Source organism: Rattus norvegicus, chromosome 5 (assembly GCF_036323735.1).
Source record: "Rattus norvegicus strain BN/NHsdMcwi chromosome 5, GRCr8, whole genome shotgun sequence".
Classification (NCBI taxonomy): Eukaryota; Metazoa; Chordata; class Mammalia; order Rodentia; family Muridae; genus Rattus; species Rattus norvegicus.
The window spans coordinates 80,744,796-80,860,829 of NC_086023.1; the positions used below are offsets into that span (position 1 = coordinate 80,744,796).

The 116,034-nt window shown below is 43.7% G+C and overlaps 3 protein-coding genes across 10 annotated transcripts; 2 read left to right on the forward strand and 1 right to left on the reverse strand.

The window, feature by feature from the left end:
- Positions 1–8,793: 8,793 nt before the first annotated feature.
- Slc31a2 (solute carrier family 31 member 2) lies at positions 8,794–19,331 on the forward strand. Of its 2 annotated transcripts, NM_001033693.2 has the most exons (4): positions 8,823–8,938; positions 15,014–15,080; positions 16,861–17,050; positions 17,939–19,328. In NM_001033693.2, exons 1-4 carry the CDS (start codon positions 8,933–8,935, stop codon positions 18,105–18,107), a joined length of 432 nt encoding a protein of 143 aa, NP_001028865.2. In that variant the 5' UTR covers positions 8,823–8,932; the 3' UTR covers positions 18,108–19,328. The 2 variants fall into 2 exon arrangements, with proteins under 2 accessions (XP_038965393.1, NP_001028865.2); XM_039109465.2 differs by lacking the exon at positions 15,014–15,080 and having other exon boundaries at positions 8,794–8,938; positions 17,939–19,331.
- Positions 19,332–21,560: 2,229 nt separating this feature from the next.
- Positions 21,561–85,827, reverse strand: Fkbp15 (FKBP prolyl isomerase family member 15). Of its 5 annotated transcripts, none has more exons than NM_001427372.1 (28): positions 85,692–85,770; positions 71,782–71,897; positions 66,137–66,221; positions 65,641–65,710; positions 60,508–60,582; positions 60,091–60,189; positions 58,249–58,398; positions 56,974–57,042; positions 55,664–55,810; positions 53,811–53,953; positions 53,119–53,176; positions 51,617–51,724; positions 48,946–49,048; positions 47,252–47,358; positions 45,514–45,628; positions 43,522–43,631; positions 42,413–42,520; positions 41,416–41,510; positions 40,212–40,314; positions 34,049–34,220; positions 32,080–32,216; positions 28,834–28,989; positions 27,769–27,921; positions 26,783–26,902; positions 26,024–26,131; positions 25,064–25,776; positions 23,985–24,081; positions 21,561–22,181 (listed from the first exon to the last, which is right to left on the reverse strand). In NM_001427372.1, exons 1-28 carry the CDS (start codon positions 85,742–85,744, stop codon positions 22,104–22,106), a joined length of 3,648 nt encoding a protein of 1,215 aa, NP_001414301.1. In that variant the 5' UTR covers positions 85,745–85,770; the 3' UTR covers positions 21,561–22,103. The 5 variants fall into 5 exon arrangements, with proteins under 5 accessions (NP_001414301.1, XP_038966990.1, XP_038966989.1 ...); XM_039111062.2 differs by having other exon boundaries at positions 21,575–22,181; positions 40,242–40,314; positions 53,128–53,176; positions 85,692–85,827; XM_039111061.2 differs by having other exon boundaries at positions 21,575–22,181; positions 53,128–53,176; positions 85,692–85,827.
- On the forward strand, positions 85,779–115,015 carry Slc31a1 (solute carrier family 31 member 1). 3 transcript variants are annotated; one of them, XM_039109222.2, is made up of 5 exons: positions 85,779–85,920; positions 108,943–109,114; positions 109,512–109,584; positions 111,082–111,250; positions 111,940–115,015. In XM_039109222.2, exons 2-5 carry the CDS (start codon positions 108,995–108,997, stop codon positions 112,139–112,141), a joined length of 564 nt encoding a protein of 187 aa, XP_038965150.1. In that variant the 5' UTR covers positions 85,779–85,920; positions 108,943–108,994; the 3' UTR covers positions 112,142–115,015.
- Positions 115,016–116,034: the final 1,019 nt, after the last annotated feature.

Consider the following 116,034-nt stretch of genomic DNA (forward strand, 5'->3'; position numbering starts at 1 on the left):
GAGAGAGAGAGAGAGAGAGAGAGCTTTCAGAAACAGAGCACTTGGGGCATGCTCTCTTATCAGCTTGTGTGCTACACAATAAACCACTAAGAAAACTTGCTTAGCAATCCCGAAGACTAGAATCCAGATAAGAAGCTGGTCTTCCTGCACAGACACCTAAACCCAAGTTCAGGAGTGAATGGAGAGAAGAGAACTCTGGAACTTGTTGGCTTCCTGCCTACCTAAGATAGCAGGAACCCTATGTTCAGAGAGAGACCCTGCCTCACAGGTATAGGCAAACTGATAGATGAAGACACCTGGCTTCTGAATACACACACACACATATACAAACACACATACACACACTCACACACATATACACACATACACACACACTCACATACACATATACAAACATATACACAAACACACATATACACACACACAAACACACACACATACACACACTCACATACACACACCTTAAAGGGGGTCTGGAGAGATGACCCAGTCAACCAGACTAGATTCATTGTCATCAATACTGCCTCTGACTAGAAGCCATGCCAGGCCTGAGACCTGCCAAGTAGGGATTGGGGGTGTGGGTTACCCATTAACCTGGAAGCATTCATGCTGTAGATTCCATGGCCAGCAGACAGTGTCCACATTTCTCTTTTCCCCCTTCCTTTGAAGTGATGCATTCCAGGCCCAAGTGTTTACCTATACCCAGATCTGACTCCAGAATTCACCTACATTCTATGCTCACATGCCAGTGCCCACAAATGCCAGTGAACCACCTACTCTGATTCACAAACACGAGCTCATAAATTTACCAAACACACACACACTCTCACACTCACTCTCTCTCTCTCTCTCTCTCTCTCTCTCTCTCTCTCTCTCTCTCTCTCTCACGCACACACACATGCACTCGGGCACACATATTTGTTCATGCCTGTTCTCACATATGCACTCTCACATCCAAGAGGTTCACAGACACACATGTAGGTAAAACACCCATATGTGCAAAATTAAATTACATTTTAATTTTTAGAAGTCTTACCTGGGGGAAGTGGGAGGAAGGGAAAGACAAAGGAGGGAAGTTAAAGGAAAAGAAACAAACAAACAAAGAGAAAGAAATGCACATATGGTCCTCTCTGTCTACCTCACACCCTAGGTTGTGTGTGGTTTCTGCAAAGTTGGTGAGCACACTCATTTAGGATAGAAGTTGCTCAAAGACAGTCATCATATAAGAATTCCCATTGGGCCATCATTGAGCAGCCACAGTCCTGCCTTCTCTACCCAGCAAGAGCACTGTGGGCCGTGACTACAAGGTAGGTTCCTGGCTACCAGTGCAGCCTCAGGCTGTTGGCTCACTCAAGTGCTGACTTGACATCCTAGAGTTGAGGCTCAGTGAGGGGCCCACCCTGAGTCCTTCTGGAGAACAACTCTCAGAGTCAGAACTGGACCAGTACCACACACACACACACACACACACACACACACACACACACACACACCACTCCTGCCTCAACCAGATGATGGCATCCAAGCCTGAGCTTGGTTTCCCATTCCCTTCCTTCTTCTCAGTCTGGAGAAAGAGGGTCTACTTCCAATGCAGGGGATGTCTCCCTACAAGCACATCAACTACTGGCTGAACTACATGAAGCTGCCATCTTTGAAGGTTAAAGGAATGGCCCCGCTGTCAGCCATTTCATCTGGTTCAAAGAGATACTCCTTACAACACCAGAGATCAGGTTTTCCCAGTCGGCATCTTCCTCCAGTGTCAACTCATCACTGGGTCCAGGATACACTAGGAGCCAAACGTTCACGGCAGATCAACCAAGCGCTGCTGGCAAAACATCCTGGATGCTTAGGGTTCCAAGGGCACGGACATTAGTTGTTCTTACCAAGCAGAGAAAAGCCTGCTACAGAGCACAATTTCCATTCTCCAGCTGAAACCTGCCTTGACCCATCATTCCCTGGGATTGAGAAACAAGATCCAGTCAGGACCAGGCGGAGATGCCGAGAACTCATTCTGGAGCCTTTGTTCCCAGGGACTGACTCTGCGGAAGGCCAGAGAAGGATGGGACAATTGAAAAAAAAACCCAGAGGGTCTCAGCCCCTAAAACAGAAATGCAAAAGAAAAAAGAATAATCTTTTTTCATAAGAACCGGCAGTGCAGAGTAGATAATCGATAAAGACTTGCCCTTAGGAAACTTTAGTTTAATGCACATACATGCATGGCAACATCGTCCACGTTAGCCAAAAGGTGGGAACACCCCAAGTGTGAACTGACCTGGTAAATGGGCAAAGCAGTGCTCTGAACATACAATATAACAGAATCCAGCCTTAAATGGTAAGGAAACTCAGACACCAGCTCCAAGGTGGAAAAAGCCCCAAAGATACTACACTAACAGATCAGTCAGGAAAAGCAGACACTGTGCTTCCCTTTATCTGAGTTATCAGAGTTGTGAAATCACAAAGATGGAGCAAAATGTACAGGGACGGGGGCAGGAGGGAATCGTGAGCTTAGAATTCCACTTTCACAAGATGGAGAGTTCTGCGGATTGGTCACACAGCACTAAAATTGTGCTAGATGCTGCTGAATTCTGTACTCTGAAATGGTAAGATGATCAGTTTTCATGATATACATTGTGTGTGTGTCTCTCTGTGTGTGTGTGTCTGTGTGTGTGATGTATGTGTGTGTGGTGTATGTGTTTGTGTGTATGGTGTCTGTGTGTGTGTGATTTATGTGTTTTGATGTGTGTGTGTCTATGGGTCTGTGTCCATGTGGTGTGTGTGTGTCTGTCTGAGTGTGTGTAGTGTGTATGTATAGTATGTGGTGTATGTATATCTGTGTGTGTGGTGTATATTTGTGTGTGTGTGGTGTATCTTTGTGTGTGTGGTGTGTCTCTGTGTATAGTGCGTATATATAATGTATGTGTGTGTGGTATGTGTGTGTTTGTGTGTGTGATGTGTATCCATGTGATGTATGTATGTGTGATATGTGTGTGTGTATCTATAGAGTATGTGATATATGTATAGTGCGTGTGATGTATGTGCATGTGGTGTGTTTGTGTGTATATAGCATGTGTGTGAGTGTGTGAGATTTATATGTGTAGGGTGTGTGTGTGTGTGGTATGTGTGTGTTTGTGTGTGTGTTTGTGTGGTGTGTGTGTGTGTGTGTGTGTGTGTGTGTGTGTGTGTGTGTGTGTGTGTGTGTTCAGGTATGTGTACCTGTGCATGCATTCAGAGGCCACAGTAAGACATCTATGCCCTGCTCTATCATTCACCATCTTATTCCCTAGAGACAGGGTGTCTCACTGAGCCTGCCACTCACCTGATGGCCAGGGAGCCTAGTGATCCTCCTCTTTCTGCTGTTTATCACCCAGTTACTACTGAGCCGCCCCCAGCCCCTGTGGTGTGTATGTTGCTATAATTTAATATTCGCTTTATTTTTAAAGACTGTTTTCTTTTTAATTACGAGCATATGCAGTGGTATGGGTGGGAGTGCGGGTGTCTTTGGAAGCTGTGAGGGGTGTTGGTTCTTCTGGAGTTAGAGTTACAGGCAGTTGTCAGCTGCCTGGCATGGGTCTTGGGAACTAAACCTGAGTCCTCTGAAAGACCAACATGCAGTCTTAACCATGGAGCCATCTCTCCAGCCCCATTATATTTTATATTTTTTCTTAACTTTTTTCTCTGAGACTGAGTCTTGTGTCAATAAGGATGACCTTAAACTTCTAACCTTCCTGCCTCTACCTCTCATGTGCTGAGATTAGAGGTATATCCCCATATCCGGTTTATGAGTACCTTGTGCATGCCAACCGAGCTCTCAAACAACTGAGCTATGTCCCTTGCCTTTCAGTGATTTTTCAAAGCGTGATTGTGACCTGTTGCTATTCACTGAGCAGGACACTGTTCTTCAGACCAGTTTATCCTACAGATATGGGACAGTTTGAGCCTCTGGCTTCACAGCGTGGTACAGCTTTGATAAGAACACACAGAATCTCCTCCCGCAGGTCACAGGCATGCGAGTCCCTGGTCCCTGCACTGGGTAACCTTAGATCAGTGGGAAATAAAACTCAGGCATGGAAGGGTGCCCATGAGTCTTTGGGGGTATCCTTCTTAACCCTGACCACATCAGTGAATGGACCCACACAGCACTTACTCTTTCCAGCCAGACAAGAGCATGGCATTCTGTCTCTCCTGGCTGTCTGTCTGTCGGCCTGATGTTTGCTCCAGCTGAGCAGAAGGATTGCCCAGGCAGGTAATAAGTTACAGACTCTAATGTCCTCTACAATGGGCTGGACAATGGCCCTACAAAAGCACCCGGGTCCTAGTTACTGGAAGCAGTGAGTATTAGCGTTCAAGTCAAAAGAGAATTTGCACGTGCGCTCCAGTGGAGGATCCTGGGATGGGGAGATGATCTTAGGCTGGCTGGCTGGATCTAGAAACATCCACAGGGTTAAAAGGGGGCAGAGAGGCTAAAGAGGGGTGTTAGGGATTGCTACCCTCCAATTATAACAACTGTCCATCAACACAGAAAGGCTGAGACCACTTTCAACCACTGAATGTTGATGTTCACTCGAAAAACAAAACAAACAAAAAACCAGAGGGGGTAGAGAGGGTCACAGGGTCACTGGACATTTGTCTACAATTCTGGCCACACTTCCTCCTATTCCTACCTTTCAGTGGACTGTATATAAATTTGCCCTAACTGCACAGGACTTAATGACCCTGAGGCTAACCGAACAGCAACTTGCTGCAGCCAAGCTGGAATGAGACTTTGTAGCTGCTTTGGGGTCAACTACATATCTGTCAGTAACTTCTCCCCGACACACTGAAGGAAAGCCCACCAAGCTTGCTGGCTCCCAAGTTGGACTTTTGTAGACTGTTACTGTTGTCCTGAAACAAGGAGGCGGATGCTTGTTTCTAGCTCCCTGGGGAAGGAGTTCCTGTTGTGGATCCCCAAGCCGACAAGTGTATGCAACTATAGAAGCTGAGAAGGGTAGGGAGGAGGAGCCAGACTCTCTCCCTGGAGCCTTTGGGGGTAGTGCAGTCCTACTGATGGATTGATTTCACCTTCAATAAAGCTATCCTCAGTCTTCCCCAGCAGAACCCCAAGCAGAGGAAGTGCATGTTGCTTTAAGTCATTAGGAAATGTGTTATAGCAATCAGAGGAAACTAAGACATCCAGAGAGAAGCTGGTTGGCCCTTGACTTCCCTCATCCCCAGCAGGTTTCAGAAACAGTCTAGGCTCCCAGAAACAGAGGCACTTTGGTGCATCCCAAATTCTTTGGTACCCTCTGCTGGCAACCAGTGCTGGAGGGGTCCTAGAACAGATGGACAGATGTGTGGTGTCAGTGAAAGTGTAGGCAGTGACATTCAAACAAGTGACCCCAAAAAAGCTCAAGTCATCTTTAATTTTACAACCAGAGTCCTGCTCGCCTGAGTAGGGACATCATTGGTTGTTTTATTTCAAGAAGTCATAACATCAGAATTACTGTAAAAGTCCCCAATAGTTTCCCTTCCTCCTTCTCTCTCCCACTGAGCTAATCACTCCCAACCCTATTTTGTACTACAAAGCATAATTTCAACAAGCCAAAAATAATTGTCCACCCAGGCATGTCCTGTGAACATGAGCACATGCTAGGCTGGCAGCAAAGGCAGTTGTGCAAGGTGCAAGACAGATGAGTCATCTGTGGGTGTAAGTCCACTCATCACTCATCGAATAGAAACCCTCTGTCATAATGCTCTTTAAATTCACACAGAGACATGTTCTTTATACCAAGCAACTTCCCTGATATGACCCCGTCAGTTTCTGATACCATCCTTCCAAGAACCATCGGTCTAAGTCTCTATCAACAGACACAGCTTCCCCATTTAAGTCTCTGTTGATCAGACATAGCTTCCTCAGAAGCGTTATGCAAGCAGGACCCAGTGCTCTCCACAACTACCACAGGCTTGCTCGGTGTGACTGTAGCTGTTTCTCTAGGGACATAATTATGTGTCCCCCAAATACCCAGGATTAATAGTCACATCTGGAGGATCGATTGAGGTAGAGAGAGGAGAGGAGGGTTTTAGCCTCCAAAGAGTTTTGAGAAAAGCATAGAATCATTCCCAGGGCTTCCAGCCTGCATGATACGGCCCTTGCCCATGACTGACAAAGTGAAACTAACTATTCCTTTGAGTATAGAGAGCACAGATAAAGCAAGGAGATCCTGTAGCACATGTGCTCTAGTAATATGCATAGAGGCCACCGAGCTTACCACAGATCCCTGTCAAGTGGGAAGGGGTCTCCATGGGCCTTGCCACAGTAGGGTCCCATCTGTGAATCCATTTCCCTGCAGATACTGCACTGCCAACTCTCTCAAAGCTAGGAGTGCAGAGGCCTGGAAGAGGAAACATGGGACATTCTATGGCAGGGAAAAGGAACATTATTGAGTCTCTGGCTCCTGGAGAATTGAAACACTTGAAATAGGATTCCTGAGGAGCTGCCCTCAGGGTGCAGCCACCCAAGTGAGCAGAGTCATGTTCAGAAGCAAGAAAAACCACCAGGGTCCCGATGGTGGCAAAGCCCGCACAGAGAGAGGAACAGAATCAATGCTCCAAGCCTGTAGAAAAGGCAAAGTCTCTGGTTGGAAAGTGCACGGAGTTGATCAACCTCAGATGACTCTCCATGTACTCCCTGCTGTTGCTGAGAGCCCCCTCTGTGATAGTCCTCCACCCTAGCCCAGTGCTCACACCATTCTAGCTCTGTACCACCCTAGCGCCATCACATCTGCCGATTCCTGAGCACCGCCATGTACACGGTGTCCCGTGGTGCTTCTGAGTAACTCCGTTGCTTCTCTTCTTTGACCTTTGAGACTCTTCGCCTCACCGATTTCATCCTTTTTTCCTTCGGGGACTATCTCTAGGCTGCCTGAAAGGCTTTGTATGGAGCAGGATAGATTGATACATAATGGCTAGTCCATTTCCCCACTACTAACTGACGGGGTAAGTTCTGTGCTGGGTTAAAAGGGCCCTATGCTTCTCTCTGGCATGCTGCCATCTTTCCCGCCAAGATGTTGACTCAGGACCAAGGTCTGTGCTGTGGAGATAGGGGAAAGAAGTGAGTCCAAAAAGAATCCAGAAAGAATACTGACATAGACCCCAGTGTGGATTGCTCTGGTGTAATCTTAAGGTCAAGAATTGTGTATCTGAGTCCAGTTCCTTTCCTGGAAGCCAGAGGAAGGGCGGTCTTCGGTGGCTCAAGAGAAACCAGCTGCTCTAGAACTACAGGAGTAAAAGCTGTAACCAAAACATCCACAAGGAAGCTAGAACTAAGCGTGAAGGTCATCAGACTGGGACAAAGCCAACGAAAACCTTCAGATGAATGAGGCTATGTTGCTAATCTTTCATGAAGGATAAGGGGGAAGGGGTCTGCTCTGGCTGCTTCTGTGGTGAGGCAGAGAGCAGTAAAAACGGGACCCCAAATTTCTAACTCCCTCCACTGCTTTTGGGTTCCAGAGGCTTCAAGTGGCCTAGTCCATTAGCCATTGAGGTTAGATCTCCCTCATGGGCCCTGCAGATATGTTTTCTCTGAGGCTGCACAACCCTCTGTAACTTTGGCCAAACGCTGTGTGACCCTGAGCAATGGCTTAACCTTTTGCAGACCGCTCTCTCACAAGGTAGAAATATTTGCTGTTAATAATGACAATGGCTTCCATTTAGCAAACAAGGTTCCACTGCCAGGTTTGATGCTGAGAATTCAACCCGTGTTTTCACTTAAGTCTTTCGACACCTCTGTGACATAGATTCTATTATATTTTTTTAAATCTTATCAGGAAGCTGAGCCTCAAATGTATAAAGCTGTTTGTCTGAGGTCTCATGGCTAATACTCCAGAACTCAGGATTTGAGCCAGAGGTTCAACTCCAGCCTCAATGTCTCAGTTAACCCTTGGTCAGAGTTCTTTGAGGGGAACATATGGGCAGATTGGTTGGTAAAGAATTACCAAGTGTATTTAAAAATGTATTTAAAGACTGTTGATGTTGGGAAAAGAAAGTGTTGATGTTAAAAGTTTGATATATATTCCTGATAAAATTAAATCAGTGAGATGAAAAGGCAGTACACAAAAATGGAAATATTAATGCAAAAAAGTTTATCAACCTAGTAAGAAAACAAATACAAACTAGTGTATATGAGGGAGAATGAGAGAAGAGCAGTTTGTAAGCCAAAAGCAACCCTGGGATGTCATGAAGTCCTTACCCCGATCTTGGACTTGGGGACTGTGAGAAACAAATTTCAATGGTTTATAAGCCCTCAATCTATTATAGGTTGTTAATGTAGCCCAAATAAACTAAGATTTTTTTTATTATCTACAAGGAAGACGAAAAACTCATGCAATATGGAAACAGAATCATAGTGTGCATGTACACAGAAAGAAAATTACAACTGTACACTACTGTTTGCTTTATCAGATTGGAGAAGATAAAGTGGCGTCAGGGAATGTCTGGGGTGTAGTTGATTTAACACAATCCTAATTTGTTGTTCTTGTGTTCCTGGGATGAACCTTTTAATTTTGCACTCAATGTCTGTTAAGCTTCGCTAGGCGTCGGATCAAAAAGAAAAAGTAATAAACACTTTCATGCTAATTGCTAAGGCGAGGTCAATTGCAGGTTGCGGGACCCGCTGGGGATTTCGGAGAGATCACGGGTCAGAGCAGTCTGCACCCCGGGGCTGTGCGCGTGGGTGCCCCCCGCGGTGGGCGTGGCCTGGGCCCGGGGTAGAGTGGTGCTCGAGGAAGGACCACAACTCCCAGGCGCCCTCGCGCCATCTCACCGGGGCCACGTGACCCGCGTGGCCAGGGCGCGGTAGCAGCTGCAATCCGAGTCGAGTCCGGAGTTGAATCTCGAGCTGAGTCCCGAGCGGGCGAGCGGACTGACGCGACCCGGGCGGCCGTCTAGTGGGCTCACCATGCCGGTGAGTCTGCGCTGCGCGGCGGAGGGGACGAAGGTGGATGGACTGGGCGGTACACCGGAGATCTTCGCAGCCCCCGACCCCGGGGTAGAGAGGGGGATGTGTCAGCGACGCTGTCACAGCAGGAGTAGGGCTGGGGAGCGCGGCAGGGAGAGCTAGCTGTGGCTCTGGAAGTTTGTCCCTCTCCCTGCTAGGTAGGAGTCAGTCACTACTCCCAGGCCGGCGCCAGCTGGGACGCTGCAGGTGGGTGCGTAGAGTGAAGATAGCTGTCCCTGTCCCTTCCCGGGCTCTAGCCAGATTCGGGGGCATTCCGGAAAGGTTTCCTCTAAGAGGGCCTGGCGGAGTTCAGCCCCTGAGTACACACCCCTGACGCTGCCTGTCCTGGGCAGGTTCCTGGGACTGTTTCTTTAACATGGACCCAGTTACTCCCTCACCTCCCAATCCTTCCTACTCTCGGAATCTGAAAGTGGGGTTTTCAACAGTTGTCTTTTCCTGGTGAGGTTCCTCTTGGACGGAGAATGGCAGCTTGCAATACTCTGCTCTCTGAGGAAATGCTCTCAGTTTCTTCATCTCATAAAGGGTGTCTGAATGGACAGGAAGCCTACCCAGGCTGTTTGGTGGAGAGACCTCCCATCTCCTGCAGTTCCACTAGTACAGGAAAAGGATGGGAAGCCCTTAACAAAGGTCCCCAGGCAGTCAACCACCACACAAACCTTCATCCTTTTCTGGTGTCGGATTAAAAACGAAGGCACTTTTAAAAAATTAACCACAAATAAAGAAAAGAAACCAAGTCCTGTGAATGGTTCTCTCCTTGGCCACCGTCCCTCCTCTGTGAGGTGCCGCCCTGCATAACAGCACCGATAAATTACCAGAGAAGCAGATTTGTCCCCAGTGGGAACTCAATAGGGTTCTGCCCTTGCATATCTCACCACAGGACCTGCCAGCTAAAAGCTGCTGGCCTTCCCCTAAGTCTGGGTGTGCTGATTTTGAATCCTTCTCTTTAGCCAAAATACAGAAGTGAGGAAGGGCAGGGGGCAGGGAGTAGGAGCTTTGAACTAGGTAGGAAGTGGAATCATTCCTTATGGGCCCTCCTAATTGAGGACACCCTGCTGCCTGTCCTGCCAACTGCTTCCCAACTGTTCCAGCCAGTTGCCTCTCCTCCCACAGGTGGCTTTGTCCCCAGGTCATCATTGGGCGTCTTTGCTCCTCCCTGCTCCTGTCTGCTCCTGTCTGCTCCTGTCCCCTTTTGTCCCCTCCGGTCTCCTGCTCCCTTGCTAAGCAGTTCAGCCCTCTCTCATTAGTCTCAGTCTGCACATTTCTAACATAAGAAAAAGAGTGACTGGTTGAGAGAAGTGTGTCTTCTGTGGATGCAAAGGGTGTCGGCTCTTTTGTTGTTGTTTGTTTTGTTTTGTTTTTCTCCTGAGGTGGTTGGCCTGGACCCAAGGATGATAGAATAAAATGAGTTGTGGAAACTCCCAGTGACCAATGAGCTGCCGAAGACATTCCTTTCATGCCAACTGCTTTACCAGCCGGACTGGGTGAAGGAGTGCTGGGCACAACCTCTGCCTGGCAGAGAAGGTGCCAGAGGCCTCCCCAGCAGGCTGACGAAAGCACCTGCAGTAGATATAAGCGGGGGTTATGCCTGATCGTTTGCTTCACTATGTTATTATTTTGTGAGCATTTCCCCAAGAATTCTAACGAGATGCCTCAGGATGGTAGAGCTCAAAATTATTTTCCCATTTGGGCTATTTATATTTGCCAAGTGCCGCTTTCATATTAGGAAGATAAAGTACTCATGACCCAACATGATTCTGAAGTGAGTGACTTAAATCTCCCTGTCCAGGCTCTTATGTAATTTACGGGCCAGCACCTGCTAGCAGACAGGGGACATGGTGACTCAGACCATCTCCAGGCATACCCCTGAGACACTCGCCCCAGAAATACCCAGAGTGCTGATGGAACATGTTACAATCTGAAGCCAGAATGCTAGCTAGAAAGCTCTGTGACTCCGACTACATGAGCTTGTAAACAGGCTCTGTTAAGTATCTGGCAGTAGCAGACATGTCGGGTTGAGAGATATCAGATGGGAGCTAAACATGGCGCAAGCCTATGCAGGGTCCCAGAAGACAGGGCTACGTGGCGGGGCTGTTCAATCAGATCTCTGGAGATCATGGGTCCTCGGGGGGTTGGGGGGGTAGCTTTAATGTAGGCACAGCTGTGTGGCTGGCACAAGGCAGACCCCTTTCAGAACTGAAAGGGCATGTGTGTCGAGTAGGACAGTCATCCCTGTTTCCAGGTCTGGTCTACAGGCGACAGGTCTGAACATGGGGAATGGAACACGCATGGGTGACACATTCCTCTCTACTCACAAATAGAGACATAGTCATTTTCTTCTTCTCTTGTCTGTTAGTGTGCTTCAGTGTAGGAGAGACGTTCACAATGGGAGCCTCTCTGCATCAAGTTCACGGGGACCTGAGAAAGTAAAGCTAGACCAAAAGAACGTCTTTCTGGGGTTCTGCCCCCCATTTTACAGATGGGGAGACTGAGCTCCAGTAGGAGCTTGCTGTGTGGCTCTTCCTATCAGGAGAGGAAGGCAGATACAGGATGTAGAGTTTCAGAATCTGTCTGTGTTCTGTCCACTTGGCTTTGCTCCTCTGTTCAAACTGCTGAACCCTTTCCTCAGATGGTTCGTGTTAAGATCATTTGGCCCTTCTCCGGGGTTCTGATTGACAGGCCTAAGTAGGCACAAATATTTTTAGTAAAGCCCTGGGGTCTTAAGGGAACATGATGTCCTTCACTAAGCTACTTTTGGTAGTGTGGGGCTTGTTGGCTCTGCACTCAGTGGGTCACCTGTAATTCCCTCTGTGTGTGGAACCAGGCCTACGCACACCTGTGTTCCACTCCAGCATCTTTCTTCCTAACCTCTTTCCACTCGCTTTGCATCCTGTTTTTCAGCTGTAGTCTTGACCACTGGCTTTTCTTCCCTGTCCTCAGATACCATGGTTCTGTTTGCTTTATTTCTTTATCCTTTGAAAGCCCCAAGCATCACCATGGCACCCACATGGGGATCTTTCCTCCTATGGTTTTCTCTTTTCACAGCTTCTCCCCTTCTCTTCTCCCAACATGGCCTTGTCTCTCCTATTTTCACATCTTTAGGGAATATTGAAACTAACAATCAAGGGCTCAGTTGGCTGAGTACTTCTCTAGCACACGCAAAGCCATAGATCTGATCTCCAGTGCCACAGAAACTAAGTGTGCTATGTTCTACTGACCCAAGCACTCAGAGGGTGGAATCAGGGGGTCAGAAGTTAGAATGTCCTCAAATCAAGGCCATCCTGGGCTACACAAGACCGTGACTAAAACACAACAAATGGACTGGATAAATGGTTCGGAAGTTAAGACTATGCACTGCTCTTACAGAGGCCTGTTCCCAGAACCTATGTCATCCTTGGGTAGCTCACAACTGGCTGCAACTCGAGCTCCAGGAGGACATGGCATCCCCTTCTGGCCTCAGTGGGCACTGCACTCACAAACAAAACACACAGAGAGACACACACTTATACACATAATTAAAATAAAAATAATATTTTTCCAGTTATGGTGGAACATGCCTTTAATTACAGTACTTGGGAGGCAGAAGCAAATGGATCTGGTCTACATAGCAAGTTCCAATACATAGTAAAGTGCTCTCTCTCTCTCTCTCTCTCTCTCTCTCTCTCTCTCTCTCTGTCTTTGTCTCTCTCAATGAATAGGTAGGTAGATAGATTGATAAATAATAGATGATAGATAGACAGACAGATATAGATTTAGATATCTTTAAAAACAAATAATCATGCCCATGGGTTTCCTCTACAAATTAGTGTCTATTTACTTCTTATGGTAAATGAAGGTCAGGGGTGAAGACCTGGTTCCATTCCTGATGCTGCCACCACCTCAGTGTAGCCTTGGGATTCCTTAGAGGTTGTGTTGAGAGCACAGACTCTGAAGCTAGTCTGCTTGGACAAAACACCCACTGGACAACATGCCCACAGATAAAAGATAAACACTCTCCCAAGTTAGATTCTGTCTGACAAGAAAATGGAGTGGACATCCGGTGGGGACAAGGTTCTAGGGTCTGCCCTCTAGCAGGAAAGAGAGCCGGTAAGCTTTATTTAGTCCAGTTGCAGTTGCTCCCAGATTTATTTGATTGCAGATGCTCTCAGAGAGTGTCTTAGAAGCCTGTGGTTCTTATGGATTTTGAGAAATATTCTTTGAAGGTGTGGGAAAGAGAGCCCACTGATGTCAGTCACCTCATGTGAATGGCTGTACTCTGTCATCTCTCGGCTTCCCTGGGATGGCACTCAGTCTCCAGAAAGCCCTTGACTGACAGATATGGTTTGTGTTTCTGAGATGATAATTCACCTTACTCCAGGTTGGCCTGTGTCTCAGTCACTGATATATTGCTGTGGAGAGACACCAATGACCAAGGCAAATCTTATAGAAGAAAGCACTTAATTCAGAACCTGGGGCTTCAGATTAGTCCATCATCATCATAGCAGGGATCTCGGCACCAGAGCAGTAGCTGAGAGCTACATCCTGATCCATTGGCATGGAGACACATGCGTGCACAAACATATATATATATGATATATATATATATATATCATATATATATATCATATATCACATATATCACACAGACATATACACACATATATATAAAACACAGACACATATATAAAACACAGATACACACACATATATCACACACATATCTATCACACACACACACACACACACACACACACACACACAACCAGGCCTGGTGTGGACTTTTGAAATGTCAAAGCCAATTGACACTCTTCCTCCAATAAGGCCACACCTCCTAATCCTTCTCAAGTTGTGCCACTCCCTGATGGCTAAACATTCAAAGATATGATCCTATAAGGGCCATTCTTACTTAAATCTCCACATTCTGGAACTCATGGAACCAAGTGGCCTTGAGTTCACAACAGTGCAGCTGCCTCAGCCTTCCCAGTGCTGGGACTGGAGTTGTGAACTCCCATGCCCACTTTCACCCTACTGTTTTTTATTATCTCCTTTGATCCTAAATCCTGAGAAGGGGAGAGAAGAAAAAGGTAGATGTGTATGATCTGGGGCCTATGGCTGTCACCTACAAACAAGTTTGTGTCTCTCACTCCCAGGTGGCCAGGATGCTCAATGGCACTTCTCAGACAAAGCTGCAGCTAACCTAATTTGTTTGTCCATCTGCTTGCCCACGGAAACATGCCTCAGCCTTTCTGAGAACCCACTCTCTCTCTTCAGGTCCTTTCCCCTGGAACACACATTGAGAGCTACAGGCTCTTTCATGAAGACCACCCAGGGCAAATTCCTTTCCCTCTTGGGGCTCCCTTTTCCCTTCCAAAGATGAGACAGGGTTGAGGGAGTGGGAGTTGGAGTTGGACTGAATCAGTATGTTTCATCATCATCATCATCATTTTATTATCATTATCATTATTATTATTTTAATGGTACTAGGGGTTGAAGCTAGGGCCTCACATATTTGAGGCAGTGCTTCACCCTCTTCCCCACCCTCTCAATGCCGGCTACACACTGGGGTCAGCAAAAGTCTAGCGAATGAGTAGAGTTGTGGTGTACAGATGGGAGGGGCATCTGCCCTTAGCCCTGCATGACAAACTCTAACTCATCTTTCCAGGTTCACAAGGACAAAGAGGACTCCCTGCTCACTTCCAGAGTGTGTTCCAGAACTGAGCAAAAGGGCTGAGCCAGTGTTTAAGGCTTGGCCTAGGGCTTCCTACTGAGTTTGGAGACCTGAGGGGATATCTCCTTGTGACCCAAGGATACTATGTCATCTGGAGTCTGGCTGGCATTTTGAGAGTAGGCACTACCCATCTTCAGGGCTCAGTCACAGATGTTATTGACACACTTGGGCAAGCCCCTCCTCCTCCATATGGCCTCTAATGGAAGGCTGTGGGCCCTGCAGCCCCAGGAGGTCTCTGAAGGCAGCTGCTAGAAAACATTGCAAAGTAGGACCTTTGTATCCAAGCATCCGGTGATGGAGATCCTTGTCTCTTTCAGATGCACTTCATCTTCTCAGATGAGGCTGTGCTTCTCTTTGATTTCTGGAGAGTCCACAGCCCTACAGGTAAGAATTGGGAAGGTCAGACTTATAGTTTGCAAGCCTACCGTGCCAGGAGGCAGAGAACCTGGGTTCTCTTTGTTTTCTGTGGACAAACAAGGCTTGCATTTATCATTCTAAAACCAACTAGAATTCAGTCAGATGCCTGTCATGGCAGACAGACCCTTCCCTTCAATGGATGGCTATTGTTCAGCTTCCCTGCAGATTAAGCAGTAGGTAGAACACTTTTGCAGGTTGACTATGCTTACTAAATGGTCTGCACTCAGGGCCTCATGCAGTGGAGCCAGACGTGTGGCTGGATACAGTCTTGTCAACTACAGCCTCAGCTGGGACTCTTGTCAGCCTCACGGTGGTGCCCTCTGCAGCATAGGCTTCCTCATAGCAGAATGACTAGCTTCTAAGAGCAGGTATCCTAAGAGAACGTGGGTGAAATGCATGAGATTTTAAAAATCTACCCTAGGGGCTGGGGAGATGGCTCCGTTGGTAAAGAGCTTGCTGAGAAAGCACAAATACCTAAATTGGATTCCCAGCATCCATATAAAAGGTGGGTATGGCAGCATGCACCCATGCATCCATAATCCTAGCACTGAAGACCTAGAGGCAGGAGGCCCAGGCATCTTATTTTAACTTCTACCAGAAACCCAGTATCAAAAACAAGGCAGAGAGCAATAGAAGAGGACACCTAGTGTTGACTCCAGCCTCTACACACGTTTTTAACAAAATCTCAATAATTCAGTTTGCCAGTGAAGACTTGGGAGCCAGATGCTGGGATGCCAGGTGTCTGCTAGCTCAGAGAGGCAGTAAAAGTACCCAGCTAACCGTCCTCCATAGCTGTCATCCCAAAAGGAAACTCTCCTCCAAGCCCTCTCAAAACCCCCTCAAACTGATGTCCTTCCCTTAAGCTTCCCTTCTCTCCATCCTCCTGACTTCCTCTTACTCTATGTTTTTTTCCTGTGTTCATTCCCTGTTCAATCCACTCTGTAGTCCAGGGCAGCCCTGAGCCTGCAGTTCATCTGCATCAGTTATCAGAGTACCTGGAATTACATAATGCTGTGTCTGACATCCAGCTGGCTTCTTTACTTAGATTTACATGTGTATGTGTACTTATGTGTGGAAGTGGATTTGCTTATGTGTACACATGCATGTCATAGGACAACCTTGGCTATCATTTACCACATGATATCTTTGTTGTTTTTGAGACATGGTTTCTAACTGGCTTGCCTCTATAAGCTAGGTTGGACTAGCCAGCAAGCCCATGAATCTGGTTGCGTTTGCTTCCCCAGTGCTGAGAATACAAGCTTGTGCCCGTGCTTGGCAGTGGCAGTGGCTGCTGCTGCTGCTCCTCCTCCTCTTCCTTGTTCCTTTCTTCCTCTTCCTTCCTTCTCCTTCTCTTCCTTCTTCCCTCTTTTTCTTCTTCCTCCTCTTCTTCCTCTTCCTCTTCTTCCTCCTCCTTCTCTTCCTCCTCAGAAATCTATCTACCTCTGCCTCTCAAGTGCTGGTATTAAATGCATATGCCACCACACCTGACTATCTAATTTATTTTGAATTAGCAAAAATCATCCATCCTAAATGGTGCTTTGTGATGTTTCAGTACATGTACAGGTTGTGTGCATTCAAGTCAGGGCTAGCCCATCTATCTCTTCAAACTTTAATCATTTGTTCATGATAAGAACATGTAAAACCCTTTCCTAGCTTTTTTGAAATGTGGCACATTGTCATTGTCACCTATAGTCACCATACAGGATGTGCATACCAAAACAGACTTTTCAACTTGGCCTCTTCACAGGCATGGCTCTCTCAGTGCTGGTAGTCTTGCTCCTGGCTGTATTGTATGAGGGCATCAAGGTTGGCAAAGCCAAGTTGCTCCACAAGACTCTGGAGAGCCTGCCTACTACCACCAGCCAGCAGCTCATCTTGGAACCAGACCAGGATTCTACAGGCTCCAGATCAACTTCAGACAATAGGACCCGCCTCAGGTACAAACCCTAGGTGGAAAGATGGCCAGAGCATTCACCCTCACCATGAGAGGTGGTTGAGTTCATCTGGAGAACGTTAGCCCTATGCACAGAAAGATAATTTGGACTAAATAAGGAAGTATTTAGTAAGAGGAACTAGATTCTGGATCTATGGTGTCTGGGCCAAGGCTGTCTATCAAAGCCTCCTGGGAGGACCCTAAGGATCTCTGCAGGGAACCTCAGACCTGTACTGCAGGCCTCTGTCAAACAGCAGGCATGGGCACCCAGCCTTCCCATGGGTCTTGCCAGGTTCCCAAACCTAGATCTGTAGATGTACCTAAAGCCAGAGCTGCCATCAGCCTGGTGACCCAGTTGGTAGGAGAGGGAAGCATCCTTCTTGGGCTCTGCTCCCACTCTGATTAGGCAACCATTTACAGGCCCCCGTCTGCCCTCTCTGCAGCCTCACGGATGCTTAACAAGCCTGCCTGCTACATGGCCAGCAACCTTACCTGGATGCCTCATGCCCTCATAACCACCCTGTGAGGGACTTCCTTCAGTGTTTTACTTAAGAAAACCAGCACTCAAAAAGGTCCAGAGACTTGTGGTAGGCCAGACTTAACAGGCACCAAAGTCCCTGTTCTTTTCATTGCTATCCCACTTCCTACATTCAATTCAGGGGAGAGACACTGCCTTCTGGGTAAGTTCCTCCCTCATCAGACAAAGCTGACTGCATAAACCACAGTGGTTTCCCCATTTGCCTAGGATAGCAGCAAGCTCAGAGCTAAACGTGGAGATATCTCTTTGGAGAGAAGTCTCTGCCAATGGTATGCTGTGACTTGGGCCTTCTCTCCCTAGTAAAGCACATCTGCTCCTTCCTATTTGTCTAATTTGTTTCTCTTTCTTGTCTAGGTGGTTTTTGTGTTACTTTGGCCAGTCGCTAGTCCATGTCATTCAGGTGGTAATTGGCTACTTTGTGATGCTGGCTGTCATGTCCTACAACACCTGGATTTTCCTTGGTGTGGTCCTGGGCTCGGCTGTGGGCTACTACCTAGCCTACCCACTTCTCCACATGACTTAGTGGGCCAGACATGTGCAGTGCTGAGGGCTGGAGAGCTGGGGCCTCTGTTCCAGGCGTTGTACTTCAGCCGCCTTTCCTTAGGATGGCACTGCTCACCTCTTCCCCAGTTCCTGGTGACTGAGATGAAGCCAGCAAAGCCCTGGAGCTTAGAAGCCATGGAAGCTACTTCCCTCCCCAGCCTATATAGGGCCCAGGCCTCCTGTGGTTCCTTACACAAGTCGCTGTGACCAAAGGGAACATGGAGCGACCAGAAGCTGGAGGTAGGGTGGCCAGCCTGTGACACAGATCTCTGACTACAAATTAAAGTTTTCCAAAGAGCTTCAGTGATAAAGGCCATGGAACCTGGACCTCTCTTCTGCTTTGTGCCTTAATGTCAGGGCCCGTCTCCAGTCTTTGGGGGATGGACCATGCCAGCTCCTTGTTCTCACCTCTTTGCCTTGGAACACATGAGGATTGTCATTGACAGACTTTACATTTTCAACTCCTGGTTGGCAGTTTTGCACATTCATACAAGACAAAATCTCTAATGAATTTGCATTCAAGATGGATGCAGGGTCTGTTGAGACTTGTCTTCCCTTCTCCAGGGAGGACGGACGCTGATTAAAGGCAGAGAGCCAGGACTGTCACAGAGGCTGTAGACTCGTCTTCTGTGCAGATGAGCTCTTCCTGTCTGACAGCACTGCCTGTGGCAGGTTAGTGGTCAGGGCCCAGCCTGAGCCTCTTGTATGCACCACAGAGAACAGCATTTGGTAACAGAGATGACCACCCTGTATTTTTACTTCCTGCTAACTCCTAATGATCTGGTAGGAAATGTGGGTCAGTTACTTAGTACTGACTCAACAGGGGTGTGCTGGGGGCTGGGTACTGACTGGGGGTGCAATAATAGTCAAACCAAAGCTAGGTCGTGTCAGGGGTTAAGTGGACTTCAGATATTTGAGCCTTTTCACTTTACAGAGAAAAGAGACAGGAATGGGGCATAGACCTGTAATCTCCAGTATCTGGGAGGTGGAGGCAGGCGATTGTAACTTTGAGGCCAGAGAGAGTTCCAGGTCAGCCTGAGATACACAGTGAAACATACACACACACATACACACGACAATCACTGCTACATACTGTATAATGTCTACGTTCAAGTACCTCATGGGCTCAATGAAAAGACGGTTTTAAGAAGCTTTGGGAATTAAAAACAAACACACCTTAATAAATTTCTATTTTTGAACAGTCTGTGTTTGCTGGCCTATTTCTCCTCTTTCCAACAGTACACATTGCCAGTCCAGGAGCTGCAGGACACTCTGTGAGCACAGACTAAGACAGCACGTGATAAAGACATCTCTGTGTGCAGAGAAACTAAGGCTGGAAACGTGCCTGTGGGTTAACACCGCAGAGCAGCAACTTGGCTGTGTTAGGTCATATACCAAGTCACTGACTGGAACAGATGCCTGCTGCGAAAGATTAACTCATGCAGACCATAAACACTGTTAGCATGACAGTTAGCACCCTCCCTTCCGGGGGCAGAAGCAAAACCCTGGCCATCTTTTCATTTGCAGTAAGAGGCCAGGGTCACAGGACTGTGGAAGAGGGCACGTGTGGGCTTGCTTGTTGCATTCCGTCCATCCACACAGAGGCCAGAGGCCATCCACAGAGCTGCCCACTCCAGTGGAGTTGTGACAGCCTGGGCTGACCAGCATTGGCTCCCAGGGCACTGCTGGGATGGACATTTTCATGAATGACTGGCAGGTTTCTCAACTTAATACTGTTTTCTTACAGTCACTATATTTGAGACTTTCGTGGGGTAGGGATCTTTTTGCCTATGGTCTATAGAATGAATATATGATTACACTTAGTAAAATATGCCCTCATTTTAATATTCTTCAGAGCCAAGTCACAAAAGGTGCTTTTCCTGTTTAATTTTCTTTTTAAAATGAATACCTGTATGGGTAGTAATTGGACAGTTGTAGCACTTTATGCAATTACTAACTCATCCCATTCTCACTACCTCACAGGACCTCTCTGCTTTCATCCCAGAGATGAGGAAGCTGAGGCATGAGACAGTCACGTAAGGATGAGCAGAAGAGTAGCACTCAGTGTTTCCTCATTAACTCTGGCAAGGTGCAGAGGTCATACAGTGCCTGTGGTATACAGACGTGGGATCAGAATGCAGATGAGGCTTGTTCTGTGTTTCCACGATGGCTGGGAAATCTCTTGGATTGGGAGACAGGGGCCAGGAGCCTGAATTTTTCTTTTCTTTAGTGCTAGAGTCAAATGTAGGGCTTGTGCATGCTAGTCAAGTGCTTGACTACTGAGAGACACAATCCCAGGACCAGTATTCCCAGCCAGCAAGATTGGCTCCTTCCCTCTTCCAAGGATGAACAGCCAAGGATGGTGGACAAGAACTCAGCTCTTGGTCAGCTGGGCAGGGTCAGAATTCTTGTCCTGCTTACTGGCTATGTAACTGTGGGCAGGTTACTTTGCTCCTCTAAGCCCATTTTCCCCTCTGTAAAATTGGGGAGCAGGGGAGGACCAATGGCTCAGTGGTTAACAGCGTTTGATGCCTTTTTGGAAGACGTGGGTTTGGTTCTCAGCACTCATAGTAGCTGATAACTATAGCCCAGTTCCAGGGACGCTGTTGCCTTCTTCTGGCCTCTGCATACACACAGACATACATGCAGGCCAAACACGAATACATATCAAATAAAAAGTAATCTTTTAAAAAATGGGGATAACAGTGTCTTCTGTAGTGACTGGTACTGTATACAGACTTTTTCACTGCCATCAGCCACTGCAGAAGACACTTATCCACATTTTATAGAGGAGAAAACTTAGGCTTAGTGGTCAAAGTAACTTGTTTAAATACCCATTTAATATAGTCTTTCTCAATGCTTCCTAGGCCCTAATGTAGGAGACAGGCACAAAGCCTGCAAGGGTGATGGCCAGGTGTGAGAGTGGGGTGTAGGGAGGGCGTTGGGGGGAGATGGGGATGACGATTCAAGATACAGCCTTACGAACATTTAAAATCATGGAACATTTTTGTTTAAATTATTTGTTTTAAGACGGGCTGCAGGTCTTTGGAAGATCCTAGAGTAAGTGAAAGGCCACGAGTGTTTTCTCCCTGTTCTTTTCTGCAATAGTGTAGACTTTGGGGGCTCACAGGGACTAGAAGAACCCCTCAGGTAACAAACAGTAAATATGAGGAATCCCCTCCCTGTCCTGCATGGCTCCTTAGCCTGTAGTGTAGCCCGTAGAAATGAGTGCGGGATTAGACTGGTCCTCAGATAACTACAATCCCCCAAGCTTAGGAAGTTCTGGTGAGCTAGAACTACAGCCATGTGATTCTTTGAAAACCTTCAAATTCAAGGACAGGTGCCAACAGAAATATATCACAGTGCATTCGTGCACATTAACTGACCCAGTTACAATTCCCACCCTTAGGATCCCAAGGAGGAACACAACAGCCCTGGAAACCAAACTCAGTTTCTCCTCAAGGGCCCAAGTCAAGTTTTATTACAGATTTTTAGTCTTGTTAGTTCCAAATACCCATTGACCTCTTTTGTAAGATTTAAGGCAGAGATAGAAGATACATGTCCCAGAGCCACAGGTTAGGCCAACACGATGGATCTCGTAGTTCTCTGAGGAGGACCCTCGTGTCGCAGCAACTCTGATGAGCCCTGGGAGAGCAGGAGGGCTTCCAGTCTCCTTGAGAATGAGTAAGAAAAAGCTTGGGAGAAATGGCAGCTTGCTTGTGACTGGCTGCAGGCAACCCTCCCAGCCCTTCCTCCATGGTAGGGCCACTCACTGAGGCTGTTACAACACCTGTTCTGCAGACAGCCTCATGGTCCTCTTCACCAGGTCAGGCGGGGGCTCAGACACCTGAACCACTGTCCTCAGAATGTTCACCAGGACCTCACCCTGAGGCTCACCTAGACCTGAGGCCGGCTGTGCAAAACCATGCTTAGGGAAGGGCTGGGAGAGAAGCCTGCATGCCTGCTTCCTAGGTCTTCACCCCAGCCAGCCAATGTCATCGTCATCATCATCATCTCCAAAAAGGGGGGTTGGGGGCGGACGTCCCTTCATGCTCTGACAAAACAGGAAAGAGAGGTCAGTCCTCACTCATCCCTGCCCAGGTGGCTTCCTGCCTAGGAGGGGAAGTGGTCCAGTGTCTGCTCTGCCTCGGGCTGGAAAGGAGATGAACTGGAAGGACAGGTTTTGTGGCCAGAGAACTGAAGCACTCAGATAAAGGTGGAACAGGCAGGAACAGAGACAAAAGACCAACTTTACTTGGCTGATTTTGTAGTTTATTTGTGAAACAAGTGTACTGATTGGTCAGATATGCCAACTTACACATTTCATGTGAAAAAGGAAGGGTCACTGAGGAGAGATGGGATAAGAGAAAGAAGCAGAAGCAAAGCAGCCTGGGATCAGAGACTAAGTGAAGGTGACAGTCATATCTAAAGCCAGCTGTTGCCTGAGGTGGCCAGTCAAACTCATAAAGATGTGCATACAGAGGCAAATGCAAGTGGAGTATCCCAAGAGATCTTTTAGCAGTCTGCAAAGGCAGGGCTCCTGCTCTCTTTAATGTGGGAGTGGAATGCAGAGGCTGAAGTGTGCTAGGACCCCTGAGTCCTAGCCAAAGGCTACTGTGTTAAAGGTTCAAGTCCTCAGCTTGGCAGCGTTGGGAGGTGGTGGGAACTTTGCTTTGGTGGGGCCCAGTAAGGTCTGAGATGATTAGAGGTTGCTCTCAGAGGAGAGGGGAGCTCTGGCCCTCCTCCCTTGGTCTTTCACTTCCTTTTCTCCTGCATTTTCTCTATACATGCCTTTCCACAGGCTTAACAGCAATGGAGTGAGCCCATATTGGATTAAAACCCGTGAAACTGTGAGCCAAAATGCACATCCTGTCTTTATACTCATCGTAGAACTGAATTACCTCATTTAATCCCTCTGAGCCTCAGCCCTCTGTTTTAGGACATCAGTAGAAGGTTAAATGAAGATGTATTTTTCTGAGTACCCAAGAAACAGATTATTACCTGTAGGAAATGACAGTATTTCCTTTGGTTTCTATGCAGAATTTGTAGCTAGCATTCTCAAATGCAAACTTAATTCTTAGGAAGGCAGGCTAATAGGAGTAGCTACACCTCTGAAGGCAGGCAAGAGGAAAGGGTCTGATCCACCTGAGCTGGGTTCCAGGCATCACTGCCTTCTGGGAAAAGCGGGACACACTCTAGGTGGATGGTATAGATGGACAATAGGCTTTGCCCGTATTTAGTCTCATAGTTCTGTCCTGGGGATGGATGGAGTCTAATGCTCTTGTCTCCTCTACACACATTTCCTGACAGTGAAATTCCCATTACAGAGCCAAAATGGTCAAGTGTCAGATGCAAGCCTGGGCTCCAATCCCAGCTCTGTCAGCAACTTCCTTTGTTGTCCCTAGCTCTCCTGCTCCCTAAGCTGAAGCTACACTGTCAACACTGAAGCCAACGGCTGCCCAGCGTGTTGAGATGACAAACAAACAGCAGATTGGCCAGGTAAGCAAACGTTTAGAAAAGAGTAGCCACAAGAGCAGCGTCCTGAACAACCCTTCTGACCCATCTCTTTGTCTGGGGATGAGGACACCCAAGCAGCTGATCCTCAGAATCCTTCCCACCTTCCCTCAGTCCAAGTGGGAATGATTCCCCAGGGCCCTTAAGAGAACAGTGGCAGCTGGCCATGCCCACCATGTTTACAGAGCTGTCCACTCTGAGCTCCAAGCTTACTCCCACAGGGTCCTGTACATAGAGTCCAGGAAATAAGCCACCAACAGACTCCTTTCCTTGTCTCTGAGCCTGCAGGGAAGAGCCCCCGGGTGGTGGTGTGAGGACTCAGCAGACCCTGACATTTCCTTACCACCTCATCTTCATCCTCCTCCTCAGGCTGGGCTGTGGGCCTCGGAACCTTCAGAGTTGCCCCTTTAAACAGCTCGTCCTCTTCATCCCCAGAGACACTGAAGGAGAATCAAGCCACAGACAGGTTGCTGTTTCTGCCCCGGTCACAGTGCCCACCAACTTCAGGGGTCATGGGCCTTGAAGTGAGACTCACTCACTCAATTAAAACCTCTCTTCCTGCACTGCACTGCATCTGTTCCTCCAGAGGCAACTTCCTGTGCAGTGGCCTCCACTGTCCTAGCCCCTCTGCAATCTACACGAATTTAGCCCTCCATAGATACACCCTGCCTCATTCCCCTCCGTTTACACTGTATGGCATTTCCTCCAGTCTCTACACTGTCAGTCCTTACAGACTGCAGCCTGGGTCAATCTCCTCCTGACTACATCCAGCATCAGCCCCTCCACAGTCTACAGTCAGCACAATTCCTAGAGCTAATGAATCAGACTCCAGTACTCGTCTGCCTAAATCCTTTTACTCATAGCTTTTCATTGTACTTGCACAAAATTCAAGCTTACTAGTGACATGAAATACCACACATCTTGGCCCTTTCTTTATTTTCCAACCTCAGTTTGACTGCACTTGTCCCTCCTGGCTCCATTGAGTTCCTTACAGTGTGCCCATCCCACCAGAGCACCGTGTGTGCTCCTCTCTCTGCCTCTCTTCCTGTTGTCAGTCTGGACAACTCTTAGTCCTCCTTGAATCACAGTTAAATGCTACCTTCTTAGCTGCACTCCCTACGCACCTATTTTAACAGAATTCCCCCTCCTTATTCTCAATACTAGCGGTTTCTTTTTGTTATCACTCACCTCACTGTTTAATATAAGTACGAATTTGCCACACACACACACACACACACACACATACACACAGACTGCAAGCTCCTCAGACTCATAAACCACGCCTGCCTTGCCTACCACACTACCATGGTGCCTGCCACAGAGCTGCTGATGAGAAAATGAAAGAGTACAGCACTCATGTCAACCCTATGAAAGAGAAACCGCTTTCACAGATAGCCATCTTTTGCCTGCTCAGATGCACACCTGCAGTGCTGCGAGTCCTGGCTGTGTCTGGGGGATGCTCCTGTGTCCGCTGCAGCACGCTCTGTGTCCATTACCTCACAGGGACCAGAGCTACTAATGTCCTTGGCCTGTTTGAGCACAGGAGGCTGAGGTTCTTCTTGGCTTTCAGGGTCTAAGGCTGGTGGCTCTTTCTTCTCAGGGTCTGGAGTCAGTGACAGTCTCCTGGGGTTTCCTTGCAGTAGGCCATCTGTGGCTACTTCCCTGACATGTTCTTCTTCCAATAGGCTGTTGGGCTGCAGTGTTCTCTGGCCAGCAGCAACTGTCTCCTCAGACTCGGAGTCTATAGTTACAGGGCCTGGAGGTTTAGGTGGGATTGAAGTCGGGGGCCCCAGTACTCTGTGGGCTGGGAAGCCAGCTGGCTCAGGCGGGAGAGAACTGTCTTTGATTTCTGAGGATACCTCTGGTTCTGAGGGCTCCCCTTTCCTGGTCTGTGCACCATTCTCTGGCATGGGGAGAGCCTGTAGAGGCAGTGGGGTGGTCTCCCCTTCTACCTGTTCTGACAGCACCTTGGGAGCCTCCTGTGGCTCCTCACTTGGGAGTGCTAGAGGCGTCCTAGGAGTGGCAGGGCCTGGCTGCTCCAGGGAAGGTCTCAGAGGCTTCTCCTCCTTTTCCTCCTCACTGCTGCACTCTCCCTGCTCTTCCTCCTGATGGTTCAACAGCTGCAGAGTCACCATCTGTTCAAAAGCCAAGTGGGAGATGACACTCACAGGAAGACAGTATACAGGACAGGTCCTTGTCCTCAGAAGCACAGCTGCCACCTAACTCATGTGACTGTCTCTCCTGTGGGAAGAGGCTGGCCACACCCATCTGGACATATGTCATGTCAGGGGTTCCCATCACTTAGCATGAGTACTTAGAAGGTACTCATAATTAAACAAAATGCCCATTCCAGTGAACCAGCTGACAGCTTTCGGGGTGTACCTTGATTGTGTGCATGATGGTCCTCAGAATGGTCCTGCCATCATAAGATTCCTCCAGCTCAAACTCTCCCCTCAGTGACTGGAACACCTGGTTCATGATCTTCTTGACCTGTGCCAAGATCAAACATGCATGCTACTAAACTCAAGGCATTAAGTGACACATCGAATCCTGAGTTAGAACTCTATGGAAAGACATAGATGCTCATGAATGGTTGGTAACATTGAGATCTGTCTGCCACCATGGAGAAAACAACTTTAAGTAATAAACACTTTTTTTAAAATTTTAATTTCTCTTTATTCAATTTACATCCTGATCACAGTCCCACCTCCCTCCCCTCTTCCCAGGGGGCCACCAACCAGGGAGACAAACATCTTTTAACAGAAAGACTAGATAAAAGAATTCCCAATCAAGTGATGGTTGCGCATACAAGACTGCCCATTTACTGTTACGATGTCACTTCAACTATGAGTACCACCGAAAGCTGTGTGGCCTTGACTACGAGGATTAGTGGGTGCTGGGTTCTGGGTGCAGCACTACCCTCCAACCCCTGTCTATGACTTAAGGGCACTTTCCATGTCTGTCAAAGCTTGGAGGAATAGTCTCTTGATTTTAAAGAGTTTTTATCCCAGGCAAGTGATGTATCAGTAAAGCTGGAGAAATGCTGTCAGCATCACAATGCATCACATGGTTTCTGAATACTTGGAAAGCAGTCTCTGCCTCGCTGTCATAGGTCTGCTGCTGCTTCGAATGCCAGCTCACCTTCTCTGAGGGGTCAGCAGCAGCTCTGCCTGCAGGTGCCTGGGACTTACTCTTCTCCAGTCGCTGCATGTGTTCATTCTGTTGAGTGAAGGCTGCTATCTGGGCCTGGAGAGCTAAGCACTGCAAAATGAACAGACTGGGGCTGTGGCCTTGGGAATCTGGATGACTGATGGCAGGAAACACACAAGAACCATTCTGCGCACAAGTCCTGACCTCACCTAGGTTTGCTAGGCCCAGCCTTGGTCCTCACTCTAGACCAGCTGATGCAGGTCACCCTACTTCCTCCACAATCAACTTGCAGCTTCATCCTAACCTTCCATCTAGGATACTTGACTTGTTCACAGCGAGGTCAAGAATATAAAGGAAATGGGGGGGTGTGGATAATGGTGATCACACACACATATTCAGCAACCTATTTACCTCTAAGACTGCATCCAAGACCTCCACATCAAAAGGTTTTAACTGGATAATGCAAGGAACTGCCCTTCAGACAAGGGACTTCCATAGCACATCCCCCAATCCCCTCCCAGATTTCTTTCTCACATATAAGTATTCCACTAAGGTCCACACTTACCCCATCTACCTTACCACAGCTACCTGTTCTTGACTCTCCTCAAAAGTCACCTCCTTTGGGACTCCTTCCCAGCTCTGTTAGGCACTTCCTCTCAGTGCACCTAATCACTTATCTGTCTCTTTTTTGTGATTATGTGATTCTTGAGGGCAGAGTCCTTTGCATGCCCTTTCAATAACACAGTGGCTAGAACCAAACTGATGTTCAGTAAATATTTGCTTAATATATGCAGAGTCGAGTAACTGGAAGCAAGACCTGGAATACTGGCTTTTTCATCTCTGACCTACCACCCTATGTAAACATGTAAAAGATAACTGTCTGCAAGTCAGACTACCCTGGTTGTGTTTTCTAGCTGGACAAGCCCCCCATAGCCTGGAGGTCTTGTGTTATTAAGCTGACTTAGGGAAAGACGTACCTCATCTTGAACGTGAGACAGCTTCTGCTGGTAGGCATCCCTCTGCGCACACACTTCTTGGTACTGCTGCAGGTGTTCATCCTTTGCAGTGGCCAAAAGATGCTCACACTTTGCTTCCCACTGGCTCTTCAGCTCAGCCTGTGCAAGAGATAGCTGCCAAGAGAAAGAACAACCATGGGTAGAGGGGTGGAAGTTGGTTCCCATTACAACAAAGGAAGCCCATTCTTCTCTGTAGAATTTAAAGACCCTCGACCCGTGCATGGCCCGTTTAAGTAAAAAACAACTGTTGAAATGGTCTTAATTACTTTGAAAGTACTCTTTTATCCTTCTTGGTCTCTCTGTTGTGATATCAGGGTCTCTCACTGAGCCTAGAGCTTAGCTGGCAGGCAGAGAGCTTTCCAGTGACCCTCCTGTCTCTGTTACACACATGTAGCCATTTTACTTGGATGCTAGAGATTCAAACTCAAGTCCTCATGTTTGCACAGTATCAGGTCCAAAGTGGTCACCCAAAATGGCAGAGCTGGTGACAAAGTCCTAAATAGGACTCTGGCTGGTAAACCTTTCTTTAGACTTTCTTTTGGGGGGTTCTGTTTATCTGAAACCTTCCTTAATCTACCACCAAAGGCCAATTACCTCAAAGGCCACCTTCTCCCCCCATCAATCCAAACAGCCTATATTAGCTCAAAGATCACCCTGCTGACTATCATGTAAAATTTTCTTGCTTCCCCACCATTTTGTTTTCCCTCTCTCCAGTACCACCCTCAACACCCACCTGAGGAGACAGACCTGGCAGTCTGAGGCCTAGTAAACCTTACTGCCTACCCATGGAGTGGTCCAGCTTGGTGGTTTCACCATACCTCACTTACACACAGCAAGCACTCTTACCTACTCGGTCATATCCCCAGTCCCAAGGTAAGCAGGACTTAAACATTAAGAGGTGACGCACCAGTTGTCAGGATTTGCATTATAATCCCAGGTGCGTATAAGCCATAAGAAACATCTTCCTAAGGTAAGCGGAAGCCATGAGTCCTTCCCAGCTTCCTTGTGTTGCCAAGAGCCTATTACCTGCTCTGCAGCTGCTTGGTCTGTGGACACCCGAGCCTTTTTCAAGAGCTGCCGAAGTCTGTCCAGTTCCTCCTGGTGAGACTTGCGAATCTCGTCCATCTCCTCCTCTGCCTGGCAGCGCTCCTGGGCTGATTTCTTCTTCCTCTCTGAGAGGTTCTTAGGGACAAGAGAATCATCCTCATCACTACTGAACAGTGTGAAGGGGTAGTGATCGATGACCTCAGGGTCATCTCTAGGGACTGTTCCTTTTTAAGCCTCACACACCTTTGTAGTTTTCATCACATTGAGCGCCACATGTTGTAGTAGAATTAAATTTAAAAAATTCGGTCTTTTACCCTGCACTAGGTCCGGCACAACAGTGCCCCAAGATATCTGGTAGATACCTTTATCTCAGTCAGCAAAGTGTCTCACCTGCTCTACCCCATCCCATATCACACTGCCGATGGCTTCTCTCTGAGCCTGGTGACAATCTCTCTACCCATCTAGTTCCCAAGGCAGGCTTCACCATGGCAGACACACACACACGTCTCCAGCTACCACACACTTCTTGAACTTAAATCTCCACATGAAAGAACACACAACACAATAACCTCTGATCCAATTGATAAGATATAATTGCCCACCTAGACATACAAGACCCTGTACATATCCATCCCTTAAGAATACTCCTAACAACCTGTAAATGTGCAAAGAGGAATCTTAACATCCACCTCCATGTTCTCTCCACTGCTTCTCTTCTCTCCTCCAGTCTCCTCCTCTCTCTAAAACTTTTCTCCCACCCATTCTTCCTTCTCGTCCAATGACAGGCCTCGTTCTATCCTGTACCTGCCTTCACCTGTATAATGACATCATCCTACAGAGATGAACTGTGACAGGGAAAAAACAGACAATAAATTTACTGCCATTCTCTTAAAAGCTGGGGCAGCACAACTTTAGTGTAGGTACAAGAAGGCAGACACGTCTGGCTGGCTGGTGAGAAAATGGACGCAGTTTTCATAAAAAGCCATCAGTCATAGTCAAAGACTATAAGGATAACCCCTGTTATAGTGTCTGCAATGAGAAAAAACTGAAAACAGCCCAAATCAGGAGCTGCTTTAAAGAGCACAGCAACATCAAAAAGGAACTGGGAAGATGGCTCACTGGGTAAATCACTTGCCACACAAGTGTGAGGACCTGAGTTCAGAGCTTCAAATCCCATAGAGAAGCAGACTTGGTCTCAGCACTCCTATGGCCAGAGAGGAATTGGAGACAAGAGCATCCTCGGAAGCTCATAGGCCAGCTCAGGACATCTCAAACAAGATGGAAGACGGGCCACACCTAAGGTTCTCCTCTGTGTGCATGCTGTTGCTTTCATGATCTCTCTCTTCACACACACACACACACACACACACACACACACACACACACACACACACACACCATTCATCAAGGACTTTGGTGCACAGACACACACATACACACACACACACACACACACACACACATACACACCATTCATCAAGGACTTTGCTGCGCGCACACACACACACACACACACACACACATATACACACCATTCATCTAGGACTTTGGTGCACACACACACACACACAAATCTGCATCAAGGACTTTGCTGCACACACACACATACACACACACACACACACACCATTCATCAAAGACTTTGCTGCACACACACACACACACACACCATTCATCAAGGACTCTGATACACACACACATCATTCATCAAGGACTCTGGTACACACACACACACACACACACACTTCAAAGTAATAAAAATCCTGGATAAGATTCCTAAACAGGTATCAGGCAAGAATAGTTCTCTTCATATGAAACTGTTGTAGAACAAAGAAAAAGATACAATGCACCCTGATATTAAACTTTAATCATTGAAATTTTAAATATATGAGTGAAAAATAGGCTAGGGAAGTGAGCTGAAGAGACAGCTTGGCAGTTAAGAGAGCTTGCTGTTAACACTTCCAGAGGATCTGAGTTCAGGCCCCAGCACCCATGTTGAGGGGTTACAACCACTGAGCTCCAAGGTCTCTGACACTCTTTTGGTTCCCTGAGGTACCCATCTATATACACATGCCCACACACAAAATAATAATAGGAATGAGGGATTTTGTCTTTGTTTTTTGTTTTTCTTTTTCTTTTTAGAGATAAGGTTTTACTATGTATTGTTGGCTGACCTGGAGCTCATTTTGTAGAGAAGACTGGCCTTTAATTTGGACAGATTCACTAGTTTCTGCCTCCTGAGTACTGGGACTAAAGGCATGTACTATTAAACACAGATCGTTGTTTGTTGAGAAAAGGTCTCATTATGTAACCCTGGCTGGCCTAAAGCTCATTATATAAATAAGACCAAGTTGGCCTCAAACTCACGGAGATTCACCTGCCTCCAGAGTCCTGGGATTAAAGGCATGTGTCATTATGCACAGTAAGTCTTAAAAAAAATAAGAATAAAATTTAAAAAGTATCAAGATGGAAATATATTAGCAATGTTTATGGCTAACAACAGATTAATACTTTTAATAGTTCTATAGGAAAGATGATAAAGAACGCCAAAAGAGAACTCACAGGAGAGATAATAGGAATGAAATATATGAAGGCTTTACTACTAATAAGAGTGCATAGCTACTGGGCATAGTGGTGCACACCTTTAATCCCAGCACTCAGGAGGCAGAAGCAGCAGCTGGAGGCTAACCTGATCTACATAACTCCAGGACAACCAGAACTACATAAGAAGACCCTGTCTAAAAAACCGAATACTCACAAACAAACGAACCAATCAACCAACAAACAGCTATTCAGTCTGAGGAGGTCCTCAGCAGTTTAAAATGAAGAACTAGAAACGTAACTATCCATTGACCAGGAGAGGTCAGCTGCACACCAGGCTAACAGTGGGCTACTGCGTAGCAGTGGTGAGTATAGTGTCCTCGACACTTTTAAGGCATTTACTATGGGCTCAGTATTGTTTACAGATGCTATCAGCACATTTGTATATGGCGATATGTAATGACCTACTGCCCTGAGGGTTAATATGTGTGTGTAGTTGTTATTTATAACCTATACAATTAGAGGAGGAATTAAAAACAACTTTTTAATGTTATACTTCTCTGTATTGTTTGCACTTTCCCTAATACATTCATATTATAACAATTTTAAAAGAAAAACAGAAGTGTTTACTAATCAGCTATACCTGGCACTTGAGTCCAAGAAAAACTTGGCTTTGGAATTTACCTTTTCAAGGGACTCCTTCTCAGCTCGGAGGTCAGTCAGCTCTTCCTCCAGGGATGTTACCTTGAGCTCCAGCTGCCTCCGGCTCTGCTTTTCACTTTTGAATTTGGTCTGTGTTTGCTCAGAGGCTTCTCGAAGCTCTAGGAGAGAGAAAGGAGTCATGACTAGAACCAGAGATGCAGTGGGCGATGTGGCATCTCAGACGCGCTTTCAGAGCTGCATGCTTTAGTTGCCCAGTCCTACCGCATGAACAAGCCTCCCTGACCTGCAATAAGGTCAGCACGCCCTGCACTGACTCTGCTGCCCACCCATGCTAAACCTGAAAGGGCAGCTTCTATATGCATATACCTCCCTCTGTACATTCAAGGTGAGAGAATATTCTGATAGTCAGACACCACCCTTAACATCATCACTCATAGACGTCTATACCCATCGCCACAGCGGTCGTGTCCTTCTCACTGCCTGGCTAAGACTCTCAACCTTCTTGGTAGCTAGGACATTTGACTAAGAATTTGCTTTCAAAATATTCCTTCTCAAATAAGGTTGGGAGTGGGGTTACCTTTAATTTAAAATACTAAAACTTGTTTGGAAACTGACTCTTGAAGTAACTGTCACAAGGAACTGTCAGGAGAAACCATGAAAGCAGAAGTGAAATAGCTACATGTGTTGTAGAATATCTGATCATATTCCAAACCCTGAGATTGTGTTACTTACTGGAAAAACCTGTTTGTAGTTGTGATGTGGCTTAGCCCTAGTGCACACCTACAGTCCAAGAGCTTTGGATATTGTAAACAGGATTAAATAAAGTCAACCAAGGTCAAGAGGTGGAATAAACAACGAGTTAACGGGAAGTGAACATAGGATTAAGAGAAAAGAGCAAGCAACCAATTGACAGGAAGTGAACATAGGATTATTAAGAAAAGACATAGAGTAAGAAGTCAGGAGGAGGACAGAGATGCACAGGAAGGAGAAGGGAGGGACATTCAGTTTGAAGGAGGTTTTTTGAGACAGCATGAGAGGGGCATTCATTTTGGGACTTGAACTGAGGAGGAAGGTCAGCTGGGTGCTTTCTCTGCCTCTCTGATCGAGCAGGCCTTTGCCCCAGCTCTTGAGTTTTCATTGGTAAAACTGAATGACTGAGATTTTGTTAAAAACAACATCCATTCACTCTGCTGCAGCAGCCTCTTCCCCTGCCCACCGGTCCCAGGTGCCTTCCACACAGGTTCCTCTACACAGAGACATAAAGGAATATGCTGGCATTCACAAACATCTAGCTATCAGCATGTCTTCTTTACTGCCCTTGTGCCAGCACTGAAGTGGCCTTGATGTGGAGGGGTAAGTCACTGTCCTGGCCCTTCAGGAGCTTGCTGTAGTCTGGTGGGAAGAAGAGACTTATAAAAGATGCTTAGCAAAGGCTATCTTAATGATCAGAGTAATGCACTAAGAGATAAAGGATTTAGAGAAAGATCAGATGGTCTAGAACAAGCTGGGGAAACTTGTGAGGGGCAGATTTCTAGAGGATTGGAGACACTATGATGGGGAGCATGCTGTGTGAGCACACCCCTCTAAACCCAGCTATTCCAATAAAACATGATGAAAGGCAAAACTGAATGGGCGGAAGAGTGGTCAGCAGGACTGTGGTTATGGCAGCACTCTCAAGTCCAAGCGGGAGCACTGCAATCTACTCTCCAGGAAGGAAGAAACCTCAGCAGGAAGTGCTTCTTTCTTCAAAACCCACCAAGTCACAAGTCAGTATTTTCTCAAACAGAAACAGTGAGACTCATCAAGAACAGCTGAATTGAGGGAGGGCTGCCTTCCTGTTTATGTAAAACAATCCAGCAGTCTTTCTACCAGTCCCCCTTGATGCTCAGTTCTTCATGCGTGCCATGAACATTATGTCAAAGGGACTGGCAGGAAAGATGCCACTTAAGTTTAAATAGCACCATGCTGGCATTCTCCCCTGAGAGCTTACCCAAGAGGTCAGCCTGGAGTCTGGTGACTTGGCCCCTGAGAAGATCTGTCTCCTTCAAGTTTTCTGTCAGTTGCAACTGCAGCTCTGTCTCCTTCTTCTGGTGAGCAGTCATTTTCAGCTGCAGGTGAGAGACCTGTGCCGTGGCTGCTGCCAACTCTTCTGTCACCTTGGCCTGACAAAAGGCAACATCCTTTTAGACATAAACATTCCAAGTGCTGGTTGAACCTCCTGTGACTCTAAGCTGACAGGACTGGTGGACAGGAAGGGTGGACAGGACACCTTTCATCTGCGTGGGGCTAACATCGAGCCTGGAAAGTGCACAAGGGCTCAGTCAGAACTCTGCTGCACAAGTGTGTTCTTAGTAAATACTCAAGTCAGCGTGATGGCACACAGCTGAAATCCAGCACTAGGGAGGCTGAGGCAGGAGGATAGGGAGTTCCAGACAAGTCTGTGTTATGTAACCAAACTGTTTCAAAGCAGATATACAAAGAAGCAAGTGCTATAGGAGATGACAAAAGTGTGTTTCAAGGCTGTTGAATGCAGCATTAAGTTGTAATGGAATGCACAACTAACACCAAACACTGAAAAGACTAACGAAATGTAGGGAACACTCATCCTGTGTGCTATCACAGTTTGTTTGATCACTAGTAGGACACTCAGTGGCATGGAATACAGCTGAAACCTACTGCTAAATGAAGATATAAACAGATTATCAAATAGTATGTTAAATATTATTCTGTTTTTGTAACATGGTCTGTATTTGTAACATGGTCTTTAAGGAAAGAGCTTGCAGGTATTTTGCACCAATAGCCAATCTAGAGAGAACATGAATGCTTTTCACTTTCTTCTTGCTGATTGGATTACATTTTACATGAATCTTTCAAAATGATTTGTCACCAATTATTCTTTAAAAAGATAATGTTCTACTGCTCAATTTTAAAAGAGACTTTAAAAAGTAAACAGTGGCAGTCTCCCACTTTACCAGTTCTGTCTTGTCTCATATTGATAACCACAGATAAATATTTTTTTTCAGGAGCTGGCAAGACAGCTCAATGGGTAAAGATGCCTGTTGCCAAGATAGACAACCTGAGTTTGATTTCTAGCATTTAGATGGTGGGAAGAGAAAATTAATACTGGAAAGTTGACCTCCACATGTGCACTGTAGTAAATGCATGCATATATATACATATACATGTGTGTGTGTGTGTACACACATATATATGTACATTTATGAACACAAAACTAATAAATAAAAACAGCAAAAGACATAGGTATTCAACTTCCCATTTGTATAAAGTGACTTTTTATATACATACTGAGTCTTCACTCATTCCAGATAAAACAGCAGATAAGTTATACACTCTTCAGTAGTACATATGCGTCTTCTCCCCTCTCATTTTTAAAAATATGAATCACATTCTAGTGTGTGTGTGTGAGGTAGCTTATCTGTCTTGTGGCACACATGGAGTGTTTCTGACCATCACCTGTGAGCATCTTAGATCCATTGTATGCAAGAGTCTTTTAGAGCATTTCTAGATGCAGAACTGCTTGATCAGAGTGAATCCACATGCAACTTTGTGTATTGTCGCCTTTCCTCCATCAGCTATTCTATGTTCCATCGCCCATTGCCAAACTTTCAATCAAGCTGATAGGAAATGGCATTTGTGCCACATTCTAACATGTCTATGCTAGACAAGGACCAGCTTAAAGAGCCTAAGGCACATATGATGAAAGCGAGATGACTGCAAACCTTCACACGGTATTCTGAGCACTAGAGATGATGATGACAAGGCAGTGTGGGGATCCTGTGGGGCTTAGGCTCTGGCACTGGGCTGACTCCCCTGTGCTATGATATAGATACCATGATTCCCTCTACATCCTTACACATTTTACAGCTGTCTACTTTCTTCTATTGTAGCTTCTAATGGTGTTCACTGTGCACAGCTGTTTTTACAGTATTTATTGCCGGGACTGAGGATATATCTCAGTAGTAGGACACTTGCCTAGCATGTACTAGGCCCTAAATTCAAGCCCTAGAATCACATATACAAAAAAATTATTTATTCCTTGCCTTATCCCCAAGTATTTTTTTATCAACTTTAAAGTCTAGTATTTTGACTCCCCTAAAGGTAAAGGAAATGAAACAAAATAAATAGGCCATCTGTGTGAGAGTATAAGTGACCTTTACAGTAAGTGTTGTGGCTGGAGTACAAATGAAGGGTGTGGCCTTACTGAAGTAGGTGTGGCCTTGCTGGAGGAAATGTGTCACTGTGGGGGCAGGTTTTGAAGTCCCAGTCAGTTGTCTCCTGCTGCTTTTGGATCAAGATGTAGAACTCTTAGCAACTCCAGCACCATGGCTGTCTGCACACTGCCATGCTTCCCACCATGGTGATAATGGACTGGGCCTCTAAAACTGTGAGCCAGCCCCAATTAAATGTTGTCCTTTGTAAGAGTTGCCATGGTCATAGTGCCTCTTCACAACAATAGAAATCCTAACGAAGACAGTAAGCGTTCAGATAATTATTTTTATTTAGAATCTCCAGAGTGGGCTTCATCTTTCTAACAAGAATAAAGAATAAAATTTACTTGCCCTTCTATTTCACACAGCCCATGAAAACTGAGCTAACATAGAACTCAGACAGCTCTGAACCTCTACGTAGCTTAGAGAGTTTACTAATTATAGCAGAACCCCTATCGAGACCTTAAAGACACCTCTTGTCCAAAAGGACAGAGTAGGAGACTTTCTAAAGTGCTTCCCCACAGTTCCTTTCATCTCATTGGCATCTCATTATTTACCCCAGACTGGCCTCAAGTTAATGATCCTCTTACCCCAGCCCAAGTGCTAGGATTGAGGCATGCACTATTATGGTCAGCTTCAAAAATTTTTATCTCCGAGTTTTAACCTAGAAAGGCCTATTACATAAGTACAGAAATACTCCCCCACAAACACATGTACACACCCAAAGACAACAACAAAAATATATTACCCATGGTTATCTTTGAGTGGAAGGACTACAGGTGATTTATATGTCATGGTTTTTTTTTTTTTTTTGTTTTGTTTTTTTGTTTTTTTTTGGTTCTTTTTTTTTCGGAGCTGGGGACAGAACCCAGGGCCTTGCGCTTCCTAGGCAAGCGCTCTACCACTGAGCTAAATCCCCAACCCCGATGGTTTTTTATTAGAATGAACAGATCCAACTTTTATAAGTTAGACAAGAGTACATGTCGCTATGTGTGTGTATGTAGCTATTAATAGACATAATCACAATATTTTAAAAATTGTCAGGGACGGCAATGTCCAGGAGAAAAGGAAGTCAGCAGAAATCTTCGTGGTAATGGGAGGACTCTCTGCTTCCTACTTTGGAACAGTGTCCACTGTTGAGGTAGAGAGCTGGGAAACCAAGCAAGGATTCAGAGACAAGGAAGCACTGACTAGAAGCAGGAACACAGCCTCAGTAGGCAGCGCTCTGGCACGAGAGGACGGTGCTGGAAATGAGCCCCTGAGCAGGTTATCTTTACCTTCTGAGCCTCCTCGCTTTGTTTCTCCTAAAATAAAGCTCATTAAAGTCAGTTCCTCCAACAGGTCTGCCCTCCCTCCGAATCATGGCTTCATAAGAAAACTGATTCTCACATAGTTTCACTTGCCAAATTCTCCTTGAACACTTAACCATGTTTTTCTGAGCAATGCCTGCCTCAGAAATCTGCCTCCTGAAGGGAACGCTCATCTCCCTTTAAGAGAGATCTCGGGAGAGTGCTGAAGTAGATTAAAGCTGTGCGCCCTTCAATCTCAGCACTCTAAGAGGCAGAGGCAGGCACATCTCTTAAGTTCAAGGCCAGCATGGTCTACATAGCCAGTTTCAGACCAGCCAGTACTGCATACATAGTGTCAAACAACAAATTTTTTAAAAAAGTAAATCATCCAGGGATAGTGGCATACATCTGTAATTCCAACACCTGGAAAAGTGAGAAGGAGGCTGGAGAGTCTGAGGCTAGCCTGGGCTACATACCAAAACCTAGTCTGAACAAATCTGGGCTATACAGTGAGAACCTATACAAATAAACAAGAAAAAACAACTACCAGGGCACAGCTAAGGTATAAAAAGTCTCACTGAAATAATGGTGATCAGGGGAATACACGGTACCCTAGTCATCAGCTGGGAGGTTCCCTGGAGCAAATGTAGACTCATAAGCTACTCGGCTGTTTACCTATTGCACACAGGACACCTGCTCGGCTCGGTGCCAGATGCCTGTGGAGTTTGAAGATGCAAAACCACAGGTGGATGAGCAAGCTAAGTATGAGCTTGATAAACTCTGACGCAAGGGCCAAACTGGACCACTACTTGTTTTGGGGAATAAAGTTCTATTGGAACATACTTGTGAATACATGTACATACAATAGCAGCGATATTGAACATGGATGTCACATGTTGAACTTTAGTAAAAACAAAAGTATCCACATGCCATATCCAGAGACTATGACAACAGAGGTGACTCATATACCTGGGCAGGGATTTTTGGAAAAGTTTTATCTTGGCTTTATATAGTAAGTTAGATCCCAGAAGATGAGGCTTCTGATCAAGTTTCCCAAGGGATTCTGAGGCAGCTAAGCCGCTGTTGGGACATCTCTAGTCTATAGAATATACTGTAATCATCATTTTATCCCTGAATAGTAACAATGGGGATAAACAGTATATCTGGGTTATCCCAGTAGGCCTGCAGTGGGGGAGATAAAGGAAAAGGAGAGGAAAAACAAAAATAAAACTAGAGAGAGGAGACACACTCATAAGGCACATTTTGTGAAGAACAATGAAGGTCTAGGCTGTTGATCGTGACCAGGTCATTAGTAGATAGCCACAACAAATAATGAATGTAGCAATGGGAAATAAACAGTAACAGAACAGGAGGACCCTGTGCAGGGCAAGACACAGCTCACCTGACTCTACATGGCTGTCTTAATTACTGTTCTATTGCTGTTAAGACACCATGACCATGGCAACTTGGGGGAGGGGAGCATTTCACTGAGGGCTTCCTTACAGTTTCAGAGTATTAATCCCTCATCATCATGGTTAGGAGCATGGTAGCAGGCAGGCAGGCAGACATGGTACTGGAGCAGTGGCTGAGAGCTCACATCTGATCCACAAGCTATAGGCAGAGAGAGCAAGACCCAGCCTGCTGTGGGCTTTTGAAACCTCTAAGCCCATTCCTCCAATTATACAACTCCTCTAACAAAGCCACACCCCCTAATCCTTCCTATATAGTCCATCAACTGGGAACCGAACATTTAAATATATTATTGGGACCTATGGAAGCCATTTTCATTCAAACCACCTTACAGGTCAAACATATTGCTAACTGCATATTATTTCCCAGCTGAAGAGTGATGACCCAAATAAGAAAGAATCTGTTCTGGATAGTGTCCAGTAGACAAGAAAGTTGGGCTTCAGAATTAGTTGACCTCAATCCAAGACTCACTAGCACATCTCTTGGTGCTTTTCAAATGCACGAATTTTAACCTGTTTTGAAAAGCAACGCCTCACTATGTAGCCCAGCCTAGCCTGGCCTTGCTGGGATTGCATGTATGCACCACCTACCTGTTTGGCTCCAAATAGCACTTTAAAATGCTTCTGTCAGACCAAAATGAATAACATACTAAAACACACACAAAGGAGCAAATTAAACCATCTTAAACTCCACTAAGAACATACACATTCGTTACATGGCATAACAGAAATTTTCTTTTTATTCTATCAAAAGAATACATTTAGCTTCTTTTGAGCTATAAGAATCTCACCATTATCATTATTAAGATAGATAATTGGTATTTTTTTCTTTTTGTTTTCTTTTTTCTTAAAGAGAAGATCTTACTATGAGCTCAGGCTGCCCTTGAACTACAGATTCTCCTGCCTCTGCCTGGCAGAAGCTGGGGTTACAGGCATGAAACAGCACCCCAAATTCAATCATTGTTTTTGAATCAACTTATTGCAAAACATTTAGTAAAACAGATCTAGGGGTGATGAATACATGAAACTCTGTTGGAGGATTTCCAGGTCTCTTCCCAAAGAGACAAATATCTGCTGCACAGACACTGTGAAGTGGGATCCTATGTAAGACTACTCCACTCCTCAACGTGCCCTGACCTGGGCCTGCCTCAGCCCAGTGACTTTACCTTCTCTTGTTCAGCATGCAATATTCTTGCCTGTGTGTTTTCTGTGGCTGTTTGAAGCGAGTTGTTCCTCTTCTCCATCATTAGGTTACTCTGCTCAACATACCTGAGACAGAAATAAGGCAAAGAAGACATTCATGAAGCACTGAATGCTTCGCGGGACAAGGCCCTCAGTTCTCACAACACTGCTCTCACGTCTTCATCAGGAACAGTTAAGGGAGCTGGAAAGAGGCTCCTAGGTTAAGGGCCTTTGACGTTTCTGCAGAGGACCTGGTTTTAGTTTCTAGCATCTGCATGGTGCTCACAAACATCTGTAACTCCAGTTCCAGGGGATCCAGCTCCTTCTCCAAGGGCACTATACAGATATCAAGACAAATATCCATTTTTTTTAAATTTTTAAAGGCCAAACAACAATGTAAAATCACATTGCTTTCCTGAGATCTGCAGAAATTAACCAAGCTATCTGCAGTGACCAAGGAAGGAGGTAGCAACCTAGGCCACAAATGACTCTCTCTGCCTAAGGAAGGGAGACATTCACAGGGTGCACGCTAATGGGAGATGGGGAAAGAAGAAAAGAAGTTACTCGTCCAGTCCATCCATGAGAGAGACAAAAACACTGGACAAGAGAAACAGGAAAAAGTAACTTTTCCAAGTGAAACAATGAATTGAGCCTAGTTCTGTTTACCTTTCTGCCTTTCCCAAACCCCAGAAGGATCCACTAAGAGCTATAAAATGTGCTTTATCAAATCGATGAGTCCCTGTTTGAGTTAAGGTTGATAACATAGCCCACACAGAAAAGAGAAGAGAGGACACAATTTTCTACCTAATACCATTTTCAGAGAAAGCTAGGCCTGCAGACGTAAAGAAAATATCCGAGGCATATAATAAAGGAAGTGCAGGGCTGAAAGTCAATCACAAGTGAGTCTCATACCAACCCCAGCCACCTGAGCCTTTTCCACTGAGGGTAAAAGTAATTCACACAATGGGCAGAAACAGAAATGGTTGAAATACATGGGCTGGGGAACGGGTTGTAGCTCAGTATTCCATACTCAGTATGTGCAAGGTGCTCAGGTTCAAAAAACAAAACAAAGTGTAGAGAGGAGAATCGTAATTAATATACTGCTCTCAACAACATGTATTATAGTGGGCAAACGGACATTAAACCCTTGGTCCACCCTCCCCAGGCCTTTCCTGGTCGCTCCATTACCTCTGGTTTCGTTCAATGAGGTCACTGATCTTGTCATTCTGCTCTTCTATCCGACTGCTTTTCTCAAGGAGCTCCTGTTTCAGTCTCTCATTTTCCTAAATCCAAATATACAACATACAAACTAAGTGTCTTAAAAGTGCCCAGTGAGTCGGTAAGCATCTAGAAAGTTCCATTTCCTTTCCACTCTCTGCTTCAGCTATAGCTGGAGGTGACCAGCCACCTGTTCTGCTGTGGCGTCTTCCCTGCCATGACAACTGGGTCCCCAAACTGTACAGCAAGACAGTTTGAACCTACAGATGGCCTTATGAACAAACATAAAACTTATGTTCCCAGAGATGCACCTGTTAAGGTAACAAACCAATTATACCTGCCAGGTTATAATCACTGGGCTGGACAGGCTGAGGATCAAGATGCTCATAAAACGAAAGGAGAGCTTAAACTAGGCCTCAAAAGCAATGCTTCTTTTTTGACTACATGGAGTATAAGTCATACTGCTATGTAGCACATAGAATATAGTATAATATAGCAAACAGAGTAGTTAGTATACATAGTATATAGTATAATACAGATGCTTGTGGCTCCAATGTGAAATGTCGCCCACAGGCTCATGTGTTTGAATACTTGATCCCCAGCTTGGGGTGGACTGGAGGAAGGGTCCAATTAGGAGAAGTGGGCCACTGAGGGTATCCCTAGCCGGGTCCCACTCCCTGTTGGCTCTCTGCTCAATGAGACCAGTTGCATGCTCTCAAACCAGGAAGCAAAAGAAACCTTGCCTCCGTAAGTTGTTTCTTGTCAGGTATTTGGTCACAGCGACAAGGAAAATAACTAAAATGAAAGTATAAGCCACAGAACCAAATTAAGCCATAATGGTTTTTCCAACTCTAGGAGTGAACACATGCTATTTCTGGGGGTGAGGACAGATGTTGGAGGGTAGCACATCTGAGGAGGGTGCATGAACAAGCCCTCCAGGCTGGGTCGCCTTCTGCCTCATCCTCACCTGGATGATTCGCTGGATGTTGTTCATAATCATGCTTGTTTCCATTGTGACCGACATGCTAGGGAGAAGCATGGAATTGCCAGTGCTATGCTTCTGTAACTCTTCGACCTGCAGAAGGGAAGTTCCCCTGTGAACATGTGTAAGTGGAGAATACAATTCACCCACAACCAATCCCGTTTTTGAGAGAGCCAATACATTTCTGAAACAATATCTAAATGTAAACTTACTTTCTCTGCTAAATTAATCCCTAAGTAAGGATGATAACTCTTCTAGGGGATGGCCAAGGACTGTGAATATGGGAAGCCAAGGAAGAGTGTTCTTATAGCTTTGGCTGTTCCCATTACATCCCACTTATTGCCCACGTCCTATACCCCCTTTAACATTTTAATTTATTACATCTTTAAAATTAAAAAACGTGTTTCTAGACTTATTTATTATATTTTTTGTGTCTTGAGTGTTTAACCTACATGAGCCATGTGCATCAGAGATGAGAAGATATCGGGACCCCAAAACTGAGTTAGGAATGACTGTGAGCCACCATGTGAGTGTTGGGAACTGAACCTGGTCCTCTGCAAGAGCAGTCAGTGCCCTTAACCACTGAACTGTTACTCTAGCCTGTTATTAGTTCTGTATTAAAATTTCATACATCTTCTTTTCTTTCTTTCTTTTATTTATTTTATGTGTGAGTACACTGTAGCTGTCTTCAGACACACCAGAAGAGGGCATCAGATCCCATTACAGATGGTTGCAAGCCGCCATGTGGTTGCTGGGAATTGAACGCAGAATCTTTGGAAGAGCAGTCAGTGCTCTTAACTGCTGAGCCATCTCTCCAGCCCAATTTCATACATCTAAACAATGTGTCTCTACTGTGTCTATCTATTATCATGTGCACATATGTATGTGTGAGTATGGACATGTATGTATACCTGTGCATGGCACATGAACGGGAGTCAGAGTATAATGAGCAGGAACTTGTTCTCTCTTTTCTTGATAAATTTTAGGAATCAAACTCAGACCACTGGGCATGTCCAGTAAGTGCTTTTACCTACTGAGCCATCCCTGGCCCATCAGGCCCATTTTCAACAGAGCCTCAGCTCTGACTCAGTCACCTTAGTCATGAGATGATCCATTTTATCAGCCACTTTGTTGACTGCCATTCGAATTTCAGTGTTGTGTTGCCGGGCTTCGGTCATCAGAAAGGACATCATATCACCTGATCCTAAACAGACATGAAAAGGAACTTAGAAGCCTGGAAAGAGAAAACTACGTATGGAAAAGTCAAGGGCAGTTTTAGCAGAGGAAAGACGGGGCCACGTATGAGCAAACACCATAGGTGATTTCACACTGTGAGGAGAAGGCATAGAACAAGCAATAGAGAGAAAAGAGCTCCCAAACTAATAATAACTAAGTTATATTTCTGCAAAATGCTTCAAGAGCTAGAATCTGGCTCAAAAGCACACTGGCTCAAGTGTATCCACTTTGGACGACTATAATCCTGCATTTACATTGTTTCCCATTCATCCAACCGCATGCCAGACATTGCACAGGCACCGAGAGTACAGTGATGAATAAAATACGGTTCTGGATCTTAGTGGGCTATAGTTGGGAAACTGACACAAGCAAATCATTACAACACAGTGTGTTAAATGCAGGATGGGCATAGTGGCACGTGATTATAACTCACAAGACAAGAAGATTCAGAGTTCAAGATCAGCCTGGGCTACATGACATGCTGTCTTAAAAACAATTTTTTGAAGGAAGTCATTTCAAGTGTAGAAAAAAGACCATGTACAAGGTACAAAAGTAGCACCTTAAAAATGATGTTGACCTTTGGCGATGAATACATGCAGTGTGTCTATGGGAGCAGTGGATGGAGAGGCGGTGAGCCAAAGAAAATATCTAGTTGGAGTGATGTCAGAATGTTTCAAAGATGGAAAAGGGACAGGGCCCCAGACAAAGGCGGCATTCAGGAAGCCCTTCCCACTGCAGAAATGCAGCTTAGGCTGTTGGGTGTACTTGTTCCTCTTCTCTATCCTGATGCCAAAGCGATTACCAAGCAAAAGACAGGCTGCACACCACAGCAGGAAACCAACACATCCATCAACATTGCTCTTGCCTTGTTTACAAAAGACACCTACACTTGCCCAAGTGCACAAGATACACACAAAGTTACCCACGCACTGTGAGAGACGCTGTCCTACTGGCAGAAGTTTCATGACAGAGAGGACATTTTATCCTACTTTGTCATGCTTGACATTTTTACTACAGTGAATTACTTTCATAATTTACAATTTTTTAATAAAACGGTTTTTATCAGAGTCACTCACCACCCACAGCAGTGCCTGCTTCCCCCAATGCCCTCCAGTGTTTGCTCTTTCACTGTCTGCTATGAGCTCTTGTTACTCTGACAGCAGAATCTAAAGGGATGGCTGGAGAGCATGGAAGGAAAAACACCCAGAACAAAGGCACAAAGGGCCTTTGGGAGAGATATAAATGTTCTAAAAATGGGTTGTTGTGACAAATGCATAATTCTGAACATTTCCTTAAAAAAAAATCCTGGGGTCTGGGAAGATGTTCTGCTGGTAAAACTAGTTGTTCCATAAGCTCGAGGACCCAAATGTGAATCCTTAGCACCCATATAAAAACAATAACTTAAAAGTTGAGCATGGTTTTTACATAAGCCCAGCACTGGGGGTGGACAAAGGTGAATCTGGAAAGCTCCTGCCTAGCTGGTCTATCCCAAATGGCAGATTTCGGGTTTACTGAGAGACCTAGTCTCAAAACAATATGCTGCAGAACAATAGAGGGAGACATCCAATGTACGTGTGCACAGGTATGCATAACTGCACATTTATATGTATGCACACATACACACATATACAACATGTAATATATATATATTATATATATGCTTTCTTTGTATTACATATTTGAATAAATCATATGGTATATAAATTACATCTCAATCAAACTGTTGAAACAAACAAACAATGAAAAGAAAGGGTGGAGAGCTGCTAGAGAAAAATTAAAACAGAATGGGAGGAAGAAGAGAGCCCGCAAGCGCAGAAGATGAAAAACTGGAGGAGGAAGTTATTCTCTACCTTGAAAGTGGGGAGCCTGGGACAATGGCGCTGGGTACAAGGGCCGAGCAGGCTGCAGCTGGGAAGAAACTGAGGATGTCTGGGGGTATGTGTAGGCTTGCACTCCTGCATAGGGCTGAGAAAGTGACAGGTTACTTACTTGGTTTCCTGTGATAGAACAAAGCACATGAACCAGGGAGGGAGTTACTAAAGCTGGAGATGACAAGATCACAGTCAGGCAACTGTCTATGGGATGTGACAGTACCTGGTCACCCCAGTCCTACCCAAAACCTGAGGAACAGGATCTTGAATTGCTACCCAGTCCTCTGGCAATATGATTTAATGACATGGGAATTGATTTCCTACTATCAGGCCTATTTTTAAGGAAAACTTAAAACTAAGCACATCCTGTTTAGTTTCCTTTTAAAGGAAAGAAAAAACTATTTTTTCAAAATTCCAAACTAAGCCAGCCACTTTCTGAGATTCTTCATAATGCTTCTCCCATAGGTTCTTTTTAATTTAATTGTTTTTTCCCAATCTGTGTGTACGTGTGTATGTATCTATGTAAGGACAAGTATGGGGGTTTCTAATCCACCCACTATGCTGGGTTCTTAACAGCTGAGCCATCTACTGCTCAACCTCCAGATTCTGTTTTGTGTATGGTTTCAAACACGGTTTCATGTAGCTCAGGCTGGCTTTAAAATCACCACATAGCTGAGGATACCCTTGCATTCCTGATCCTCCTGCTTCCAGCTCCTTTATGCTGGGATAACAGACATACGCCATCACTCACTAGATCCTGATACTATCTGGGTGACCAGAAGCTCTCATTTTTCTGAACTGTGTTTCGCAACTGTGAAAGGAAGATGAAAGATTTGGGAATTTGCTAAATGAGCTAAAGGTGGTCCAGGCAAAGTCTCTAACAACTGCCAAAGTAAGTGCCCAGCGCAAGGCAAATGCACAGTAAACATCAGCTATCATTTTAAGAAGTCACTCGTTCCCCATAGGAAGACTATGGGGACAACATAACAACCCAAACATTAATTATTTAAAAAAATTCTTTGTCTGTGGCAGAAGGATATTCCATCCCTCTGTGGGAGAAACTTTTTACAGGTTTGATTCTCCTTATCCCAGTAGAGCAAAGCTTGCCCACCATGGCTCCCACATCTCCATTCGGAATCACTTCCAGGGTGGGTAGGGCAGGAGAGGCAGCTCTCGCTATCTTATGTGCACCAATGGGAACTTTCCCATGTGCCAGGCCCAGGCCTTTAATAAGAAATTTGCTTATTCTTGCACTTAATCTTCACAAAAACTTGTACACATAAAACTTTGTGTGGTTTTAGGGAGAAGAAAGCAGTAATTTAGGAGAGGGGAAATGACGAGCATTGATTTGGGGAACTGCTGCTGTGTAAAAAGGAGAGGGATCTTCTATGTTCATACAAGAAGAACATAAATCTTATCTCATGGTTGAAAGAGTTTTAAAATAATATTTTTACCTGAGGACTAGATGTGGTGGTGCACATCTTTAATCCCAGTTCTCAGGAGGCAAGAGGCAAGCAGATCTCTGAGAGTTTGAGGCCAGCCTGATTTTGTGTGTGTGTGTGTGTGTGTGTGTGTGTGTGTGTGTGTGTGTGTGTGTGTGTATAGAGAGAGAGGGGAAAGAGGGGGTGTGTATATCAGATCAGCCAAGATGACATAGTGAGACCGTCTCTCAAAATAACAAATTAATTACTTAATTAATTAATTAAAACATAGTTACCTGGAAGTTCTGAGCATTTCCAGATACAGCTGAGTGAGAATCAAGGGATACAGCTGGCATCAAGGCAGCAGAGGCCGTCTGGAGCCCAGAAACAGCTGGCTGAGGTGCTAAGACAAATCAAGATATTTTTACTATTACCCACCCTTGCTTGCTTTCTCATGCAAAAACACAACTCTTACCTCAAAGGAGATAGATTATTTATTTTGGAGCCAAATATATGTGAGCATGTCCTGGGAACACAGATTCAGGTGACTCCCAATCCCATGTTCCTACATAGTTAACAGTCTCATTAAGTTCTTACAAGCCTAGACACTTTCTTTTCTCTTTTTTTTTTATTGGATATTTTTTTATTTACATTTCAAATGTTATCCCCTTTCCCAGTTTCCTATCCATAAACCCCCTATTCCATTCCCCCTCCCCCTTCTTCTATGAGGGTGTTGTCTCACCCATCCACCCACCCAGCCTAGACACTTTAAATAGAGTGGTTTAAAAACATCAGGGAGGCATGTTCCAGAAAGTGAGATCTGGTTAAGGCCTCAGATACTGTCTGATCACATTCTTAGCTTTTGGTTGGTAGAGGCTAGTACTCTGTACATTCCAAAGGATTTACCTAATAAATCTGACAGAGATGTTAGGTCACATACAGAGAAGGGCAGTAAATGGCTACTAAGTGCTGCAGGATGTTTGATCACACTATGAACCCTAAGATTGTGTCATTTACTAGAGAAATCTGTTTTTAGTTGTGGTATGGCCCAGTCTTAGCATACACCTTTAATCTTTCTGCTTGAATACTGTAAACAGGGTTAAATAAAGACAACTATGGTTAAGAACAGGTCAAGAGGCAGAGCAAGCAACCAGTTGGCAGGAAGTGAACAAAGGACTAGAAAAAAACTGAGAGAGTAAGAGGGAGTCAGGAGGACGGATAGAGAGATACATAGAAAGTAGATGGGAGGGATATTCAGTTTAAAGGAGATCTTTTGAGATGGGGAGAGGGGGCATTACTTCTGAGGCTAGCCTGAGTAGGAAGGTCAGCTGGGTGCTCTCTCTGCCTCTGAGTGAGCAGGCTTTCACCCAAGCATCTGGCTGCCAAGTCTTCATTGGTGAAATCAAACAATTAAAACTTTGTTAAACAAACAACTAAGGATGCTAAAGATAGCCCAAGATAAATGACCACTGGTCTGAACCTGCTGGATCCTTGCCTCTGCACAATCTTTGGCTTTCTCATTAGCTAGCCACCCTTGCACAAGGTTCAGTGTCAGGTGGGGCTCTTTCCAGGAACTTTCCTTCACACTCGTAAGACTGGACTAGCACCCAACATTCCCATGCTTTAAACCAGACCACTTTCCTCACTTAATCTCCCAAAGCAGCCCATGGGCATCCCAGCAAAGGTGGGAACAGTGTTCTCTTATTCATCTGACTCAGATCCCATCAGCTGACACGAATGCAAAATAATACATAGGAGATGACTCAACAGCTGAGCGCAGACTTCCAAAAGGGGCAAAGCAACACAGCAGACATTGCAACACACAGGCTGAATATATCTGAGTCTCAAAGTGTTCTACTCGGAGACAAACTGACAAGTCTTAGTGCCAAACCCAGGCCCCAGCACTAACAATGCTAGTTAATAATCTAAGGAACACAGATGAAAACTGACTCAACTCAAGGGCCAAGCTTTAGTGAAGTTCCTTTCTTACCCTGTGAGGCCATCTGTGGTAATACCGGATGAGATGGCTGAAGAGAGGGTTGGACAGATGGTGTCACAAGGGACGGCCCAGCTCCTCGAAGAAGAGTTGCATCCTGAAAGAAGTACAAGGGTTGATCATTATGTGTAGGCCTTTAGCTGAAGACGGAGGCTGCCTGTCTCTAACTCGGCTCACAACACAGGATTTCTAATCAAGAAAGAGGAAGGAAAGGCGGGCAGAAAGACAGTAGTTAGGGATATGAGTTGTATAAAGGACTCGATTATGCAAGAGTAAGAGCTCTTCTTCCTATAAATCATATCAAATAATTAGTTATTTTCTACAGTGTTCTGTCAGTGTCTTATTACTTCAGGCAGCTAAACTGACAGTTCTACAGACTGCACCATCAGCTACCCCACTGATCAGCAACAACCCAGCCTCCCTCCCTCTTCTGCCAAGCAGTTTCAAACCTCAGAACACCCACAGAAAACTGGACAGAGCAGGAGTCACCGCCCCTCACTAGCACGCTGCCTTTGGTGATGTCTGACTAGGATGCGTGTCCTAATCCTTTTGTTGGTGGTGGTGGTTGAGACAGGTTTCTCTATGCAGCATGACTGTCCTGAAACTTGCTATGTGGACTAGTTGGCCTCAAACTCCGAGATGCTCCTGTCTCTGCCTTAATTGAAAGTCATGAGATAAAAGGTGTGTCACCACACCTGGCTGTTTGATCTCATTCTTAAAATATTTTTAAAAATTCATAAAACCAAAGCTGCCTGTCTTCCTGCTTCATGCAAGGCCAAAATGTCTTGAAGCAGGAGTCATGTGACTGTAATTCACTGTGCTGTGGCTCACGGGCTGTCATCTCTTGATTATTCCTGTACTTTAGAGCTTTCCCCAGCCCCATTGTTCTCCTCTGGGAAATCAGCCCACTTTTAGATTATCACTGAATCCAAATCACCTTAAACATCTATCAGGAGAATAAAGGGAATTGTGGTAAACAGAAGACCACTGACTTGTATTTAAAGCAATACACTTTACTTTAAAGCAATACACTTTGTATATATTACTGATATTCACATAGGTATTTATGATATAACATTAAGTTTAAAAGTCAGTTTATAAAGCAATATATAAAGAAAATACCCTTTTTCCTAAATATATTCTTTATAAGTTTTAATTATTATACAATAAAGTAACTTTTAATTTTTAATTAATTATATTTAAATTTTAATTATATAAAAAGCAATTTTTTAAAAAGATTTATTTCATGTATGTGGGTACACTGTTGCTGTCTTCAGACACACCAGAAGAGGGCATCGGATGCCCATTACAGACAGTAGTGAGGCACCATGTGGTTGCTGGGAATTGAACTCAGGACCTCTGGAAGAGCAGACATTGCTCTTAACTGCTGAACCATCTCTCCAGCCCTTAAAAGCAATTTTTAATGAATTTTATTATTCAACTTTCATTTGTAGAAACCGGGAAGACAGTAACAAAACAATAAGCTTCCATTTTAAATGATACATTTTAGATCTTTCTGGGGGAGGGGTGTGGAATAAAACAATTCTCTAAAAAATATTTCAGAGTATATTTTATATCTTTTTTCATTTTCTATCAAATGAAAAAATTCTCAAAAGTCAATCAATCATATATTTCAGTTCACTTGAGAAAGAATTGTCAGTAACAAGTTAATCATTGAAAAAGGCTTAAGTTACTTTATATTCTTGTGGATTACAAATTTAGATCTAAATAAATATAAAATAATCCTATTTCTGAGGATTTAAAGTATGCATATGAAAATGCTTTCTATTGTATGTGTATGTCTATATGTGTTCATGTATAACATACAGGAGGGTGTGTGCAACTTGCCCTCTTTTGTGCATGGTGAGGTCAGAGGTCAACAATGTTGACTGTGTTTTACACAATCACTTTCCACCTTAACTTTGAGTCAGAGTTTCCCACCAAACTTAGAGCTCACTGATTGCCAGCCTGGCTGACTTGCAGGACCCAGGGATCCCTCTGTCAGGGCTCCTTACAGCTGGGATTACAGGCACAAGCTATAGCATCTGGCTTTTATGTGGGTGCTGGGAAACTACTTAGGTTTGCATAGCACTTTACCTGCTGAACTATCTCCCCAGTCCCGGGAATGCTTTCTAAGCACAACATCAAAAGCCTGGTAGACTTGATTTCAATGAAACCTTGAACTGCTAAATAACAGTTTTAAAACATGAAAAAAAGCCCTATATATAGTCATAAAATTTAACAGTTTGATATTTAGACAACAGATATCATCAGTGAGAAGATCAGTGCTTCCTAAGTTGATCCAAATACTCAACCAACAAACACAGAAACCTAAAAAAACAGAGGGCCTGTATGGTCTGCATATCTTATTGTCTAAGATTGATCCTTTTCTCTCAACATGAAGCAGATTTATTACTTTCAGACAGGCAGCTAAAGATTATGAGCAATGCAGATTCCGGATCCCGACTCATGAACACTAAGCCACCTCTTGGTTAGATGTGCAGAGCTTAACCTCCATTTGAGGATGTGCGAGTCACAGTTAAAAGGCATACACCCACCCTGGTCTCAGTGACTCTGGATTAGAAGCAGGAAAGGCACTTATTTGAACCAAAGAAACAGAAGATGGCAGCACCTGTAGCATTTTAACACAGTCGAGGGAACTTACTTCGGTTTCTGAGTCATTGGAATCCAGCTGTGGAGGAAGGATGGGCAGCATGGGCTGGCCCATTTTAGCCATCCGAGAGATCAGCTTGGCCTTGGCTGTATCAGGACTCTAAAAAGAAGGCACAGACACCACTGTGACTGAGGTTTACTGCTTTCAAATAGGTCTACTTCATTGCCTTGTGCCAAAACCTTTAATCCTTCTATTACTTAATGGAAGCCATTTCTTCTAGAAAGCAAGAATTATTTATGATACCAAAGACAATGCAAATAATGAGATTCCTAATATCAACATTAAATTAAGTCCCTATAGCTTGGGAATGGACTGCTTTCATATGCAAGAGCTCTTTTAACCAATGTCCCCATTGTAAAACGAGAGTGCTTAGGCAGACTTGGTTTATCTTCCTCGGTTTACAACAGTTTTTACTGTATCAGACCAATGGCTTGTAAACTGCTCCCTGCTGTGGCTGAATGTGCACAGGGCGAGAGGGAGGACCTGGCTCTACCCTTCACCTCCTGTCCTCAGTGCTAGGGAAGGCCTGGCTTGAGCTTGAAGTTCTTTGTCTGCCATCTGGTCCACTTGCAGCACATCCAGAGCCTGCATGGACCATGCAGGACAGCAGCAAACCACCTTTTACATCTTTCCTAGAGGCATTCAAATCCAAACTTTACCGAAATAACGTTGGTCCTCTCCTCTCACCATTGGGGAAACAAAACCAGTGACCTGCTTAAAGTCAATCAGTGGATGAAGAAGCTTGAATTCCTCTGAGAGAATGGAAGTAAGGATGTCTACTGGCTCAGGTAAATGAGTGCTCTTCAAAGCCCCTCCCACACACACCGTCTTTGGTCTGGGTAGCAGTGATAGTATTTTGTTCTTTTTGAGATAAAATACATATAATATAAAATTATTTTAGCATCAATTATAATGTGAACAATGCTTTTTAAGCACTTACAATATGCCAGATATAATACTGAAAACTTAGTAAGTGTTCATTTCCTTATGTCAATTTACAGATGAAGAAATAAACCTATGTTTACAGAGTAAATTCTTCATGGTTACACAGAATAAGCAACAGAGAAAGATTAACCTCTAATGCATTCCTCTTGGAATAAATGGCAGCTTGAGGATGAACTGAGCTTTACCTGAGGGCTCAGCCCAGCTTCATACCACTCTCATAGCAATACCACAGCTATTGCTCATTAAAAACAGCTTTTCACAGTCTCTGCACTCAGGGCTTTGCGAACTGACTGGAGGCTGTGAAAATTATTTCCACTGTACCAATGAGAAACTGAGGATTTGAAAAGTTAGATCATTTTCTCATGGCCATATGCCTTTAACTCAGATCTACGGATGTAAAAGTCCAGGCTAACTTCTACTGACTGATGTCTAAGTAGGACAAAATAAATAAAGTAATGGTTAGTGTCTACTCTAACTCAGCGGCTCTCAACTACATGCCAGGCACATGAAACAGGCACTGCAGGGCTGGGGGACAGAATCACACTTACTGTACTTACAGTAAGCGGTTCACTGACAGAGCTGGATTTGGAACGAAGAGCCGGCTCCCTGAAATCAAATAAAACATCCTGAGATAATACAAAACCTATAATGGCAAACCCAAATTAAACTGGCTTTGAAACACTGTTGGTGAAATAGTCAACAGAGTAGCTAAAACAGAATTTTAGCTCCTTTTTATTTGTATAGTCCTTGAAAGCCACCAAGGCTGAACCGAACAAACTTTCTCATTCAAATTCACTCCACTTTCCCATGGGCCTGCATTCTGTGTTCATGCCCTTTGCCCTTTGCCCTTTGCTCAGAATTTTGTAGGTATTCTTTTTTTTTTTTTTAGGAATTAATGAAAACATAGGATGAATGGAAGGAAGAAAGAAAAGAAGGAAAAATGAAGAAAGAAAGAAAGAAAGAAAGAAAGAAAGAAAGAAAGAAAAAAAGAAAGAAAGAAGAGGGAAAGGAGGGATGGAAGAAGGGAGGGAGGGAGGGAAGGAAGGATGGAAGAAAGGATTGTAGGTATTCTTATCACCACTTCGACAGCCATTAATCCATTGTCAAATGAATTATTGTCAAAATACATCATTTTCCTGATCCTGCTTTTTGTTCTTTTCAATTACTTAAAATTGACTGCAGTTTTAAACTACATCTCAGGAACCACGTTGAAGAATCCCAGAACTTGCCACAGCCTTACCCGGGCTTGAGAGGCAGTGGTAGGGGTGGTGTCACAACAGGATCAGCTGAGAGGCTGTCAGCAGCAGGGATGGGGGAGGGGGCTGCAGAATCCCGGGAGCTCACACTGTGGCCATCAGAGCCAGAATCTCTGGCAAACTTGACCTACAGTAGAACAGAGTGTACACACTCACCCTTCCATACTCTCTTTTATTTATTCTTTAGCATAAAAGCTATTGCCTATTCAGTATAGGCAAAATGAAAACATGCTACAGAAAAGACAAAGGAAGCAGTTAGCTGTGACTCAGCTACCATTACATCATCCGTGTGTATGAATGAGAGCATGTGTGCTTTTACAAATGGGGCCAGAGCTTTGTAGCTGCTTACTTGCTTATACATTAATGTATTTCCACGTCACTAAATATTCATTGTTTTCAGCTACCGAAGAGCATGTCTAACCTCAAGGTCATGCTCATTCCTGCTATGGTCTACAAGGTAAAGACTCCAAAGGATTCTTGAACAGAAATCATAAGCATGTATGTTCTTATAAAAACCTATTTCTCACAGCTAGATGGCGTACTGCTATCACAAAGAATGCCTTAATTCAGTGACTAGCTCTACGTCTAGATTTTTGCACAAAGTATATTTTAGTACTCTCTTCCTCATCTCTCACACATACTCCATCCTCCTTCATTGCTTCCCTATCAGTCTTTTTCTCTCATGTATGCTTTCTCTAATTTCTTCCTTCCTTCCATCCCTCCTCTCTCTCTCTCTCTCTCTCTCTCTCTCTCTCTCTCTCTCTCTCTCTCTCTCTTTGAGACAGGGTCTCGCTATGTAACTTTGGCTGTCCTGGAACTCATTATGTATACCAGGTTGGCCTCAAACTAATAGAGATCTGCCTGCCTCTACCTTTCAAATGCCGGAATTAGAGGCATGCACTATTATGCCTGGCTCTACTTTCTTGATTACTGGTAAAGTAGAAGACTTTACTTATGTTTACAATATTAAACAATATTAAAATGTCTCAGTATTAATAGTTTCAACATTGCTTGCTGTCTACCATTACCCATGGTTTCCTCAACCTCAAAGAAAACGTAAGAGAATCTATATGTCTTTAAAAGAAAGCATCTGGGGACATGTCACTGTAAGATTAGATGACCCAACAGAGAAAAGGGTCTCCTGTTAGGAGGGCGATCTCTCTGCTGTGGCAAGCATAACTACTACACAGAGATAGCCATAACATTCATTATTTGTACGGCATTTTGTAGTTTAGAGTCACCAGCACCTAATTTCAACCCAATAATATCAGGGTCATTTGGGAGGAATATTATAAACTAACCAAAAGCTGTTGCTATTTAGTATAGAAATTACACATATCCAAAGACAGGCTCTCTCCATGTGACCCTGGCTGACCTGAAGCTCGTCAGTAAACCAAGTTGGCCATAAACTCATTAAGAGTTGATTGCTTCTGTCTCCCAACTGCTGGGATTAAACATGCCCCACCACACCTTACTGACGAGATTTTTATACATTAAAAAAAAGACAAGATGCTAAACTCTAATGCCATTCTCAAAGCACTCATAGTTTCTTCTAAAGCTTTCAGAAATTCCTATGAATGCATGAGAGAGAGATATTGTGTGTGTGTGTGTGTGTGTGTGTGTGTGTGTGTGTGAGACTATGTATACAAACATATGTGGTCATTATAAACACGCATCACCATGCAGCATGTTTATGTATGTTCTGGGGACTGGACTCTGACCTCATGCCTGAAGGCAAGAACTTTCCCAACCTTTGTCCTACCCTACCATTTCTATTTTAAAAGCTATCTATAGCTTCAGACTCTAATTTATAAGAACACAGGCTGGTTTCACTTACCCGCCTAACTTCTACTTCAAACACCAGGATGGAGTCTGTTGGCTGAGTCCAGCCTATCACTCCTTCAGAGGCAGCAGCACAGGCTGAAGGAGTGATAATCAATCGCTTTCCTCCTTTCTTCATGCCCAAAAGCCCATCCTCTAAACCCTACAGATATTAGAAGTGGGAAAAAGCTCATCAGACAAAAGCACATGAACATGCACACAAACACATTAACTCACATACAACACACACGCACTCTAGAAAACAAAACTAGATGAAAACTGTCCTATTGAGCCAGTGAGATGGCTCACAGGGTTAGGGCCACCTTACTTGCCACCAAACCTGATGACTTAAGTTTGATTCCCAGAACCTACATGTGGGAGGAGAAAACTCACTCTTAAAAGTTGTCCTCTAACTGCTACATATACACTGTGATACACATACACACATGCATGAGCGCATGGGCACACGTGCACACGTGCACACGTGCACGCGCACGGGCACGCACGCACATACACAACACACACACACACCCCAAATGAAAAAGAAAGGATAAAAGCTGGCATATCTGGAGTTGGGTAAGACACTTAAATGATGAGAGAGAACAGCTGTATAGTACTGAGAGAGAATGGACTCTATCACATATTAATGACAATTTCTCAGGCCCTGTGGGTAGGTATTCTGCCTGCTTGTTTAATCTCATGATTGTTAGCATTACCCTCACTTAAGTGAGAAAGCAAGCTCCTGGTCCTGAGAGCGTACAGTCAGTAGGTATTAAGTTAAGGCTGACCATGAGACCTGCCTAACTGCAAGGGGCGTGCCTTAATTATTTAACAGAAAAGTCTCCAGAAAATTTGGGTGAAACTGCCATAGGCAATAAGTGGGAAAAAAATTTGCACATGGATGAATGGACACAGTGAAAAGCCCTAACATGCCCAACACATGACACTGCATATATATAAAGTGCTCTTGATCAAGCAAAATTCACAGCTTGAATCCCAGAATAGTGCCCCTCGTGCTACATCAGTCAAATAGTTGAAGACCAAGCATATGGTGGCTGCTAAAGAAACAGTGCCCCTCCCCATGAGGCTCTGGGAACAATGGGATAATGTCTCCAGAGCCACAGAATGAAAAAGAAAGGATGGAGCTGAAGAAAACAAATACATTCCTCTTCAGTCTAGCTTCTCATAGGTAAACTCTCCCAAATGCCAACTGTGTAAAACACCGTTTTCCTTCCTACTGTTCAACCAAGCATTTCCAGACTTTAGATAAGAACAGACTAGAGATGTCTCAACATTTAAACTACATTCCAAAACAGGCCTTTTTACCTTGACAACTTTTCCTGATCCTAATTTCAGGCGAAGCGGCTTATCTTTGTTAGCAGTAGAATCAAAAACCTGCCATTTGATAAAGTAAAAAAAGAAAAAAATTCAGCCAGTTTCACAAACAATAATCACCACGATGATAATCAACAAAGGGTCAGTGCTTCCCACACAGGAAACAACAGGTGTCAGGGCACATAGCTGCTGAAGAAGCTGAGGAGATAGGACTATAACATACGTGAAGCTTAGCACAAAGAACGAATACCCTGGGAACAATAATTTGCCAAACTGGGGGCAAACCCACTTCTGGCATCATTAATTGAAGCACTTTTCCATCTATAAAATATTTTCAGTAAATGTACTCATTTGGTGCTAAAACAGTCCTTCCAAGAAAGCAGGTCAAGGCCGACTAACTTCCATGCATGAATGGGAAAAATAAGAGCTTGGAGAGTTGATCAAGGTCAAACCGGGACTTAATCCCTGACTCCCTGTTTTTTGATACAGGATTTCACTATGTAGCCCTGACTGGCCCAAAACTTAGAGACCTGCCTGCACCTGCCTCCCATGTGCTGGGATTAAAGAGTTGTGACACCAAGCCCCACACACTCACACTTTTTAAGTTATTCCGTTCTTTCTATCTATCATACTGCTCTCAAGAACTTAACAGTATTTATTAAAAACATAACAATTGGGGCCGGGGATTTAGCTCAGTGGTAGAGCGCTTACCTAGGAAGCGCAAGGCCCTGGGTTCGGTCCCCAGCTCCGAAAAAAAGAACCAAAAAAAAAAAAAAAAAAACATAACAATTGCAATATATTTATAGTGCCTGTTAAAAAGAAAATGATAACTAGACATCATTCAATCCCAGCACTCTGGTCTACATAGCAAGTTCCAGACCATCCAAGGCTATATATTGAGCTCCTATCTCAAAAAAAAAAAAAAAAAAAAAAAAAAAAAAAAAAAAAAAGAACAAAAAAAGAGAAGGTTTAAAATAAGACCTCCTTCTTAAAGATATACTCACATTTAAAACTGGCAGTGAGGACAAGACATACACATGAATTATCTTGGGAGACTGTTTCTCCCTAAATAGGAGACAGGGTGTGGAGGCACTGAGCACATTTGCACAGCAGCATTTCACGAGCGTGCCCCAAAAGCAGTTGTGGAGACTAATTCAGTCTCCCTAAACGTTTCTACTGGCCAGCAGCCACAGTTCACTTCCCATGTGTACACGGACAGCTGCATGTCACATACATAGAAAGAACTTGCAGAGCATGCTCTTTTACCTGGCCCAGCACATGGTTCTGAAGGAGCCAGCCCGTATAGGCTACTTCTAAAGAATCTCCAGTTTCCACAGCAGGACCCTCTGCTGCAACCAGGTCCTGACACAGCACTGCATCCAAGGAAGAAATGCTATTGCACTTGGCCACACATACCTGCGAGATCAAGGTCAGAGCACCATGAGCTTGGTTTAAGCTTCACAGCCATCCCACCACTGCTAATATTCTTTCTCAAACAGCTGCACCCACTAACAAAGATTACAAGGTTAGAAATAAGCCATTCCCACGTCAGTAATCTGGCCAGGCATCAGGGTGCCCAGCAAGTCAGCACTGGAGTCAGAATGTCTGGGTACAGATCCAGGTATTGCCACTTCTTAAGTCTGACCTTTAGCTAATAACTTAATCTCCATATACCTACCCGTTCCCACTTGCAAAAATGAAGAAAAGAGCTTTGCAAATCTTACAAGGTGGCTATGAAAATTAAACGGGCCAATACAGAGTGCTTGGCAATACGGCTAGGAAATAACTTAAGTATTAACAGTAAGTATCTGACCTCAGGATCGCCTCCCAAAGACCTTAGTGGTCAGTTTCAGTAATGTGACCTCTAGAGGGAAAGGCACATTCAAGCCATAGCAGACAACATCCACGTTACAAGCTTCTACATAATTTTCATGAGGTGGAAGGATAAAAAACATAGTACATAGAACTCTTGAAGGAATACGCATACTTACTCCTGATAACACAGTTTTTAAAAAGCAATTTAATGTACTAATATGTGTTACTCTGGGTAGTAAAGTTATGATTGTGTGGGTATGTATGTGGGTTATGTCTGTGAGGCGCGCATGTGTGCTCAGGTCCATTTACCTGTGTGCATATGTGTGTGAAGGCTAAAGGACAGACTCCAGTGTTGGTCCTCAGGCGTGTTGGTCCTCAGGCACTGTCTTTGAATGTTGAGAAAGTGTCTCTCACTTGCCAAATAAGCTCTGCTGGCTGCCTGCTGGACCTAGGGCTTCCATGTTTGCCTCCCCAGGCTGGGGTTGCACCACCACTCTTGGCTCCCTGTTCCACACGGTTGCAGGGATCAAACTGGAGCCCTCATGTTTACATGGCAAGTGCTTTACCAGCTGGCCCTTACATGAGTTTTTAATGTTGTCTCTACATTTTCTATAACGAGTTCATAAAATTACAGTCTTTTGAAATGCAACTTTTACAAGTTTCATGTGTCTTTATGAAAAGTGTGTAGCAAAAAAACAGTGGGGATTTTAGTATGGGTATGTACATATGTGGTGTGTTCACATGTGTGGGCACATGGGTACGTGGCTACATGTGTCTGGAGGTCAGAGGTTAAAGTCAGGTGACTTCCTGGATTGCTGTTTTTTCTGAAGTGGATCTCTGGCTAAACCCACCACTCCCTGATTCTGTTAGTCTTTTTTTTTTTTTTTTTTTTTTTGAGACAGGGTTTCTCTGTGTAACAGCCCTAGCTGTCCTAGAACTCTATTTGTAGACCAGGCTGGCCTCAAACTCACAGAAATCTAACTGCCTCTGCCTCCCGAGTGCTGAAATTAAAGGCATGCGCCACCATGCCCAGCTGCAACAAGTATTTTAACCATTGGGCCCCAGCATAAAAGGTGTTCAACTGAATAAGCTTATGCTTCCCTATTTTTCCCTTTAGACATTCCTCAGGCAATCTCAGTAAGATCTATTCTTTTCCTGAAACACAGCAAGCTTAGTGGGTTCTTTACCTTGCCATTAGTAACACAGAGCAGTTGTGCTTTTGCCATAACTAAAATAAGGAAGAGTCCAAACAAGTGCTCTGGCTTTGCACAGGAAAGAGTAAGAAGACGTCACCTGTTTATTGAATGCCACAGCGGCCTTCTCTGACTCAAACATGATAGACCAGTTTTGTCTCTGGTCATCATAAAAGGTGCTGTAGTTATTGGGCCGAACCTGGGAAAAGAAAAAGGGAAGTTTGGATCATTCGGGTAGAGCAGCCTGTAAGTACATCTGACTGCCTCAGCTCACAGAGGAGAACTGATCCAGTGGACTCACAGAGGTAGCTAGCAGGAGCCCTTCTCCTCTGCCTTAGCCCACCCCATCCCTACCTCTACCCTACACGTTCCCAGAAGGAGCCAGGAGACCTTTCTGGAAGGCTGCTTACTGATGTTCAGGCCTGAGCAGAGGATCTTTTTCTATCATCAATGTTCAGGCCCATGTCTCCCACAACCCTGAAGGGGCTAGTGATTCCAGGTTGAAGAGAACTCTTACCATTAGCTCAAAGTTCAGATGAATTGTAGCAACAGTCACTGGCTGCTGCTGACTGATGTAGAGAAGAATCCTATACTGTACTCACAACAGGTAGAAAGAGAAAACAGATGTTAAAAGGTAACACAGACTCAGCAGTAAGACATGAGGTCATGCTTCCTACAGCTGTAAATCCAAACCTACTCAGACCCAACTGGAATTTCTACTGCCCCTTTCACCTCTTTGCATTCTGGCCTCGCTCTTTAACCACGATCAGCAATAGCTTTATTTTGTTGGCATTTCCATTCATATGCAGGGCAACTAAGAGATGGTAACAGGTGCTTTACAGAATACGCAGGTCAGATCTGGTGGTGGAAGTCTGTAACCCTAGCACTTGGGAGGCTGAGGCAGGAGAACTGCCATGAGTTTGAGTTCTGCACTCGCTATAGAATGAAACACCATCTCAAAAACAAACACCAACCAATCAACAACAACAAACATCTTTTAAATTTGAGGGGGAAATCATACAAGTCATATGTGTACAGCTCAGAGACTTGTCACATGTATATGTGCTCATGTGGTTACCAGGCAGACTGAGAAAAAGCCAGTGTTTCCTACATCCCACATAGCTCCCTTTGCCCCCGATTATCTACATCCCTACCACAGAGAACTATTACTCTGACTCAGTCACAGATCAATTTTTCTATTGTTAAATTAGTGCAAACAGCCTACAGATCTTGATTTTTGTCCTGCTTCTTTCACTTACTTGTTACTTGTTACTTGTTTTTTGGTACTTGATTCGATATTGTCAGTTACTACTACTCTATGTGAACATGCCACAGCCTATTTACCCACTCTCCTAGTTATAGCTATTCAAGTTGTGTACAGTGTGAAACCACATGTGTTATGGATAACATATCTGAGAACTTTCTCCAGGCCTTGAGGAGGACATGGACATATATACCTCCTTCTACCTAACAAGCTTCCTCCAGAGTATCCCATAGTAACAATCTACTGGCAGTGGATTATTTCTTACAGATATTTTTCTTGTAGAGCACAGGGCTGGAGCATGTACTTAGTAAGGTCTTGAGTAAGAAAAAACATAAATGAACTTCAAGGATACTGAGCAAGTCAATCATGAAAAGATAAAGACCACTCGATTCCACTTACATGAGGTATCTAAGACAGTTAAATTCACAGCAGTAGCGCATTAGAGGATGCAAAGGAGTAGCAGAGGGGAGATAAGGTTTACCACTTAACAGTTTGTTTGAGATTATGAAGAATTAGAGCAGCGGTGATGAGGACTTAGTACTGGATGCCATTGCAGCCACTGGACTGGGGCTGTGGAGACAGCTTAGCAGTGGAGAACACGGTTGTTGTTCCAGAGGTCCTGAGTCCAATTCATAGCACACACATGGTGGCTCATAACTACCAGTAACTCCAGTCCCAAGGAATCCAACACCCTCTTCTGGCCTCTTTTGGCACCAGGCACACAAGTAGTACACAGACATACATGTAAGCAAACCACCCATATACATAAAATAAATACAAAGTAAATTAATTAAGAAATAAAATACCAGGCTGGAGAGATGGCTCAGCGGTTAAGAGCACCTGACTACTCTTCCAAAGGTCCTGAGTTCAATTCCCAGCATCCACATGGTGGCTCACAACCATCTGTAAAGAGATCCGATGCCCTCTTCTGGTGTGTCTGAAGACAGCTACAGTGTACTTATATATAATAAATGAATAAATCTTTAAAAAAACATTTAAAAAAAAGAAATAAAATACCACTAAACTGTGTACTTAAAATGTTAAACTGCAAAATTTTATATATAAAAATATGTTACAATTATCCTTCATAGATTCTAGTTCTATAAATTTAAACATTTTTTCTTATAGTCCTTAAATAAAACAGCAACTGTTTATGTAGCATCTACACTCTATTAGACGGCACAATAACCTAGAGATGATTTAAAGTATATGGAAGGATGTACAAGTACAGCCCTCTCCACTTTACATAAGGAATATTATTTATATCACATATATCATTAGTATATATCACAGATTTTCTTATCTATACGTAGGAAAGGACCCTGGAACCAATCTCCCAGAGACTTAGGGATAACCGTGTGTACTATATATGGATTAAACAAACACAGACATCCAAATAATTAAAATTTACCCTCTAGGCTGGAGACATGCTGGTTCAACAGTTAAGAGCACTAGCTGCTCTTCCAGAGGACCTGAGTTCAATTCTCCATATCCATGAGAGGAGACGCAAAGCCATGTGTAAGCTTAACCCAAGGGAGCAGATACCTCTGGCCTCCTCAGGAACCTGCATTCATAGCACATTCCCACATGCAAACATAAATACATAAAAGTAAAAATAAATACTCTTAAAAGATGAAATTTGTCCTTGAAACACAGGGATATAAGGGCTGCTGTGTGATTTTATGTGAGATATTTATTTTATTTTTCAAAATGAAGGATTGATCACCCTAGTTCTACTGTAGACGGAACTAGTTGTAAGAGGATTAGACTTTATTAAGAATCAGTTTACCAGGGCTAGAGAGCTGGCTCAGCGGCTAAGCACTCTTGTTGCTCTTACAAAGGACCCAGGCTTGATTCCTAGTACCCACATGAGGCTCACCACAACTCTAACTCCAGCTCCAGAGAGATCCAATGCCCCTTCTCACATGGGCACTGTACACTCAGTGCATAGAAAAACAATGCAGGCAAAATATTCATACACTTAAACAAAATAAACAAATTTTAAATTTTTAAAGAATCAGTCTACCTCTGAGTTGTTCTAATTCTTACTCATGCAGAACCTTTCCAAGCTTTTGGCTGGAAGCCTAGAAAGTCTCTAACTCCTTGGTTCTTAAAGTTTTACTCAACGGGTATTTTTAGCTGAATTCTTTACATACTTTCCCATGACATTCGAAATCTACTAAATATAAGAAAAGGAAGGGAGTTGCTACCCGTTGCAGGTAGTCTTGCTGTAGAAGTGTCTCTCCTATGCACCACAAAGCTGCAGAAATTGTTCTGACTCTGGCATAGTGCCTGGACTGCTATACCCCCTCCTGAATTCAACAAATGTCACAAGGGATACCAGTGTTGAGCTGCAAGACTCTCCACATTGTCAGTCTCTCTTCTCACTCGGTCTCTGTTTGTGTCATACCTGTTGCCTAGACTACACCTAAAGTCAGCAATATGCTCAAGACACAAAGACATCTCATCGTTAGTATTTTTCTCTAAGATTTTAATTTATTTTCCCTTCATCATTTCTGCAACTCTCCAGTGAGATTTTTTGTTTTGTTTTGTCCTGTTTTGCTTTTCCAAATAACTTTACAATATAATTGTTGCAATTTTTCTGTTTCTTTCTTTTTTAAGACAGGGTCTCACTACATAGTCCTGAATCCCCTATGTAAACCAGTCTGGTCCTAGAGACCACATAGGCCCTCCTGCCTCTGCCTCTCAAATCCCGGGATTAAATGTCACCGCCCAGCCATCAGCTTCTACTCTTTATTTAATGTGAATGAGTGTTCCGTCTGCATACCAAGTCTGTGCCCTGTGCCTGTTGAGGCTAGAAGAGAGCATTGGATCCCCTAAAACTAGAGTTAAAGATGGCTGGGAACAGTGATATGGGTGCTGGGAATTAAATCTGGGTCCTCTGAGAAGGCAGTCGGGCTCTTAACTATTGAGCCATCTATCTCTTCAGCCCCCCACAATTTATTTTTTGTGTACAGGTGTTTCACCTGCAGTTATGTCTGTGCATTACATGCATGTAGTACCTATACAAGCCAGAAGGGGGCGTCAGGTCCCCTGAGTTGGGATTACAGATAGTTATGAGCAAATATGTGGGTGCTGGGAACCAATCCCAGGTCCTCTGGAAGAGCAGCTGGTGCTCTTAACCACTATGCTATATCTCTAGCCTCTTATCGGCTTCCTTATAATTGCTCCTCCAACCTACCACCTCCTTCTGTCAGTCAAGCATAGTGGAGTCCCAAAACTAGAGTTCCAGATAACAGTCATCAGTACCTGCTACAAGAGACATCATTTGCTTCCTGATGGGAGGATGAAAGATTTAAGGGACACAGGAACCAACTGCAATGGATAACCTCACTAGATGCTGATTCAAATAGAAGGATAAGAAGAAAAACAATAAAGGGGAAAAAAGAAATCTGAACACGTCCTGGCAATGACTATGATGCTCTGTTTACTTTTGATAATGGCGAGATAATTTTCTTTTTAAGTATTTCATCTCTTGGAATTATATACTAAAGCATTTTCTGCTGAAACTGTATATTGGAGATCTGTTCAAAATACCCTGAGTGGACAAAGAGTGAGGCGAGGGTGGGAGGAGGGTGGAAGACTAATTGCTGCGAGGCCTTAGAACTGATATTCATGGGTAATACTGAAGTTCCACTGACTTGACTTAAGAGTATTGGCCATCGTATCAGTCACCATGGGCAACTAATCTTAGCTTTGTGCTGAGAATGGCAGAGCACAGGAAGCCTGTGTTCTCTGGGCCTCAAAATACTAGAATTCCTTCTGTCTAGTTCAATAATCTCTAACTCAAAATTCTGGAGTGGTTTTGAACTGGATGTACCAACTCAAGGAAGTCAGGCTTGGGGGCATTTAGTGACATCCACTATACTTCACCCTAATACAGTGACCAACTGCTCAGCCTTATTTTCAGACTGCAAAGGATAAATATTGGTCTTTAACATAGGCAAAAAGATGGAATGCACTCAGAGAATGGAATGATCATTAGCTACCCAACAGTTTAAAGCTTTCCAGCTCTTACACCAGAGCCATCACAAAAGGAGATGTCTAACACAAGCGTTCTGAACAGCAGCACTTGTTTGAGTGCATAACAGTAACAAACTAGGGCATTTACTCAATCCTAACAATCCACACTCAGTTATCATCAGCAGACACCCTCATCCTCTGACACATAAGTCTTTATCCAACAGATAAGAAACAGACCCCCGGGGGTTGGGGATTTAGCTCAGTGGTAAAGGACTTGCCTAGCAAGCGCAAGGCCCTGGGTTCGGTCCCCAGCTCCGGAAAAAAAAAGAAAAGAAAAGAAACAGACCCCCGGCATTAACGATACTTGGGATGTGGCATATAAACCAATGTGGGTCTTCTCACCTCTCTTGTTGTGTGGTTCCCCAGGACAGCTGCTCCAAATTTGCCCTGCTTTGCATATTGACCGTTTATGCTATTGAAGCAAGAATACGACAAGTATCAGGATCCCTCTAAGCCATGAAGGGCCAGTTATCTGTTCTTAAACATCTAGGTGTCTGGCCTGTAGAAAAGGTCAGAGGTGGACAGCTTATAGTCTAAAGCTCTTCTGCAACTTCTTTTCCTTGAGACAGGGTCTCATTGGTACAACTCTGGCAGATCTAGGACTCACAGAAACCTGCAGACTCTGCCTCTCAAGTGCTGGGATTAAAGGCGAGTGCCATCATACCTGGTCCCAACATTTTTACTCTTCAGTCATTTACTATCCAGAGTATCCCTAAAAACTCAGGAAGCTGCTGTGGAGGGCCCAGACAGACAGGATAATGCTTCTGAGAAGGACAGGACTGCAGCCTGCTCAGCATGCCCTCCCCAGCTCTGAGGGCCTTCTCTCCCAGCTACTTACCATCGGTACGCATGCACTGCAGTGGCAAACAGCACTGAGGATGTGCCTGTGGTAGCTGGTGCTGGTTTTGGTGCTGACTGATTTCCTGAAGATGAAGAAAACAAAGGTCACTCATTTTTTGATTTTTAACCTCAAAACTAGCCTCAAAAATCCCACTTCGTGCTTCACAGTTAGTGTACCAATGCTTTCATTACCACTAAGCTCACTGGATCCAGAGATAGCTCCATGGCCATGTCAGGTAGTGAGGAAACAGACTCTAAATGACAGTAGATGAGGCTAGGCTCACACTAGCCCCAACACCATACACCACAGACAAATTTTCTAGCTAGACAGAAGTCTAGAAAACAGAGACATATTCTATTTTCTTTTCTCTTGTCAGTGCTCTGACAGCTAAGGTATGTAGAGTAAAGCTATTTCCCTCTCTGGTACGGGGAATGTAGGGTGATAGTGGAGACGAGAGTTCCTGGAAGGAGCGCTAGCTGATACTGAGCTTCCTACAAAGCTGATCAACTGATTAGAAGGCCAGTGACTAGGCCAAGGCAGGAGTGTTTTTGCAGAGTCAGAGCCCAGTTGCAACCTATCCCAGGCTGTCTTCAGCCCCTTAATAGCCCTCCCTTGCCCACTCCTATATCGAATCTAACATCTGGTGACTAATAGCTGGAGCCTTTCGGAATCTATTGACTTAAAAGACCACTAGCTTCCACCAACCAAAAGGCCAAGAATGTCATCAGATAGCATCTGAGGTCTACGGCAGAGATTTTTCTCAGTCTGTTTGAACCTCATGTCTCCACCACACTGTGTGAAAAGTGCCTTGATTTGTGACTCTCTTTGTTCTGTTCCCATAAAACTTTACCAAACTGTTAGCATATTGCAACATGAGATTTGGGGAGACCTCAATCTGTGTTCCCAGGGCCACAGTGGCTCATATTTGGCTTCAGAATACTCTTGTCCTCTTTGAGGTATATTTTTGTATTAACATTTAAATCATACTCGTCACCTAAATCTGTCAAAGGCTATATGGTAACAGTAGTTTTAAGATAGCATATTAAGGGTAAATTGCATTCTGATATTGTTTTGGCTTTTGTCTGTCTGTCTGTCTGTCTGTCTGTCTGTCTGTCTATTGGACATAGGGTCTCATTTACTAGTCCAACCTAGCCTGGAACTCATGGTCTGCCTCATCTCTGTGTCTGGGACCACAGGTGTTCACCACCATACCCTGTGCTAAGCTCCCTAGATGCATGTCTAGATAGAAATGTAATGAGAGTACATTAAGGAAAACTCAGTGAGCTTGCTTTCAAAACCTTCTTCTCTCTTTTCTATTTGAAGCCTCCCCTCAATTTCAGAGTACAAGTACATTGTAGAAAGTCAGATAGACACATGAAACCACAATGAAAATAGAAACCACCTATAACCTCATCAACCAAAATTAAACATCAGTAAACTGTTGAGTGTGAAGTGCTTGTTCTGAGTCCTTTTTCTGTACACATAAGCTCTACAGTAGCTTTTTCAGTATTTTAAAACAAAATAAAGATTCCACTTGGCCTCTTCCACTTCTCCCTGACCTCTTTGTAAGTCTTCCCTATATTCCCCCAAACGAACCTAGGTGGGCGGCTCATGGCTACTGCCTGAAATGCTGCCTCATGACAGCTACACAAAGCACTACGATTGAGTCTAAGAACGCTCCTCATTTTTTACTGTTATGCATAACACTATAGACAACATCTTTAAAACACGTGTGTGTGTGTGTGTGTGTGTGTGTGAGAGAGAGAGAGAGAGAGAGAGAGAGAGAGAGAGAGAGAGAGACTCTTTTTCTTAGACAAAATTCCTGAAAACAGAACTCTAAGGCGAAGAAGCATAACTAGCAAATTGTCTTGGCTCTCCCCTGCCCCAGAGAGCATACTTTGGGAATACCTCAGCAATTTACACCCTCCCATCAGGAGGGACTGCTCCACATCAATGCCAAGGGGAAACTGTCTTTCTAAATCTTCGCCGAGTAAGAGGACAACAGGAAAGGCAGAATACCATCTCATTGCTGTTTATGTAACTTTACTGATTACAGGGAAGTGGAAACTGAACATTTCCCAGCATCCAGATGCAGGCTGCTAGCTTAGAAATAACAGGAATGAGCTATAAAAATGAAGTGACCACTGTGTTATTTACTTATTTTCTAGGTGGTAAGGTCTATGTTTTCCTTACTGTGTTTAGTAAGCTAGATGCAGTTTAGTTTAATCTGTACTTTTGGTTGTAGGCAGTACTATGATAAATCTTTACTCCTGATGAAGCAGGAGTGGGAAGGCTAGCATTAAACAATCCAGACAAGTGTGAAACCCAGAAAAGAAAGTCACTATCTGGGAAATCCAGTCCTCCTCCCTGAGCATCCTCCTCAGAGCCAGGGCAGCATCCTGCAGTCCTCCCAGGCTGTTATTGCCATTGCCAAGGGCACGAGCAGAGCATGGTCATCATCCTGTGATCCTCCCACAGGGTTGATTCAGGATTCCCCCTTCTCTAGAGTCAACATTATTCTCATTCTTGGACTTAGCATTCAAGAGGAAATCTTTTAATGTGTAGTCTTGAAAAAAAAATTTTGAGCAAAGTTTTCTTAACTTAGTCTCCTTGTTCAGGGGCTGATTAGATATTTTTCTTATCTTCATTATTCATTAGTGAATTTATCTTGAGTCCTTTTTAATCTCTTCATTAAAAAAAGGCTTTCTTCAACCTACTATATCTTTAAAGGTAAAAATCTGTTTATTTATTCCTGTGTACCTTCTAGTTTCTCCTTCACTTGAAAAATAATTTTTCACAGGAAAAAATAAACTTACCTACCTTTATGAAGAAAAAGAAAACAACCACAATGACAACAACAAAACTGGGCCCATATGGTTGAAGAAGACAACTGACTTCTACAAGTCACCCTCTGACCTGTACACCTAAGTCACGGCATGCGTCCGCCTGTATACATATCACAACCAATCAGTGCATGTGGGGCGGGGGCATCAGACAGGGTTTCTCTGCATAGCTCTGGTTTTCCAGGTACACCAGGTTGGCCTCGAACTCACAAAGATCTGCCTGCCTATGCCTCCCCAGTGCTAGGATCATAGGTGTTGTGCCACCACACCCCGAACAATCAGTTCATTTTTGTTAAATGAGAAAAAAGTCAATCTACTTCAGCAGATAAGCCTGAGGTGGTTCGTGTTCCTCTACACCTATACGGTCAAACACTTTAATCAGAGTCAGAAGCACACAGCTAAGGAAGAAAAGAGGAAAATACACAAGGAACACATAGCTCGATGGCTGTGGCAGGGTACAATTGGATCTTGTTCCCACTTCCTAAATCCTTGTCGTTTCCTGAGTAGTAAGAGTGAGTGTCCTTTGAGAAATCTATTTGGCTCTTGCATGCTGCTCCTCAGAACTTTCTGGAGTCTTTCGTGTTTAGTCCCTTTAGTCATAACTGAGTTTATGCACTGTCAGGCATGGAGACATATGCCTGTAATCCCAGCCTGTGTGAGGCAGAGACAGGAGGACCTCAAGCTAGAGACCAGCCTGGTCTACATCCCAACATTTTTAAGCTGAAATTTTAAATCAAGAGAGATAAATAATACCTAAATCCCCAAATTTCATGTGGCTGTGTCTAGTGTCATGTGAGATACCTCCCACAGAACAGTTTTTATGGCCTATTTTCCTATTTTACCAGGTAAGGAACTTCAAAATGGCTAATCTACTTTTCTTTATTATGCTCTCTTCAGCTCTTTTCTGCCCATATAAAGCCAAAGTTCTATTCTCAACTCATCAGGACACCTCATTTTATAGAACAGTATTTATCGATTCTAGGACTGCAAATAAAAGCCAGTTAAGAAAGGTCTTAAAACTTAGTTGAAATTTTGTCTTTTGACATTGTTGCTGAGGTAACTCAAGGGTGGGGCTCCTGAGGACAGAGCCAGCCACCAGAAAGACAAAGTAATTACAGGATTAGGGACTATAACTTTCAGCTACACTCACCAATTTCAGGAAAGATGGGCTAGAACAAGCTGGATAAAACTTTTAAAGCACAAAGTTTGAAGAGCTTCCAGGTTATAAAGCAAAGTGCTAGGAGGATGGTCTGCCCAGAAAGAAGGTGATGATATAGCCAGAGAAGGCGGTGGTCCACTCAGAGATGGAGTGGTGGTACAACCAGAGAGGTCCAGAAACTGCATCCTCTCAACTTCCTCAGCCATCCTCTCTTCATCTCCTCACCTGGCTGGAATTGTATCCTTATCTTTTCTAATACATACACAAATGTTAAAAAAAAAAAAATACCCTCCTGAGCTGTATGAGCAACTCCTATGAGTTACCTGAACCTAGGAGAGGCCATGGGACCCTTGGTCAGAAGTATATCTGGACAGATAACTTCATAATTGAACGGAATCACAGGATACTCACATACTGTCAGCTGCAGAATGGCTTAGTACATAAGGAAAATCCTACATACCTCTCGCACCACAGAAGCATGCAGAGTCCAAAGGAATGGACAGGAGTGTTTGCATCTTCTCCTTGCATGGCCATCCATGAGGGATCTGCTTCAACTACTCCTCAACATCTTGCCAAGTATCCTCAGACTAGTCAGCATCGTGCCCGGCAGGTAAAAGGCCCTCCACACCTTGATCTTAAAGTATTTAACATATGTCCCTCACTACCTACTCTCTCTCCTCAGGGCTCTTCTATGACCAATCCCTTATCCTCTTTGGCTTCTTACCTCAAAACAGCAAAGTGTAATGGAAAGAATAGTTGTAGAGTCAGTCAATTCAGAGTCCAAATTTCAATTCTGCCATTACGGTTGACTAACCAAATTCCTAAACTGCTCAAAGCCTCCAAAATCTGGTCATGTTATCCACTTTATAAGAATGAAGTGACAGTCCACGGGGAGCACCAAAGACAGAGCAGATGCCTGAGACGTTATCAGTCTCTCATTCTCCCCTTTCAGCAGATGCTGCGTAACTAAGACTCCTGTGTCCTCCACGATAAATGAACCAGTACGCAACAGGGAGTGCTTCTGGCAGTTTTAGAGACAAGGTGCAGGGGATTCTGCCTGCTATTGTGCTCTCAGCTCCCAACTAAGGAAGGGCACCATCTAGCTGTCAGAAACCAGAACTGAGAGCTTCAACAGGCATTCACTACTGGGGTAAGCTTAAACTGACGAGTGGACAGCAGAGGACTTGGTGTACGCACTGTTAACTGAATGTGTTGTTGTAATCAAATAACTGACAGAAGCAACTTAAGGGGGGAGGGAGGAAGGGAGGGAGGGAAGGGTTTACTCAGGTCCAGTTTAAGGACAGAGTCCCTCATGGCAGGGAAGGCACTGCAGCAGGAACCTGAGGTAGCTGCTTATCTGCACCACAGTCAGGAAGCAGAGAGAATCAGAGAATCCTCCTCTTCATTCAGTGTGGATCCCTGCCCATGCATGGTGCCACCCACACTCGGAGTGGGTTTTCTCATCCAGTTAATCCAGTATAAAAACTCCTCACACATATACCCAGAGTTGGTCTCTTAGGCGATTCTAAATCTTATCAAATCGACAACTAATATTAACCATCATAGCATGTCACTTTCCAAAGACACTTAGCCATTCCAACCAACCTATTAAGACATAACCCTAAAGCCTCTTAACTTACCTGTTGCTGCTATTCCCTGGCCTTTCTTAGGTTGCTTTGGGGCTGTATACTGGAAGAATTCATTTCCATGGCCCACAGATGCTTGGTCCAGTCCAAAAAGAGAAGCCAGCTTGGCTCTGTTACATGAAAAGGAAAACAAAATGTCATTTGACATATCCCAATTGCAATCACTCTAAACACTGCTGCCCATACTTAAGCATCTCTAATGGTGTAACTCCCCATTCAGTAACAGAAGTAGCAGTTGAAGCTCTGAAATCAACACTGTGTTTGTGATTTGACAGCAATGGCTGACCCAAGCTCCAGCTGATGGTTCTTCCTAAAGATTGTTCAGATGCATTCACCACTGCCCAGATCACCACCACTTCCTCAGTTTATGCTGTCCTCACCTCTGACTGGACTACTGTAACAATCTCCTAACTCAGCTCCCTGCCTATGTCTTATGTAGTTCTTTTTCTCCCCCTGCCCCAGCTCCACCGCAGTACTGGGGGACTGACCACAGGGCCTTGAACATGCTAGGCATGTGTTCTCACTGAGCTATTCACTACCCCACCCCTTCCATGTTACTTCACTTTACAGTGGAGTGTTGTTAAACTGCACAGGCTGTCCTTGAACTCTCAATCCTCCTGTGTAGCTGGGATTACAGGGTTGTGCCACTAGATCTAAATAAATATAAAAAATATTTTTTAACCTAAACTCTGCAAGGTGTTTTTAGAGGATCCTTCAAGATCTCTCCTAACTTATATAACTTCATACTTGGCCATTTCTTATTTTCAACTGTGTGCTACAACTATTATAAGGAATTTTCAGTTTTTTTTCTTTATAAAGATTTTTTAGATTTATTATTGTTGTTGTTGAGATTTTGTTTTTGAGACAGGGTCTCATTATCTCACTATATAGCCCTAGGTGTCCTAGAAATCATGATTTAGACCAGGATGGCTTCAAACTTAGAGAACTGCCTGCCTCAGCCTCCCAAGTGCTGGGATTAAAGATGTGTGCCACCATGGCCAGCAATAATTTTTTTTGTGTGTGTATGGATGTTTTGCCTGCATGTGTCTGTATGTCACATGCAGTGCCTTCAGAGGACAGAAGAGGGCATCAGATTTCCTGGGACTTGTGCCACATGGGTTAGGAATCAGGCCCAGATAATCTGGAAGCAGGCCAGTGCTTTTAACCTATAGGCCACCTCTGAATCCCTTCAGTTTCTTGTATAAGGTGAGAATGTTTTGGGGGGAAGGGAGGCAAATGCTGGAGATTAAACTCAAGTGTCATGAAGGATGAGCACAGACTTGATTATTAAGCCACATCTCCAGGCCAAGGTAAGATCTTTTTTAAATCCAGTCTTTAGGAATACGATTCCTTCTGCCTGAAGTATTCTTTCTGGCTGCTCTTCCTGTAAGCTTCCCTAATGTAAGTTAGATGTTCTCCTACAGCTTAAGAGATCTTAGACACTAGGTAAACACAGGTGAACAAGACTGGGTTATTTTTACAGAAGTTTATGGTCAAGTGAGGAGATTATATATTAAGTAACATTTAATCACAAAACAAAGTCTGAGTTATCCAAAAGGGCAACAGTTCAATGGCAGTGTACCCTGCCACTAATTCCTAAATTTCTGTTCCTTAATTACTTACCTAGTCTGTTATATTCTATTATAATAACACAAATCAACTGAAAAATAATTAATTCTCAAATCCAGTCTGGCACTGAACTCTTCTCCAAAGTTATTCTTAGTTTGGGTGTACAAACTCTGAGGCTTCTCAACAATTCAATTCTTCTGACTTTTTTAAAAATGTAATTTATGTATGTGCATAAATATAAATTAGGATTTCATGAAATACACTCAATGTGGTTAGGTGGGGGACCCCACACAGGAGGACTGCAGTGGACAAGTGAGCTTCCTGGAGATGGTCTACACAGCCACAGTGAATGTACCTGGGGAGGCCCAGCCCAGGGCCTTTGTCTCCAGACTCCTCCTTGCTGCTACTCTGCCTTCTCGTGTCTCTCATTGCTGTGTTCCTCATGTATCTAGCATGGTATGAGGGGTTGTCAGGAGACCCTCACCACCTATAGTCTGGGGTGATTGTTTCTTGGGAGACAGACCACTCTATTGGACAATTTTCCTGCAGGTCAATAAACTTTCATAAAATAATAGTTTTGATGAAATAATGATTTTACAGAATTCTTTATTTGATTTAAATAGTTTTAGGAAGTTAGGGTAGTTGATAGAAAGTTTAAGGAGATAGTTTAAGTTGCTTTGCCAAAAAGATATAACAAGATTAGAATTAAGAGTAGAATGCGCCCCCTTCTTGTAGAGTAGTGAGGGCTGCAGAGGTTAGGAAAGGAGAGCAGTGGGCTTTCATGCATTACAAACATGTAATTGTACTTGGAAGGGAAAAATAGGCTTGGGACAAGTTAATAATCAAAGAAAACATTCATTCTAGGTTGGGTCTGAGTTCCTGGATCTTGTGATCTAGGGATGTGGCCACAGGTTTCTATGTACACCATGAAAAGACAGGGTTATAAATAAAAAGTAAATAATTCTATTCTGAGTATAAGACTAGAAAATATATGACTAGTCAGTTTAGCTGAACAAGACTTCAAAAATAAGACATAGATGATGATCTGGTTTTTTGGTAAATACAAATTGTCATCAGCTAAGCATAGGAAAAAACTTGAACAGACTAGCTTGCTTAAATCTGGCTAAACAGTGACAAAAGAATTACAGCTTTGAGGTTAAAAAAAAAAAATCAATCTCCATGATGAACTTGCAAGAGAAAGATACATGAAAACTGTTTAGTTAGGCATGAGTAATTAATACATAATCAATAATACAATATATAATCAATAATCCTGTTGTAATTTCCTTATGTGTAATGATTTCAATCTGTTTTTGAAGAATATGTTCTTGTGGTGATTGTTTTGTGGCTACGAGGTAATCGTTTTTCTTACATAGAGAAACTTGTCTTAGGTGATGTAAGAAGGCTAAGAGAGAGACCGGATTAACAGTTCTCTGCACCCAAATCCCGTGGGAGGGAGAGCTGAACCTTCAGAGAGGCAGACAAGCCTGGGAAACCAGAAGAGACTGCTCTCTGTACATACATCTCGGACGCCAGAGGAAAACACCAAAGGCCATCTGGAACCCTGGTGCACTGAAGCTCCCGGAAGGGGCGGCACAGGTCTTCCTGGTTGCTGCCGCCGCAGAGAGCCCTTGGGCAGCACCCCGCGAGCAAACTTGAGCCTCAGGACGACAGGTAAGACCAACTTGTCTGCTGCAAGAGAGCTGCCTGGTGAGATCGGGACACACAGAGGCAGAGTTCATCTAGGACCGGGCACGTCCTGTGTTTGCCGGAGGTCCCACGCCCGCGGATCCCGGGCCCGCAGCAGCTCTCTGCTCCCAGACCCTGTGGGAAAGAGACCTCACCGCCTGATCAGGTGGGCACTCCTGAGGCTGCAGAGCGGAAGAGACCACCAACACTGCCCACCCCTGCCCACATCCATGGCCCAAGAGGAAACTGTATAAGGCCTCTGGGCTCCCGTGGGGGAGGGCCCAGGAGCGGCAGGACCCCTGCCAGAGACACCGCCGGAACCTGAGGGAAACAGACCAGATAAACAGTTCTCTGCACCCAAATACCGTGGGAGGGAGAGCTGAACCTTCAGAGAGGTAGACAAGCCTGGGAAACCAGAAGAGACTGCTCTCTGTACATACATCTCGGACGCCAGAGGAAAACACCAAAGGCCATCTGGAACCCTGGTGCACTGAAGCTCCCGGAAGGGGCGGCACAGGTCTTCCTGGTTGCTGCCGCCACAGAGAGCCCTTGGGCAGCACCCTGCGAGCAAACTTGAGCCTCGGGACCACAGGTAAGACCAACTTGTCTGCTGCAAGAAAGCTGCCTGGTGAACTCAAGACACAGGCCCACAGGAACAGCTGAAGACCTGTAGAGAGGAAAAACTACACGCCCGAAAGCAGAACACTCTGTCCCCATAACTGACTGAAAGAGAGGAAAACAGGTCTACAGCACTCCTGACACACAGGCTTATAGGACAGTCTAGCCACTGTCAGAAATAGCAGAACAAAGTAACACTAGAGATAATCTGATGGCGAGAGGCAAGCGCAGGAACCCAAGCAACAGAAACCAAGACTACATGCCATCATCGGAGCCCAATTCTCCCACCAAAACAAACATGGAATATCTATCCAAACACACCAGAAAAGCAAGATCTAGTTTCAAAATCATATTTGATCATGATGCTGGAGGACTTCAAGAAAGACATGAACACACTTAGGGAAACACAGGAAAACATTAATAAACAAGTAGAAGCCTACAGAGAGGAATCGCAAAAATCCCTGAAAGAATTCCAGGAAAACACAATCAAACAGTTGAAGGAATTAAAAATGGAAATAGAAGCAATCAAGAAAGAACACATGGAAACAACCCTGGATATAGAAAACCAAAAGAAGAGACAAGGAGCTGTAGATACAAGCTTCACCAACAGAATACAAGAGATGGAAGAGAGAATCTCAGGAGCAGAAGATTCCATAGAAATCATTGACTCAACTGTCAAAGATAATGTAAAGCGGAAAAAGCTACTGGTCCAAAACATACAGGAAATCCAGGACTCAATGAGAAGATCAAACCTAAGGATAATAGGTATAGAAGAGAGTGAAGACTCCCAGCTCAAAGGACCAGTAAATATCTTCAACAAAATCATAGAAGAAAACTTCCCTAACCTAAAAAAAGAGATACCCATAGGCATACAAGATGCCTACAGAACTCCAAATAGATTGGACCAGAAAAGAAACACCTCCCGTCACATAATAGTCAAAACACCAAATGCACAAAATAAAGAAAGAATATTAAAAGCAGTAAGGGAAAAAGGTCAAGTAACATATAAAGGCAGACCTATCAGAATCACACCAGACTTCTCGCCAGAAACTATGAAGGCCAGAAGATCCTGGACTGATGTCATACAGACCCTAAGAGAACACAAATGCCAGCCCAGGTTACTGTATCCTGCAAAACTCTCAATTAACATAGATGGAGAAACCAAGATATTCCATGACAAAACCAAATTTACACAATATCTTTCTACAAATCCAGCACTACAAAGGATAATAAATGGTAAAGCCCAACATAAGGAGGCAAGCTATACCCTAGAAGAAGCAAGAAACTAATCGTCTTGGCAACAAAACAAAGAGAATGAAAGCACACAAACATAACCTCACATCCAAATATGAATATAACGGGAAGCAATAACCACTATTCCTTAATATCTCTCAACATCAATGGCTTCAACTCCCCAATAAAAAGAAATAGATTAACAAACTGGATACGCAACGAGGACCCTGCATTCTGCTGCCTACAGGAAACACACCTCAGAGACAAAGACAGACACTACCTCAGAGTGAAAGGCTGGAAAACAACTTACCAAGCAAATGGTCAGAAGAAGCAAGCTGGAGTAGCCATTCTAATATCAAATAAAATCAATTTTCAACTAAAAGTCGTCAAAAAAGATAAGGAAGGACACTTCATATTCATCAAAGGAAAAATCCACCAAGATGAACTCTCAATCCTAAATATCTATGCCCCAAATACAAGGGCACCTACATATGTAAAAGAAACCTTACTAAAGCTCAAAACACACATTGGACCTAACACAATAATAGTGGGAGATTTCAACACCCCACTCTCATCAATGGACAGATCATGGAAACAGAAATTAAACAGAGATGTAGACAGACTAAGAGAAGTCATGAGCCAAATGGACCTAACGGATATTTATAGAACATTCTATCCTAAAGCAAAAGGATATACCTTCTTCTCAGCTCCTCATGGTACTTTCTCCAAAATTGACCATATAATTGGTCAAAAAACGGGCCTCAACAGGTACAGAAAGATAGAAATAATCCCATGCGTGCTATCGGACCACCACGGCCTAAAACTGGTCTTCAATAACAATCAAGGAAGAATGTCCACATATACTTGGAAATTGAACAATGCTCTACTCAATGATAACCTGGTCAAGGAAGAAATAAAGAAAGAAATTACAAACTTTTTAGAATTTAATGAAAATGAAGGCACAACATACCCAAACTTATGGGACACAATGAAAGCTGTGCTAAGAGGAAAACTCATAGCGCTGAGTGCCTGCAGAAAGAAACAGGAAAGAGCATATGTCAGCAGCTTGACAGCACACCTAAAAGATCTAGAACAAAAAGAAGCAAATACACCCAGGAGGAGTAGAAGGCAGGAAATAATCAAACTCAGAGCTGAAATCAACCAAGTAGAAACAAAAAGGACCATAGAAAGAATCAACAGAACCAAAAGTTGGTTCTTTGAGAAAATCAACAACATAGATAAACCCTTAGCCAGACTAACGAGAGGACACAGAGAGTGCGTCCAAATTAACAAAGTCAGAAATGAAAAGGGAGACATAACAACAGATTCAGAGGAAATTCAAAAAATCATCAGATCTTACTACAAAAACATATATTCAACAAAACTTGAAAATCTTCAGGAAATGGACAATTTCCTAGACAGATACCAGGTACCGAAGTTAAATCAGGAACAGATAAACCAGTTAAACAACCCCATAACTCCTAAGGAAATAGAAGCAGTCATTAAAGGTCTCCCAACCAAAAAGAGCCCAGGTCCAGACGGGTTTAGTGCAGAATTCTATCAAACCTTCATAGAAGACCTCATACCAATATTATCCAAACTATTCCACAAAATTGAAACAGATGGATCACTACCGAATACCTTCTACGAAGCCACAATTACTCTTATACCTAAACCACACAAAGACACAACAAAAAAAGAGAACTTCAGACCAATTTCCCTTATGAATATCGACGCAAAAATACTCAACAAAATTCTGGCAAACCGAATCCAAGAGCACATCAAAACAATCATCCACCATGATCAAGTAGGCTTCATCCCAGGCATGCAGGGATGGTTTAATATACGGAAAACCATCAACGTGATCCATTATATAAACAAACTGAAAGAACAAAACCACATGATCATTTCATTAGATGCTGAGAAAGCATTTGACAAAATTCAACACCCCTTCATGATAAAAGTCCTGGAAAGAATAGGAATTCAAGGCCCATACCTGAACATGGTAAAAGCCATATACAGCAAACCAGTTGCTAACATTAAACTAAATGGAGAGAAACTTGAAGCAATCCCACTAAAATCAGGGACTAGACAAGGCTGCCCACTCTCTCCCTACTTATTCAATATAGTTCTTGAAGTTCTAGCCAGAGCAATCAGACAACAAAAGGATGTCAAGGGGATACAGATCGGAAAAGAAGAAGTCAAAATATCACTATTTGCAGATGATATGATAGTATATTTAAGTGATCCCAAAAGTTCCACCAGAGAACTACTAAAGCTGATAAACAACTTCAGCAAAGTGGCTGGGTATAAAATTAACTCAAATAAATCAGTTGCCTTCCTCTATACAAAAGAGAAACAAGCCGAGAAAGAAATTAGGGAAACGACACCCTTCATAATAGACCCAAATAATATAAAGTACCTCGGAGTGACTTTAACAAAGCAAGTAAAAGATCTGTACAATAAGAACTTCAAGACACTGAAGAAGGAAATTGAAGAAGACCTCAGAAGATGGAAAGATCTCCCATGCTCATGGATTGGCAGGATTAATATAGTAAAAATGGCCATTTTACCAAAAGCAATCTACAGATTCAATGCAATCCCCATCAAAATACCAATCCAATTCTTCAAAGAGTTAGACAGAACAATTTGCAAATTCATCTGGAATAACAAAAAACCCAGGATAGCTAAAGCTATCCTCAACAATGAAAGGACTTCAGGGGGAATCACTATCCCTGAACTCAAGCAGTATTACAGAGCAATAGTGATAAAAACTGCATGGTATTGGTACAGAGACAGACAGATAGACCAATGGAATAGAATTGAAGACCCAGAAATGAACCCACACACATATGGTCACTTGATTTTTGACAAAGGAGCCAAAACCATCCAATGGAAAAAAGATAGCATTTTCAGCAAATGGTGCTGGTTCAACTGGAGGTCAACATGTAGAAGAATGCAGATCGATCCATGCTTATCACCCTGTACAAAGCTTAAGTCCAAGTGGATCAAGGACCTCCACATCAAACCTCATACACTCAAACTAATAGAAGAAAAACTAGGGAAGCATCTGGAACACATGGGCACTGGAAAAAATTTCCTGAACAAAACACCAATGGCTTACGCTCTAAGATCAAGAATTGACAAATGGGATCTCATAAAACTGCAAAGCTTCTGTAAGGCAAAGGACACTGTGGTTAGGACAAAACGGCAACCAACAGATTGGGAAAAGATCTTTACCAATCCTACAACAGATAGAGGCCTTATATCCAAAATATACAAAGAACTCAAGAAGTTAGACCACAGGGAAACAAATAACCCTATTAAAAAATGGGGCTCAGAGCTAAACAAAGAATTCACAGCTGAGGAATGCCGAATGGCTGAGAAACACCTAAAGAAATGTTCAACATCTTTAGTCATAAGGGAAATGCAAATCAAAACAACCCTGAGATTTCACCTCACACCAGTGAGAATGGCTAAGATCAAAAACTCAGGGGACAACAGATGCTGGCGAGGATGTGGAGGAAGAGGAACACTCCTCCATTGTTGGTGGGATTGCAAACTGGTACAACCATTCTGGAAATCAGTCTGGAGGATCCTCAGAAAATTGGACATTGAACTGCCTGAGGATCCAGCTATACCTCTCTTGGGCATATACCCAAAAGATGCCCCAACATATAAAAAAGACACGTGCTCCACTATGTTCATTGCAGCCTTATTTATAATAGCCAGAAGCTGGAAAGAACCCAGATGCCCTTCAACAGAGGAATGGATACAGAAAATGTGGTACATCTACACAATGGAATATTACTCAGCTATCAAAAACAACGACTTTATGAAATTCGTAGGCAAATGGCTGGAACTGGAAAATATCATCCTGAGTGAGCTAACCCAAACACAGAAAGACATACATGGTATGCACTCACTGATAAGTGGCTATTAGCCCAAATGCTTGAATTACCCTAAATGCCTAGAACAAATGAAACTCAAGACAGATGATCAAAATGTGAATGGTTCACTCCTTCTTTAAAAGGGGAACAAGAATACCCTTGGCAGGGAAGAGAGAGGCAAAGATTAAAACAGAGACTGAAGGAACACCCATTCAGAGTCTGCCCCACATGTGGCCCATGCATATACAGCCATCCAATTAGACAAGATGGATGAAGCAAAGAAGTGCAGACCGACAGGAGCCGGATGTAGATCGCTCCTGAGAGACACAGCCAGAATACAGCAAAGACAGAGGCGAATACCAGCAGCAAACCACTGAACTGAGAATAAGACCCCCGTTGAAGGAATCAGAGAAAGAACTGGAAGAGCTTGAAGGGGCTCGAGACCCCATATGTACAACAATGCCAAGCAACCAGAGCTTCCAGGGACTAAGCCACTACCTAAAGACTATACATGGACTGACCCTGGACTCTGACCTCATAGATAGCAATGAATATCCTAGTAAGAGCACCAGTGGAAGGGGAAGCCCTGGGTCCTGCTAAGACTGAACCCCCAGTGAACTAGACTGTTGGGGGGAGGGGGACAATGGGGGGAGGGTGGGAAGGGGAACACCGATAAGAAAGGGGAGGGGGGAGGGGGATGTTTGCCCGGAAACTGGGAAAGGGAATAACACTCGAAATGTATATAAGAAATACTCAAGTTAATAATAAAAAAATAAAAAAAAAGGCTAAGAGAAAAAAATAAAGTTGTTGGAGCTTGCTTGGAGCTTTGCTTCATCCACCAAATGCGTGCGTGCGTGCGTGCGTGCGTGCGTGCGTGCGTGCGTGCGTGCGTGTATACGTACCTTTGTCTTTGTTCCCTCTTCCTTTTCCTCATCTCCAGAGAACTTCTCACTGGTTCAAGAGAATCACATTTTGTTCCCTTAGAGAAAAGTCTTCTGAGTGAGCAATGGCCACTCTACACCCTGTCTCAGTTTACTCTGGATGTTGAAGCTGGCCTTTGACAGTTTGGCATTATTATTTTTTTAATGAATCTAGTATGTTCCCTTCAAATGTCCTATAAATGGTACCACAAACACTTTAAAGACACAGAGGTTTAGATGACAATGCAAGTGTAATACTTGAGTGAGAGTAATGCTGACTTAATAAAGACATTAACACATGCTAAAAAACATAGAAGAAACAGATTTTTTTTCCCCTTTTGGTCAGCATGACCTAAAGACTCCCTCCCCTTTCTTTTTCAACCCTAGCTGCCCCAGAACTCCATGTGTAGACCAGGCTGGACTTGAATCCACAGAAACCTACTTTACTTTGCTTCCTGAGGGTTGAGATTAAAGGCATGTGCTACATGCCTGGCTGAGGTTCCTTAAAAGAGTAAAATTCTGAGAGAATTGGGCAATATCTTTAACAGTAGTGGAAAAACTGTCCAATCTTACGTGCATTTTAAGTTTTTAGCAACTTATTACTACTGCATATGTATGGTATATACATGTTTGCACTGTGCCATGTGTGCATGTAGGATCAGAGGGCAACTCTGTAGGTCGGTTCTCTTCATGTGGCTTATGACAATTGAACTTAGGTTGTCAAGGCTTTGCTGGCCCAAAGCCTAAATCTAGATAATGAATAATTGCTTACACGCAAATAATTGATAATAAAAAGGTCAGGTGAGAATGTTGCTCAGACGATCACTGGTAGAGTACTTGAACCCAGGAATTTAAGAACTTCCAGGACAATATAGTGAGCTATGATTTCAAAATAAAGCCTGTGGGAGCTGGAGAGATGGCTCAAATGCTAAGGGCACCTTTTGCGCTACAGAAGGCTTCAGTTCAGTTCCCAGCACCTAGGTGGTGGTTTGCAACATTCTGTGACCTCAGTTCCAGGGCATCTGAGACCTTGTGCACATACTCTTACATGTTAACAATAAAGAAATAAACCTAAATTTTCAAAAGCTTTGTGATTGTGTTTATTATTGTTGGATTGATTTTATTCTACTGCTTAAATAAATTGTCTTAGGTGTAGGAACTGTATCTTATTTCTCTCTGTATTATCTGAAGTCAAACATGAACTAGTAGACATCTGCCTATTTCTTCATTTCAAAGTCGTAATGGTGGGGAAAGGACTAAGACAGAAGGAGAAGACATGTCTTTTGATTAGTACTTTTAGGTTAACCATTGACTTTAAGGTTGGAGAACCTAGCCCTGCCTGGTGGCTCAGGCCTTTAATCCCAGCACTCAGGAAGAAGAAGCAGGCTGATTTCTGAGTTGGAGGTCAGTCTAGCATACATTGTGTGTACCAGGACAACCAGAGCTGCACAGTACGATCCTGTCTCAAAAACAAATAACAAGTAAACGAACGAGAAGAGGCCCAGGAACATGGACAGCAGAGTACCAGTCATTGAAACAGCCATCCTAGACATCAGTGCTCCTGCCTCAGTTAGCCCTCAGTAGCCTGAGTGGGAACAAGAAAGTCAGAAGGTTAAGTCAAACCAAGGGAAGCAGTTTTAAAGTAAAGTGCATTTATAAAGAGGAACTGGAAAGGAGCTGCAGTGTTCACTGTCAGATGTTCTACTTCCTTAACAACTAATGGAGGAACAGCCAAATCAGAGATTGCACACAAAACTTTCTCTAGTCTTTTCTTCATTTTATTTTATGTGAGTGTTTTGATTGCATGTATGTTTACGCACCATTTGCATGTCTGGTACCTAAAGAGGCCAGAAGTTGGTCTTGGATTCCCAGAGACTGGAGTTACAGATGGTTGTGAGCTACCGTGTGGATGCTGGGAATTGAACCCAGTTCCTCCAGTGCTCTCAACCACTAAGCCATCTCTCTGGCTCATTTTTCCTATTCTTAACCTTAAGTTCGATTCTGTTTTCCTAGCTACTACCAGGAACAAAAATTTATCTGTGTACCTTTCTTTGTTGAGTCTTTTATCATCGAATTGTCTGTGTTTTATGCCTAGGACCCACAGTCATATGTGTAAAGTATCTTCAATCCTTAGTTAAGCCTTCTCGGGAAAGTAGATTGAGACAGGAAGAACTTATCTTGGGTCAGGAATCAGGAGAAGAGCACATGACTGTCACTGTCTGCCTAGTCAGCAGCAGATTCTTTGATGCATGAAAGTTGGGAGCCTTAAAATTCCTTCATAAGCTTTCCTCAAATACTCTCACATAGCAAAGATTATGAAATTAAAATATACCTCGAGGCTGGAGTGTGATGGCACATGCCTTTTTAATCCTACCATTCAGGGTAGGAAGACAGATCCCTGTGAGTTCAAGGTCAGCTTGGTCTATATAAAGAATCCCTGGCTTCATAATGAAACCCTGTCCCAAATAAATAAATCTTTAGATATTCAAAAGGTCCCATATACAGACATACACAAAACAGGTTGTGGCTGAACATCCAGCCAACAGCTCAGAGGCTGTAAATGTTTTTGGTGACATAGGAAAGAAAAGAAACAATACCCAATTAACTCAAAAATAATGGAGCAACTAAATGAATTCAAGTGGAGCTAAGTGGGTACAGGCATTCTCAGGTGGGGACCTGGGAGGATGAGGTGGTGGGAGCTCAATGTAGAGCCACTCACTGGGTATCAAAAGATCTTAACCACGGAAGACCAAATAAGAGGGGCTGGAGAGATGAACCATAGGTAAAGTGCTTACTGTACTGAGTTCGCATCCCATAACCAGTCTAGTCAAAACGGCAAGCTCGAGTTCAGTGAGAAAAACCTGTCTCAAAAAAATAAAGTGGAAGTCTACAGAGAAGGACCCCTGATACTGAACCTCTGTCCTCGACAAAGATCTTCACAACATACATATACCCCCGCCACACACACACACACGCACACACGCGCACACACACGCACACACACACACAAAAAATCAAAAGAAAGCCCGTCATTTTATGGTCACTCCTATATTGAATGCCCAGTATTCTAGATATTATTGGTAGGATGATTGGCATATTGATGTGTCAGTCATTCCTTAAGCAGGTTCATCACGATGCACAAAACTTGTAAAGCAGATGTTCAAAGAAGGGCTCTGCAAAGATGTGAGCTTTGCAGTTAAGTCTGAAGGAAGACAAGAGGTCCACTAAGACAATGCAAGGAAAAACACTGAGCTAATTATTAAAAAGAAGGGGAGGAAATCCTGACTGCCATTAAAGACTTCTATCCCAAGATAGTATATATGATGTTTGAAGGCAGAAGAAAACGAAAGCAGTCTTTCCCATTGGCTTTAAGCCTTAAGGCTTAAAAACTGTAATTTCTCAGGCGCTTCGTGAGCAATCAGTATGCACCAGGAGTTACTGTTCTGAGAGCTAGACAGAAATTAGCAACATACTCTGTTCAGTCGGGGCTTAGATTTCAGAAGGTTCCATGTGCAAAGACTCGTGGAAATAAGGAAGATAAAGCAGTCTATTCCGCCCGAGACTGTGAGGGCAGAGAATCACCAAAAAGGTAACATCCTCTGAAGGATGCCAGAGATGACCCACCAGGTCCTGGTTCAAAGTGTCACGGGGAAGAGAAAGTCTCTTGAATTTACAGCTCACATATTTATTATAGGAGCTGACTCCTTTATAAACTCCGAGGCAGGCAGTCTCCCCAGCAATCATCTCCATTTCACTGGAGAAACCGTGATTCACAAAGCAAAAGGGTGTCAAGGGAGGTACCAGGTCCTGAACCCAGATTGGCCATTCCGACGTCGCTGCTCAGAATGCAAAGTCTGAGCCGTGGAACTTGACCAGGGTCTGTCTAGACCCGGAAGTTGGGAAGAGGCCTGAGAAGAGACCGACCCCTGCAACCACCCGCCAATCTCTCAGCCCAGCGCTCCGGCCCAGTTTCTCAATCACTCACCCGCCGCTTGGCGAGAGGAAGTCGGTGTCATCCTCGTCTCCCGCACCGAACATCACGTCGGCTTTCGCCCAGCTGAAGGGAGGAAACTGGATGGTACCAGGGCCTGTCACCGCCGGTAACGTAAAACGCCGTGGCGGCGAACTGCTTTCCGGCAGGACAAACTCTCTCAGGGTAGTGAGGCCCAGAGGAGACCAGCGGTAGAGAAGGTGGAGCAAAGGCAAATGAGGAGGTGAGCTCCCAGTGACGCAAGGCCTCGCCAGCCCTCCGAGGGGGTGGAGTTCCTAGACTCTGAGCGATGATTAGTCAGAGGGCTCAGGGGGCGGGGCCAGGGCGAGAATCGGCGGCCTTTACTGCGGTCCTGGGACACGTCGAGCCGGGCAGTAGTTGCGGGGGCTTGGGAGAAGTCCAGACCTGGTTAGGGATCCAGTTCTGAGAGGAAGACTCAGGCGGTGGGGCTTGCCCTGGGAAGGTAAGTAAGGCCTCTCCCCTCCCTTTCCCAAACCCGGTGTGTTCGCTGTCCTTTTTCCTCCCGAACCAGGACCCCCGCAGCTCCCTTAGGCTGGGCGGAAGGAGAAAGAGCCCAGGACTAAAAGTCATGGGATCTGAGCCGTGCGGTGGCAAGGACCCTACAGCGACATTGCTGTTATGACCTTAGGCAGGGTGCTCGGTGCCTCAGTTTCCCCATCTACACCAAGGACCGAGTGTCCAGTGTCTCTATATGCGGTTTGCCAAGATTTTTAAATCTCTGAAATCATCGAGTCCGATCCGGGTCTCTTCGTAATAAGCTAATTTGCTGACAAGAACAGGAGAACTAGCCACTTGGGTCCGAGGTCACACAGAGTAAAGGGCAGACCTGGTCCTTTGTATCAGGGTTTAGAGAGCTGATGAGTAAAGAACCCTGGCCCTTAACTAGACTGTGTGGCATACGGCTTGGGAAATGACCCTGTTTCTAAAGTCCAGATAGGAGAGATCTAGAAGAGCTGGGATATTCGGGAGGGTGGATGATGGACGGGACTTTGGAGGTAGAAAATCCTCAGCCCGGTTTTGCTGAGCTGAGTTGCTGCCAAGATTTTAAGTCAACATTAGTTGTTGCTGACTTCTCCGCCTCCAGTTTTCGCCCTCATCGTGATTGTCTTTCTTCTGTATTTCTTTGGTTAACCTGGTATCGTTTTTGAACGATCTTGAACTAGACCTGGCTTAGCCACGCTGTGGATAAGCAGGTAGCGTGTCCCAGTCCATTTCCACAGATTTCGTTAGAGTTCTTCCTGTTTTCTTCCCAGTCAGGTTGGTCCTGTAAGTATCCCTTACCGCAATGCTTTAGTCTCTTCTGATGATACTATAAAGAGACTGGTAGCTCTCTCCCAGAGAACTTTGTACCTCTTGGCACTTCCCCTGTGGGGCTTTTTAATTATAGTTTTTGAACTAACTTGTAAGTCTTCTTGCCCGCAGTGGATTCTCATTAATTTTTTATTAGATTGAATAATATAATTTATCTTTGTTCCCTTGTTCCTTAATTTACTCTCGGTTTTTTTTACCCCCGTGTGACCCAAAGAGCCCAGCAGTGGCTCTCATCTTTTATAGGTAGCTTCCAGAAAGATAAAAATGCTGTACTGGCTGTGAACTGTCTGGGTTGCTTGGTCCCTTTTGTTCATTGAAGGTGACTGTACTATTGTCTGAAACTCCAGGGGAGGGGGAAGGGGAAATAGTGTAGTCAGAAATATTATATGTTACTTAGAATATTTGTGAGTAAATTGTTCCTGTTTATCTGCGGATAAGGCTGTTGTTGGTCTGCTTCCTGTGTTTATTTTACAGATTAAGGTGGTTAAAGCAGTGCAATCCGACTGTTAAAGCAATGATAAACTGCAGTCTGTGCAGTAGGATTGGAGCCTGGAGCATCAGCTCTGTTTGACTTGTGAACTTGAGTGGGTAGGGATGGATGGATCAGTTCCAACCCTGCCCTGGGTCTGGTCACTCCAGCACTAAAATATTTCAGGAATGCTTTGTTTATTTACTTTTATTCTTTTTTTTTTTTTTGAGATGGTCTATTTGTGTAGCTCTGGCTGCCCTAAAACTCATTATGTAGACCAGGCTATCCCTGAACTCTCACAGAAATACACCTGCCTATGCCTTTCCAGTGTTGGGATTAAAGCAATTAAAAACAAAAACAGAGAGAGAGAGAGAGAGAGAGAGAGAGAGAGAGAGAGAGAGAGAGAGCGCAAAACCCAAAAGAGCATCTGAGCTCTTTCCCTGCATTCTGTGTGGAGGTGTTTCTCTTGTGAGTGTTTGAAATTGCCTTTTAAACTGTTGTGTTTGGTGATTGGGACACTCTAGGCATCTCTGATCTTGAATTTCATTAGCAACATGAGAAAAGGAGAGGTGGAAATGAGTCTTCCTCAGTTTTTCAGGCTTAGAATTAGAAACATAGGATCTGGTATATCTGGAAAGCCAGTGTTCCTGGATTAAAAATACCCAGGAGACCTGAATTCCTGTCCCCTGGCCTCGATAACTCACTCCAACTTTGGGCCAGGTTCCCTAAACACCTTAAGAAAGGAACAGATCAGATGTAAACACATCTGCTGAGAAATAAATAGAACCCTGACATCAAGTTTGAGTTCAGTATTCTTGTTCATTTTCTTAACCATACAGCTCTGAAATAGGTATCTGATGTATTGATTATCAGGTGTAGTGGCAGACCCCTTTAATCCTAACATTTAGGAAGCTGAGGCAGGTGAATCTCTGAGGATTAGAAGCCAGCCCGGTCCACACAGTAAGTTCCAGGCCAGCCAGAGTGAGAATTGATTTTAAATAATACAATTATGTATGTGTACTATGTGTGTGTGTTTGTATGTTTGTATTTATTCCCTGAAGATTAAGGAAGACTAGGAGGCAGCAAATTTAATAATTCCTTTCAAGTCAGACTTGCAAAAAGGTGACAACTTTTATAACAGGCAAATATTAATCTCCAGTGGTAAAGAAATATGGATTGAATGGAGATTAAAAATGTTTCTATAGTATTCTATTCACTCAAGTTACTAAAAACAGAATGTTATAAAACCATTACAGAAATGTCACCTGAGAGTCTACTGTGTGTAGATTTTGTGTAGATAGCGAATGAACACTCTAGGAAATTATTGTAGAATATCAAAGTAGGAAGAGATTGTATCTCTTCATTATAATCTCAGTCATTATAATCCAAAGGGAAACTTGATTGAGGTTTTTAAGATTAATACCAGTGCCCTATGTAATGTTCATCATGCCTTACCTCAGCCAATCTTCATGACCCATGTTCTAGGGATTAAACACTTCCTTTGAAAGCTCTAAACTAGCTGGAGTGTAGGTTTACATGAGCAGTTTGAAGATGAGTAGGAATCCAGAAGGAAGCTGGGAGGGGGTTTTCCAGGTTGAAAGGGCCACTTTAGAAAGCACAGGTAGGTTCGTGTTTCCATGGTGCCAGCAATGGAATCCACGGTTTTGCCCATCTTGGCAAGCATTCTTTCACTGAGCTACATAGCAGCAGCCTAAGGGGGGCTTCGCAAAGGTTGCCCTTTTCCCTGCTGCGTGCACTTAGGAAGGACTGTGACAGCTAATTAAAGTATGCTAAAGTATGGAACCATACACATTTTACACGTCTTTCTCCAACTTAAAACACAAGAGTCCTCTGTGAGTTTTGTTGTTTTAAACCTAATACCTCAACTTTTACTTGGAAGATGGTTCTCAGAGATCAGCAGCAGCCTACAGACAAATCTTATCTCCGCTGCCTGTTTTGGTAGTTTTGTTGGAACACGACTGTGCTCATTTATTTACATATTATCTGTGGCTACTTCACAGTGGTCCCTCATGCTGTGAGAAAAGAGTCTAAAGCCTGAGCCATCCAGAGAGGAGCCCTTTCTCCTGGAAAAGGATTTAAACGTCTTAGACACAATTTTTGTTTATTACAGAAGACACAATGATGTAGAGACCACACCTTGACTGCTTTCAAGCCCTCTACTGAAACTGCCTTCACTTCAGAATCCTGAAGGCAGATTCGGGGGCAGGAGGTGCCACTGGATTTTTTTTCCCTTTTTCCCATTGTGGCCATTGAATAAATCTCTTCTTCATCAGTTAAATTCTAGGGAATTTTTTAGGATTCTTTTCTGACAGTTTGAGGTAATATACACAGAGAATTAAAAATTATTATTAGAATCCAAAGTGACAAGTTTCCAATTAGATCAGCATGAAATGATTTATGCTCTTTGGCAGTCTGGTTTGATTTTTCAGACGGGGTCTCAGTGTGCATCCCCAGCCACCCTGGAAGTATGCCGACCAGGCTAGCCTCCAAGTCACACCTTTCCTGTGCCTTTCAGTGCTGGGATTATATGCATGGCCTGATTAACCTTCTTAAAATCCAGTTAGTGTAGGTGTCTACAAAGGAAAAGTTTGTCTTTCTTGGGTAGGTAGCCCCTTTCCTTCTTCCTAGTAATCCTGGAACATGGGATCATGCAGACTGGTTGAAGTGAGGTAAGGCGTGGTAAACACTACTTGGGGCACAGATAGTAATCTTAAAAGCTTCAATCCAGTTTCCCTTTGGATTGTAATCTCAATTCTGAGTTGAGGAAAACAAAGTTCCAGACTGTAAATAAACTGAAATGACTGTTGTAAGGTAATAATTAAGTGTGAGTAGTCTCTGATCCTTAGCTGGACTGGTGGCTGTAATCTCAGCATTGGGGAGAAGAGGAGTTCGGGATCAGAGAAGGCAAGTAGATAACAAGGTTGAGGCCAGCCTGTGTGCGTGCGTGCCTGCCTGCGTCTTAAATGTTTCTGCTCTGTAGGTCATCCCTTTGCCCTCTTTGTTTCTGACTTGTTTCTATTGCTGAGGTTTTGTCCCAGGAGCAGTACAAGAGAGAAAAGATGACATAATTATCACTAGAAAGTTGAAATGTTTATAGTGACAAGATTTCAACTGAAGTCAAATAAATCACCCAGAAAACTCTGCCTTTTAAATTTGCCAGGCAAGCTTGACTGGGGGCAATTAGGACTTGGGTGCTCATGCCTGTACCCCACATTCAGCTCTTAGCACTCACTAGAAAGCCATCTTTATAACAGGTCTCTTGTTTTTTGTAACTAGGTATGAAGTCTTATACTTAATACATTACAGTATTAAGTAACACACACACACACACACACACACACACACTCCTTGTAGTAGTTCTGGGAAGAAAATGCTTTTGAAGTCCCATGGCTTTGAGTTGTATCATTTTATGATTTAGGTAACATCCCCAAGCAGAGGAGGGGCCCATCCTTAGGAATGCAAACCCCGTGGAGAAGGAAGGGGTTGAGAAGGGTCCACCCTACCTCTTTTCCTTTACACAATGGCCCCAGGGTTTTGTACACAACCTGCTTTTGTAGGCTGAGGACATTATGCAATGCAGCATGAGATGGAAGTGTGCCTCCCAAAAGTAAACTTGGAAAAATGGCTTGAGAGCAAAACGTTAGCAGTACATTAATGGACCTTTTCTAGCCTTCCCTAATTCTTGTTAAAGAACAATTTGGATCAATCTCATTGTCAAGCAGTTCAGAGTACTGTGTAGTCATTTGGTTTCTAAAATAAAAGGGGGATGCTGTTAACTATGTACCCATAGTGTCTTAGCTCTTTGTTTTTTAGAGGTTTCACCATGTAGACCAGGCTGACCTGGAACTCAGAGATCCACCTACCTCTGCCTCCCAGGCATTGCGATTAAAGATCTGAACCATCACCCAGTTCTCTTCTTTTCAGTTGTTCTCATACTGCACTTCGATAATGTTGTCTTTTGTTAATTAGTGGTTTGATGGGATGCTAGTTCTTATATATTTAATTGCAGTATCCTATTAAATTAAAAAGAACAATTCAACTGTTTTCTAATTTCTGTTTCATACCGTATTCCGGGATCCTCCATTGAAATCCTCTGTAACTAAAGAACAGATTAAACAATGAAAGACCTTGGACTGTAGCAAGTACAGTCTGCCTTTGACTTCAGCAAGCAAGTAGTTGAAGAAATGCTTTGCCCCTGCATGTACCTGAGTAGCTAGTATTCTTTAAATCAAGTGACCAAAAGCTATATACTTTGGGAAGAGGAAGCAGGAAGATCAGGAATTTGGGGTTATCCTCAGCTACTTAGTAAGTTCAAGGCCAGCTTGGGCTATGTATTTATTTTGTATGTTATGCAGGTGTGGGTACGGGCATGCATATGTGTAGAGATCAGAGTACAATTTTGTGGAGTCAGTTCTTTCCTTTCACCTTATTGGATTCTGGGAATTGAACTCAGGTCTCCAGGTTTGCCCAACAAATGCTTTACCCACTGAGCTATCTCACTCATGTTTGGTTATTTTGTTTTGTTTTTGTTTCGCATTGTTTTCTTTAATATCATCCAGCTAATGTGTGACAAAGTTCAGTCTGTGAAATATAATGCAGCACTTGGCTCCACTCTGATAGTCTATGTAAAGCATTCTAAAATCTTTACATAAATAATACTCGAAATAGTTCTAATTACGGGACTGAAACTCCACCCAGACAGCAGTGGAGCAATAAGAGAAGGAAGAAAGAGTTCGTGTCGTGCTTGCTTGATTCCAGGATGTGGTTTAACCAGCAACAAAAGGGAAGCAGAGAAGTGGAGTACAGTGTCCAAGAGATCCACTCCCCAGTGGACTTGGGACCTTCTGCCATTGCATAACTAAAGAACCTTTCAGTTCGTTTGTCGGATCAGATTTGAGTTGTATATGGGGAACAGACAAATAAAAGCTTTCTAAAGGCCTTTGTGAAGAATGTATTTCTATACCTGATCTTCTTTGTGAGGAAAGGTGAGAATGGGCCAAAGGAAAGAGCCTCCATAGTGCTTACTGCCAAAACAGGATATATGGGGCTCAGAAACACCTGCCTAGCCACCTCCCAGCAAACCATCTGGAGACATGGAGAGCAGAGCTGAGAGAGTCCCACTGCAGAAGCAAATGTAAGGTTGGCTAGGAAGGATGTTAATGGCATTCTCCAATAACATGTGCCTTGGTTTCCCCATGCGGAAAATAAAGACATTGGACCTGACCGTTTAGTTTTTGAAGCTGTACGTTATGTGTACATACTTTCCCCTTGAGAATACTTTTGTAAATCATACCGTGTAGTGTGCCCTGCTCCTCCTCCCGACTCCATACCATGTCCGAGGTCGTTCTGTAAAGGCATACGGACATCCCTTACTCTAAGGCACTGTAGAGCATTCCGTTTTCTGGAAATGTGGCAGCTAATTTAATCAGTGAAGACTTGGGTTGTGCTTTCCGTGTTTTTGGTGTTACAGTCTGTAGTGTGTAGCTCTGTGCATGTGACAGCTCATATATTTGCCCGAATATCTTGAGCTGTTCAAGGTGTCGGGATGTCATAAGAGTGATAACTGTAGCTGACTTATGTTTTGTACGGTTTTAATCACCAACGCACAGGGAAAACCATTTGAACGTCTGAACTTCTATTATTAAGAGACCAGGTCATCAATGGGGACATTGAGTAGGTCACTTTGTCAGCCATGAAAGGACAGATTCCATCCTTAGCAGCCCAAGGAATTCTCTGAAACGTATAGGAACATTAAAGATACTTTAATATAGGCTCAGATATGGAGATTAAGAGAAAGACAGACAGATGTACTTAAGCTTCCCAAAGCAAGATGGACCCAAGTACGGGTGTGGGCTTCCCTAGGAGAATATGTACCCAACTGTCTAGATTAGCCATATCTCATTTTGGTGGTTCAGTCTTTAAAAAGTTGCCAAGAACCGTGTTTTCTTTTCTCGTTTGATAAGTGAGGTGGCTCTGTAGAGGACTTGGACAGAGCTGATAAAGCAAAACTAGGAGCCACTAGTATTGCACAAGGGGTTGTTTAGCACGTGTCCCGCTCCTGTAGATGGGGTTTCTGCTGAGAATCACAAGCTACACAGGTACGTTACCTGTGTCAGAGTTCTAGACATTTTCTAGTGCTTTTCAACATGGCATTCCTTAAAGAGCTCACGTACAAGATGACTATTCTGAACTTAGAGGAGGGACCATGTCCCAGGCATACTTACCTTGCTTACGTGTAGGAACATTGGCCCTTGAGAACAGTCCACAGAGGGAGGGAGACTGTGAAGAGCACCATGCCGATGTGTTTTCCCTCTTCTCAAATATTGTAATAATTATGGGATATGGCTGGTAACTTTCTGAAGTATGGGACACCTTCACAGCCATGTCTTTCTGAGATGAGAGACTATAAAGCAACTCAGAATTGTCAGCCAATAACTTCTTTTTCTTTATTATTATTATTATTATTATTATTATTATTATTATTATTTTGAGTCAGGGTCTCTTGTGACTAGGCTGGCCTCAGATTCCTTAAGTAGGTGAAGGACAACCTTGAGCTTTTGATTCTCTTGCCTCCACCTCTGGGGTCTTAGGAGTAGAGGCATGTCTGTCACCACATCCAGTTTCTCCCGTCATACTTCCTTAAGCATAGACTCTATGCAGCCTTCTCGCCCTCTTTCCTCACTGCCTACATTCTGCTGCTCAGTTCCCAAAGCATTTCTGAAATTTGCTGTATGCTTTTGCAGCTTTAAGTCAGAGCCTTCTGTCCTTTTCTGTGTGGATTTCCTGTGGCCCCTGGGGCAGTGGGTACGAAATGAGGAACCCTTCCAGGTTCCTGCCTGTCCTTTTCCTCTGCACAGCTTTGTCACCTTTCAACTCCTCGTCCCTTTGTATATTCCAGAGAAAAGACTAAAGGCAAGCAGCTGCCTTGAGCTGTGTGTGAGTGTGAGTGTGTGTGTTGCAGTGATGCATGCAAATGCCTTTCTGTTTTCCAATGTCATTCTTTGTTGAAAATTTGGAACATTGTTTTGCTGGCTGTAGAGGGAAGCACACACAGTAGGCGCAGCATAAGGGGTATGTCAAACACCATAAATACACTTTATGTGTGTGAAACCATAGAACTCAAAATGAGGAGATAACTTTTATTTCGGTTTAATTTTTGTTTGTTTGGGGGTAAGGGTTGGTTTTGGTTTGGGTTTTATTTTGTTACTGTGTTTTTGGTTTTTGTCATTGTTTTGAGATAGGGTCTCTCTATTATGTAGCTCTGACTTACCTGGAACTCACAGGGATCCACCTGCCTCTGCCTCCTAAATGCTGGAATAAAAGGTATATGACATCACAACTCCGATCTCTTACAGTCACCAAGATGTACAGTAAGAAGATACAATGATTAGTGTTGATTTTTTTTTTTTTTGGATTTTAGAATAAAACTCACATGTTGACCAGGCTGTAAGCATTCATATCTGTGGAATGGCTCCAATGAACTCCGAGGGGCAAGCAATAACCAGGTCAACTGTTGAACTACCACTCCTAGAAATTGGAGGACAGAATTGTAGACTAACACACGGCTTCCCTAGGCAGCCCTACTGAAGGATCCCAGTCTTCCAGGGAAAGTTGCTGCTGGATGATTGAAGGCCCTCAGGCCACATTTTCCTGGTTAGGTAATCTGTCAGAGGCTCAGAAACCTTCCAGAAAACTACCTATGAAAAGAGTTTCCTTGTTATGACTTCAACAATACTAGAGGCTGCCATCTTGTACCTCTGAACTGTTTCTGTTCCTAAACTCGAATGTAGAGAAGATAGAATGGACAAGAATACTGTATTATCTGCGTATATATATAATGTATAATCACATTGCATTTCAAGATGGCATTTTGAACTTTCATCTTTCCCTTCCCAAAATCCTAGTGACACTGCCATAGATATATATATTTAAAGATGTGCAGTTATGCTGGGAGGTGGTGGTGCGTGCCTTTAATCCCAGCACTTGGGAAGGAGAGGCAGTAGATCTCTGTGAGTTTGAGGACATTCTGGTCTACAGGGTGAGTCCCAGGAGAGCCAGAGCTACACAGAGAAACCATGTCTGAAAAAAGAAAAATGTAAGAAAAAAAGCATCTTTTGTAGTCAGAAGACAGGCGGAAGTGGTAACTTTGAAACATTGTAGGTGCAGATGGAAACATATAGTCCTGATAGCATTCTTAGCCCTTCGGTTGGTAGAAAATAGGATTTTGTGAAATAAACACAAAGGTTTTCATCTGTTTATCAGGGTGTGAGTTCTGATTACTGAGCTGGCTAGAGTAGCTCTTTGAGGGGCCTAAAGACAGCCCAGAAGAAACCCTAATTAAGCTGTGGGATCAGCAATATTCCAGACTCTTCATTATTTTTTCATCTTCAGCAGTCAGCCTCTACAGACACCTCCTTTCAGGAATCTCTGAGAACCAGCTTAATCTCCAGAACTCACATTGGTGGAGGATGAAAACTAATTCCTTCTACTCCTACCTCTGGGGTCCTGGGATTAAAGGCCTACAGACAAATAGTAGCTAAATAAATTAACTCGTAAAAGGGTTTGGGGGTTTGGTTTTTTATTTGTTTTATTTTTTATTATTTCTAAGACAGGATTTCTCTGTGTAGCCCTGGCTGTCCTAAAACTCAGAGATCTGCTTGGCTGAGTGCTGGGAATAAAGGCATGTGCCACCACCACCACCCCGCTTTTTTTTTTTTAAAGAAGTAATAGTTTCAGGGAGGGTTAGGAAGCAGGGTTTCTTGTTAACTTGTTTTTAAAACTGTTTCTTCCTTTGTCCCTCTGGCTGAGCTCTAACTCTCAGAGCTCCTCCTGCTTGTGCCTCCCAGTGCTGATGGACCATGACACCTGATAGTGCAGTGATTTGAATACTTGTGGTGGACACTGCTTAAGTGTTTACATCCATTTTATCTTGAGACAGATGCTGCTGTCTCTCTCTTTTATACTTATTTATTCTGATTGTCTGAGACATTGTCTCACTCTGTGTTTAGCCCAGGCTAGCCTTGTAGCTCTCCTGGCTCAGCCTTATGGATGCAGGCTGGAATTACAGCCATGATCTACCACACCCAGCTTTGTCACCCCTATTAGAGGGAATTAGCCTCTGCTCTTATGCTCTTACCTCAGCGGAGTCCTGATAATATCTCTTACAGTGATCCGCTGAGATAAGTTCCCCCATTTTCCCTGTTTCAGAGCTGAGGCACAAAGCTAGTACGTAATGCGCCCACAGGCACACAGGCAGTAAGTACCACCCCACCGTCCTACCCACTGGAGAGTGAATACAGATCATCGCTTGCACATTTGCAGAATTGCCATAACTAAGAAGGAAAAATGTCTCTTTCTTGTGCATAGCTTCCTTGTTTTAAAAACCGGAAATGCAGACCTTCAGAAAGTATACGATTCAGGGCCAACAAGGGTTGGCTTAGGGTAAAGCACCTGGCAGCAGGTTTCTTTGCCTGCTGACCTATCTCACTGGCCTGTCTGAAGAGTATCTCAACGTATTATACTTAGCTCAAAAACACAGAACGCAGACTTAATTGGGGGGGAGGGGTATTGTGGTATCATTTTAATTCCTTTTTTTTTTTTTTAATTTCATGTGTGTTTGTATTTTCTACCTGCTCGAATGGCCACGTTTCATGTGGATGCCTGGTACCCACAGAGGCCAGAAGCAGGTATGGGATCCCACTGGGACTAAAGTTATTGATTACTGTGAGCTGTCATTTGGATGCCAGAAAGAAAGCCAGTGCTGTTAACCGTTGAGCCATCTCTCCATCCCTTGCTTCTTTTTTGTTTGGTTTGTTACAAGGTCTCACTAGGTAAACCAGGCTGACCTTGAACTTCTCTTGAGCTCAAGCTGGCCTGGACCTCATAATCCTGCTCCTTAGCTCCCTGGGTTTATTATATTCAGCAATGTTACTAATAATTCTGATCCAAGCAGTCTTTGGAGTGTGCTTCGAGAAGCACCTTAGTTAGGAAGAAAGTGATTAGCAGTTACTATTTATTGTGTGTTAGGGTAGCAGTTGCTTTCATGTATACATTTACATTTGATTTGTACAATGTTGTGGTGTTATTATCCCAGTTTAATGTGTTCGTATATGAGTTCATTTCTGAGTTCCAGTGGTGACTGGCTGTTCACCTGGTCAGCAGCCCCACTCCAGAGGCAGCCTCCACTTTGGCAAATGCCTCTCAGAGGAGATGATTATCTGAGAGTGAACTGGAAAGTGCAGTGCAAACGATCTGTGTGTGTGATAAGTAACTGCTAAAGCCTCTGAAAAGTCAGGATGTCAAGAGCATGTCAACCCCGAGACATTCAAAAGGCAGGTGTGCATTTGCTTTATTGAAACTGCTGTCCACATCTGGACTTTTAAAATGAATACACACTAAAGATAAATTACTCCATCCTTTGACTAAGAGAACTATAAAAGACTAAGTTGCTTAATGTATAAGGAAAATAATCAAGGCTAGAACCAAAATTCCTAATTGTAATTATCATAAAGGTTCGGGTGGCCTGAACTCATGTTGCCTGGGAATTATGTAGAAAAGTGTGAGTCTATGAGTGGGAATGGTTTTCTAGCTGTTAACTTCGGCTAGGGATGCTATTAAACATCCTGTAACATGTGGCAGCTTGTAATAATGGATTGTCTAGCTCAAAATGTCAGAGATCCTGAGACTAAGAAGTGTTTTACACAAAATAATTCTGCATGATGGTGTTGGAACAAACATCCAGCTTGTGGACTCACTCTCCCATGTTGTCCACTGTCTTTAAAGCAGGATATTAAGAACTGGAGCTCCCTACTGCTAGTCACAGGTATTGTGGGGAGGTGTAAGTGAAGCATGAGGCTTGTGGCTCTGGTGTAGCAGAGTTAAGAGGTCCAGTGGGAAGTTATTAAGTACCCCTGCCGTTTTTATATTCTGCCGATGTTCTTCCTGGACCTTAGTCCACCTGCATTTGCTTGTCTGCTTGACTGGCTGACTGGCTCGCTGGCTGACAAGTATCAGATTTGAATGGTTTGTCCAAGTGCTTTGAATTTAGCACAACTAATGAACATGGTACTTACTGCAAACCTAAAGACCAAGGTCTGTTTAAAGAAATTCCAGGAGCCAGAAATGAACAGAGCCAGGATTTGAATACTGTATAACTCCTTGCTTGTGTCTGTCCCTGCCTGCTGCTTGAAAAGAACTCAGAGTTACCCTTCAGATACAGGATAGACTCCTGACTGATGGACTCTTAAGTCCTTTAACTGACTACTGTCTCATCAACCTCGTCTCTCCCTGACTGTGCTGTTGATCTTGTCTTGCCTCGTTGGGACACTTTCCTGTTCATCTACCAAGCTCTAATAATTTAGCAGTTTCGTAAAGAGCCCTCTTCTTTTCTTCCTCCCTGCCCCATTTTGTCTAATTTTTCTTTGTGTGTCTTCCATCTGCACTTGTTTTCCCCTTCATCCACTTAACACAAGTTGCATATACCTACACATATTTGCTTCTATAGTTAAGGAGGGTTTTCTCCCCGAAAGGAACTCCCCAAAAGCAATAGCTTGTCATTTTTATCTAGTTCTATGTAAACGGATATTAAAATCTGCATGGATTTTTTAAGAATTAATAAATACTTTTGCTTTGTGGGGAGGGGAAAGTTCTCATGTAGCATAGGCTAGACTAGAATTCACTATGTCACTGAAGATAATCTTGATCTTCTGGTCCTGTTTTTACTTCCTAAATACTAGAAATACAGACTTGCACCAGCATGCCCTCTTTCTGTGATGGTGTTGGGATGGAACCCAGGGTTTCCTGCATGCTGGCAAGCCCTGAACCAAGTGGGTGAGCTTCATACACAGCCCAACAAATCCCTTTGAAAGACTGCTGGTTGCATGGTCCTCTAGAAGCCGGAAAGTAGGAATTAGAAAGTTTCTTGTCCTTGCAGAGTGCATCATGTATGTTAAGAACTATTGGTTAAAATTTTCATAAGTAGCAAAGTCCAAAAAAGGAGATTTCTTTTGTTAAAAAAATACAAGAAAATCCTCATCAAAGGGATACCCTAGTTCCACAGAATGAACTAAAGTATATGCACACAAGAGTTATGGGCTCTGATTTATCCTCAGTTTGGGTGCTGTGCATGTACTGCACAATACGTGTAAATAGGAACGGGATTTGGATCTATGGAAATATGGGAGAAAAGTGAGTTTCAAGAGGGCACAGTCCAAAAAAAAAAAAAGAAAGAAAGAAAGAAAAGAAAAGAAAAGGAAAGGAAAGAAAAGAAAAGAAAAAAAGCAAGTTTAAAGTGCTAAATTCAGAAAAGCTACTATCTCGGGGTTGGGGATTTAGCTCAGTGGCAGAGCACTTGCCTAGCAAGCACAAGGCCCTGGGTTCGGTCCCCAGCTCCGAAAAAAAAAAAAGAACCAAAAAAAAAAAAAAAAAAAAAAAAAGAAAAGCTACTATCTGTCTTAGTGAAACACATCCGTGTGAAGAGAATTAGACTGAGGAGGGGTAAAAGGAGAGAGGGAAGGACAGAGAGACAGAGACAGAGAGAGACCCATGTGAAGAGGATTATACTGAGATATTAAGAGAGTGAGACAGACACAGAACTAAGAGTCCTTCCTGTTGCTGCCTAGAAAACAATTACGTCTTGAGAAACAGTGAACTCCTGGACTAGAGATACTAGTTTAACCTGGACTGCTGGTTCCTGGACCAACACCATCACCATCAAATAGCACGAGATTCAGATCCCTGTGGACCATTTTCTTTGGCTTGGCTGGAAGAGTTCGCTTATATTTCTGGAATGGAGCAATACAGCCTTCCTGACATGTCACCACAGGTGTTGGAGCGGTTATTAAAAATTACTATATTTAGGGATGGGTCTGTGCTGCAACTTTTCTAAGGCCTTTCCAGTTTGTTTCTTTGGGGTCCTGCTTGCTTGAAACCAGGCTTCTTTCCTTAGCATCTCAAAATAATAATAATAATAATAATAATAATAATAATAATAATAATAATAATAATAATGTCTGCAGAAGTGGTTTGAAATGTTTCTGTTTAATGAGAAGGCATTTTGGAGTAACACCTCCAGTCAACTGTTTCTTCTGCCTTCTCTCTACACCATTCTGTTAGCGTGCTGACAGAAATGAGCACAGATTGAAAAGGTCATGAAGACAGTTTAGGGATTTGTTGCTACCCAGCCCCAGCTAGACTTACTGGAAAAGGTCCATTTTACCAGATGTGTAGTAGTCTTAGAAGTAGACACTGGAAGCTAGGGAGGACTTGTTTCACAAAGACATTGGAAGGGTGGACATTTGAGGCTAGAGCACAAGAGTGTTGTAGGCACAAAGGTGGGAAAAGAGCTGTCAATGGTGAAGCCCCAAAGACAGCTGGAAGATCTTAACTTCCAGAGACTGAGCAAGGTGGGGAAATCTCTAGTATAGTATTGAGTAGGCCACTGAGGTCTGCACCTTGCTTCCTCTGTCTTTTTGTTTTGTTTTGTTTTCTGAGATAGGATTTCTCTGTGTAACAAGCCCTGGCTATACTAGACTCACTTTGTAGACCAGGCTAGCCTCGAACTCACAAAGATCTGCCTGTCTTCTCCCGCTGAGTATTGGGAGGCATGCACCACCATGCCCAGCGGAAGAAAGGATTTTTTAACATGCTGTTTGTTTCAGGTTCTACCCAATTATTTATTAGTAAATGTACAGAGTAAATGGACTTTTAAGTTGATCTAACCTGACAGTTCTTGAGTTTCCTCTAGTGTACATTTGTGTGTTGTTTGTCAAGGTTTAGGGCCTTCAAGGCTCTCAGTTCCTAGGATCTGGGCTGGCATGTCAGTCTACTTGAACTTTTAGAAACAAGTAAAGATTTATTATAGCCTCTCCCTTACCTTTGTCAATCGAAATAAACATTTTTAAAGCCATCTATCTGTAAAGACAAACCAGTTAGGCCAGAAGTATAAATATTCAAATTTGTAGTTTCAACCTATAGACGTCTATGAAATAGATAGTTGAAGTGAGATTAATTCATCCAACTCTTAACAGCTCACCTTGCAGGCTGGAGAATGTAGTGCAGTGATAGAGTTCACACAAGCTCAAGGCCTTGGCTTCAGTCCCACCACCACAAAAAATAAATAATGACTAGTCCTGCCTGAAAGGTCCCCTTTCCTGGATTTTACTTGGATCTGTAGGAGATTGACAGGTAAATAAATAAAGCAGGGTGCTCCCTGAAGTTAATGAGGATGATAGACACATTCTGTTTCTACTAGATACAAGCAGGAATGTAGAAAAAGGCCTCAGCTTTGGGTAGGGCTCCACTAATAATATACCGTCTTATTTTACAGTTAAGGAAAATGGAGCTCTAAAGTACAAAACACTTTCACAGTAAACTAATTATCATGTCTCATGTTTAAACTAGTTTTGGCTTCTTTTCTCTTTGTTTTGTTGCTTTGTTCTGCTATTCATTCATGTTTGGACACAAGAGACATAAGTGTAGCAACTGACAGTGGGCATTAGCACTGTTTGACATTGGTATGCTTTCTCTTAAAAATGGTGGCCCTTAGTCGCTATGTAATGCCTCGTGCTGTCAGCCCCCCAGCCTCTGTCTTGCCCCAACAGGTTTCCTATTTGTGCTCGTTCAGTCTTAACAGCTTAATAAGGTGGGGTGATGTGGGCTGATGAAACAACGTGAGAAGGTGACCTTCAACTAATAGCCGGAAACAGAATGCTTTTTTGTCCTTTTCTGATTAGAATCAGATCACAGGTTTGCTCTCTACAAACAAAATTAGATTTGGAATCTCGGGGCAGCTGAATTACTGTCCTGCTGAATATATATTCCTAGCCAAGCGCCTCCAGGAGGAAGAGCCATTAATTGGTATCTGCTGTTTTATGATTTTAAAAACTTGTCAATCCATGCAGCATTTCTTGTTTGCCTAGATTATTGGCCGCTCTCATAAACGAAAGCTCTTAAGTCTAATTGTTTGAAGTAGTTTTCCCCTTTCTGTGTCTGGTGGTTGGTTCCTTTTGATGCAGCCTGGGAGCCTACTGTATGAGTAATTCAGGAACATGGGTTCTGCTGTGGCTCGAATGTGTACAGTGGCACAGCCTGGTTTCCTCCTGTGAAAGTGCTTTCAGGGACAGCAGGGCTTATCTGAAGTAATGCTCGCTGTGACATGTGGTGAAGAAAGAGAAACTAACATAGTGATCACTGAAAATCTGCCAAGATTCACTAAATCAATTGTTAGCCCAACCTGACATCTTTCTCCTCCCAACCAGTGCTGTGAAGAGAAACAGGTGAGGATTTAGAGAAGATCCTTATTTGGGCAAAGAGTTAGAAGGTCAAACTGATTAGACTGATTGTTTCACTCAGGTTTTAGGGGGCTTGGGGGGAAGGGAGTAGAGGAGGGGTGCAGGATCTTACTATGTAGCCTTGACTACCATGGGACCCACTATGTAGACCAGGCCGACCTCCACTTTAGAAAGATCTGCCTGCCTCTGCCTCCCAAGTGCTGGGATTAAAAGCATTAAACACCAGGACCAGCTCATTAGGAAACTTTTTTAATGGTTTTAATTGTATGCAGAAGACAATATTCTTTTTTCTTTTTTAAGATTTATTTACTTTATGTGAGTACAGTGTTGCTGTCTTCAGACACACCAGAAGAGGGCACCAGATCCCATTACAGATGGTTGTGGTGGTTGCTGGGAATTGAACTCAGGACCTCTGGAAACGCAGTCAGTGCTCTTAACCAGTGAGCCATCTCTCCAGCCTAGGAAACTTCTTAAAATGTGTAAAGCTTAGAGGGGAGGTGTGTGTGTGTGTGTGTGTGTGTGTGTGTGTGTGTGTGTGTGTGTGTGTGTGTGTGAGAGAGAGAGAGAGAGAGAGAGGGAGAGGGAGAGGGAGAGGAGAGGAGAGGAGAGGAGAGGAGAGGAGAGGAGAGGAGAGAAGAGAAGAGAAGAGAAGAGAAGAGAAGAGAAGAGAAGAGAAGAGAAGAGAAGAGAAGAGAAGAGAAGAGAAGAGAGGGGTTGATTTTCATAAAGCCATGAAGAAAGTTTGAAGTTTAGCCATGGGAAAGTTCCCTATGGTCATCCTCAGAGATGGACTATGAAAGAGTAGATCGATCCTTCATACGAGGAAGTTTTGAAAGCTACTTGAAACAGAGAGCCTGGCTAGTACTCATACTGGCTACTAGCCCTGTACAAGTCAACAAAGGTAGCACCGTGCATCTAAACTTGATCATATTGCCATAGTCCATAAGCTGAGTCCCTGTTTATGGTGGTTTAATGTGTTTGACCTTGACTTTCTCCTGTCTTTTTATGCTAAAAACAGGAAAGCTGAGTGTCTGGTTTGTGTTGTACCAATGTAAAAGGAAACCTAACCCTTATAATTTTAAGAATAAAAGCCTTCTTTATCCCCTTTATCACGGAAGTTGGGAAAGACCTAGGCTCTCCAGAAGAACTGTCCAAGACTTTCGATTATATCTGCCCAGGCTGGAAGGAGGGCCTGCCTGCCACGCACAACCACTTCCTTATTGCCTTTCGTGGGTCTACTCCATAGTCCCAGGGGAGCGTTTCTCCTCCATCCCTATGTACTAGCAGGAAAATAAAAGAATGTGAAGTTTAGAGCTGACCTGTTAGAAATACAGCAAGTGCTGAAGCTCTCAGTACATGAGGATCATGAGGACTTGGCTTTCTTGTTGATGTTCTGGCTTCTGGCCACAAATTCATTCTTATTTTGCTAGCGGTTGAGCAAGGACTTTCGAAGTCTGGCCTTTTAAACATTTTGTTTTGCTTGGCTTGGTTTGGCTTTTTGAGACTGGGTCTCCCTCTGTAGCTCAGGCTGTCCTGAAACTTGTGACCCGCTTCCCAAGTGCTGGGTTTGCAGGTCTGGACCATGATCTACCTCAGCCTGCCTCGAGTAGATCTTTCAGGTGAGTCTTTGTTAGAGAAAAGAGGGGAAACTGCTTTTTCTGATAGTTCTTAGGGGTAGACAGAATGTATTATAATAGAAAGAAAGCTGTTTGTATGAATACAAATACTTAGATGCTGGAAAGGACGACACAGAAAGGGGGCTCCCCAACATTCAGTGTCCACTCTACACTGTGGAGTGTGCCTTTTCTCCACCTGATAGGGTCCATCCCGGGCAGAGCCAAGTTCAGGCAGCTCTAAGATGCTCAGGAGAGGCTGAGTAGAAGATGTCTTAGCTGTTGTATGGATTAGTTTCCTTAAAATCTGCACTATTTTGTTTTGTTTTTGTCAGTTCTTAGACTGTTTTGTATTTCCGTAGAAATACAAGTTGTCTATACTAGGAACATCCACATGCCTGCTGTTAAGTTCCTTCACAGCATTTTCCAAATCAAAGGTGATTTTCTAATATGGCTCCTACTTGAATTCTAGTAAAAGAAAACTAGCTTAATCTAAATGAGCAACAATGTAAATAAAAGTACAATATCTCTGTTCTTTCTACCCACTTATACAAGCCCAGTAACATAACAATATTGCAAATGGATCTGTATGAGATGGAAGGTAAGGGTGGGGGTTTGTTTGTTTTCAGTTCTATCCATGTTTTGTTAGTCTGTGTATAAATAATGTGTGAACCTGATGAGATGACAGCAGAGAAAGATACAGTTAAAGGGACAGTTGAGTTTTAGTTGGAATTGCCATATACCCAGGGAGTGTCCAAACAGACACCCATTGGATAATTGCTTTACTGCAGATTTTAAGTCTGCCTCTTACTCAGCACTGCTCGGTCCACTAATTGCTTTATAACAGAGAACTCGAGTCCATAAAATGTACACCAGTTACTTTGTGGACCTTGAACCGGGTTCTTAGAAAGAGGTGGTAAGGGTGGAGTTAAATTACAGAAAACAGTTCTTAGAGAGCAAGTTGCCATGAAGTTTGAGAAGCATGAATAAGTGGAACAGAACAGTTCCCGGATGGGCCTCTGGTTCTGACTTATTCTTTATTCTGTCAGTATCCATTTTGTTCTAGAATGAGCTAAGCTTGGGTCAACTTAAAGCTATCACTGGAAACTAACAATACCAATTTTCCTCCTGTGAATAGAATTTCTGTTGTACAGGGGATGGGTTAAGTTGAGGGGTGTGTGTGTGTGTGTGTGTGTATCCAATTTTATAGACAGACAGATAGAGTGAGCAAGCGAGTGGGTGAGTGAGTGAGTGAGCGAGTGAGTGAGTTATCTAGACACATAGTACATCACTGAAAAGCTAAATTGACCGAAAAAATATAGACTAGCATTTACTTATTATGATCTAAAATTTCAAAGAACTGGAGAGATAACTCGGCGGTTAAAATCACTGGCTATTCTTGCAAAGGACCCAAGTTCAATTCCCAGTCCCCACACAGTGGCTCCTAACCATCTGTCAGTAGTTCTTGTTCCAGAGGATCTGGTGCTCTCTTCTGACTTCCACAGCGACCAGGCACACACTTAGTGAACAGACATGTATGCAAGGCAGAAAATTCATACAGAAAAGTAAATAGAGATACAAAATAAGTAAGTAGTAAGTAAATAAATAAATAATGTGTATGCTGGTGATCAATCTCAGGGCCTCTCTCGCTTGTGCAGGGCAAGTGATCAGCCACTGAGCTATAGCTCCAGCCCTTATTTATTATGTTTTCTTCAATAATTTCTAAGTTCTTCCTGCTATACATTAATATTATATATTATATATTTATATAAATTTGGTTTGACATAGTTCTGTTGGATCTTTCCCTCACTGCTAGGGTCACACTTAGAGCCTCATGCATGCTAAGCAAATGATGTCACTGAGCTACAATCCTCAGAGTAAGCTTAGTGAGCACAAGAACTTCAAATTGCAGTTTAGCTACACTGTATATTGATTTCCGCCAATCTGCATCTCCCTATTCAGACTCCACTGGGTAAGCCTTGCAAAAGGTTCCCATTACAGAAGTCCATTGTCCACTACAAGAAAAACAAGCAGATTGTCTTCCTGCACTCTTCCCTAGTGCATGTGAATGTGGCATGCATCCTACACACATGAAGGTGCAGAGCAGGTGCAGAGTTTAAAGATTTGCTAGAGCTTTGAACATACGAGTGTATGAATTCCTGGGCCCCTGGGCTGTCTGAAGAGTTTTTGATAGTTTACCATTGAGTAGTTCTCTCTAATTGGAACATGGGGCTTAAACAAAAGGAAACCTCCAGGTCTTCAAATACTATTAAATACAGTGTTGGCAGAGTTTGAAGAAATCAAGGGTACAGGACTCACGTAGTTTGTGTTGCTGTGTTCCTGCTCTTAAAGAGTACGTCATGAGGTGTGTACTCTAAGGAAAGATTGGTTCATTTCTTTATCTCCCCAGCCTCACAGAAATAACACAATAAAATGCTCACCGCCTCTTCATGGCCTGGATTCCTATTGATAACGTGGAATGAAATTATCTTTGGTACTTTTCTGTTATCGCTTCTAGCCTTGTACTGGAAGAAAATAACATTTGTACCTTCTGTTTGTGAGTCTTTATTAGTCATTCTGGCTCCTTTTATTCTGATGCCATTTCATTTATTTGGTTCAGAATCCCAAGTTATAACCAATAATCCCACCATTCCATCATCATTTTCTTTTTTAAAGCAAAGCTACTGACTGCTGACCCATGGTCTCATTGTTGATACTTGTGGGCTCACTATTATATTTTGTTATTTGGTGTTTATTATAAAATTTTCATGAGCAAAACCACATAATACCATAGCGATGGTGTTGAGAGGAAGATACATTGTCAAGTCTATAATGATAATGGAGGGTCTAGCATGACAGTGACTGGAGCTGAAAAGTGGAACTTGCCTGAGTGATAGAATTGTGCCTATTTTGTAAGCCTGCTGTCATGGAGTCATGGGGTAGGAAGTGGGAGGGGAGGCTGCACATTTGTGCTCTCGAGTTGGGCATGTAGCTTCCTGGCTATGAACGCTCTGCTCGAGGAGCATCTCTGACATCTCGTCGATGTTACACTGCGCTGCTTGTTTGCTCCAGAGCACTGATTACGTCATGAGGTGATTCTGTGCACCTCACCGCTTCTCTCCTCATCAGGTGCTTTGCTTTGCTTGCTGTGGATCACTAGTACTTTGGCCCTTGATAGGAGCTTAATCAGTGAGTAATCAGAAGCATACACAGACTCAAGTCCAAGGATACCTAATTGGAATTTCTTTTACTTTTTTGAGACAAGTTCTCACAATATAGCCCACTATTGCCTCAGACTCAGAGTCTGTCTCCCTCAACCTCCTGAGTGCTGAGATTACAGGTGTGTATCATCACACCCTGCTCCAATTTGGAATTTCTCCTACATACTGGAAGTGTGGGACACAAAGAGATTTCAGGAGGGAGGCATATGGCTCAGAGGTTAAGCAAACTTGCTGGTTTTGCTAAAGGTCCAGGCTCCATATCCAGCACCCACATAGTGGCTCACTTGTGTCTGTAACTTGGGTTCCAGGGCATCTAGCACTTTCTTCTGGCCTCCATGGGCACTGCACACAAGTGATACTACACACTCGTGCAGGCAGAATACCCATACACATACAATAAATAAAACTTAGGAAAGACAGGCTTGTTGTATTGGGGAAAGAGGAGGAGGACACATACCTGAGAGGCGGAGTTTGAGGCTACAGAGTGAGTTCCAGGACAGCCAGGGCTACACAGAGAAACCCTGTCTTGAAAAAACAAAAAAAAAAAAAGAAAAAGGCAGATTTTATGAAAATCTCCCTCTGCACATATATCTCCCCACTCCCCAGTCTCCACAGCAACCGTGGGAGTTACTGCCCCTTGACTCATGTTGACCTCTGCAGAAAAGCATTAACATGATGCAAGACACAAGGCTGACTATGCAGTGTCCAAACCTAATTTAATATAGTTCATCTAATTTATACCTTGTTGTTCATGTTCTTAACTCTAATGTCCTGGTGCAGCTAAAACTGTCTCTGAAGTCTGGGCACACTCTTTGCCTGAGGCAGCAACAGACCTTTCTCCAGATTTAAATGAGCTCAAAGTTAATTGTCCTCTAGGCCTAAGTGGAATCTGCGCATCCTGGTTACACAGACCACCCCAATTAGGAGACTTATGTGAAGTCTTGGCTTTTCATCTACTGCTGTTTATGATTAAACAGCCTTAGAGCAATTACCTTTTGTAAATGGCTTACACTTATACATTATTACAAATTATCTATTCCCTGCCATCTAAAGGGGCTGTTTTTTTCTACCTTAAATTAAACACACATTAAAACCTGTGTCTTAGAGGAATGATTCTGCAGAGTAAGTATCTTAAGCCTTCAGGACAAGCCCTTGGTCCCTTTTCTCAAAGGCGATCCTTAGTAGTCCTAGTTACTCTGCATCTAGGAGAGCATTTGTTCATTGGACAAAATTCTGTATAGACAAAGTATTTATCAAGAAAATTCTACGTTCCTAATATATAATTGTTTTTCTTCAAAGACCTTTGCGCTGACTCTCATCTTTTTCTGGAAAACTGGATCCTTCGGACCACATGAGGATGAACCACATGGAGATGCATCATATGGGGATGAACCACACGGACGACAACATCACCATGCCACCCCACCAGCACCCCACCACCTCGGCCTCACACTCCCACGAGATGATGATGGTAAGGCTTCCACATTTGGGGTTACCCAAGAGGGAAAGCACAGCAGATCCCCCAGGCAAGCCTAGTGACTTACCAGTGTTCATGTGGCAGGCTTGTGACAGAGTGACACCAGAACCAAGATTCTGTAGAATTCTTTCTTCCCTAACCCTTTCTTTTGAAATTCACCTTTTCCTGAATTAAATCCTAGTGTTTGTATTTCATGTAGAAAAGAGAGAAAGACATGGGACTGGGGGCGGGGGGCTCTTAGTGCCAAGGTAGTAAGCCTCCCACTGCCTCAAGTATTTCTTCTTATCCAGGCAGGTTACTTTTAAGTGTTCTAAGTCTCATTGCCCGAGACTCCCAGATTCCCTTTAGGATCCTCAGTCTTCTCTAACTGACTCGTTTGGTTTTCTGGCAGCCTATGACCTTCTACTTTGGCTTTAAGAATGTGGACCTATTGTTTTCCAGTTTGGTAATCAACACACCTGGAGGTGAGTAACCAGATAATCTTCGAAGATGACAGTGTCATAAGAGATGACTCTAGATTTGGAAACCCAGCACCTCTCTCTGTTCTGTCATGGGATCTGTATGGTTGTGCATAACCATTGCAATTCCTAGTCCCTAAGCACAAGAGGCCATTTTTGATCCTCCAGTGAGTTTCCTTTAATTAATGTACATGTATTAATGCATATACTTTGGAGCGCTAAAATATAATTAAAATGCTAGATAAAAATCTTTTGCAGTCCTTTTCTTGTTTGCTAAGTTACTGGTCCTAGGCCTAAAATTATAAGCATATGCAAATATCACAGTGTAACCCTAGGTTAAAAACTGTTGATCTTGCCAAATATGGAAACACACACCTTTAATCCCAGCAGTTGAGAGACAGAGTCAGGAAGATCTTTGTGAGTTCAAGGCCAGTCTAGTCTTCATAGAGAGCTCAAAGATAGCCAGGACCTATGTAGATGCTGCCTCCCAAAACAACTGTGTTGATCTCATTACTGCCTGTTTACAGATAAACCTACCCCTGTGTAGTAGAAATGGCATGCCTGAATCACACAGTTAGTACCTCAGAGCTAAAACAAGGACCATACTTTCTAGAACTTCTAAACCAGTGCTTTCTCTGCTGCATCAAACTATGGTTTCCATATTCCTGATGCTTGGCCTATCATAGAGCCGCTCTTCATTTAAGGCACTGTCATCTATCTCTCTGTATCTGTCTTATAGTGGTGTGCTTTGCATTTAAATTACAGATGCATGAGCTTAATATTAAGTCACTTTACTGCAGAAGGTACCAAACCTATTTTGGAAATAAACCAATTTGCTTTTGGGAGAGAAAGAGAAAACATTTAGTCCTAGTAGTGTGTTAAATGTTAGTTCTATAAATACATTCATCTTAAATGCTTAACTATATATGCCTAATCCCTTAAAATGCCTTTCAAATTACGTAGGCAGCACTTGTAAAGCGGGTTGTTTTAGCCTGTGTGACAGTGAGCACTTTTGATCCCATGGCTTAGGAGGCTGAGGCAGGAGAATCTCCAAGATCAACCTGGGCTGCACAACAAAACCCTGTAGAACAGTAAAACAACAGTTGCTCTGCCTTCTGCAGTATTCTGTATAATGTGTTTGGATATAATGGGAAAGCTATGGTCGTGAGCAGAGGCAGTGATTTTTCACTAATGCTCACTCAGCTCTACCAAATGGGTAGAAATGCAACCACTCAGTGTATTCACAGACCTAGCCTGGTGCTTTTTCGGTTTGGTTTGGTTTGGTTTGGTTTGGTTTGGTTTGAGATAGCTCCTTGCCATGTAGCCCAGGCTAACTGTGACTCATCACTTCCCTCCTCAGTCTCCTGAGCACTGGGTCAGAGGCCTGTGTCAGTGTACCCAGCAGTTTTAACTGTACCCTTATCTCTTCCTTCTTTTCTCTCTTGCTCCTCTCCCCTCTCCTCTCCTCCCCTTTCCTGTCCGGTCCTGCCCTTTTTTTCTCAGAAATGGCTGGAGCTTTTGTGGCAGTGTTTTTACTAGCAATGTTTTATGAAGGACTCAAGATAGCCCGAGAGGGTCTGCTTCGAAAGTCTCAAGTCAGCATTCGCTACAATTCCATGCCTGTGCCAGGACCAAATGGAACCATCCTTATGGAGACACACAAAACTGTTGGGTAAGATAGAAAAGATCCAAAGGAAAATTTTAGAGATCTCTTAATAATTTAACAAAGCAGGTATTCTTGTGGAGTTAGTGATTCTGTGTAACTTTAGAAGTTCCAGGTTGTGGGTTATGGTATTTGGGATCCTGCAGAGGAACATACATATTTGTTCTATGTTACAAATGTTTGTCACTTTGAAAGAAGTTTAATAGTATCTAGTTTTTAAAACATTTGCTATATAGTAATGGGCATTTTAAGACTTTATAGTTAAGATATAAAAGAATGGCAGGTGCAAATGATTCCCTCCTGTCAAAAGTTAAATCTGATCAGACATGATGGATGCCTGTAGTCCCAGCACTTGGAGAAGGCTGGAGGATCTGAATTCAAGGCCATACTTTGCTACACAGTGAGTTTGAGACCAGTTTGGGCTCATGAGACCCTGACTAAAGGAAAATCAAAAGTTCTTAACAGATGTGGGCGGGCAAGTGTGTGTGCAAGCACACGTGCACGCGCACACACATGCGTATACACACACACACACACACACACACACACACACACACTCATTCACTCCTGAGTTTCCAGGATCGCTGAGTTATTATGATAGCCATGATGCCATCCAGTTGAGGCTGTGCTAACAGCTATGGCTGCTCTCCTGACCTGCAGGCTCCCAAGTCTGACTCTCCTGTCTCTTTATTCCCCAGGCAGCAGATGCTGAGCTTCCCCCACCTCCTGCAGACAGTGCTGCACATCATCCAAGTAGTCATCAGCTACTTCCTCATGCTCATCTTCATGACCTACAATGGGTACCTATGCATTGCAGTAGCCGCAGGGGCTGGGACAGGATACTTTCTCTTCAGCTGGAAGAAGGCTGTGGTGGTGGACATCACAGAGCACTGCCATTAACGTTAGACTCCACAGACGGCCTTATTAATTGCTGTAGGAAGCATCTTGGGACTGGAAGATATGATTCCCTCTCCAATCATCCCTCCTCTCTCCTGTCTCTTTATACACACACACCTACTGAATAGAGGTCTAGCTGACAGTCTCTGAGTAGTGGTTTTTCTAATAAGATGAAATTGACTTTTCTCTTGAAAGTCACCTGTGAGATGTCTTCTCCCTCATCATCCTGAGCCTTGTCTAATCCAGGTAGCTTCCTAGTTAATGATTTGGTTATCTGCTTCTTTCTACTTTTCCAGGGTTTTTTTTTTGGGGGGGGGTGCATTTTTGTTTTAAACAGATACTATGTGTATTTGGTGGCTGGGGTTCTGGGTCAGTGATGGAACAGGATTGATGGCAATTAGGGACATCTCATCCAGTCGGGACTTAAATTTCACACTAGAAAATAATCTCCAGTCTTAGCACAGTGTGGGAAACACAGGTGCCTCTCCAGACCTAGTGCACTTACGCCGAAACCCGAGTAGTGTGTGGGGCAGACAGGGACTAAACGCAGGCCGAGTTCCCGCCCACTCATCTACTTGTGTTCCTACTTAACATTTTGATTAGAATGAACTTGCCAATCCAAACAAAAACAGGACAATCAATTTAAGACAACAGGAATAGATTGTTAAATAAAACCATTAGTATTTGACTTTGACTCGGTCCCTTGGTTTGTCCCAACTGAACAAGAGTTTGTATTGTTTGTGTGTGTGTTTCTCAAAACCAACGATTTTCATTACTGTGCTGTAGAATCACCCAGAGGGCTTGCTAAGACACTACGTGGTGGGCCGCAGCCCCAGAGTCACCAAACTTGGCATTTCTGAGTTCCTAGGTGATGTTTCTACTGATAGTCCAGAGGATTTACCTTAAGAGTCTCCGCATTAAACTAGCAAAGGTGCACCTAGAAGGGACAGGAATGGGGCTACCTGGTATCAGGCATGAAGATCTGATGCTGGTTAGTAGGGTATGCCTTGGGCACATGTCACATATAAATGCTGCTGGTCGATACTTAACCATTCCACAAACTTGTATTCACCTCCAAGTGTTTTATGTATACCCACATACAATGTGTGGGGTTACAGCCAAAGTACACTTATCAGCATATATGCAGTCTCTAGTCCTACTTTTAAAGATCTAAGGTTCCTTGGAAGTTATTTGAAGGCCAAGAGACCTTTGATCTACTGGGTGAGTCAGCTAGTCAAAAGGCCAGAAAGGCAAACCCCAGCTTTCTTGTTTGGAGAGACATGGGGCATTGTTCTCAGTGTGCACTATGTTGGCCCCTATCCTCTACCCGACCACCTTTATTATTTATGGGGATTTACATAGATCACAGTGGCCAAAACCCCTTTTCTCAAGGAAGACTCTCATCGGATGTTCTGTTAATCATCAATCTACATGCAGGCTTGTTCCCAAACTACCTCTTTAAAGTTACTCTTCCTATGCTGTCTGTAAAATCCTGCCCTCTTTGGTGCTAGATCCAGTTGTGCCTCAGAGCAGAAGAAACAAACCTGCCGTCTTGCTGTTTTGAAGTTTGTACTTTGTCTGTGCATGCCAATTAAATATTAGAGAACAAGGAATGTGTACTTTGGTGGCTTTGAACCAAGAGAAGGTTTTAAGCCTATTGGATGGAGGCTAAAGATCTTAGAAATCAATTTTAGAGCTTTGCTTTTCTCTTAGTTCATCCTGCTGTGCTGGTTTTTAGCATTGCATGTAAATGACAGGTACTGACAAGAGCCCAACATTAAGGCGCAAATAGCCTGCTGTCATCTCAGATGACAGGGAATAAAAAACCCAGGGGAATACAGAAACCACACTTAGTGGTGACCCTGGTGCTCTCTAGATGCTCTCTCAATCTCAAGATGAGCTTCTATAAAACATCTTCCAGGGCCTGAGATGCAGCTTGGATGTGGATCACTTACCTAGCATGTGTCAAGCCCTGTGTTTAAGCCCTAACACCCTAAAAGCAAAGCATAAACTATCAGAAATGGGAACTTATCATTGAGGTGAGAACAACCAAGGCCTACAAGGACAAGGTGCTATGAATCTGAAACCAAGAGAAACCTCACTTTGACATGGTTCTTCAGGGTAGCTCTCGATTAGAAATAAGTCTACTGCAAATCCTAAGCTTGAGATCCCTGAACTAGGTTGCTGGAGAATGTGGTTAGTGCAGAACAGAGGTGAGCTCAAGTCCCATCCTCTTGAACTTTATGCCCAGCCTTTGTGTTTATCTAAATGTCTTTCTTCTGTGGGAAGGCTATACCTGAGTTTCTTTTCCCTTTTCCCTTTCTGTCTTTTTCCCCAGGTAGTTTAGTGTTTAACATCTCTCACCTTCCTGATGCAGTAGCACTGCTTGTGGTGGTTAGAATTACCTAATAATTAGAATCTGGTATTTACACAGCAGTAGAGGTCCTAAGTTTGCTCCACTGGGATTTCTTTCTATAGAGCTGGGTAGGATTAGCGTCCCCAGAGTTACAGGTCCTAGGTGCTGCCTGAGTCAGGATGGAAGAACAGCCAGCACCATTGCCGACATGTGCACCGTCCTCAACATCCATCCAATTTCTTCACGGTCTGTGGTGGGGTTGTCCCACACTCCCTTGCAGGAGTCAGGAGAGCGAGGCAAGGGTACATCATGTCATGTAATCTTGAGCCTGCCCTTTCCAGCCACTTGAGAAGATGCATTAGACGACAGGTCTGCATTTGATGTAATGCCTTAATCCCTGGGTCTACATTCACGTTGACTGTTTCAGAGACTGTAAGCTCCCAGAGAGCAGGATTGCTGTAATGGGAATGTTTTAAGTGTTGTGTGCAAGAAAACAAAATAAATGTTTTGATTTTTTGTGATTCCATGCATGTCTGTCTACAGAAAATAGTATCCAAATAGGCTGCTTCTAGGACGTCAGTCTCTCCGATAGCATGGCCTTGTTGCTCTCCTCTCCTCTCTTAACAAGCAGACCTAGTGCCTGCTTGGTCAGAATTACCTTGTGCACATAGCACATGGGGTCTTCATGAAACAGCAAATATTTCAGTATAGGAGGGACCCTTGAGTTCAAAAGCTAACGTTTGCATCCTTTCATCCACAGTTCATAATCCCTGTATTCATGCCATCAGGCAGGAGCACTAGGCTTACAGGAGGGTCACTGCCAGGCTTTCCCTATCCCTGTAGTGGGAGCAAAGTAGCACTGTTACTGGTCTTCCTGCTGGCCCCATCACCACTCCTGCAATCTTTCAGCATGCTGTGATAAACATCACCTTTGGGGACAGCAGGCTTAAACCTGGGCTGCACCACTTAGGATCAGCTATTCTAGCCATCTCAAAGCCTTAGTGTTTACATCTCAAAGCCTTAGTGTTTACAGAAGGCCAGTTGATAGTCCAGTGTTTGGCAAGAAGATCATGAGGAAAGACCTGGACTACTTAATGAAAGGTCTTCAGTTTGGAAGTTCAAGGGAACACAGGTAAATCCTCCTTTTGGGCCAGAGTTTATTAATTAGCACCATAAAAATACAGACAGCAGCATGACAGGCTCTGAGAGCTCAGGCCCCAACACCAATCTCTCGTTCTTTGTGGCAGGGAGAAGGGAGGGAATTCTAAAGAGATGTTTCACTCAGGACATAAGGGAAGTGAGGAGAGGTACACAGAGGTGGCAGATGTGCCCCACCAGAAGCCCTCCACTGTCCTAGAGTCTAGCAACCTGGTCTGTAAGGAAATAAAGTGTACCCTGACGCCTGGGTATTGTGTTTGCAGACACCCCACAGCCTGTCTGTCTCCCTGTAGCAGCAGGGATCTCAGAACCAGCTATGAAGATGGAGACAGGGTACACATGGACATAAGTTCAGCTGAGCCTGGGATTCAAACACAGTGAG

What these genes read in the sequence shown, in the direction of transcription:
- Slc31a2 (NM_001033693.2), top strand. An exon ending in GAGAGTCCACAGCCCTACAG is followed by an intron (nt 15,081 to 16,860) that starts GTAAGAATTGGG and finishes GCCTCTTCACAG; the next exon opens with GCATGGCTCTCTCAGTGCTG. An exon ending in GACAATAGGACCCGCCTCAG is followed by an intron (nt 17,051 to 17,938) that starts GTACAAACCCTA and finishes TTTCTTGTCTAG; the next exon opens with GTGGTTTTTGTGTTACTTTG.
- Fkbp15 (XM_063287934.1), bottom strand. Translation starts at nt 85,744, where the DNA reads ATGTTCGGTGCGGGAGACGAGGATGACACCGACTTCCTCTCGCCAAGC. An exon ending in ATCTGAACTTTGAGCTAATG is followed by an intron (nt 60,190 to 60,507) that starts GTAAGAGTTCTC and finishes TTCTTTTCCCAG; the next exon opens with GTTCGGCCCAATAACTACAG. An exon ending in CCAATGACTCAGAAACCGAA is followed by an intron (nt 49,049 to 51,616) that starts GTAAGTTCCCTC and finishes TACTTCTTTCAG; the next exon opens with GATGCAACTCTTCTTCGAGG.
- Slc31a1 (XM_039109222.2), top strand. Translation starts at nt 108,995, where the DNA reads ATGAGGATGAACCACATGGAGATGCATCATATGGGGATGAACCACACG. An exon ending in ACTCCCACGAGATGATGATG is followed by an intron (nt 109,115 to 109,511) that starts GTAAGGCTTCCA and finishes GTTTTCTGGCAG; the next exon opens with CCTATGACCTTCTACTTTGG. An exon ending in GAGACACACAAAACTGTTGG is followed by an intron (nt 111,251 to 111,939) that starts GTAAGATAGAAA and finishes TTTATTCCCCAG; the next exon opens with GCAGCAGATGCTGAGCTTCC.